Raw genomic sequence first — 139,988 nt, 5'->3', positions numbered from 1 at the left:
TATCAGGTAGCTCTTGATGCAGGGCACCACTGCCCAGATGTGGCAGAAGGAGATGAGGGCAAAGAGGAATCCCCAGACAACTGCCAGGGGGATTCCCAGGATGGCAGAGAGCAGCCGGTAGCACCAGTACTTGCTGACGGTGAAGGTGGTGTAGCTGGTTTTCCAGACGCCGTCAAAGCTGTATGTTCCCACAGGCTCAGCTATCACATCCTCAAAATCCACCTGGGAGGAGAGAAGGAGGAGATAAGGGTGGGTTGGGGTTAGGAAGGGCTCCAGTGCAAGGAGGAGGATCCACCGCAATGTCAGCGGAGAGCCCGAGTGCAGGGGGCTGGGGAGAGCAAGGGCTGTGCAGGGGGAAAACGGGTCCCCTGCACCCCGAGCAAGGGGGAGCCCCGGGCGCCAGGAGAGCCCCTGCCTTGCAGAGGTCCAAGCGGGAGGTGGCACGGGGCTCCCGGCGCTGCCTGGCCTCAGCCCGTGGGCAGCGTGGCACGTGGGCTCAACCCACGGCACAAGACCCCAGGCTTGGCCGCTCCGGGACGCACTCCCTGGTCCCAAACCCCGAGCTGTGGACGGTGCTTCCAGGTGCCGGGCCAGGCACGAGCCCTTGGAACGGGAGCTGTGCGTGGGAGTGTTTACCCCGGAGGAGGCCAGAGCCCGTTCCTACCCTTTTTTAGCATTCAGGGACATGGGCTGCCTGCTCAGCAAGAAGGTGGTTTGTGCTAATAAAAATCCAACAGCCCTCTTGATTTACGACTTATTTATTTATATATGCCAAGGCGAGGTGCTCAATTCTGTCTGTCTGCGTTCTGTCTGAAGAGGGAGAGGGATCGGCTTGGCCATGCCCTTACAGGGACAGTGCCGTTATGTGCAGGCATTGGGAGTATCTCCGAATGACAAATACTCTTAAAAGCCTCTGAACCACGCATAGGGATCTCATGGTGGTGTAACTCATTTCTAGAGAACATGCGAGCTGAGCTGTTTGTCTTGAAAAATAACATGGCCTTTCCTTGGGAAGCTAATGTGTCTGGTTGTACATTTATGTTAAATTGCAATATCCATTCTGGTCTTGGAAGCACTTTGATCATAAAATCATTCTGCATCATCTTTAATTTCCTGGAGTGGGCAGGAGGTATTGGGAGAAATACGCAGATTAGGAATCGGCAGCCAGGTTGGCTGGTCCTGCAGTGCCTGCGAGCATCTCCCGGGAAAGCCCTGCTGCCCAGGTGGGCTGGGAACCCAGCCGCAGGTCACTGCACAGCTGCCTGACGAGCTAATCAGGAGATCAATTAAGGCAGGGAGCAGCAGGCTATAAGAGAAGAGTTTCTGCCTTGCTGCTGCTGTGGCTGATGGTGTGTCAGGAGTGGGTCTGGAGGAGCGATGGAGGCAGAGGGGCCAAATCCTGAGCTGAGCCTGGGGGTACAGCCCCGAAGCGTTCCGGGACCGGCAAGCGCAGGTACTGCTCTATTGCTCTGCGCGGGAGGAGGCTTCTAAAGCTCTGCAAAGCCTCTGTGGCTGGTGCCACCGCTGTAACTGTAGCGTGGTCTCAGATTCTGGCTGTTGCACCACAGTGCTCAGGATGGGTTTATCTATGGCCACACGAACCCTCCAGCCTGCAGACCCCTCTGCTGCCCTGCTTCGCTCCGCTGGATGCCTGTCTGCTGTGCTTTGAGAACATTGCATGCTTTAACGTCCACGGTGCTTTTGGGTGTGTCGCTGCCCACGGGAGAGCGGGGAGGCTTTGGCTGTCCCTTTGGGAGGAGCACGGCGAGCGGCAGCGGGGTGTGTTACGCTCCCTGCCCCGGGCTGGCTCTGCCCTCCCTTATCGGCCATGCTATTTTTAAGGCAGGAGGAACGCTCGGTACCTCGAGCAAGTGCTCTGACAGTTTCCAGCGCTGATGAAGCAGCAGCGTGGCCATATGAGTGGGTGAGCTTGGAAATCCTTTCACAGGCGTTTGGGGATCCTTGAGTGGGAAAAGGCAGGAGTGGGGTGGGGGAACGAGGCCAGCATGAGGGACTAGGGGTGGCTTGGAAGGCGCTGGCATTCCCCCCCGTGGTAGCTAGCAACATCCCCGACCTGGGGAGCAGGCAGCTGTGCCGCGGCGTGCTGCCTGGCACGGGGGGTGAGCCGTGCCGAAAGCTGTCCTGGTCTCGGCACACCGATGATGGGGTGGTGCTGCTGCAGCCCAATGCGCTGCCAAGCCCTGGGCCAAGGCTGCTGAGGCGCTGGCATGGCGCGGCACAGATGTGGGACGCGCTGCTGGAACGCGCTCGAGATAGTGAGGTGCCTGGCAGCTGCTGCGGGCATGTCCCGCTGTGCCGGAAAGGTGCCTATCGATGGCTGTCACTGTCACAGCTCACTGGGGGCGGCTTTTCATTTGACCATGCCCATGGTTTTAGCTGTAAGGGTGTTTTAATACACAAATACAAGCTTGCATTTCACCAGTATGATCAAGGTCATGGCCTGTTCCAAAGCCTTTGTGAGCAGGCTTTGTCCCTTCTGGCGTGCCATCCTCTTCGATCTCTCAATGCAGTTTTAACGAAACCCTTCCATCTCCTCCTGTTCTCCTTTGGGCCAGAATTATCTTTGGCACAATGCTAACAAAGCTGAGAGCGACCAAGCTCCAGTGGTCAGCATTTGGGAAAATGCTTCTCTGTTCAGCTGCACTGAGAACTCCTTTTGATCAAAAATAGCCGGAGGAGGCTTGCTGCACCCTCTGGCTGCCAGGAAACAATCTCCTTCCAAGTAGGACAACAGGTATCTGAATACTCTGGTGCTCAGATTGTCAGGTCTTGAAGATTAAGAGTCTTTTTCCAAGGTTCCCTTTAAATCAGTGATATGGGCTGACCCCGTTTTATTTTTGGCTCCCCACTTAAAGCAGGGTGTCTCCATAAATTTTCAAGCTACAGCCCGTGAAGTTGGAGAGTGCATTCAAGGAATGGGAAATATTGCGTTAATCAGAGCCATGCACAGCACACGGCCACCCAGCCGGCGTCTGGACGCCCCGCAGCAGGGCTGTGGCTTGTGGCAGGTTGCCTCCCGGCAGCCCCAGGGAATGCCGCCTCTGGAGACGCCTCTACCAGGGACTTACAGCCCTGGCTGGGGTCAGGCTGCAAACAGGATGACAATACCAATATTGCGTTAAGGAGGCAGCGATGCTGCTAAAGCGCAGTGCTGAGAAAGTCCTACCTTTACAACGTCCTCGTTTATACGCTTCGGGTCCCTGTTCACCAGGTCGATCTCCTTGGTGTGCTGGTCCTTGATGATGATCCTCTCCTCCAGCTCGGCCTGTTCCTCTGCCATGGCCGCTCTGCCGCCAGCTTGGCTCCGCACGGTCACGGCGCCGGGGCTCTGCTGGGGGAGGACCTGGGGGAGGGCAGGGTGTGCGGCACTGGCCCCCCCGCTGCCCGCAGCAGCTGCCCTCCAGCCCTGCGCCCCTGGCAGTGCTCCAGGCTAAAATTAATGCTGGTCCTACCGCGGCCACCCCAAAGCCCTTAAAGGGGCTTTGCTGGGGACAGCCCCCGCGGGGGGGAGGCGTGGGCGGCTGGTGGCCCTCGAACCTGGGTGAGGGTGGCACGGGGGTGGGTGGGTGCGCAGCCTCCCAGCCGTGCAGGTGGGGTTTTCCCCTCGCACAGGGAGACAGCGTGGGAGAAACAATGCCAAAATTGGGGCAAAAGTCTTCAAAAGCCCGAGACAAATAGTTGTTTGAGGGAAATGGTTGTTTATGAATCTGTAAATGAAGCAGCTCAGAGGAGACAAGAATCGCATCTGTAAGTATCGCCCAGAGAAGCCGCATCGTCCTGCGGTGGTCAGTGAGCCTCAGCATCCCTCCGGGAGCCTGGGAGAAGCCTCCCAGTATCAGCTGGGATTCCTTTGATTCCAGCTTTTTCACACAGAAGTTGAGGAAATCCACAGATCTAGAATGGTCAGGACATCTCCTCTGTGAACACTGGGCACAGTGACATTTAGTATATTAATGAAGATTTATTTCACTTGTGCTGTATTTTGATACTCCTCATCAATCTCTTCAGTGCTGCCTTGGTTTTTTGTGAAGATTTGTTTAAAATTAATGGTTTTGTGGAGGAAAAAAAAACCCCACCCCAAACAAACCCCAAAACATCCACCCACTCAAAGCTTCTGTTAAATCAGTTTATAGACACTTTAACTTGAACTAGTATTGGAATAACCAACCTCTGCTCTCCCACCGTGCGTCCCTCGGGTAGGGGCTGCCTTGCAGCCCTGGTAAAGCTTCCGTTCGGTGCTGGGGATGCCCTGGGTGACGACCGGCTGTGCTGTCGGGGGGACAAAGCAGGTGGCTGTGACTCACCCCCACTGAGCACTGTGTGTTGGTGCCGCATGCTGCGGCGTTTGGAGGCAAAACCTCTGGGGGAGGTGACTGCGTGTTAACCCTCATTAATGCTGAGTGTTCATCAGGCTCAAGTCTCCGAGCTGTTCTCTCGAGCCCCCTTCCTTTACCTTCCGTTTCACGTGTCAAATGGCAAAGGCGGGTGGTTCCTCTAGCTGGGAAGTGCTTTGGCTTCCGCTGCTGAGATGAAACGTCGCTGGCAGAGGCTGGCATGACACCCGCATCGCTCTGCAGGAGGGGATGCTCCCCTCTGGGAGAGGAGCAGGCGGGAGCACCCAAAGGAGCCTTGCTGGTGGCCCCGGGGCAGCACCCGTCTGGCCGTGCTGTGGGTGCGTGCTTTTCCCTTCCTTCATGCAGGCAGTGCGGACAGCCCGTCTGCACACCTTTTGTGCTGACAACGCAGCAAAAGCGAGAAGGGGTAGGGAGGGAAGGATGCGTGGCTCGTTATGGAGCAGGGATCGGTGCCCTGACGGGGTCTGCACAACTGCTGGGCATGGACGTGGCCACCGCCGAGCTGATGTGCTCAGCTGGCGGGGGGGTGGGTGGGAAGGACGCTTTAACTGCAAAAGGCTGCTGCCTTCCAAAAACACCAGTGCCTGCGCAGTGCCGTCTTTATCAAACCCACGTGGCTTGGTGCCTGGACTTTTCAGCGCTGCAGTGGTTTTGTTCCAGCCCTTTGAGCTGATATAATACAGTGCAAAAATGGGATTGTGGTGTCTCATTTGGCTGAGGCATCGCAGGTCTCGGGCACATTCATTTTTCCTGAGAACTTGTGATGGCGAGGGCCTGGCTGAGCGTTACTGCAGGTCGAAGACTGACAGGGTCCTCTAACTCCTGCTGCTGCTCGTGATGCTTTTTAGTATTTTTTCTGTAGTCAGGGTGGTACCACAGTCTGGAAACTGTTTTTCTTGGGATTTCTGCTGTAGTGAAAGCAGATGTGGTGATGCCTTGGGGTGCAACACATCCATGGCTAAAACTGTGATGACAGCAGCTTGCCAGAGAACCCCCTGGCTCCTTCTGTAGGGAGAGAAAGGGCAGAACTGGGGGTGGGAAAGTAGCCATGCGAACCACGGGGTATTGCAAAAGTAAAGGAGGCACTGACAGAGAAGGGACAAATTCCATAAAGGCTGATGAGCGTGGATTTAAATCTGGGCAGGAATGCCTATCAGTGACCCCATCCTGGCCACATTCCTCTGGGCGAAAGGATGCTGGAAACCCTTCGGCAGCACCAGTTCATGTCCCTGGGTGTTTCGCGGCGGGTGGCTCGGTGTGGCCCCGTTCTTTGCCTTCCTGCAGGGTTAGCGGAGCAGCGCGGCACCAGGCACAGCTGCGGCATTAAAACCCACCCGGGAGGCAGCGAGCTGCTGCCTGCGGTAAAACCTGCCCGGAGCTGGTGGGGTGTGGGAGCACCCAGAGCCTGGCTCAAGACAAGCTGCCTGCCCGGCCGTGGGGCTTCCAGACCGGTGCTCGGCTGGTGACCCGGCACTCTGCCCGCCGTGCTGGCACCGGCAGCTCCTCAGCAGCTGGAGGAGCCCAAACCTGGCACGGGCTGGCACTGCAAGTAAAAAATCCTCCGTGCTCCAAAGCTTTGGGCACTGGCTTTAAGGCTAGACCTGCTCTGTCACGGCTGAATGCCTCCAACAAAACTTCGTAACACCACTGCTGCAATGGCTGAGCACATCAAGATGGATGGTGATGGGTGTTTTTGCAAAATAAGCTGTTTTCCCCAGTACCCTGAGCTGAAGGAACACACCGCTGGTGTGGGCGGAGGCGGTGTGCGTGAGTAGCTGCTGTCTGATGGAAGAGCAGGGCTCGCTTGGCCGGGAACCAGTGCCAAATTTAGGAGGCACAGCTGCTCCTGGCAGCGCTGTCCCCTGACAGACGGAGTGCGACACAAGGTATTTTCTCTGCTGCATTTTCATCTACTCGTCCCACACGGAAGGCTGTGCACTGGGGAGGGGGGGGGGTTGGTGACCTGCCCTCCCTGTGGGCCGGGGGGCTTGGCTGGCTGCCCCGAGCCCCAGGGCTGTGCGGGGGGACGGCAGCGCGGTCGTGGGGTGCAGCACGTGTGTGTCCCTGCTTCGCTGGGCCCTGCCCCACCTCTCGTATGGGATTTCTAACGGCGTGAGTCACTTGCTGTCTTTAGGCTTGGGCTGGGCTGGTCCTTGCTGTCTGCACCCGGGCGTGCGGCTTTGGTGTCCAAGGCGTGGGAGTAGGAAAATGTGAACCCATGTAGTGGTTAATGTGCGGTTAGTAAGAGTCTCAAGTAGCAATGAGAGGAGGAATGTTCTGTTGCACCGTAGATGCTATAAATAAATCTATTTCCGAGTACTTTAAGACTGTGAATGGGACGCCATGTAAGGGCTTCTGGTGAGCAGAGGTTACAGTGCGCTAACAGTAATTTTAGTTTGTTAGTAACTAACAACAAGCAGAGGTTTAATTGCTAAGTATAGATGATAAAACAATAGCAATTTTAGCAAATATTAATGCTCTCCCAGGGATGGGTACAGATGAGAGGCGCATTGAAAGAATTTGCTGGCCATGGCTCGTCTTGTGGAGCCCCTCTCCCAGCCTGGCCATGCAAGAGACTCAGCCTTTAATCTCTTGGCAGTGCCCTCCACCTTTCAATATCAAGTCCAGCTTTCATATTGTAATTCCTTCTTCCAAACCAGGGCCTTCTCCTTGCAGAGGTTTTCTTGCCCAGGCATGTCCTAAGCTTCAGGGGGTGCCCTCGTCCCCCGAGTGCAGCTGCCCTCAGCCAGCCCTTGCCTGTACATCCGCCCAGCTCTGAGCGTGGAGGAAGGGGATTGAGGCTCAGCGAAAGACTGGGCAGATCGAGTGCTCCTGCACGTGTGGAGCACGCTGGGTGTTTTAAAACCCTGCTCCCACCGCGGGCAGGAAGCTGGGATGTGCCCATGGCCAGAGGATGGCTCCTACCCTGCAAATACAATATTGCTGGTGGCCGCTGCACTGCGAAGCCTCTTTCGTTCAGCTCTGCGGCTGTCACGCTTTCTTTCCCGGTCTGTGATCAGCTCCTCTTGGAGCTTTGTGCCGCAGCGCTGACAGAGGAGGAGGTGCAGCTCGGCTGCTGCTGGGGTCACCGTTTTGTCTGGAGCTTACCAGAGGAGAGTAGGACTTGGGCACGTGGCTTGGTGGTCCTCCTCCTGAAACCCTCCCAAACTGTCAGGCATCGCTTAGGACATGAAGGAGACTCCGCAGCTTCTGTTTAACTCGGAGTGTTTTTCCTACGCTCCCCGTATGCAAGTCGTTGAAGTTTTTCTTTTCTCCCAGGCAGATGGAAAGTGACATGCAGGGGCAGGACTGGCGATCCGGCAGGAGCAGGGCTCTGCGCGCAGTGGACATGCCTGCTCAGTGCTGCTCAGGTCACTCGTTCTCTGCTGGACAGACCTTCTCCAAAAAGGATGCCATGAAATGCTTTCCTTGCCCCCCCTGCTTGGAGCAGGGTGCTGCTCCCTTCGCCGCTCTGCGTGTCCCTGTGTCACAGCCGGGGTCTGTGGGCACCCGCCGGAGCCCAGCTGCACCAAAATGCAGATCTTTCACTTTGAGGACGTTTGTTAGGAAACCTTGTGACAAGTTTCCCTCTGCAGAAACAAATATTGCCCCTGACCACCTTGTACGTGATCCCAAGGGGGGGTGTTGCTTTTGGTAAACAGATTATCAAAGCCGGGGCTGGCTGTGGCTAGGAGGACTGCTGCTATGAGCTTGGAAGCCTTCTAGAGGTCAAGTAACCAACCTGCTGCTTGGTCCTAGCAAGTAAAATATATTTCTCTTGAGTAGAGAAGAATAAAGCAGAAATAAAGCTCACAGAAATCAAAGCTCCTATGAAAATAAACTGACTAGAATTGCAGTGAAGGAACAGTAAACAAGGAGAAGAAATTGGGAGCTTTTGCTATCGAGTCCTCTGAGAGCATGCGGCATGCTGTGGGGGAGAGGGGAGCCAGGTGCAAAGTGATGCTGGTAAATTTTTAGGTTAAAGCAGGAGGAATGACTCGGTGCATAAGTCCTGACCTCAGGGGCTTTTAATCCTTCAGCTCAGTTTAGCATATGTAGCAAGGAAAGCAAATGAATGAGTATTTCAAGTGAGAGGAAGGTGCTGCCAGATGGGAGTGGGGGTAAGGGATCAGCTCTGCCTTCAGTGCTTGGAGCAGTGCTCTCCTTTCATCTTTTTTTTTTTAAAAGCAAAGCTTAACTACCTTTCATGTCTCCTTCCTGGAAGGATGTAGGCTCCTTGGGAAGGACAGGCAGGGGAGATGAGGAGGGGGTGTCACCTCCATGTCAGCGACCAGCTGGAGTGCGTGGAGCTCCCCTGGGGATGGGTGAGGAGCCACCGAGAGCTTGTGGGTCAGGATTAAAGGGAGGGCAGGGATGGGGGACACTATAGTGGGGATCTGCTGCAGGCCACCTGGCCAGGGAGACTGAGCGGATGAGGTGTCTGTAGACAGGCAGGATGTTCACAAGCCCTGCTCCTCATGGGGGACTTGGAGAGACAACACAGCAGGGCACAAGCAATCCAGGAGGTTCCTGGAATGTAATGATCATAACTTCCTTCTCCAAGTGATAGAGGAGCCAACAAGGAGAGGTGCTGTGCTGGACCTTGTCCTCACCAACAAGGAGGGGCTGGTGGGGAATGTGAAGCTCAGGGGCAGCCTTGGCTGCAGTGACCATGAAATGGTGGAGTTCCAGGCAACCAAATTTGTCAGGCACGATTTGCCCGCAGTGAAGCCATGTTGACTGTCACCGACCACCTCCTTATTTTCCATGTGCTGGGTCTCCTCTGGTTTCAGGAGAATGCGTGTGCAGGTTTGCTCATGCTGGGGATGAGTTTCTCTTGTTTTGGGTACAAATCTGCAAACCTGGCCCATGGATCTGTAAACACCTGATCCTCTCCTTGTCTTCCTTTGCTGGCTTGAAAGAGCACCAGGATGAACTGTGGGCAATGACTTTGTGCCACATGATGTTTGTGCTATGCAGCACCTTGAGTTTCATGTACAGAAATCATTTATTATTAAAGTAAACAAGTTGGACTGAAATGCACAGGAGGAGCAAAAGCCCCAGGTAAGAAAATTGCTTAGTGCATGCTTTTGCTGGTCAACTTGAGAACACTTAAAGGAGTTGTGTGTGCTCCCAAGTGAATGGGATGAGTCTTCTCCATCTGCCTCAAATTCCCTCTCTCTGTTCCTGGTCTCTCTCCTCTCACAGGGACTGCAAACCAGAACTCTCCTTGATAACAAACGTTGCCTTGCCCTTTTCCTGGCTGGATCTCCTCTCTGTTAGAGTGAAAGAAGAATCCAGTCTTGCTGGAGCTGTCAGTGTCAGAGCCCTTGGATGAAAAGCCTGGCCCCCGTAGGACTGGTCTGGAGACCAGAGCCCTGCCTCCCTGCGAGTGGCACGGGGCCTCTTGTGCTTAGGCTAGTCCTTGCTCTGTGGTCCCCAGGTGCTAATGAGTGCAGAGGATACAGAGGGCTGGGATTTAATGGCATTGCTCTTCAGAAGCAGCTGAAATAGGTGGCTGGCAAATAAAAGTTAGAGTAGGAGCTCTGTCATGTTTAATATCAATTACAATTAAATTTCACTGAGGAAGTACAGAAAAACATTCATTTATCGTTCAAGTCTTCTCCTTAGTTTGTTTCAATTCAAAGTGTTGTGCCCTTTAAAAGAGAGAAATCTATGAATATCAAATTCATGCCCCTATGGATACACAACCACCGAATCTTTCTGCGTTCTTGTCTCCATTGTAGATGCTGGGATAGGAGCTTGAGACCTTCTTCCCGGCGGGATGCGGTGGGCTGTGGGTGCTGTGCCGGGCTTGGGGCAGGCAGGTGCTGCCGCTTCTGCAGGCGTGAGCAGGAGGGGGCAAGTTTAGGGCCACACTGAGCAGAAGCTGGACTGTCCTGGTGGAAATCCTTTTCTTTATTTGTAGTGGTAGAGTGGGGAGGGAAAGCTCAGCTGTGACACAAAACATGTAAAGGCATTTCATCCTATGGCCTGCAATCAACAACTCTTTCTTTTGTCTTTAATTTGAGTTATGAGCTGCTTTTTGCTTTGGATGTACCTGTGCCGACCCTCCGGGACGCCCGGATGCTGAGGGTGCACCAGCCGCCGGGTCTGGGCTGTCGGCGCGATGCAGCAGCCCCCGATGGTGCGGGGAGACGGGGCTGCCCTCCACCTGGGACGCAGGGAGAGACCCGAGGAGATGGTGTCACGTGAAGACACCCCAGGTACTGAAGAGTTTCTGCTTCTAGTGCTGTGTTAACAATACCGGTGCACTGGGTATCACACGAAACACCTACAACTGCATTTCTTGTCATGTAGCTCGTCAGGCACTAATCGAGCCTGTAAGTAACTGCTAGCTATTTCCTAATTTCCTCTTAATCACACTTTTATGGCTGTGGGCAAAGCTACATTTAAAATGTTGAACAAATGACTGTGTCCTGTATCGGATTAGAGGAAAAAAGGTGCGTGAGGAGCTGGCGTAGCTGGGCTGCTCCAGCGGAGCCGTCACCCTTCTGCAGCGAGTTTGCACGCTGCCTGCACCCCGGGCCAGGGCCCGTCCCTGCCGCTGTGCGGAATGCCCAAAGCCTGAGCCCGCCCGCACCCTGCTGTCTCGGGGACACAGAGCCCCGACACGGCACTGCGAGCCCCAGCTGATGGATCGGCGGTGTCACCAGGGCCGAGCAGGGCTGGCCGGGGGCTACCGCAGAGGTTCTGGGGGCTACCGCCGTGCTGGGGGCTGCAGCCAAAGGGTCTCGCCAGCCCCCGCCGAGCCGGGCTCTTTGCAGTGCTGACGCTGGCCGGTGCCAAGCCTGCTCCAAGAAAAACCAGCTTTGAGGAACTCGTGGGATGTTGTTCCTCCTCTGCTGAAGGCACAGGAGGACTGTTTTGGAGAGGCTCCCTTTCAGCTTGTGTTTATATCTCCTCTTAATCTCAGCTCTTTTCTCTCACACCAGCACTCTAAATTCCTTTGGATTTTCATTTTAAAATAGCCTTGCTTGGCTTTTCCTTATCAAGCAAGAGTCTTTTCTTGATTTATCACTTGTGACATAACCAATTGGGTAGTCTGATAATCAGATTTAATAGTTGGTGTGCTGCTGATTAGAACTAGGGTCCGAACTTGCCTTTGGCTATCCTTTATCCTGGTGTTATTAGGGTTTTTAATCAAAACCCATGCAGCAGTAGAATAACACTTTCCCTTTCAAAGAGCAACACTGCTCCAAGCTGCAAGATGAGGAGCCGGTTAACGAGGGGAGGCACAGCCAGCGAACAGAAGATTGCAGTCCAGCCTCAAAGGAGTGTTTAGCATCAAGCTACGGCGAATGCAATGGGAAACCAGACGTTTGTCTTGCTGGCACGCCACTGACCCCAAATAGGGGCTGTGCAGCACAGGTTCAAGGTAAGACAAAAGTGCCCGTGTTTGTGTGTGCCGGTGGGGGGGGCAGACCCCCAGGCCCCGCTCGGTTGAGCTGGTTTAACAAGGCTGTGGCAGTGTCCTGCAGCGCCTGGGCTCGGGCTCTGGGGAAGGCCCCTTGGCCAGCTCTTTAGGAGTGTGGCTAGCTGCTATCCTAGCCTGGGCACAGAGCTCGGGTGGGCTCAGCCCCAGCTCCGAGGCCCCCAGGTCCTTTCTCATTCTGCAGCGCAGGGGACTCTGTTGTGCTGTAAGGCCTGAGCGCGAATACGCTTTTGGTTCCGCTCCTTCACGAGCGCGTGCCAGGCTGCAGCAGCAGGAGCACACCGATGGTCCTGGGCTCGGTGGAGAGGTTGGGGGCACAGAACTGCAGCGTCTCGTAGCCTGCCCGGGGGTGCAGCAAACCTGTTGCTGTTAAAAGGAAGGTCTTACGATGGCTTCAGGACTCCACTCTCATCCTCCACACTGGCATTTTTTTGACAACACAGAACAGATTTGAGAGGAAGGAGAGCAAGCATTTTACCTTCTTTGAGGTCCAGGGGAGATCAGGGGAAAAGTCACCCTGGCAGTGACATGAGCAGGGCACGTGGGATGGGACTGCTGGGTGTCTGACCTGGTCATCTAGGGGGGATGCTCTAGCATCTGGGAAGCCCTTTGCTTCCCCACAAGGAATGGCTGACCTCTTTTCCCCTTTCCCGTCCAGGAGGTTTTGCAGTGCGCTCTCGTTACACACTCCAGTGGAGCATAGAGGTAATGTGGTTTAAAGACCGGGGCTCAGAAGCCCCGTCCTTCTTTGAAAGAAACTAGGCTAAGTTGGGCTTTGAATAAAACACTATGTGAAGTGTTTGTGCGAGGCAGCCAAAGCTGAAGTGCAGAAAGCAATGCCTGTTACCACTCATAAATAAGAGAAGATGCTGCTCTTTGGATGATGTCATGGCAAAGATGTGCAGAGGGATTTTTGCAGTGTTGATCGATATTGCTTGGCTGTGGCATATCCAGGAGGCTCCTAATGCCTGCAAATAAAATCCTTTCAAGGCCTGGAAGGGGGGTTAGTCTCTTAATAACCCAGTGCAGAATATAGATACCTATTTCTAGCACTGGGAGCTTTGCATGTGAAAAGTTTCAGCTGCTCGTCCCTGTTCTTGTTCTGACCTATTGTGGTACTCCTCTGTCTGGCAGTGGCTAACAGCTAAATACTGGGCTGGACTCAGGCTCTGATGTAACTGCTGACCATTCCCCCCCTAATTAGCAATTTTAGAATTAAGGTCGATGACCAAGTGGTGTTCCTGTGGCACTGGCGGGCGGGCTGGCAGGGCTGGGGGAGTCCCTGCAGGCAGTGTGAGCCCTAAAGTGGCAGTGGGGTTACTTTAAGCCAGAAGAAAAGATGACAAACTTGTGAGCACCTAATATCCCAGCTTAGTATGCTGACAGCTGCTAAAAAATAGTGCTAGAGACTGGCAAATATAGTAACATGAAAAGAGAGTTTCCCATCTCCCTCTCCTCTGGGTGGGTGTTTCATCCATAGCATTGCACGTGGCAATGTGCAACTGGAAAAGTACTCTCTGCTCAGACAAATTATATATAAAACCCATGGCCCAGTTCTGTGAAGCCAGAGCGATCTCTGAACCCTTGAAGTCTTTGTTAAACATGAAAAAGACTTTCTGTTCCGTGAAAGATCAGCCTGTCAGGAATGGATTGCTGTTTGATTGTGCTCTGGTCCAAGTCACTTTGTTCCCTGCTGGGCTTTCTCCAGTGTGGATACTGCACGTGGACGTCTCGGGTTGATGTGCTGCTCTCCGGGGACCCTGACTCCAGGCTGCAGCCGCCAGGACAAATACTGCCACGAAAAGCAGCTTGACTGGCACTGAGCTGTCTGGCTGCTGCTCACACTTTAAACCTGAGCATCTCCTGCTGTGCCGCGAAAGCAAGGACTTTGTGGCAAGAGAGCCAGGCATAGACCTTATCCTGCCAAGAGACGGAGTTTTCAGAGCTTCAATAGAGCTCATGATTTTCAGTCTGATTTACAGCTTGAGAACATGGGTTTCAGAGCAGAAATGAAAACTTGGTGGTTATTGCTAGAACTTCGTGTCAGTTTTGTTCTAATTTTTTGCCCTTGATAAATGACAGCATTACAGGTATTTTCTTCTGAATTTGCCATTGCATCCCTCAGTGTAAATGTGGTGTATGTCCCTGCAGCCTGCCCACGGTCTTGCAATTGAAACAATAACAGCTGATTTGCCCCGAGTCCTCTCTACGCTGAGGATGGCCGGTGGAGCTGAGCAGAGCAGAGGCAGGTACAATCTCACTGCCGTGGGAGCAGCAGGTCTGTGTTTGCAGCCGCCCTTGGCCGTGCCGATGGCTGTTCCCTGGGCATTGGCAATGGTCTGGCACGGGACGTGTGAGGGGAAGGTGCTCTGAGAGGCTTTTGTGCCCAAAATAGCAATAACAGGGCAACTAAGCCTTGCCAGTATCCCTGTGGCAGCGCACGTGGAGGCTGAGAAGACACTGCGTGCAGGTGGAGCGGGGGACAGGCCGGGACCCGGCCGGGCTGGGCTCTCGCTGTGGCCCCAGGCTGGGAGATGCAGCGCAGCTCTGCGGGACCTGGGCTTCACGGGGTGTTGCTGGGTTGTAAGGCAAGTGGGCAAAGCCTCCGTGGGCGAGCACCTCACGGTGGGTAGTTTTCCGACGGGAAAGCATGGATGTTTCTGGTGCTACCCCCTCCAGCTTTGAAGACTGTCTAAATCCCGCAGGCACTTTCATCTTTCCCCTTGGCTGTCGCTGGCAGTGGGATGCTGCTTCAGAAGGTGCAGCCAGAGCTGTGTTTGCACAGTGTGGAAAACAGGGCTTGTGCTCCAGAACATATCCCTGCAGGTAATTCCCGGGGCCGCCCCTGAAGTGTGACCACCGGTTCTGGCTGATGCAAGTCGTGGGCTCCTCGGCTGGTCTGAGTGCGGGGTGCTGCTCCTGGGCTGCGTGTTCTGAGGCTTTGCTTGGCTTTAATTTTGCAGCATCACCTGGAGAGCTGCACCGAGGCAGGGTCTGCTGAGCAGAAGATGGTGCCTTACAGGGCCAGGCTGGATTCTGCCCCAGGGAAGTCCCAGGTGCCTTCCCCTCTGCAGCCCCCACCGGTACAGTCCCTTTCCACTAGCAGATACCAAATAACTCTGAGAGGAAGCATTACCTCCTTCCCATTCCCCCTGCTAGACCTAATTTATTGAAAGCAAAATAAACCACGTGTCTTGGCCAAATATTATGACATTTCATTATTCACACTAAGCATGATAAGTGAGTTGTTTTAGGGACCGTGGTACATGATTTATTTAGCTTGGGTGTGGATATAAATCCAGTCTTTGGAGGAAGCATTGTAACTCTGTAGGAATGCGGATGCTCTCACGTCCCCTGGAGCGTAGCCACTACCTAGTGCCTAATTTGTGGTGTTTTAATGTAAACAGGGCACCCAAGACCATTTGTAACATGTTACATGAACCAGGTGATTTCACCAGTGTCTAAGAGGAGCTGAAAAGTGGAAGACGTGTATCAGATCTTTAAATGGAGAAGGGAAATTACATTTAAGATAAAGATTTCTTCAGTGCAAAAAATTATTGATTACTATGCTCAAGATAAAAGGGAGAAATACAAGAAATCTCTTTTGTTCCGTTGCCTTTATCTTACAGACAGCTTTTGGGGATTTCAGCTTGGACTGTCCAATCCGTAGAACAAAACCTGCAGAGAAGGGTGTGCCAGCGAGGGGAGGCTGCAGCTGGAGCCTCGTCCCTCCCAGTATGTTGACGGTGCAGATCAAGGTGCTTTTCCCTCATGCCACTGGTTTTCCGTAAGATGCTTGGCTGGGCATGGCTCTGCGGGGAGCTCTCTCCTGCGCAGCCTCCCGCCTCGGCGGGATGGGACAGAGCGTTTGGTGTACCCACCCTGATGTGGTTGCTGCTTCTATGACTTGTTTTTGTGTCTAAGTTTTAATTTTGCTTCAGAGCCTGGGATGCTTTCCTTTCCTAGGTCTCGGAGATGGATGGCTGCTCTATACAGCAAGCGGTGCTCTATTAAAAGAAACCTTTTAGCTGCAAGACAAGATGTTGAAGGCTGGAAAAACTAATAGGTTTTTTTTGCCTTTAAGTATCCAAGAGCCAAGTCCTGTGAGGTGCTGGTATATCTGCCATGGTTAAAGCCTCCTGCAGTCAGTAACCCCAGCTGGGGTTTGGCCCGTGCTGTTGATCTGTGAGCCTGTTCCAGTTTTATGCTGGAGTTTTCCAAGAGTTAGCACTGGACTATTTGTATTTTTATGGGTGTTGACTGACTGGGGCTATTTATGACAGCGGAACTAAATGAATTAATATTCATAGACCTCCCTGACGATACAATGTGAATCATGAATGGTTGTGACGGTGTGCCCCTGGTCAAACCACAGCGTGGCAGTTGCTTAGATGTAGCTGGACAGTCTTTGAGCACAAACTTAAGCTTTCTCGGAAGAGCTCTGCCATTGCCTTCAGTGGTGCAAGAGCAAGTCTGTGCTGGTCGCAGTGCTGCAGCCCTTGGTGTGCACCTTGGTAATTACGGCGATCCTTCATCCCTTGAGCTGTGGCGGCAGCTGGGCTGTGGGGATGTACCAACGGGCAAGAGACTTCTGGGCTATCGAATCCAGGCCTGAGCGGCTTTCCAGGCATCACAAAGTGGCTTTGCAGATTGATTTCAAATCTGATGGACGTGATGGAAGTGGCATGAACATACACATTAGAAAACCGTGCAAGTGTGTGCTAGCACTGCGGCCAGCCCGCCACAGTGGCATGGCCATACTGAGCACAGTGGGGCGGGTAGAAATTGCCACCCAGACCCTGCCTGAGCTATGCCAGGGCTGTGACCACCTTTGAGGTGACAAAGGATTCAAGGAGACGGCTGGCAGCAGTGAAAGCAAAGGAAGGTATGATTGTCGTTACTGTAGAGCTCAGAGTGGGTGTAAGCAGGACAGGAGTGCACGTTTGGCAGGTCCAAGCCCAAGGCAGAAGAGCCATTGCTTTGTGGAGATGTCCAAGAGGAGCTATGACACCTGGATGTGGGTGCAGGGATGTGGAGATGTGCCCAGCTTGTTCTTGGGCTGCAGATCCGGGGTGGAGGCAGTGCTGTGATGGCCCTGTCTGTGCCAGGCGAGGAAGGAGCGGCTGGAGGTGAAGGAGAAGCTGTGACTGAACACACTGGAGATGAGGGAGAAGGTGGCCAAACAGAGGGAGTACAAGAAAATGGATTGACAATGATGTGATAAATCAAAGGAAAAAGTAAAGAGGGTCTAACAAGATCCCAGCTGTGTCAGAATCAAAAGGGATGATATTTGTGTGTGTAAATCCCTCATTGGAACTGGTATCCATATGTGGACGAAAGCAATACTGCTTTTCTCCTTCCACACACTGTTTCTGGTGCTCTCTAAAGTCATGCCCAAGACTCGCTGGTATTTCATGAAGAAAACGCTCAGTCTTTAGGGAAAGAAGTGCAAGAGTCCAGAAAAATAGATACTTTAATAGCCATGTGATTGAGTAAATGTTATTCTTTCCCTTGTTTTTATAATAAGAAAAAATTCAGTGAGAAAGCTTTATCACTTTAAAGACTGGCATCTTCTGTTATTGAAGCTGTAGTACTTAGATATGGAGAGGGGAAAGGGGGAAGCTGAAGAAAACAAGCAAAGCATGCTGGAGGCTCTGGATTGCCATGGTGCAGCTGGTGGAGAGCCTGCAAAGGCAGCTCGAACCTCTGAGCCAGAGCTCTTGCACCTCAGTTCGCCCATGCTGTGGGGAGATGGTGCTGTGTCTCCTTGAGGAGAGGGCAGGTGGGTCCCTGTTCTGGGAAAGGCCAACTCGGTGAGTTGGGATTCAACAGTTCATCTTGGCGGTGGAGAGCTGAGAAGTCCAGGGTGCGCACAGTCACATCCACGCTTGACCTGCCCTTCCTGAAGAAGTGTCAGCAGGAGTAAATGCAAAGATCAGCCAACCCTGTCCCTTGGTGATAAGACGTAGCCCAAAGCCCTGCTGTTATTGTTGATTTGGAGCCCTTTCCTGGGAAAAGCCAAAATTATTTATCCTCAGGACACAGTGGTTATATGCAGAAGGGCAACATTTTCCAACAGCTTTTCCCAGACAAATATAAATACACATGTGAATATTTTGTGTGCTCATGTCTGTTTTGCCATGTTCTTGGTTGCAAGTGCCCTTCTCCTGTCTGAGCAGAGCAATCAAAAATCCCATTTTGACATTTTCAGCTCAATTTTTTTCCAATGATATTGTGCAAATGCCTTGGACTGGTGCACGGAGAAAGAGGTTTTGTCTGTCACGAGCAGGGCAGAACATAACGGGCTTAAACGTGCAAGGGAGGAGTTGGGTGTTAGGAGGACTGTGTCCATGGTGAGGATGGGGGGGTGTGACAGTCCTCCCTGTTAGGGGTTTAGCTTGTGCGGCCGAATGGCGACGGAGGTGTGTGGTACTCGTACAGCCGGATTGGAGTCTGCTCGTGATGCTCAGTGAGGTGAAACACAGGTACACAACATGCCTGTGAAATTGCTCTTCTGAGGCTTTCTCACCGTACCCTGAAGTGATTTCTTTGACAACAGACCCAGCTCCTGTTTTGGACAAGGGACCAATGGCTGCTGCACCTGCGAAGGACGAGGGATGCTGCCGAGTTGCATTGACCTGCAAGTTCAAAGGCAAGGCTAACAACAAATGTTAAATCTCAGGCAGGTCTTACACGGGGAGGAAATTCTTCCTTTTCATGGCAAATATGCTGTCAAATACCCTGGCAGCAGAGGAGGAGCAGGAGGTGTTGGTGCCCCTTAAAGGACTGGGTGAGGCTTTTAAAAGTGTGGTCACAGCAGAGCTGGGCTGTTCGGATGTGCGATGGCGAGGTCACATCTCCAAGTTTGCTGTAGCTTGAGGAGAGCACTGTGCCGGGGCTGCTGAGGGTCAATCTCCTTCACTCCATGTGCTTCCACCCGCCCTCCCGTTTCTTTTGTCATAACAAGGATATTTGCTCACCCTGCCATTAGAGATGGTCTCAAACACCCCCTGCAGCTCTGGGCAGCTTCAGGTTTCTGGCTTGGGAAGCCACATTACACATTTTGCAGTTTGCTCCGATCTCCAGTTCATAAAGTAGCTGGGGCTGAGGCAAAGCTCCCAGATTGCTCTGTGCTGCTCTGGATGAAACTCTCAGCTGTCCTTCTTTTACTGCTAGTGCTTTTGAGGCTGGGGTTTTTACCACTTGGTAGTCTTTGTAAAACGGCTGTAGAATGGAGATGATAACAGTAACCCTCTGAGGCTTTGAGCCTAGCACCTGGTGGAAGCAGAGCTGGAATCTGCTGCAGTAGGTCCCGGTTTGCTCTCCAGCACTGCCTGCGTCCAGGCTGTCGTTAGGAAGCAGAAACTTATGATAGCAAAGCATCTACCCTGGGAAATGCCAGAGAGGAGGAGCAGGAGAAAGGCGCTCACCTGGGCTGCTGGCGTTGGTGGTGTGCTCGCAGCATGAGAATGATGGAGGAAATCCTCAGTCGGCGCTCACTGGGTTTCCTTTCCAAACCTAGGTGGCCACGAGCATGGCTTTGTTCCTTGAGGAAGAATAATATTTTTGAATATGCAGAAGACCGAAGAGCTGGGTTTACTGATGAGCTCTTCAAGGATGGGTCCTTGGATGTGGATGCTCTGAGATGAGCAGTGCCTGATAGTGACACTGTGCTTATTAGTGCTTAAAATAGCGTAGCTACAGGTCTGGAGACAGAACAGCTCGTGTAGCCTGAGGTGAAGTTTAAAAAGAATTTGAACTGTCAAAAGTAGAAAAGGGCATTTGAAAACATAACACTCTGCTTTCCCAGTTACTTGTGTAACTAAATCAGCTAACCCATGTGTCATCTACAGTCCAATTCTCCTTTTATAGTAAAAACAAATATTGGAGGGACTCGGGGCCAAAGGCTGCTTTTTTTGTCAATCTACATTGTTGGCATGGTTTCCAGAGCTGCCGAGCTATCAGATCTTGACCAGAGGCAGGAGAAGTGATGATGAGTTGCACCTTTCAGAGCTGGGCTGCATCACTGCCGCCTTCCAGGGCAGACCTTGGGCATCCTCAGTGTTTCAAGCATGTTCCACCTTCCTTGTGAGTGGTGCATGGACACGGCTACAGCTCTTCTTTCTTTAAAATATCATGAATGATCTATGCCGTATTACAAATGAACTGATGCTGACCACAGTGTTATATCCCTCCTAAAACTAATGATTGGGCATTTTCTACTTGGTATAGACAATGGAGGGGAGGGGGGACCCCGGATGTAAGCACTCCTGGCTTTATTTTGGATGGCTTAAATGCAGTGGTGGTTGGTGCAGGACTTCTAGAAAATCTGTTTGAGTAGATGCAGAGTAATGACTGAGCTTAAACTTTCTCCTGTGCAGAACTCTTATGAAATAGTCTTTGTTTTAAAAAAAAAGCTTTTGTATAGACTCTTTAAAGTAGATGAAAGGAATATTTCATAAAGGTGACTAAAGAATAGATGTGCTCCTAGGAGCTTTGAATAAAAATAGATGTTGGTAATAGATATGCCAGCCTTAAATATTTTATCAGACTGGAATTATTTAAGTAGAATTTTGGTTTGGATCGATGTAGTATGGGAGACCATAGGAGCTTGACATGGGGTATTTTGATGCTATCAAAATATTTCAAACTTTGGAAATTATTTTCCACTCCAAAGTACGGTATTTTGTGCTTTGCATAACAAATAACACAAAGTTAAAAGCCTAAATATTTGACTGACTTTTTTCTCCTGGAATTTAGAGAGCTGGTTTTGGTTCAGAAAGAAGCCAAACTTTCAGGTCTTTCACCAGGTTTTTTTCAGGAGGACTGAAGATCCCGACTGAGGAGGGCTTTGCATCCCCTGTCACTCCGCTGTCCCCGCATCCCTGAGCAAGGCGGCCAGCGTTAGCAAACCTCTGCAGGGGACAGGTAGCTCCAGGGGACGCAAACCGGGTGCCCTGATGGGCGAGCACCGCAAACCTCTTAAACCAAGGAGCGCTTCAATGTCGTTCTCTGAGGCACGGGGCTGGTTTATGCTCTTGGTTACTTTTTCCGTGGCAATGGCACGGAGATTGCACCGTGGGGAAACAAACCGCTCCGGAGAGCTACGTGAAAAAACACGCCCCCCCCCCCCCCAAACACACCCCCCCTTCCCCCCCCCCGGGGTATTTGCCGGCGGCGGGGCCGCGGGCCAACAGCAGCGCCGTGCCCGCCCCGTTCCCGGGCCGACAGCACCATCTAGAGCCGGGAGCCGCGAGGGCTGCCTCCCGGGGGGGGGCACGGGCGGGGGCTGCCTCCCGGGGGGGGGGGGGGGGGCGGCCGCCCGGGGGGGGGGGGGCTGCCTCCCGGGGGGGGGGCACGGGCGGGGGCTGCCTCCCGGGGGGGGGGGGGGGGGGGGCTGCCTCCCGGGGGGGGGGGGGGGCACGGGCGGGGGCTGCCTCCCGGGGGGGGGGCACGGGTGAACTCTGCCGGGGCCTCCCCCGCCTGGCACGGCCGGGATTCCTCTGGGAGCGGGCAGCGGAGCATCCCGGCGGCAGCTGGAAGGGATGGAGGGAGGAGGAAGGGAAGGCGCTGCCTGCGCCTCTGTGCCCTCGGAAACGGGGCTGGGTGCCTGGGCGCGCAGGCAGCGAAAGGGAAGCAAGCGATTCTCTGAACTGCAGTAATTTCACCCTTTACTGATCCCTTCTGCAGGTGTTTGCATGCTGGCGCAGCGGACGCGAGCGCTGGAGTTGGAGCTGCTCTGTTGAAGCAGAGGACAGCTTACATCTGACTTTGGTGAGGATGGTCCTTTGAGAGGCCCCAACATCCTGGGGACACCTTGTTCACAAAGAGTGGCAAATGTGACTTTTTGTTCCCTCCCCCTCCGCAAGCGGGGTGTAAATAAATGTATTTTATGGACCTGAAACCACTGCAGAGCCCAGTCGGAGCCTGGAAGCACTCGCTAACACGCTTCCTCCGCTGGCGTGGTGTGTTCAGCCCCGAGCACCGACACACGACATTCATTTGTCAAGCGAAAGTTAGCTGTGCCCTTGAACGGTGATGGAGAAAGAGGAGTTGATCAGGTGAGGCTTTAGGATGTAAGAATTTATTTTTTGAGAAAAGTGTGCAGCTGAAAATAGCAGGGAGAGAACGATGTGGCTCCAGCCCAGCGCACAGGCAGGGAGGGAGACTGTGGTAGTGGGCAAGCAGGAGGTTTATTTCAACAAAGCACTCAGAGACTGTTTGTTACTATTGCATAGTTGGGGTTAAAAATGGAGAAAATACCGTTCCCTTCATTTTTGAAAAGCTGGATGGAGCAGCTGCAGCAACTGGGAACGTTAATAATGTTGCTCTTCATGGCATTTGAAGATGCTTTCTTTCCATATTGTGTGCTTATGAGTCACAAAGTGTGTTCACCAAGCCCTCCTCTTTTCATGGATTTTATTGCTTGGGAAAATAAAATCCGTTTTGGGTTCAATGACAGATTTATTTTCTGAGGAGTGAGAAGAAAGAAGCTCTGTAAAGTGATGACCATAACTTCAAATATAGTGGTTGAAGGTGTTGTCTGTAAAATACCCACTTTTGGGTAAGATCGTATTTTCATTTGAATGAAACTGTTGCCCCAGTTTTCCATTGTAAACGCACAAAACAATGAATTCTTGAGGAAGGGATTGTGTGCGTTATATGGCAACCCATTTCATTAAAAAAAAAAGTGTAAAACATAGTTCATATAAAAGCTGCATCTAATAACAATGTTCCTACAGTGCCCCCCCCCCCTTATGGTGTAGCATTGTGTTTCTTTGAGGGGTGCTTAAACACAGTACGAATATGTGTGTCTGCATACTGGATAAAATCATTCAGCTTTACCTTTAAACACTTCAAATGCTTCCACTTAATAAAAGTTTTTAATTTCCTCTATTGGTGCATTTACAGATGTAGGGTTGATTTATTGTTTAATTAGTTCTAAAAGCATTTCTGAATCTCTGAGACTCAGATGGCTAGTTTGTGCAATGATGTAAATCAGTGGATCTCAACTGAACCCTGTACTGACTTGATCTTAATCCAGATTAATGCTACTTGTCTCTTAAACAGTTTATTTTTTGCAAACATTTGGTGATGTTTTTTTTCCTAGGTAATCAGAATGAAATGTAAATCAAAACTTCATCCCCAGTTCTCTCTTGGTCTTTGCATGCTTGTGTTTTCCTTGCTTGGGAATGTGAATTAACTCACGTCGTTAATTCAGGGGCAGAAGATCATCTCTTCTTGCTGATTCCCGGGCAGCCGCCCTGATGTTGGTTTGGGAGAGGAGAATTTGGTTCCTGCCCCTCCTAGTAACGTCTGCAGTTCAGGATAGCAGCCGGCATACGGGGTGCCCCAAAATACTCTGTGGTAAGAGATTGTAAGCAGGAAAGAGATGGATGACACATCTATGCAGAGAGAACAGAAAATTTGAGAATGATTTTGTAAGGCTTCATCACCAAGAGACAAATCTGAAGGGAACCAAAGCTCCTTAGTTCCACTGCTCATGGAGATGCATTTGCTTTCCATCGTTTCCTCTTCATCACAGAACAGATCACTTTCTCCTTATTTCCTTTGCCAAGATTCGTTATCCCCTCGCTGGCGCTGCTGCTCTGAAGGAGAGAACAGACTGATCTAAAGCTTCCCTGCCTGCCTCCAGAACGGATTTAATTTGTGGTGGTTTACGTATGTGTTTTTCTGAGCAGGAATGAGGATCCGGTGGGAGCCCAGACTCCTGCTGCTCCTCCTGCCCCCAGCCAGCCAGGTACGGGCAGCGCTAGCAGCTCTCCAGGGGATGGGACCGATGCCGAAGCCCGGCTCTCCAGAGCGGCTGCCCGGGTCAGCCCTGCTGCGCCTGTCCTCAGCTCGACCTATGGACGGCCCATGGAGTGCCGGTTGGCTGGCAAGGGCTATAGGGTGCTATAGGGTGCTGGTTTGCCGGTGCTGCTGCCTGCCGTGGTGCGCTGGAAGGTGACATTGAGAAATTCTGATTTTCAACAGGAGCAAATGTCAGAGCATCCTCTCTTCCATGGCTGGGTTGCCCAAGGGCTGGGTGTTGAGGCTTGCCAGGAACGGGGGACCATGCGCAGGTGCCCGTGTCCCTGCGGTCCTGGCAGCAGCCGTACCCTGGCACGGGGGACGGTGGTGCTGCCTGAGCTGCGGCGGCTCGGCACGGCTCAGGGAGCAGAGGGCCAGGAGGGGACAACACTGGGAACTGGCAAAGTCCGACAACGCGATCTGCAGCAGAGTGAAACACCAGAAGTTTGCTGGGTGGATGCTGCAGACATGGTGTAAACTGCACATTTCTTCTAGAAGCAAGAGGTTTTAGAGCTGGTGTTTCCTGCCAGTGCAGGGATGTGCTGTTGGCTCTGCCCTGTCCCACTGGAGCAAAGGATGCTGCGGCACAGAGTGAGCTGGGAGGCGAAGCAGGACACAAGATATAGCACTGACTTTATTCCAGATGATTAGAAGGGGAGGGCTGAATCACAGCAGACTGTTTTCTGAGTGAGTTTGAAATCAGTGAGGAGATTGCTCACCACAAAATAACTTAGTTTGGCAACTGGTTTTGATAAAAGAGCACTGAGCTGGACAAATCTGCCTGAACAAATTCCTCTGGAAATAATTTTCAGATCCATTTCTCTCTCATCTATCCAATATTTCAAAGCAGCGGATGAGATGAAAAAGCTGGGAAGGCAGGCAGCCTGGCACTTGCCTTTGTTCTCTGCTGCGGCTGTGTGCTGCTTTCAAGCCACCCGCCTTCCCCTTCGGTTGATCCTGCCTGCCCTGAGACGCTGCAGCCCCTCCGTGCTCTCTGCTGCCGGGCGGCCGTGCCCACCGTGGCTGCTGCCAGGGCCAGACCAGCCGAGGATGGCCTGGTTGGCATTTCGTGGCCCAGAAGGGAAGGGTTACTGTGGCTTTTTTGCAGTGTCGCTGAGCTCTGTTAACCCGAATTTCAGGGGTTTTGGTGCAGCTGGTTCCCCAGCCCCGCATTGCCCCGTGATCGCTGCTCCCTCTGGTCTTCCTCTGGCTGTTGTGCTCACAATGCCACTGGGGGCTGCTGAAACCAGAGGCTGATTCTGGATTAATGTAGCGATGGACTAATGATTTTGGGCAAACGGGTGGTTCCTGCACCCCAGGGTGATGGGCTGTGCTGGTGTGCGAGTGCAGTACGCAGCCCCGGGCTGCTGAGGTGCTGTGTCTTGCCTGGTATGATCAGTGCTGGGTGGCACATCTCCTCGGATGGGCGTGCTCATCACTGCAGAAGATCTCATCCAGAGCGTTAAATGCCGTGTCAGATACTGCACACGTTGCAGTATCTTTTTCACACAGACATTGCTGCAGGTCCCCTCCCCATCCTGGAATGGAGCCCTCCACCCCCCAGGGGCTGGTGTACAAAACAGCTTGTGAGGGCCAAGGGCGATGGGGAGCCAGGGTGAAAGTGTGTGTGGGGGGGAAGGCGAGGAGGAGTAAAAGAGCAAATCACCCTCTCTAGTAGAGGGAACTTGGCTCATGGCCGTGATGTTAAACGGTAGTGCTGTGAGTCAGTAAATGCCAACAGCAATCCTGCCTTCCTGTTGCCTTCTAGGGTGTGAACGCTTTCCCAGTCTGTCCCCTCCAAAACCCGCGGTGCTTCAAGCAGAAGGGAGGTAAAACATCTTTTGTCATCTGTTGTTGAAACACATTCAAAGGTATGGCAAGGCATTTTCCGTCTCTTATGGAAAGTGGAACGATGGCCGTGGTGGTCCCAGCGCCGGCACTGGGCACTGTGGCAGTGCCCCTGTGTGGGAGAAGCTGAGGACTTCCCTGGTGTTGCCTACTTTTGTGCTCAAACCCAAACGGTGAGATTAGTCCTGCTAATGCAAAGGCTGTAACAGGCGATGACAAGCAAATGTGCGCTCAAGTGCACTGAGTTTTGGTTGCTTAGTGACAAACCCTTAAAGCAGCTCTTTGCTGAGACTGGGGGCTCTGCTCTTGGAGAAGATCACGATTTAGCCTATAAAAAAAAAAAAATCTCCATATGGACAACCTTAAATGAAGTGTGGAAATTGCTAATGAATCTTGACTGGTCAAGAATTTTTTTTTTTTCCCTTGTGATTAAAAAAACTTCCAGGAGCTCACATCAGCTATGCATTTCCATAGGGTGACGCGTGCTTCCTCCTGCCAGGTCTGCTGAATTTGCTGGTGTCCAGTCTCTGCGACTGGCAGTACCTGGGGGACCGGGCTCAGCTTCTCAGGAAAGAGCTGCAGGCCGGGGGGGCAGGGGCAGCTGGCGCGGTTTGGATGCTCCTCTTGCTGCGCGCCCTGCGCGGGGCTGCGCTCGGTCCAGCAGTGAGGAGCTCAGAGCCTTTGTGGTCTGACCCTGCGCCCGCTGCAGCCCCTGGCCCCGCTGACCCCCCAGTGGGACCAGAGTCCGGCAGCATCCTGGTGTTCCAGCTGCAAGTGCCAGGGCACACATTCATTTTAAGGCCACTGGACTATTCTATTCAGTTTTGTATTTTTGGATAAGTATCTGCTACATGTACCTATTTTGACAGAGTTATTTTTACTCGTTAGAAACCATTTTTTGGTGTACCGTTATATTTATTGCTTCTTCCCTTCATGACTTAATGATAAGAAAAGATAACTCTGGTTCTGGCAGGAAGCATTGTTTTTCTGCTTGAACTAATGATAGTATTTTAATAGCTTCGGATAAAGGATTAGCACTTGGTTTTGGCAAAGAACTGCTCTTACTGCTTGAAATAGTCTGGAGTGTGCATTTTGAATGGGCGAGTTGCCATTAAAAATTATTTGTACCCACCCAAAAGAACAAAGCCCAACTATTTTTACTCCTGGGATAAAACAAACAAAATCACACAGAAAAGCCTGTCCTAACTGGGGTTTGGGTGAGCACAGCTAGTCTGGAGGGAATGCCTGGCCAGATCCTCCTGCTCTCGTTCAGTGCTGGTTGACCGTGGGCCAGAGCATCCTTGGGCAGGCATTTCAGCAGACACCTGTATGCAGAAGAGATTCTTCCAGCCAGGTACAGTCCTGCTCCTTCCAGCGCCTGTGCTGGATCTGAGCAAGTGCAGGGTGCGCAGGTTACGCAGCAGCCGTTAGCCCTCTCTGCCGGGTGGTTTGAGCCTCCTGCTGCTCTTGATCCTTGCAGAGCCAGGTTCCAATGAGCTGGGTTTAAAGGTGGTCACCAACGAGCAAGGGCAAGGGGAGTCCTGTGCATGTCAGGGGAGCACCCGGTGCTCTGTGCCTGCCGAGTGACTGTCCTGCTCCTGCTGCTTGGCCTCCAGGGCTGGAAAATTTTGTCAGCTGGAGTAAAATCAGGCCCATCTTTGAGAAAAACAAGAGCAAATTTATACTGAATTGGGTCAAAACTAACAACATCCTAAATTGAAAACCACCTGGCCATGTAGTAAAGCTATTGCGTGTGGCCACTCAGGGAAACAAAGAGCATCAGGAAACATCAAATAAAGGAGCTCAAAGTCAGAAATGCAGGCAGGCTTTCCCAGGGGTTTTGGACAGAGTCAGATTGCCGTGTCGGTGTCCCTTCAAACGGGTTTCACCGAGATGGAAAAATAAAGCAACAACGTCAATAGTGAGGGTTTAGTGCTGATGGCTGGAGTAGAGTGTCGGGACGTGCCTGAAGGTCCGTCATGTAAGCGTAATGCTGAGGTCTTGATAAGGACTAATATGAACCAGTTTCCCACTAAAAGTGCTTCTCTTATATCTGTAAATATTATTTTAGTTAACTGTCCATCTGTAGTCGGCTCAGGTTTTAGGGTTTTTTAGCGTAAATAAGCATCTGGAAAGGTCATCTCAGGTCTTTTTAAGTGCTGGGTTTAGATGAGAAGCTGTTTTTCAGCTGTTTGGAGGGGTAGGTGTCAGTGTGAGCGAGGAGGCGATGTCTGGTGGTAAGGGATGGCTCGTCTCTGGGGTAAACGGGCCGGGGAGATGGTCACAGCACCTCGTCCTGGCTGGGGGCGCGCTTCCCTGCCGGGCTTCTTCCTGGGAGAGCTGCCGCAATAATCAGTCCCTGGGATCAGTAACGCTGAAATGCATGTTGGGCTAGTTAGTTTTAAATGAAGTGATGCCCAAACTGGTGCTGTGATATAGGATGGGTATCAGTCCCCCTTGCGACAGGACGGGCTTGGTCTAGTTCTTCCCAGAGAGCTGTCCGAGCTCACCCAAGCACAGCCTCTGGGCAGCACGTGCAGGTGAGAACTGCTTCTCTGGGTCAAATTATACACAAGAAATTGCCCTTGCTGGTGACGAGGGCTAGCAGGGTGCTCAGCCGATCCCAGCAGCTCTGCGGAGCCCCAGCTCACAGAGGAGAAGCTCTTGCAGTGCTGGACCCCATGTCCGAGCAGCAAACCGGGCAGAGATGGGCTGAGCTGTGCGGGTGGCTGTGGCACGAGAAACAGGGGGTGGCAGGGAGCCCCCAGCCCGGGGCAGCTGGCTGCAGAGGGTACCGGGTTACAAATGGCCTCGTCCTGCTAACGGAGTTTAGGGACATCCTGCGGAGCAGCGTCAATGGCGTTTGGAGCTACGGGCAAGCTGCACGGTGCTCTCCACTTCCAGCAATTAAGTGCTCGACTGGATATAGAAGGCTTATTGTGAAGGTGAAATTGAGGTGTGAAATTCGTGTAGGGGCAGAGGACGGGCAGGGGAAGCTCCTGAACCACTAAATGTAAGTCCTGAAACAAATTGTGTGTGTGCCCTGCACGCGGATGAGTAACAGCCCCTGCTGGGTTCCGCTTATCTGTGAGTGAGCACGCACGCAGCTACCGCTCCCTGGGCGCCTCTAAACAGGTGGGATTCAGAAAATTGACCTCTGCAATTATAAATGAGAGAAGTTGCTATTAATATTTTGTATTTGTTTTCTTTCTGCATATAAGAGCACCTGTATTTTCTGTGGAGGAAGTGGCAGATACACTAGCAATAATGACATTTATAGTGATTGCCCACATTGCAAAGGTACAGGACAGATGAGGTAAGAAAAACTCAAATACCAGTCCGAGTGTCAGCTTGGATCTCGTTATTTCTGTGACAGTGGAGGTGGACGAATAGATGCTATCTGCAAACCCGGTTAAATGAAGGGTATGCAGCAGCACGCGGTGGGTCATGAGGCCCGTTTCCAACAGAAAATTATAGCAGGTGTGCAGAGCTCACAACGTGCTTCGCAGCTATGGGCAAAGCCCTAGGATGTGGTGGCTCGGTAACACGCAGGCTCCTTCGTGAGAGCTGGCGGTACCCTGCGCGGGCTGTCCTGAACGGACTATGCCATTTCACCGCCTGGCTTCCCCAGTCAAAAGAAATCTGTAAATCTCTCTTCCTCTGCAGAGACGTTCAGTAGGCAAGATGTAGCGATTTTTTTCCCCCTTTTGAGTTATTAACTGAGCTGCCAGCTCTCTGGTTTGCCCAGCTCTCCTGTCCCCCGTCGCCCCTTGGCACCATTGAGCTGCAGACCGGGCGCACTTTCCCTGCGACGCTGCTGTGCTTCAAGGCCACTTGCACCAAGCACCGGAATTCACGTGTTTTCCCTTGCCGTGGGGAGGGCCGGGTGCCCGGTGTGATGTGGACGGCCTCATGGAGCTGCCCGTAACCCGGTACGGCGGGGGCCAGGTGGGTGGCCGTGCTGTCGCGTGGGCCCGGGGCCTGTCAGCACGGGGGTGTTACACCATGCTGGGTGTACGCGTGTGGGGACCACAGCCCCCCCAGGGGCAGGCGTATCGGCTGCATGGGGGGCTCTGCTGCACACGGGGAGGCTGGGCCCCGCTCGTGTCGCTGACCGTGCTGTTACGGGCCCTTAATGGCGCAGGAGAGCGAACAGCTGGGCTTGCCCGCTGGCAGGTGGGGAGCAGGGCTGCTCAGGTCGGTCAGCCTTTTCCCTTTTGAAAGCCAATAAAAGGGATTTCTGGCCCGTGGGGGCTGAGGAGAGGCTCCCCGCGTGTGCTCCCTCTGCCAGTGTGTGTGCTTGGTCTTGTACGCGCAGAGCGGCAGGCGCCCGCAGCTCCACAACCCTGACCTTAAGCGAAGGAGACGTTGTGGTGGGCATCCTTCACCCAGCCCTGTCGTGCTCCCTTTCCTTCCCACGGCTCTCGTGTCTGCCATTAAGCAAAAGCACAGCTGCATTCTTTTTTTGGGTAGGTTGGAGCTTTCATGAGTAGTTAGGGATGTATTTTCAAAAGACTCTGCAGGATGCTAGCTATTTCTGCTGCTGAACGTTATCGATTGCAGCCCTGTGTGCTGGCAGCAGTAGTAACACGTGTGTTGGTTGGTTTGCTTGTAGCCTTACTCTGGAGCTGCCACTCGCTTTCTAGGCCACTGACTCCCTCCAAGCTTTAACAACTCATTTAAAATTTACTGTAACCTTCTGCAAGCAATGCTCGCCTGCCTTTCAGGAATGGCACTGGCACATACCGGCTGCTATAAGTGCTGGGACAGGCGACAGCTTGTTCGTAGATAGCTATCAGCCACATCACATTTCTAATTGCATATGGTAATCCCCAAAGCCTGTTGTTTAATGCTGTTAAGCATAAGCCACTATCCTATTCCACAGAATCAAGATTTTCCTTTGCTGGTGGGGTTTTTTTTCTGTAGGCGGATTTTTTTCCCAGTGAAAGGGGACAATTCGGGAACAATGTTATCATGATCCAGCAGGCCCTTTGGTACAGCTTTGTTTTCCTTTGTATCGTAGTATTCTCATGCGTTTAAGGGTGTGAGCACTCCTAAGCAGTTATGTTTAGAATTATTCTGTGTAGTTTTTAGCTGTTGATACATTTCAGAGTCTCTGATACAATAGGCACAAGCAGAAAAGAAGCACTTTCCAAACGCGTGTCCCCAGCAAGCACGAACGCCAGCAGTAAGCACCTCGCATGTCCCTGCATAATGCTTTATACCCAGACAGTCAGAGCAGCCTTTATAAAGGTGCTTGTCAAATGTTCTCCAGGCATTTGACTGCATAGGGGCTGCACCACCTATGTACCGAGCTGTGATGTCGCCAATATGCAATGGTATACGCTGTACGGCGCGGCTGCGTGGTTCCAAGTTCAAGTGCTTAGGAGGAAGCGGAGGTCAGTGATGCTGAATGGCTCAGGGAAGATGGCAGCAATGTCTGTACCAGAGTTAGCTCTGCACACTTCCTTGCTAAAGGGAGTTTGGTTTTCTCTCTGTCCTGGTGTTCATCCCATGAGAGCTGTGTGGGGACGCCCAGCCGGCGGGTGATGGGACAGGTACTGCCTGGGGAACAGGAACATCCGCATCTTCTCACCTACCTGGAGCCCTGTTAAGCTGAATGATAAATTTCCGTTCTGTGGTGTCGTTCACACTGCTAAACATAACTGCCATGGAGGCTGTCGTTGCATAGACTGAACTTAATTAAAACCAGTTTGCATTTGTGGCGTTGATAGTCTTAGCTACATTAATTATATCCCCAAACGAAGCTGCCAGTCTCCTCTGTCCAAGTTTGCATCGTGCCACAGCTAAATGAAAAAACAAATCTCGCCTGGCTGTCATTAGAAAAGGCTTCCACAGTTGGGGCTTGAAGCTTGTGTCACAGCCCAGCTGCCCTTTGGAGGACTGGGGCGGTTAGCTCTCCTCCGGGGCGGTTAGCTCTCCTCCGGGGCGGTTAGCTCTCCTCCGGGGCGGTTAGCTCTCCTCCGGGTTAGCTCCCCCGGTGCCGTGGAGGAGGTGCGTTTGTGCAGGTCTCCTGAGCTGCTCTGGAGGGGGCAGCTCCTCCCTGCCTGCCCTGATCATTCTGCTTCGTGGTTTTCAGAAGCCGTCCCGCCTGCCAGCCCCCGGCTCTGGTGCTGGGCTGCAGCAGCACCCTGCTAACGTGGTTAACGCTGCTGCGGTGTGGCACAGGCGCAGCGGCAAAGCGCAGAGCCCCCCAGAGGCATGCGGTAATGGGCTTTATTAATGTGAAATCTTATTAGGCATTTACTGAGACAGGTTTGGAGGTGGGTGGGGAAAGGATAACCTGGTGTCAATAACTGCAGACGGGCCCTGCCCTCCTGCTGCCCTGCCAGCGCGGGGACGGCTGGGGAGCCGCAGCAAGTGGGTGCACGGCAAAACTTCACTGCTTGACTCTGCTGGCTCCCCCGGCGGGCTCTGAAGCGCCGGGGGTTGTGACAAGGATCTAAGCTTGCAAGTAGCGTGGTGTAGTTGGAGCCTCGAGTGTCTTTAGGATGCTTAAGCCATTGATTTAAGCTCCAAAGACAAAAAATAAACTAGAAATGCTGTTATCGATAGCTGCACAACTTGATTTGGAAGGACCCAAAGGGAGAGCAGCTCCTCCAGCTGCTGCCGTGATGGAGCAACAGCTGCCTCCGAAACGCCGCAGCAGCGCTTGGCCTGGCCTTGTTAGCTCTGCCCTTGCCAAACCAGAGCTCTCCACCGTTGCTTTCCACTAGTGCCCCACGGTGCTTAGTACTTCCAATTGTGTTTCTGTTTTGAGCACAGCACTGGACTGGAGAGGCACCCTCCCCAGCTCGCAGGGCCCCAGCGTGCTGCCGATGGCACGTGCACCCCTGCAGCCGTCGTCGAATTACTCGCACAGCAATCAGCGTGGACGAATCTCTGCAGAGAAGTGAATCCTTCTCCCCCTGTTAGGGCCCGTGCACAGAAGTACTGCAGAGTGAAAGCTCAGGCTTTTGCAGACCATGATGTTGGGTCAGAAGTTGGTCCTTTTGATGAAAAATGCAACAAACTCTAAGGAAATCATCTACGTTCTCACAGAGACTTGCGTGGCACCCCGGTGTATTGGTGCAGCCACCTCTTCTGATTATTGGATAGCAGCCTTTTGACTACAAGAATGGCTATGGGAGGCTCCTAAGGTCTGGTGAGTAGGGACAGCTCTTAAAACCAGGCTCTTTTCATAATTTATGATCGTGACCTAAGTGGCCGGAGCATCTCGTTAGCTGGTTTCTGAGGCCAGAGTCACCGGTTTATGAGCTTAACAGCATCATGCTGCTCCCTCTCTGTGCGTGTGGGCTGACGAAGGGCTTGGGGCACCCAGCAAGTGGAGAAAGCACAAATGTGAGATACCCAGGAGGAAGGTAGGGAAGCTGAGGATAGCTCAGCTGCCGTGCAGTCGTTAGCTCATCACACAGCTATCGTGTTCCCCGGGAACTAGGTTTCGGTGATGTACGGGGCTCACGCACAGTCTGACCAAAGGCAGGCACTGACTGAAGCATTGCTACCGTCTTCTCTAGTAGCTACACTGAAGGTAGCAGGTACTTAATAGTTCTACTAGATGCTGGAGAAAAGCCAACACCACGAACCCTGAATACGTGGAGCGCTGGTGCGATGCCCCAGAGGCGCCCGGCTGCGTGCCCCCGCACAGCAGCTCCCCTTCCACAGAGCGAACCGTGCCGTGAGCCCCAACGCATCTTGTGCTTCGTACGACTGGACCTCAGCCGTACTGTGAAGGGGTCTGAAGGACCTTATGGTCCCTCTACACCCCTCTAGCTGTAATCTGGTCCCACGTGCAGTTTCCATGATTTCTGACCGTCTTCCTCTCCGGGGGGGCTCCTCCTTGGGAAGCCAGCCTGGTGTGCATGGGCTGCCTGGCACTTTCCTTCCTAGTGAGCTTCTGCTTTGTCCAGCTTTGACATTAATTCATTAATTCCCCACACCTGCATTGTTTGGCAGAGGGGAGTGGCTCACAGGGGCTGGGTTTTGTTGCTGTGAGCACAGAGTTTGCAGAAAACAGTGTATTCCAGAGATTGCTGGGACAGCACCATCTCTGCTCCCAGCCTTTGAACATGGAACAAGAAATGAAAGCAGACGGTAAGTAAAACTAAAAGAAACACGTTGCATGCCATGCTGACAAGTTTCTCTACTATTTTTATGCAGTTGTGCTTCTTGATTAAGATATTCATAAACTGTGTTAAAAATAACTGTTTCCAGAACTGAACCTCTCTTCAGCGTATGCGTTTGTCTGGTCGGTGTTTGTGGAAGGAGTGGGAGGTCAGCATGCTGGTTGTGCCGTGTCCGTGACCTGAAGGTGCTGCTATACCTTTAGGCACAATGCCAAGTCCACTGATTCCAGTGGAACAGGGGCTTAATCCTTAAAGGTGTGAACTTAGTCCCTGAATCTCTGCTCTGGGGATGCTTCCTAGTTTTCTCCTTTAAGGTGGGATTCTTGGAGCCCACTACAAGCTGCCTGACATGGGTTAAAGATTAAACTGGGGTTTGTTATCTTTTAACAAAATTCTGCTTAATCAAAATATCATGATGGAGCTTTGATCTTATGCCCTGGACTTTATCTTTTTTCATTAGATGTTAATATGGTTCCTGAAGAAACTCTAAATTATGTGGGGTCCCAGTGAAATATCGCTGTCACTGATGCTACTGACAAGTAATTGAGTTCTGAGGTTCCTTAATTTATGAATGAGGAAAGCTTTGATTAGCTTAAGGAGAAATAATGATGCTACAGGAAGTTTCCATTTAATTAGGTGGGGAAAAAAAAAAGTTTGTGGTCCTGGAGGTGCCACGTGGAGTGCTGACTCCCAGCTTGATGGGCTCTTGCTCAGCTCTCGCCAGCTGCAGTATTTGCTGTCCCCACGGGCTGCCCAGAGGGGTGTGTGGGGAGAGCAGCGTTTGGCCTCGGTTTGTACCTGCCCGGGACTTGTCCCTCTCTGCAGAGGAATCTCCCCAGGCGACAGCGTGCGGTTGCTGCTCTGGCAGGAGGAACCCAAGCCTGGTTCCCTCAGAGGTGCGTTCGTGCCCACTCCCCCTCCGGAGCTGTTCCTTATAGCTGACCAGCAGCCGTGCTCCACGGGGTATGGAGCCTTGACATCGCAGGCGAGCGCTTAGCAGACAGCACCCTTGGGTGCCAGCGAGGGATCTTCCAGCTCAGAAATAGGGTCTGAGTGCATACGACTGTCGCTGACTCTTTTAAGCACAGGCATAAAAGCCTAATTTTAGACCCCTGAGGAACGTAAATGTTACGTGTGGATGTGCCATGTGGATGTTGGGCGCCTGAGGAAAGCGAACGCAGGTTTCCAGCCGCGCAGGTCTTTGGGCTCGTGGCCTCACAGCGCGCTGCAGCTGATGGGCCGGCAGTGGGAGCCTGGCTCTCCTGCCCTGCCGAGCAGGGAGAGGTGGCCGAGTCCGGGGGTCGTCAGGGGGCAGGGAGTCCTTCTGCGGGAGATGCTCCAAGCCTTGGTGTCCCCGTGCAGGAAGGGCAGGGGCCTGGCAGTGCACGAGAGCTTTGGTCATATTTTAACAGCCATCCAGCATTGGCCTTTTTGTAAGCAGATATGGCAAACCTCTGATTTTAACCAAAGATGAAATCACGTTTTGATGCCGACTGGAATGATCCCAGTGAGAAGCTGGGCCGCGCTGCAGGAGCCGTGCGGGTGGTTGCTCCGTGCCCAGGACCTTGCAGTGCGCCGGGTTTTAGGGGGATGCTGTGACGTCATTCTTACGCAGGTCTGACAAATGGAGCTTTGAGTCCGCGGCTGGAGCTCGCTCCTCTGCTGCTGCATGCCGTGGGAATTTTGCCAGCTATTTTGGTGTGTCTAGGGCTGGATCCCGATGATACAGAACAGAACCTGAAATATCAGATGAGTAACAGCTTATGCTCTGAATTTCCTGGCTTTGGTCAAAGTCTATCTCAGCCTTATTGTGGTTTCAAAATGGAGCTATGTGTTCGTGTTTATAGACTATTGTGATTTCCAACAGCATCGCCGTAGCAACGACTGTGCAGTTGATTTATTTACTCCAAATTTGGGATATTTTTAACCTGGTCATTTAAACCATTTCCGTTGGACTGGAATTTGGTACTTACACTCTTATCTCCATCTTTTGTTCTAAATAAGTTTTTGTTTGACATTTGTACATTAAAAATAGGCATTCAGGTTCTCTTGGTAATGTGTACAGAAATCCATTATATTTTGGAATGAAATTAAGGGTTTGTTGTGATACGATAGTTAAAATAAGAACCTGGGCATTCATGCTTCTGGAGCATTTCTCTGCAGCACACTAAGGGTGGGCACTCACCCTCCTTCTGCCCTTGTCCCCCCACGCACGCCGAGCACGGCGCTGGCGCACGCAAGCAGGGCTGCGTGAGTCTTGGGGAGCCCTCGCCAAAGGAGTGCAAAGTCCTTTCAGTCCCTAAAGGTTTGTCAACGCCGCATGTTCGGAACGAGGAAATTCACATTTTCAGTCGTCATTTTGTGTCCTTTTTCTTATGAGAACATGATTGCTCACAGACACGTCAAACCACCAGCCCCAACAACCAGCAGTGCAACACCAAACCAGAGGGAAGGACCGGCACCTCTGCAGTGCGGTTTCCCACGCTGGGGCACGGATGAGGAAGCTGGAGCTTTGGCATGACCAAGGCCCCATAGACTCACGTTGTCTGTGAACTAACGGGCCAGCGAATGCAAAATTGTTTGAGATACTTTACCCGCCACTTGAGGAAGATGTTTCTGTTCAGTCTAGACATGACTGAGATAATTGCACTGAAGGCATCTTACTGATTTATTTTTCACAAGGAAGTTCTCTGTAGTGCTTATCCTCACCAGTAGCTGGAAACCTGTGGTCCTTCAGCTCAAGGACAGCCTTGTCTTCTCCTGCGCAAGGGATGTGACATTTCAAATGAAGCGTATAGTTTCTTATTTTCATAGGAAGAAATAACGGAGAGATTAATTTAGCTTCCCAGAAGAAAGAAGCATGTTCTCAGAAGAAAAGTCTAGTAAATCAAGTTGATGGATGACTACCCTCAGCCTCTCTCCGTGCCAGTCAGACCGCGTGTTGTTGCCAGGCTGGTGTTCTCCAGCTCCTCCGTGTGCTCTTTTCTTGCACAGGCTGAATTTTCTTAATCAGCTACCGTGATATGAAAGGTCACTGGATAAAAGGCTTAATAGAAAGAATTGTTTCTGTATGAGGCGTCAGGAGGAGCAGTTGCTACCAGTGGTTATTTTTAGAGCCGTACCTAAGGAGACAAACAGCTGATGTCCTGAGCAGAGGCTTTGCTGGTCAGTGGAAGGAGCTGCCGCCTTTCACCTCCGTTCCCGTCCCGTTCAAGATGTACACGGGTGCAATTTTGGGCTCTCCAGCTCCAACTTCTCGCCCGCATACCAGAGCCTGGGGCTGGGGGCGGTTCCCGGTGCCCCTCTCCCGCCGCGGGTGCAGCCGGTGTCCCCAGCCGAGGGCTGCCAGCCCCGCCGGGACCGCAGCTCCGCGGCTCGGAACGGAACGGCCCGGCCCGGCCGGGCACGGAGGGAGCTGAGGACCTGCAGGGCTGCGTCCCCTACACAGGGTGTCAGTGTTGTTCCACCTCGGCGCAGGGCCGGAGCTGGGAAGGACAGCAAATCCTCCGGCTGCCCATCGCCCGGGGACACCCGGCTGGTCCCTGCGGGCACCCTCCAACCTCGGGGCTTCCTTGTCCCTGGGCTACAGGTGACCCGGAGCCGAGATGTCCCCTGACGCCCTCTGCACCCCTGCGACAGCCGGGTGACGGCGAGCGGAGCGTCACGGGCAGAGGTACGTGCATGGCAGCGACCTCGTCTTTCCGACAGCTTGGCTTGCACCCCTGTACCTCTTCTGAGAGTGAGCAAACACCAGCAGCTGCCTAACCCACGGGGGTGCCACGCAAGGTGCACGGTCCCGTGAAACTCTCCCTCTTGTACACTACAGCTACTGCAATGGGCACGTGCGTGTCCAGCTCCCAGACTCCTTTTACCTCCTGGGCTGCTGTTCCTGGCCTGCTTCTCCTGCAGACAGGTTTTGGAAAGCAATTGGCTCGGACATCTGGCTGTGCTTCTCTCTACTTGGAAAGTCATCAAGACCTCCGCTGAGTGGGGAGCTGGGAGCGCTGCACTGCCCTGAGCAAAGCAGCAGGGTCAGCGGCGTGGGCACGGCTGCCCGACTCACCTGGGAGCCGTCCCAGTGCTTTGCTGGAACGCCGCTGGGATGAGCTGGGTCGGCAGCAAGTTCTGGCTGAGGCGTAGGGGATGTTTGGTGCAAAGCAAGCTGCTGATGTGGGAGCGGCTTTAGCTGCTAGAGCTTGACCCTTCCTGCAGTTGTGAGCAAAATCTGCCTTGGGTTTAAACTGGGCTCGAATTCCTCAGCTGCCCTTTCCCGTAGGAGCAAAGCCCCTGCCACCACCTTTGGACCTGGTGGGCGAGCCCGGGGAGCAGAGGAGCAGGGTCCCCTTCGTGCAGCACAGGTAAGCAGCTTTGGGGCGAGCGTGTTTGTGCACTTCTCTTGAAAGCAGCTCAGCGCAGCCCCAGGGCAGGAGGCGAGCCCTTGCGCCAGCCCCCCGCGCTGGCCGCAGTCCCAGGACCCCAGGGATGGCAGAAAGGCAGCCCCCACCGCAGGCATCGGCAACCTGCGGCGTGCTCAGGGCTGGTCCTGGGGGCAGACGCAGACCTCCATGTCACCAACATCGCTGGCATCGTCCTTGTGCCACCTCCTGCCGTCAGTGCCAACCTCAGGTGGGTGCTAACGGCTGCCGTCCCTGCAGCGGGCGTCCTGCGGTCCCATCCCTCCGCGCTGGGCAGCGAATGTGGGGAGAAGGTGGACGGGGGTTTTGTGGAGCCAGCAGTGTGGAGAAGCAGCAGGGCTGGCTTGTGTGTGGCAGAGCATCGGGGCAGGGGTAGAAACTGAATTTATGGCTGCGGGGCTGCCTTCCCCACAGCCCAGCATCCCCAGCAGCAAGGCTGTTAAAACTTCCTTTGTCAGGGCATGACCAGAGCATCTCCTCAGTGGCAGGGCCCAAGCTCTTGAGGCTGTCTCTGGAATATAAAGTACCACGTGGGTTTTGTGCTGGTCCTTCTCTGAGGTCAGGTTATTCTGTCTCTTATGTATTGCTTATTGTCTTTGTTTCTCTCCTGATTTTCATCTTGAATTTAAAAAGAAACCTCAAAAGCAAAACAAACACCTTTCTTCTTTGCACATGGAGAAAAAGAAAAAAGCAGCACAGCTCAAAAAGCAACATTTGATCCCAAGTAGTAAAGGATGGCAGGAGTCTGCTCCTGCTTGTTTTCTTCATTTACCCGTGGTTCACAGTGGGTATCTGGTGGTACTACATTTCTCAGCCTTAATGTGAGGGGAAAAAATGACTGCGGGACAGTGATCTGCCGAAACATCTCCTAAACACAGACTTGAAAACACGAAAGTGAATAAACAAATATGGGAGCTTTGAATTTGCTCAATGCCTATTTGTTAGAGAAACAAGCATCTGTCAAAAAAGAGGAAGGGAACGTGAGGGTTCAGGGATGCTCGTTACGCGCAGATGTGTGTTACCTTCCCTTTGGCTAGCGATGCTCGGGGTAAGTGCTGAGTGCCGTGCCGGTGTCAGGGATGCTGCGGGCGGGTGATGGAGCCGGGGGAGCACTGGCTGCTGCCGGCCAAGCCGCCCTCCTTCCCTGCGCTAGCAAACCCAGATAGCTGTAGGAGCTGCGAGATCGGCTCTTGCTCTTTATCGAGGAGGGTTTTCTTAATCTCAGCTGTCACCCTCCTGACAAGGGAGGGTTCTTCATGAACGTTGTCTGGGGTCATAACAAAACACTCGCCAGCTCGCTCGGCTCTGAGGAAAGGATTCATTGCTGATTATTCCCACGGAGCAAATGCTGACATTATCTCTTCTGTTGCCACTTACGTCATGGTATTTTAATATGTTTTCCAAACATGTTTTAAATCAGATTAAAAATTACGTATGTCACAGTGAGGACAGATGGACCTGTCTCAGGCTTGGGCAGTTGCTGTAGGTGGTTCTCTCTTACAAAGATGACTGATGAGGATTTTTGAGGAACCACCCGAGAACCAGCTCTATTAAGCTCATTTTTTCCCTTTTCTCATCATTTTTCTCTGTCCCTGTTGGCAGGGGAGGTAGGAGTGCCCTGCACTGCCTGTGGCACCTCCAGGGACCTGCCGCCCCAGCCGCGCTCGGGCAGAGCTGCTGCAGGGTGCCAAGGGGGCACGGGATCTGCCTCGGGCACCCGTTACCTTTCTGCTGTTGTTTCTATTAACTGGGAACAGAAAACAGCGAGGTGCAGAATAACCAGGTCCTTGGGTCTGGAAAAAGAGAGTGCAGGTTCTAATCCCGTGAGCGGACAGGGAAGCTGTTGATTTGCAGCTTGCCAAGACACAACGATGTTTCAAACCAGCTCTCCTTTGCCCAGGCTGCTGAAGGCGAGGGCTTACAGGCACGCACATGTGCGCGCACACACACGCTTATTTTAGACCGCTCTTTAATACTGACCTGATTGATATTGCATGAACATATTTTTTAGACTGCAAATCTCTTGTTCTTTTGTAATGAGAAAGATGCCAGCAGTGATTGTGCAAAAGGTGGGTGCTCCCAAACGGGCGCTACTTCACTTTTTTGCAGTAGGTTGAATACACAGAATGTTTCCAGCTAATTCTTTAGGAGCAGTTAAGAGTGGAAAACCTGTTTTGTTCCCGTTGCCTCCCAGCATGCCCCCGATGACAGAGGCGGCGGCCAGGCGAGCCCTCCTGCACTTCGTGGCCTCCCGATGCTGCTACGGGAGCAGAGCCGCAGGAGAGCTGGCCATCCGGCGGCTGCGGCAGCTGGGGACGTACCGAGTGAGTACCCCAGACCTGGCGACTCGGGCCCCCCTTCTGCGCGGCTGGGATACCTTCCAATTACGCAGTGACACTGGCCCGCAAAGAACCATCCATTCACTGAATTAAATGGCTTTCATCCTGCTTTAAACGCAGATGTGTAAGTGCTTTCCGAGGAAAGTCTGCCTGAGAGCTGACTGTGGCTTTTACAGCTGAAAGGTCTGTCGTCCTTTGCAGTAAAGCACCACCTCGGCCAAGCCCCTGCAAACCTTCTCTGGGAGCCTGGCTTTGGCAAGAGAGCCCTTTCCCGACCAAAGCCCAGGAACCTGCCCTGCAGCTCAGTACCGTGGGCTCAGGCAAGCGCAGAGTGACCTGTAACGCTGCGTGTCCCCCCAGCTGTGAATTTGTGCTGGTAATGTTTAATTCCACAGAAAACACGTGGGCTGGGTTCCCTATTGTCGTTCCTCTCACTGAGAATAGTTCTTGTGGATCTGGTGCTTGCTGCGGTTAGCCTCTGGATCTGGAGTCGGTCCTGGTTTGGGGAGCTGATGCCCAACAAACCGAAACGGCGGGTTCTGTGCCAGGGTTCGGTGCTGGTGCTGCTGTGCCCCCTGCCCTTTTCTTGGAGGGGATAATGAAAGAGCCTTGAGGAGCAGGGTGCTGGGAGTGCCCGTTGACAGGCACTTTGGGGCAGATGCTCCTCTACACTAGTGTTTGTTCCACTTCCGAGATTATTCAGATTAGTCACAAACATTATCTGGGCCTTCCCTAAAAAATAAGCTACAGGATTCTCCAAATAATGGCAGAACTCACTTTTGCTGTGAAAAGGCCAACCAATTTTTCTTATGCAAGTTGTACTCAGAGGCGCAAGAGTCTGGGAATGCTCTCGAGCCCCATTATTAGCAAGTCCCGGCTCAAATTTAAATGCCTGCTTTGTGCAAGTTGCCTTTGTGGTGAGCGCCTGATTTTTCTCTTCTAGTATCGACTGGAGATGTTCAGTGAGTCGAGGTTAAGCGAGTGGGCGTTTGAGCCCTTCACCAGTAAGTGACTGCCCCGTGTCCCGCTGGAACAGCTCTCGTGGGATGTGCCCACACGTTGGAGCTGGCGTTTGCGGCAGCGCTCGCAATGGCTCGAGCCTGGTTTAATGTGCATCGGGTTTATCTGATCCCTTGTAGCCATTTGCACCCTGCAGGGCCCGTGAAACTGGGGCAAAATGCTCTTCTCTGCAGGGTGTTTGCTTTCCCCGTGCTGGGGGAGGCTTTGCAGCGTGCCCTGGCCGTCCTTTCCCTGCCTCTGCGGCTGTAATTTCCTACCAAGTGCCACGTATACTCAAAGCTTGATTTGGGATGGGCACCTGCACACAGTCGAGCTCTTTACCAATTGAGGTCTGTGGGGGACCCCCCCCCTGGTTTTTGGGCGCCCACACTGGCCCGGGGAGGAGGGCTGGGGGGACACGGGGGCTGTGCCGTGGTGGCAGGGGGATGCTCAGCACCTCAGGGCGCCCATGGCGTGGACCATAGGGTGGGTCCCTGGTGCGACCCCCACACAGGGTTGGGGAGTGATGCTGGCCGGTCCCCAGCAGCACCAGGAGCCAGCCAACGTCTGAGAACCACCTCCAGCAAGGTGGGTAAGACACGGTCCCCTCCTGCAGAGCCTGGAGTGGCCAGACCCCCCCGGGATGCCTCCCCGGACCCCTGGGATGTGGAGGTGGAGGCCCCCCTGCTCTTCCAGGGCCAGACGCGGCGCTGCCGGGTGCCCCGCTCGGCGCTCGTCAGGGTGAGTCCTCGCTGGCTGTCAGCCGCTCGCGGGACCCCCTTCCTCGGCCGATGGCCCCCAGCCGGGGCAGTGTCCCTTCCCCGGGACCCTCAGCTCCTCGGGATGGTGACGAGCACCTCGCTATGGTTCTCCTTTTCTTGGGCTTTTCCTCATTATATGCCAGGTAAAATAGTCAGAGATCCCTTCTTCCTGGTGTTTTCTTCCTCCAGAAGTTTGAGGACAGATTTTGCTGCAGCCTTTTCAAGAAACAGCACTGGAAAATCTTTCCTCTTTTGTTAATTTCTTTTTTTTTTTTCCAACATTATCAGAACATTTGTTTGCATGACAGTTCCCATTTAGCTTTTGACAAGCTCTATAGCTGGTCAATTTATTTTACTTTTTAAGTGATATGATGAACAAAGAAAAAAAATTACTTTCTTTTGCCAGCACTACATAGACATTTGCCTTTGTAAAATAATTATTATTTATGACTCCTTTAATGATTGTACAGCACAATTTTATGGTGTTTGATTCTCCCCCTTTAGGACCAGAATTTTATCACTGAATTTTGATGCAGGAAGAGTGCATGTGCATAATATGAGATATCCGAAATGCCTGGACAACTCTGTGCATGAATAATCTTCTGCTTTCAGGACTGTCACAGGTGCCATGGTCACGGCCGGGCCAAGTGCGGGGTGTGCCACGGGGCAGGTCGGGTAAGGAGCTGGGAAACCTTCACCGGGCAGCCTGCAGTACCTGTTCCTTTAAGTTTGGGCTTCATCTGTGAAATTATATCTCGTGCTGTTCTATTGCTGTGCTTATTATGAGGGTTAAAGTCTGGGGGGAGGTTCTGGGTTCCTCCCTGTGCCGCCCTGCATCCCAAAGCCGCTCCTGCGCAGTCCGGTTCCTGGGGTCTCTGCAGAGATGCTGATGGGGTTGTCAAAATCCTGCCCAGAGAGCAAAGATATCTTACCCTGTCCTCCCTCGACAGCCTGCGTGTTATAACGGTGAGAGGGCCAGGACAATTAGCCTCTGCACTGTTGAAATGAGGTCAGACCTTAGGCGCGAGGCACAGCAGCCTGTTTGCTGTCTTTCAGGTACGCTCGGTTCTGTGTTCGGGGTTTCCGAAGGGAAGAGGAGGCTTAACCCAGGGGTGCGAGTGCAGCTGCAAATCTGGCCTCCTGTCTTTATCTGTTCTGCACAAATATTCCCAAAGACAGCCAAAGGATGTACTGTTATTGCACTAAAGTTACCACTTGATTAATCTGATCAAATATGAATAGTTAAATAGAAGTCTACTACTAACTATGTTAATAAATAACAGTAAAAAAATCACATAAAAACCATAAAAATCAGTAAAAAAGACATTTCAACTGAGATTGTGATTCCAGTTTGCATCACTGGCGAGTTTGACTGGAACACCTAATTAATCCAGAGTCACAATTTATGAGCTATTTTGTGCATTCTTTTCATTTGCTATGTATATACTCAGCATCTACCCTTCTCTGCAAGCCTGAGTTAGCAATTATTCTGATAACACACATAAAAGCTTTTGATTTATAAACCTGACGTGTTTTTACTCTGGCAGTCACCACCTATTTGAATTCTTTGGTGTATTTGTAGACGAGGTGTGTAACGTGCAAGGGATCCCGACGGAGGCTAAAGCAGCAAAAGAGATGCCAGCTTTGTTCAGGTACAGGTCGCAAAAGGTACGGTGGGCTCCTCTGCGCATCGCTTGGCGTGGCTCTGCTCGGGCCGGCCGTATCGCTTCCCTCAGGCAGCACGGTTAGTGGGAACCAGTTATCCCAGTCCCACTGGCACTGGATCTGCTCGAAGCAGGAAAATACTGGAAAGCTGGTAGAGGGGAAAAAAGCCTTTAATCCAGTATGTTTGAGCCACAACGGCTCCACTTGCCTGTTGCTGGCAGAGGTTGCAGTGCAGAGCCGGGTATGCTCTCCGTGCCTGTCTGCTTTTTTTGTTTTCTACCATGAAGACGACCTAACAGATAAAGCAGTGCAGCAGTAGCTTTATTCTCTGGAAAAAAATGGTTAGAAATAGCCATTTCTGCCTCTGAGTTTTAAATGAACTTCCATTTTAACATCTATTATTCACTCTGTGTGCCCCACTCAGCATTCAGAAACCGGGCTGGTACCCCAAACTCATGAGAGAAACTCTTCAGCATTTGGAAAATAGTAATTTTTTGGCTCTCCTTTCTTTCATATTTTTTACCTTTCTATTTCAAGACTGTTGCATTTCCCAGCACCTTTGGGAAACTGGAGAACGCGTGAGGCTTTCCCATGAAAGCAGAGTTTCTCAGACCTTCAGGAGCTGTGGCAGAAAAGAGGCTTCGAGTCTCTCCGGGTCCACGTTCCAGCTCCCGTCCCGAGTGCCGGCGGGCTCAGCTCGGTCAGAGCACGGGGAGCGGGTGGTGGGACGGGGCTAGAAGGACGCAGCCCGGGATGTCAGCAGCAAACTTCGGAGCTGCTCTGAGGTCTGGTTCCTGCGGCGCCCGGTCGGGGTTTGGCAGGTCTCATGGCCAGTACAGCCTGGACAGTTATACCCACCCTCTGTTTTTTTTCCAAATGTGAAACTTAACAGGCCTAAAAATGATCTTTAAGTGACAAAAAAAGAGAAGGCACTGTTCTAAAACTGTTTTGTTTATGTGGCTTCATTAAGTTTAAAATAACAGAGATGGTATCGTGCATAATCATGGCAGTCATTTTAAAGCATGAATCCACTGGGGCTAATGATGGCTTGAAGAGCCTTAATGAATCAGTTGTTAACTGCTGCTAATCTGTGTTGCATTGATGCAATCAAAATGCTCCATGCATAAGCATATGCCTCCTGCATCTGTTAGAAGCACAGGCAGCAGCGTCTTCAAAGTGACACTCGCCTTCCTACTGTTGTGTGGGGAAATTGTGATTATCCTTAATTAGATGTACAAATACATTCTTTGACTAATTCCACACTTACAAATAGATTTGAGGCTGGCATTAGTCATTTGTTTTCCCCAGCAAATACGCTGTATCCCCTGAGTCACAGACCGGGGGAAGACGCGTGCGGTGCCCGTGCTGTCGTTGACTCCTGGGCTGCTGACCCAGCTGAGCTACGCCAACGGCCTGAAATGAATCACCTTCAGGTCCGCAGGCTCTGAAAGCGGGCGGCGCTGAGAGTCCTGTTTAAAATCCTCATTGTTGCATCCAAAGGTGCGGTACCTGTTCTGGCTGGGGCAGCAAGACCTGTGCAACCTGTCATGGAGAGAAAAAGCTCCAACATTTCAAGCAGCTGGTGATAACCTGGTAAGCAGCACGGGCAGAAGTTCAGAGTTGTTACTTTTATTCCTTGTTTTACTGCAGGGCTTGGGAGCTCAGCTGTGCTCCCTAAGGGGGAGCTGAGAGAGCGTTTCTCTCCTCTGGCCAGGCAGAAACAGGGGCTTAGAGGGGCAGCTTTCCTCCTTGATGGGACCCACGGGGCGTGGTGGGAGCTGAAGTGGGTTCACAGAGGTAAAGGACTGTCCGAGGTCACATGAAAAAGTGCAGAAAGTCAGAAACGGAGACGGAGCGGCTGATCCTCTGCCTGGTACGAGCGTGCCCAGCCCAGCCCCAAAGCCCCGGCAGCCAGGAGCAGCGTGGGGCAGTGGCCGAGCTCCTTTTTTTTGGGTTTGGTGATGACCCGAGGCTGCTGGCTGTGGCGTTGCTCTGGCATTTCCCATTTGGGAGCTCTAGTGCCAGGGAGAACAGATGAGGCTGAAAAAGATCTTAGCTTTGAGGTTTAGCTGAAAGCCATTACCTGCCCTGCTGGGTGCTTCCTGAGCACTTTCCCGTTTTTGTACAAAATGCCTTCAATTACCCTGTGTGAAGACGTTCATTTTTCAAAACGCCATCTCTGTCCATCCTGAGATGGAAATTGCCCCCGCCGTGCCCGCCACGCTGGTGGGACTCCTGCGGAGCCCCAGGGCTGCACTACCCCGACAGCACAGCTCTGCCAGATGAGACCTTCACCTCCTTTGGAGGCCATCATCATCACTAACCATGCCCGTGTCCTACAAGTAACAGAGCAAAATGTTTGCTATGATAGGAGCTCTGGCTTTGGAAAGGGAATATAAGACCTCTCCTGCTGCAAAGGAGTTAATAGGCGTAGCAGGCTCTGAAAGCCATAAGGCAAGGTGATCACCATGAAGGTCTGATTTCAGGATTATTCATGCAAGAGTCATCCATGGTTGTTGCATATACAAGGTTATTAAGAAACTAATGGGGGAACGCACAAAGGTTAGGCAGGCATGACTATTGTCCTCAGAAACCAGGGAGCATTCAAGCATAGCTCAGGCATTTAGAAAGAGCCTGGGGATAGCTCGGTGCCCCACAACCAGCCTCGGATCATTCGGTCATTTCCCCTCTCTCTTGCAGGAAGAACAATGTCTTTGAATTTGTTTCTGAGCATCACCTGAACTTCCCAGGAGAGCTGCTCAGCAAAGTCAGTGGAGAGAATATATTTAAAGATGAAAATGTGATGGTGAGTGCAACTTGTTGGGCCGGAGGGGATCCCTCCCTGAGCGGCTGTGAACGAGGGGTGTGTGAAATGGGTTCTGCCAGCGGCTGCTCTCGACACAGCCATAACCAGAACCTTCTCCTGCAGCGGAGCTGCCGAGTTCCTGTTCACGGGACTCAGCTTTTCCCACTTCTACAGTCAGGAGGAACGTAGGGAGCAATGCGATTATGAAATCCAGCAGAAGTGGGTCGTCTTTTGTCAGCAGCTACTGGGAGATCACGACTTTGCTGCTCCCTGCGGGGGGACCGTGGGGCCAGGGAGCTGTCAGACTGGAACAGAAATGCTGCCGCAGGGGTACCCGCAGGTGACCTGTGCGGTCTGACGGTGCAGCACCAGGACCAGAGCAACGAGGTGGCTTCGGTTGCCCCTAGGTACTGCAGAGCATCCTCGGCTTCCTCTGAGGAACTGAGAGTCGTCGGGTTTTCTGCCTGACCAAACGTGGCCAACCCGTGCTGCAGCAGTCAGCGCCCGACCCCCCCAGGTTACTTTCGGTGGCCGTGGCCAGACTAGCAGAAATCCCACCCCAGAGTTGTTCTCCGCAGCTCTCCAGCAATACTGGGAGCCCTGCAGCTGCACATCCATCCCTCGGGCTTTTTATATTGTCCCCTGCACGTTTGCCACTGCCTGCGCGGCGTCAGCACCGTCGGCTGCAGGCTTTGCAGGGAGAGGGCATGGGAAGGCAGCTCTTGGCCCTTGCCGGAGCGCCTGCGTGGCAGTGCCATCAACCAGCAAAGCCACCGGCCCGCAGAGCTGCCAGGAGTTCATCCCACAGGCAGGAGCTGATCCTGCCAGCTTTGGAGCCAGGATCCAGCGCAGAGGTGCTGCTGCTGGCCGGGGCTGCTCGCTGGGCTGCTGTGGGGACGAGTCGTTCGTCAGTGCTGGACATCTCTTGTCCTCCAGCTCCCGTGGTACAGGGCTCCCGGGGGGAATCTGCCTCCGTATACCTGTAAAAGCCTGAGGCAAACCAGTCGGAAAACAGCTGAGACACAGCACTCTCCTACAGCCAATGCCATTTCTGTACGGCTCAGTCCTCAGCTTGAGGGTCTTTTAAATGCGAATGCAAGCGAGTGAGGATTTAACTGTGCCATTTTATTATTTATTAGTTGTTTTGCAGTAACCTGTAGAAACTTTAGTCATGTACCAAGACAGGGAGATAGGCACCATCCAAGCATGGAGCAGCTCTCCCCCAGAGAGCCATTACTCAGCGTCATGCATCTGCAGTGAAGACTTTGCATCTGGTGTTGCAGAATCCCTGTGGGACTTGAATGATGCTTTAGCATCTGAGTCACTCTCCAATGAATGCTTTAGATCCGAAGTCCTATGAGCATTAAAATCAGTGGGCCTCTCACGTAAATGGCTGTTGCTCCTGGCTATGCAAGAGGTAGCTGCACTCGTGAGTAGTTCTGCTTTGCCCACAAGCCTGGTATTTCTTCTGTAAATTGTCCGCATGCTGGGGGAAGACAGAGAGGCTTTAAAAGCCTTTCAAATTGAACAGTGCTGCGCTGCTGGAAGAAGGTGATGGTGAGTCCTGTTGGGGCACAGAGTCTGTGTCACCCAGTGCCAGTTTTTAACCAGAGCCGCAGCCTCTCCCGGTGCTGTCCTGCTCCGGCGGCAGCACTGACCTCTGTCCGGAGGCATGGTCCCGTTTTGAACACTCGTACCTTTTGCTGGGGTGGGAGGGACACGCCTTTGGGACTTTGAGCTTGGCATTTACTCCGTATATTGCCATTATATCCCAGGTCTTTCCTTGCGCGTGCCAGTATCGAGTGAAAGGAATACGTTTGTGCCAGACAAACAGGGTCTCTCTTTTGCATGGTTGGGTTTATTTCTTGCAGGTGTACCCCATCATCAACTTTCCCGATCCCGAGATCTCCCTGGCCTCGCAGCGAGCCATCGCAGAGCACAGCGCGGCCTTTGCCCGCATCCTCCGGCAGGTAAGGGGGAGCCGGGAGCGGAGCCGCCTGCGCGTCCCCCCCGTCCGCTGCGCACCCCTGCGCCCGCGGGTCGGCTAATGATGGCTCGTTCGTGAGCTCGGTTAGACACAATAAGATGTTCAGAATAGTAACCGGTTTAATTTTTTATTTAGAGGTGATCTTTAGCAAATGAAAAAGAAATTCTAATTAACAAATCTTACGTATCAAGTGAAATACCAGGGATATAATTTTTTAGAAATGTATTGAAAGATAAAGGTGACTGTGGTTATTATTTTTCCTTTTACCTTTTCAAAGCCCTCGCAAGCATTATTTAGTACCACTATTTTTGTCTTAGAAGCTAATTTTGAATAAACATTAGGATTCCACTCCATCTGAATCTCGCTAGAGTGTTGTAATCTCTGGTGTTGCTATTATAAATGTGGTTGCAAATGCAAAAGTTTAGCTAGAACATACTGTCTTTTCACCCACAGGAAAGACAAGGTTTCACATTAAAAATGCAAGTGAACGGAAAGACCAAAATAAACTTAAAGGGAGATGTTTTGATTTTCCATGTGGTCTGTCAAAACCAGCTCTTTGGCAAATTTCTGCCTTCCAACTTAATTCCAGCCTATAATTTCCACTTCTCAGCATCAAAGGCAGTTTGTTCACTAGATTGCTGCACACCAGCCAAAGCATCCTCTAGCTGTATGGGAAAGCAGGTGCTGAAAACCTCCCGCCCTGCCAAACGCCCGGCACCACATGGTATTTGTGCTGATCCGGGTTGCCTTCTGCCGGCGCTTTTCCCACCACTGAATTTTTCATCCCCTCCGCTTGTCGTTGGCTGAAGTTCTTCCGCTTAATAATCAGCATCTTTTGGAAAAAGCTGGAGGGGGGAGGTATAAATCTCTTCTTCTTGGCTTGGCTGACACTATTCTAGTTTCTTACGACATTGGCCGTGTGTTGGAGGTAAATATCAGGACCAGAGGTACCCTCTGGGGGTAGAGGGGCTGGAGCCCGGCAGGCTTTGCTGGGCTCACTGGGCTTTATTTAAAACAGAGACTGTGTGTGTAACTGCAAGAGGAGGTGAGAGCCGGGGTGGGTACCTGCCCCTCGGCTCCGTGCACGGTCGCTGCTGCTCCGTGATGCTGTGGTTGTCCTGGCTGCTCGGGGCTCCGCTCTGCTCCGGTCCTGGCTGATCATGGGTGAAGAATTCACCAAAACTTGGGTCTGGTGGGTGTTAGGGAAAGGCAGGAATTGCAAACTCTTTCTGCAGAGGAAAGGAAGGAGCAAAGCAGGGCTCTCCATGAGGAGAGAAGGTGCCACCGCAGCACGGATACCAGCCTATCTCCTGTAACTCAGCCATGAATAATAGTTACCAGGTAAGTGGAGATGAAAGCAGCTTCCTTCCCCCTCAGACAGGGAAGGCAGCAGAGCCGCAGGAGTTAAATCTGCAGCAATTTCTGCTGCAGTAACACAGCACAGTGCGGCCGTCACCAACATCTCTTCCTGCTTCCAGGGGACAGTGGTGTCCACAAAGGTGGCGATTCACCCCCACCGCCAGCGTTGGCTGGTGCACAGCCAGACTCCCGCGGCTGCCCCGTGATCTCGGGACAAGGACAGGGAACCGCGTTCACACACAGACCTCCACCACACATGAGACAGGGGCATAGGCTAACGCACTGAGGACTGGAAACAGGGGCTTAAAGGATTTAGGGAATTAGCTTAAATAGCTATAAACGCAGTAAAAATGGTCTAGTGTACAAGGGCCAAAACGTGCCAGCTGCTGCTAGGAAATTTTTTGATGGCTGTAGTGATGGGCTGGTTGATCTCCATCAGATTTTCTTTTCCCCTTCACAAAGCAGCAGCTTTCTCACACCTGCAGGGCTGGTGGCTAAAAGCTTGGATGTGTTGGTCTAAGGCGGGACACAGCGTCTGCTCCACGCTGCTTATTTAATTTGAGCTTTTCCTTTCCTTCCCCAGCGTCAAACAATTGAGTTAATCCCCATCACAGAAGTTCACTACCAGTATGCAGGGAAGCCTTACCTCTACTACATCTATGGGCTCGAAAACAAGGTGTATGCGCTGGACTACCCCGAGCGGTGCTGCTGCGGCTGCACCATCGTCTGAGACTCGGCGTGGGGAGAACAGCACGGTTACGGCAGCAATCGCCCAGCGAGCCCCTGCGCCGGCCGGGACTCGGGATGCTCCAGGACCTTTCCCACCGTGCTGGCTGTGCTTGTGTCTGCAGCAGAGGACTGCAGACAGAATGGAAAAGGGGAAGAAAACCACGACACCTCTCTCTCCAAACCACTGGTATCTCAGAGCCGGGACCAGGATCAGGCCTTTGGGTAAAGATTTCCCCCCCCCGTGGATGTTTTCCTTTCCTGTTGCAATGCTGTGTCATTAAAGTGATGCACATTGACAGAGCCGTTTTCAGTCCAGCTATGCGGTTTATGACTAGTGCCTTTCTTTGCCCGTTTTATTTGTCGGTTTTCCCAAGTTTACTACATAATCTATAATGATATATTTCAAAATCTATCCAATTAGCAAATCTAATGTTAAAAGATTTCATTTTAAAATACCCAGTAACGCCATCTGAGGGGTGGCTGTACCAATACGAAAATTATCGTCTAAGACTGAAAGGCTCTTGCGGGGTACGTGTTGCGTGCGATGCCCTGGGCGGCTGCAGGGATGCAGAGAGCAGGAGCTTGGGGGCGGACGTGGGGTCACCCTGTGCCCCTGGGCTGGGGGACACAAGCTCTGCCCCTGGGGACAGCACCCGCTCCCAGGCCCCATCCAGACAAGGGCTCTGGTGCCCGCAGGAGGCAGTTCTGCCGCGTCCTCCCCTTTCTCTTCTTTATCACCAGCCTTGCAACATCTATCTCAGCAAAGCCCGGAGGAGAACCTCGGCTCGCTTTGGGTTTAAGGCTGATTTAGTTTTAGTGCAAACACTTGTGTTTGCAGCATAGAGCTTGAGGAGATGAAGCAAACAGACCCTAGAAAGTTCAGAAATGTGCAAGCAAGCAGAGACACTGACACTTGTACTTAAAAACAAACCAAAGAACCCTCCTCAGCTCCCCCGTGATTTTTTACATAGTTCCAGTGCTGTCTGGGGCCTTGCGGGGGGGTTTTGCATGGGTGGTATTGGCAGCCCCCAACAGACTGCTGCATCCCGTGGGGTGTGCTCGCCTGCCGCCCGGCGCTCCTGTCGTTGGAGCGTGGCTGAGTTAGGAGCTTTTCCCTGCAAAATCCACACGCAGAAATGGCTCCGGGGGCTGGGAAAGCTTTGAAAGATAAAGAGCTATACGTCAGCTTGGGTGGGGATTGTGAGGGGTGAGAGTAAGGAGAAAATGACTGGGGAAAGACATTTAGCAGCCAACAAATTTTAAACAAGTGAGTTGAAAATTACTTTGTAAAGGAAGTGTTTTCTAATGCTATTTCTAAAATGAAAAAACCCAAAACCAACCCATGGCTTCTGCTAATGTGTGAACAGAGAAGATGAGAGGGAGAGAGGAGCTTTGCTGATTTTGCTGTGGGGGGAGACACAGGCAGAGCCGCCCCTGGCACAGAGCGATGCTCTCCTGCATCAGCCCCGCACCGAGGCTGCCCCCAGGGTGGCTCCGAGCCCCCAGGCTGGGGGTGCTGGGCTGTTAGATCACAGCTGGTTCAGCCCATCGCCCACCCGGTTTTACCGGGGGATTTTGCCAGCAGGAGCTCCGTGCCCACGTGCTCTGAGGCCTCGCTCGGGCAGGATGCTGAGAGCCATGGGCAAACGGGAACGGAGGGGCAGGGCAGTGTGGAAGATGTGCCCCTCTGCAGCCTGTTCTCTGGGGTTGGGGGCTCCGAGGGGCCTCTGCCACGGCCACCCAGTGCTCTGCGGCAGGAGGGAACCCGGGCACTAACAGCCTTCTCATGAAAACACGTATTTTAAAGGGGTTTTTGGATGGCTAATTCTGGACTGGCTCTTTACCCTATGCATGGCCATATAAGTGTGCCCCAGAACAACACCCAAACTGTTCCTATCAAAAGTTTCTTCAATCTTTAAAAATCCACAAGGATGTCCCTTCTGTTTTTGGCAAACCCTTCATTTCAGAGCTTCGAGACTCCAGAGCACAAAGGAGGTAAGAGTGGGTTTCCCTAGACAGCACTGCAGGATGCACATGTAAAGTTGTTCCTTCTCATATATATATAAAAAAGCATATACATATAAGTGTGTGTGCACTCACATATAGATATATGTGCATGTTCTATAGCCAGGTGCAGTGGAGCAGGCCAGCACATAAACCAAGCACGCTGCCCGCCTGGCAGTGACGGATTGTTTTAGGCAGATGCATCTAATGCAGTTTTAGTCCAGCCTTACTCGGGTTAAACAAGTCCCTGACCTGCATAGGGCTGAAAAATGACCTGAGGAGCTGATCCTGTGGCTCATGGTACGGGTGGCCCAGGCAGCGCAGGGCAGTGGGTGCCGGCGTTGGTGCTGGGGTCCCCTGGGAAGAGCTGCAGGACCTGAGGAACCACCAGCCCTGGTCATTGCTTCTATGTTCCTATGATTCCATGCAGATCCCATGCTGATCGCATGCAGGAGCTTCGCTGGAGTCTCTGCAGCCACAGCCAGGGTGTGGGTTTGTCTTGTTTGAAGGGTTAAACCCGCCTGAGAGCTGAGCTGTGGCCCCTGCTCCCACCACGGCTCCAGCGCCCCGGAGTTCAGCCTGCAGCTGGGCACCAAAACCCGCGGGGAGACCTAAACTGCTGCACATCGGCATAGACATGGTACCACTTGGTGCACACACAGAAGGTAAATCCCTGAGAAGAACACCACCAACAGCAGAGCACAGCAGGAGCTGGAAATGGCTCCCATACGTCAGGGGTTAGGGCTGGCAGGCGAGAAGGGGGATACGGGAGGTGCTGAAGCTCAGCCCCGGGATGCTGCAGGCACAGGCTGGGACCGGGAGATGGGGCAGCAGTGGGCTGGCTCCTCGGGGAGCCATCCTGCCCTACGGTGACCGGCTAGCGGGGAAAGGCACCCGGCAGCCATCCCCAGGCAGGGTCCCGTCCTCTGCGGAGGTCTGGACCGGAGGCTGCCGGAGGGTACCTTGCCATTTGAGAAGACCACACAACACCATCAGGGTAAAGAGGAAAGGAAGGAGGGTGTTTTTCTTCTGAGCCACCAACAGAGAAGGACCAGACAGTTTGGATAACCTTTAGAAGCAATCCAAATAGCCTAAATAATCATCAGGCCAGATTCCTTCTGGACGGAGCAGTTGCTAGTGGTTGTTCAGAAACAAATACAAACCCCACTTCACTCTCATCGAGTCATTCTTGAAGCACGAGATAAACTTCATCCTCTCTGCTGCGGCTGCCAGGGTGGAAGAGGCCAAACAGTGGTCTCCTGACAAACAGCGCCCGGATCCTGCCGCGGCAGCCGCCGGGCAGAGGTTCGGCTGGTCGGACACGCTCCATCTGCAACGGCCCCGCGCTGCCCCAGAATGACTCGCTGTAGAAGTGATCTCGGAGCCTTCACCTCGCTGCTTTCTGCTGAGGGCTCAAACCTGCCTGCGTCCCCGTGCTCGGGGAACGGCTGCGGCCACCGCTGCCTTACCTGGGCGGCACAGGAGGGGGGCAGCGGGAGCAGCCAGAGGCTGGGGGGGGGGCAGCGGGGCCATCAGCCCTTCCAGGTGCTGGGTGCCGGTCCCCCTGCTCACCCGTTACCCAGCCGGGGGGATGAGCATCCCTGGGTGACGGCACACGTGGGAACGAGGGACCGACACCCACCGTCGGGTGTCATCCCCCCCATGACCGCCTTGGGGTGGGAGTCCTGCCATTCCTGGTGTTTTTTTAATAGAACTTCAACTATATTTAGACCAAAAATAAATACATTCTTGGCTGGAGCACACTTTTCAATGCTTGATGAATGAGCAGGCCCTCTTTCACAGGAAACTGCAAAATTCCTGGGGCGCTGGCTTGCCCCTGCCAGGGCGAAGGGAAGCAGAGCTCTGCGCTCCGCTCTGCTCCGCCTGCCAGCCTGTGCTCAGCATCTTCCCTAGCAGAGAGGATGGTCGTTACTGCTATTAATAACTGCACTACTATGTTTATTATTAATGCTGCATGGGAACGAGGAAAGAAACTTGATGATGCTGACATCCTTATCCTGTGTTTTAAAGAAAGCGAAGCTTTGTAAGGCCCTGCCGGGTGCGAGCAGAGGCACCCAGTCTGGCCGGACTGTCGGAGGTGCTGTTTGGGCTCAGCACCTAAGGGTGGCCATCTTCAGCCATCCCTTCCCCTCATGTTCTCCAGCACCACAGCTGGGGGGTTCGGGGGGCCTTGGCTAGTCCCTTGGTATCTCCTTGCCCGGGACTTTGCCCAGCCTGCTCCCGAGCACACGCGCCCTGTGCAGCCGCCCGGGGTAAGAACCGCCACGGGCGCAGGCTGCGGCTTGAGCACAAGGTTTGCTCGAGCCGATTCTTACTTCAGCCGCTGCAGCACGTGTCTGAGTAACCCCTCGGTGGGGGCCCCATCTGCGACGAAGGGAGAAACTCTGCTGGGTGAGTCCAAAGCTTCCCCCCCTTCCCTGCTCCCCAAGTCTTTGAGGGTTTATAGAACAAGTTTGATCTTTTGCAATTTCATCCAATACACAGGACAAATTGGTCACAGCAGTCGTGCTTCCAGCTCCTACCCTTCTGTTCTGTGACAGGGCAGAGCAGCATCGCAGAGGACAGAAGCTGATGGATTCAGGGTGGGTTTGGCCCCCCTCCCTGCAGCCCCCTCCATATGTTTTTGCTTCCAGCACCTTTAAAATAACATTTCTTCTATCCACTAGAGCAGGTTCATTGCTTTACATTGAAAAGCCAAAAGCATACTGAAGACGCTCTTCAAAAACCAATATCTTCCCAGGAAAAAAATATTCTCCCTGCATCGATCTGTCCATCGTCTCAGCACCGAGGCTCCTCACACACCGACGTCCCGGCACAGCCCGCTTCTGCGTAGAGAGCTGCACGCATCAGGCTGCTGCTTCTCTCATCTTTCCGGGTCCTGGAGGGTTTTTTCCAGCATCTGGGGCTCTGTGCTCTCAACATGGTAATATCATATCTATGTTTTGCATTTGCTGATCATCAGTCAAACTCCCATTTTAGGACATATTTTCACTAAACCGCTGCCCTTATTTGGCCTTTTCCTCTCTGCGATTCCGGTGACATCACCCAGCAAGCAGTCGATCAAACAGCTATCGCCCAGCGAGTGCCTGCACAGCAGGACAAGGAGCCGCTGTGCCGGGGCAGGCAGGGGGCACGGGGCCAGCACCCCCTCCCGGCAGGGACCCGGGGGTGGCAGGGCACCCCAAGCAGCGGGGGGGGCTGTGTTTGAAGGGAGTGTGCTCCACGCACCAAGACTGGGATGCACCGGGGCTCTGCCGCTGGTACCCGGCAAGCGTGCGAGTCCTGCCGGGGCGTGTGTAAATGACAACGGACCATGCGACCCGCTGAGCCCCCGCTCACCCCCATCGCCATCGGACACGGCGTGTCACCGAGCACGCAGGGGATGTCGGTACCGCGTCAGCGCCGCTTCTCATGGCAGAGCGGCGGCTCGGCTGGCCCGCAGCAGCTCCCGGTGATGGAGCATCGGCTCCGGCTCTGCGGGCTGCAGCGAGGTGGGTTTTTTCCATGTTGGTAATTTTCCTCTCCCTGCCCGCCCTGCGGCCCTGGCCCGTCTGGCAGCAACATCGACTGGTGACGAGACCAAGTCAATTGGTGGCAGCTCTGCAGTAAATTAGAGGTGCTATTTCCTCCGGTACAAGCCAGACATCTTTTGCCCTTGGAATAACAATAAACCAGTTTCACAGCTTCCACGAAGGTTTCTGTTCCAAATCCCGCTCCCCCCAAACTCCGTTTTTTTACCGAGTAACCCACACGTACAACGTCAGACCGTTCCCAGCCTTGTCAGAAGATCACCCGCCTGGTTTTCTGTCACTGTCCCACTCACCAAGCATCGTAGCTGTCGACCGCTCGGCAGCTGGTTGTTCTTGCCTGCCAGCTCTGGCTGGAAGGGCAACACCGGTCCCGAAAATGCGTGACAGTGAGACTGGCACCTTAGCTGTCGATTATTCCCCGCAGGGAACGAGGCGTTCTCCCACGGGGACGGGCTACGAAACTGCTACCCAAGTGCTGCCGTTGTGTGTTTGCAGGCAGCGGGGCTGTTCTCCGTGCCGGTGCTCCCAGCTCTGCTGCCTGGCAGACCTGATGCTGCGCTGGGATGGCATGGGCCGACCGGCTTTATTTCCTTGGGATGCCTTGGGACAACTGGCTTTATTTCCCTACTCCGGAACTTTCTTCTTGCCACGTCAGAAATTCACAGCCCAACTCTATAAATCTCCTTTTGGCTGAAACCCCACTATAAAAAAATCCTGTGCCAAGAGCTAATTAGAAATAAAAAGAAGATTAATTTTGAAAAATCAGATTAAGTGGGATATTTCTGGGTTAGGGATATTTCCCGATTGCATAAACCCAAACAAAACAAAACCGCATATTAATGACTCCTAAGAGATAAACTAATTTACTTCGCTACATTTAAGAATTAATCTGAGTCATTTTATTACAAGAAGTGGTTTTGCCAGCTCGTGCTGCTGGTATTTCCGGCAATAAACTGGCTGAGGACTGTTTAGTTTGGGATGTCCATCACCACCAGCTGGGACCGGGCAGCACAGCGCCCATCGCTCTCGGATGCTCCTTCACTCCCGCCTCAGGAAACGCTACGTGTCAGTGCCCGGTACCTTGTGGGCGACGAACACCCCGGCTCGGGGACGTGTCCTGAGGGGAAAGGGAGCAGGGCAGCCTTGGGGTCACGGTCAGCTTTTGGGTGGGGATGTGGAGCTGCTGCAGGTGCCACCAGAGCCCAAACAGGACCCTGCCAGGGAGACAACAAGGAAGATAAAGCACATTTTCTAATGTAAGCTGCTCCGACCATTTATAATGAGAACCTAGAGAGCAGAAAAACATTTAAAAAAAATTCCATTTTTGGGGCAATATTCACGAAGCAGCAGCAAGAAATGCAGTAATCGCTTTGGTAAGTCCATGGGTGTTGGGTCCCCTTGACTTCTTGCATCTATTTTTGACACGGAGCGGCTCTGATGGTGAAGACATCAGCTCGCCATGCTCACCCTGCCCTATGAAAAAACAAGGAAATACCTCTCCCACGTGCACACGGGAAGGAAAAAAGCCCTTATAAATGAATGCAAGGCTCAGCACAGGAAACCCTGCTGCCTCTCCCCGCAGGAGGCAGCTCTGCGGGCGAACGCGCTGGGGCTGGGGCTGGGAATTTCTGCGTCGCTGCTCAGAGCCAAGCGAAGTGCAGCACAGCAGTGCACCGGCCAGGGAACCTCCTGCAGAATATGCCGGGCTCCACGGAGGGTTCCGCAGCTCCCCTGGGCTGTTTCATTTCTAAGGAGATGCTAACGATGCTGGGCATCCGCTCGCGTGGTAACGCGCGCAGGGCAGAGCGGTTACCGGCCCCAGCAGGCTGCTCCTGCAGTGGTTTCCCTGCCGGGGCTCGGGGCAGGACCTGAACACGGGGCTCTGCGTAGGAAACAAATCTGCAGAGCCTGGCTGCTGTGCAGTTCAAGCCCTCGTAGCAAATACTAGTTGTAGGCCTGCAGTTCCTGGGAGCACCGGCTTGTCCGGCCAGCTCCGTTGGGCTGGGAGGGCAGAGGCATCCTCACAGAGCCTGCTAAACCAGGGGAACGCAACACAAAGACCAAATCTTTAATATTGTGCCAGGAAAAGACTAATTAGGCACATTCTGTAACCAATTGCATGCAGCATTATCAGGCTTTTTTTCTCTTTTTCCCTTTTTCAGTTCACTCCCGGCCACGTCGCTCCATTTCCCCAGACAGAGGACACGTTTGTTTCCTGGGAGCTCGTACAGTCCGAGCGCTGTCAAAGCACAGCCTAGCAGAGAAGTGGTTTTATCTTTTGCTCTCTGCTATTTTTGCTCCTTCAGGGCCGCCCTTGCAATAGAAGAGTAATTAGTAATTGGGCAGCAGCTCAAAAGAGGTTGTGTGATCATCTGCGGAGCTCCTCCCTTTCTCAGATGAGCAAATGTTTCTAACTCTTTATTGTGTGTAGTTCTTGGGTTCAAAATGACTACAAATTAGTTACAGGGCTTGCTATCATAAAGGAGTATGTTTTTAAGGATGAGAAAATACATTAATTGGTTTAGGCACTAAGAACATATGAAATAAATTGAATTTCATTTTGGGATTAAGGAGGAAAATCTAGGGAGGCTCCAAGGCAAATTTGAGAAAACATGATAGCTGCAGTTAATTGAAGTGTTTCAACCACATTTTTTCTCTTAACTGTTTGAAATTTGTTTCCCAGAATCGGGATCTCTCACAGAGAGCTGTGATTCGGGCTCACACATGTCACTTTACATTGGATACTCCAAGACTTAACTGGAATTTTGCATTCAGCTGCCGTTCAATGCAGGGCCAGGACACGCGGGTTACTGTCAGCGCTTTATTTTTACCGGGGTTTTCTGCTCGTTCCCTTCCTTTCCAGTTCTCCGCTGGCTTTTTCCCAGCCGAACAACCTGGCGGCAGTGCCGGCGCAGGGACGCAGACCCCCTTCAGCGACCGGCTCCCTGGGCTGGGGGGGCTGCGTCAGGGGCTGGGGGATGCCGGGAGCACCCGGCGCACTGTGAGCACCCGGGGTGCTGCTTGCCCCTGCCCGGGGGAGGCTCGCGGGGGCACGCACAGGCATCGAACTGCTCAGACCACCCTGCAGTCACGGTTCCGGTTTCTTTGCTTCCATTTGTTTCGAATTCATAGAAAAATAACAGCGCCCAGATGTCCCGAGCGGGGCCCGTGGCACCCAGCAGCACCCACCGGCAGCGGGTGGGTGGCCGGATCCGAAGCCCCGCGCGGCTGCGAGCCGTGGGACGCGCGCCGGGTGCTGGCGGCCGCTGCGGTGGGCTGGTGCGTCGTCCCTCCGCTCCCACCCAGAGCGCGGTGCAACTTCAGTGATGCTTCAGCACCGCTTTCAGATGTGGCTTCTGCGCTAGCTGACGTTACCAGGGAAAGATTTATGAGCTGTATGAAATAATAATAAAAATTTCTATTTTATTCTAAGCCACTCGAAGGAAAGGAACTCCTTTCTGCATTAAAACAAACAGAACAAAGGAACCGCTGGGATGATGTTCATCCTCAGAGGCACACGGTGTAACAGCACTCCTATAAAGTTAGTGCAAAATGAGGAACCTGCCTCTGGAGCAGGCCTTGGCAGGTTGCAAATTCTGTTTTATGCAGTAAATCAGAAAAAAAATTCCTTTCATCACTATAACTGACATTTGCTCAGCCGCCATTAAAAATTGCAGTTAAAAATGAGAAAGTTGAAATCCAGCTGAAAGTTACCCGGCGCCCTGGAAGTGCTGTGAACGGTCGTGTGGTCCCAGAGCTCTTTTTTATGAAAAGTGTAAGAGCAGCAACTGCACACCATCACGCTGGAGCCAGACCGGAGGATAAGCTGCGTGAAATAATAACATCTGATGAAATATGGTGCAAGCTGGACCCAGCTGAGGGCACCCATAAACTCACCAGCAATCTTCAGCGCTGTGCAACGGGGCTTGGTTTGATGCGATCACCTGCGTGAGGTTTGTACGCTGCCCGGCCCAGGGACGCTCTTTGAGGGCAGTGCAGGCAGATCCCTGCCCAGACCCCAGACCTGAGCACCGGAGCGCAGCGGGCACCCACCCTTGGCAGCCTCCAAAACCTCCGCTGTGGCCAAACGCAGCCCCCCCGGCTCGGGACGGGTGCTGGGGCAGCCGGGCTCTCCTTTCCCACCGCTGTCCCCACCACTCCTGGGCTCGTTGTGCTGCCCCTACGCAGCACATCTCTGCCTGCCTGTTTTCATGCAGATACCGGTCGCCTTTCACCCACTGGGGATGGTTGGCCTCTGCATGCATATTCAGAATTATCTCTGCATGCAAATACGGGCGTGAGCTCTGAGGCAGGAGAAAGGCTTCAATTAATCAGTCTTTCAGCTGTGCCAAGGGAAGCAGAAGCACGGCTTGTGGGGGAAGGTGGCGATGAGCAAACACCGAGCACGACCCTAAACCTCCGCTGAAGAGCAGGAGGAGGTGATGGGACACTGCTGAGATCTTCCAGCATCACCCCTGTAACGTGGAGATCAGGGTGAAAGGCGGAACGGTCCCTGGGGTGCTTCCCATGCACCCTGCAGGGACCCCCAGGGACCTGGGACCCCCACGGTTGGGAAGCCCACCTGCCCTTGGAGCAGGGCGGCTGGGGACACCGATGGAGCCGGCAGAGCTGGAGGTTTCTGGGATTTGGGCAGAAGCCCCAGGAGAAGCTATTTGCAGCTGTCTCGTGCAGATTTTTGCTGAAAGCAGTCAAAACAAGACAACTAAAAACCTCGCACTCCGAGTGAGGGGCTGGTGTTCCCGCACAGATGTTGCACGCTCCGCTTTCTGCCGGCCGGCAGCGGGCTGCGTGAGCAAGCTGGGGGCTCTCCGTAGGGTCTGCGGTTAGCAGTTAATGCCGAGGGGCTCATTGCCTGCGGCCGTACTCAGCCCTTTGAAAATGTATGTGATCAGAGGCCCGAAGCGATGCAACGGCTTCCTGTTACAACCAAATGCATCTGGTTTGGGTTTTCGGATTTATCCCCGGCTCCCCGCCATGAGGGGCTGGCGCTTTGCCAACCCATTGTTTCTCAGTTGGAAACAGATGGTATGGGCTAAAAAAAATGTGATTGTGTTCAAACCCAATCCAACGTGTTTAATGTCAACCTGCTGGCCAGATGCATTTTTAGAGATCGGCCCCTCTGCCACCCGATGCCGTGTCCCCTGGGTGGTGGCCGTGCCGTGGGCTTGGGGACAAGGCACAGACCGACGGGCCAGCAGCACCCATCCCTGGTCTGGCCTCGTGTTCCCAGGGCAGGCAGACCCCGCGCTGGAAATCCATAATTTAATTTTCCAGATCCTGATTTACCTCTGCCTGGAGTTTCTCTTCAAACGAAGGGAAATCAAGAACCAGAGGTGGTCTGAGAACTTAATTCTGCCGGGACGCTTACACTGTCTTGGAAGAGGATGAATGGATTAATACTCACATTCATGGCAGCCGCTCTAAGTCAGATTGTTGGTGACTAAGAAACCATAAAAACAGCTACTTCAGGGAAGACAGTTATTCTGATACAACATTTTCATCACAAGTGGTCAAACCTTGGAGTTTTGCAGGAGCTACTGATATTTCAAAATTTGTCCTGATTAAAAAAAAAAAGATGACTTTTGTCCCCAGGTTACAACACTTATAGGAAAACCCTTGAATAATCCTGGCTTGCTTTTGGTGAAAGATCCTGGGGCAAATTTTCTGGTGCTTTAAATAGCTATTCTTCTCTAAATCCTCTGTGCTTTGCCACGAAGAGTGTTGACTACGGTCTCCATCTCGCCAGGACTTGTGCTTGCAACAGCCCTGACTCTTTCTCCAGGCTGTTTTCCGCCTCCAAACCCAGAACTCCTCAGAGCTTTTCCCTGCCGCTGCTCCACTGGCTGCAGCAAGTTCCCGCGGGGGGATGCAGCCCAGTGAGGTTAATCAAAGGGTACGTTCATGCTCCTTCAAAGCATAGACATAAGAAGTCACACGAGGGACTATTGACTGGTGTATGACGACCAGAAATCTGATGCAGAATCTAAATGCCATGCCTTGCTGAAGTGTTTAAAGCCAGACCAGGAAAAAAAAAAAAGAATATAAAAGGAAAGAAAGGTTTCCTCTTGAAGATTGAAGAGCAGGCTGCTGCCTCGGACAGATCAGTTACACTCAAACTGCCCACAGGGTATGAAAGCTGAAAGGACAGGATTTCTGGAAAAAGGAAATCAAAACCAAACAAAATTGGGCCACTGCACCCTAGTCCTTCCCATGGGAAAAAGCGTTGCTGTGACACTGCCTCGATTTCCAGCGGTACCGAAAAGAGGGTCCTCTTTAAGAGCAGCTTTGCTTCCTACCCTGAACAAACACCCATGTCACAGTATTATGGGCTGGGCATTTCAAACAGCAGCCAGCAGGGAGCTGGGAGGGTGCAGGCAACTGAGCGCTGGCTCCATCCCACCAGCCCCAGCCCACTGGAGAACTGGAGCAAGCTGGGCAGAGCTGGTGCGGGTTGCACGCCGCGGGCTGGCACGCGGGTGCATGTGGCAGTTGCCATGGTTACTGGAAAGCATGTACCATTTGTTGAACTTTTATGGTCTAAATATTGTGCCCGACAGGCAAGTAAATTCCTGTATATTCTAAACAAAGCAGTTTCCTTGCTGGTTGCTTTCAACTGTAAACACAGGATTTGGTTTGTCTAAACGTTTGTCCTTTTGGGGGGAAAAAAGTCTTAAAGGATAAGGTATTTGTAACTTTTTCAGTTTGTTTGTTCTAAAAAAAAAATATCAAAGGGCTCTTCTTTTGGCTGGTGTGCCTCAATGTGCCCGTCCCTGGCACGCCGAGGAGGGCAAACGTGGGCACCGGGGCTGGAGCTAGGGCGGCTTCCGAAACCACCGGCAGCTCCTTGGGGTCTGCCAGCGGCCTGTCCTCAGGGACTGATTTCCTGGGGGTTGGATTATTCCCTTTTCATTCATATTTGGTGGTGCCTTGGGGGTTTGCTGAGTTGCTGGTGTAGCTGAGTGTTACCCAGAGCGTTGGCATTTCCCCGGGCAGCCCCTCGCTGCGCTGCAGCAGGGCGGCAAAGAGCAGGTGGCGGGTGTTGGGGTCCCTTTGCTTTCAACCAACACGACGTGTTGAAACAAAACCTCACCCAGGGCCGCGCACATGGCCGTGACCTGGGGGGGGGGCACTCGGGGCGGGGGGGCTGCTCCCCGGGTCCAGCCTGCAGCAGCCAGCTGGGGTGCAAGGGGCTGCTGGCGACCGAGGGGCAAGCAGGCTGCCCACAGAGCGAAAGCAGGTCTGTGGGTAGGGAATCCCCGCACGGGACCACAGCCCACGGCCGGAGGAAGCCCCCGCTCGAGTGCTTTAGGGAAGGTGACCTGTGCGGCTTGGGAGGGGTCAGGAACAGCCGTGGCTGGAAACCTGGTGGGGCAGCAGGTGGGGGATTGCAGTGCTTTCAAAAATCGAATCCAAGCCTAGGATTGCCCCTACCAGCTTTTCCCCCAGCCGTATTTAATAACTCAGGCATGTGTCAGGAGCCAGCGAGCTCAACTGGCGGCGAGTGGTTCAGCTCTGCGGTTAGCATCCCGCGCAGACCCAGCCTCTGAGCAAGGGCTTTAACCCCCGGGCAGCCTGCTCCGCGGTCAGTGGCACGGACGGGCGCACGGTGCTGCGAGCAAGCCCACTGAGCGGGGGAGAGCCGGGGTCACACTGCTGGGCACACGCTGGAGCCCGGTCAGCAGCCTCAGCCTTGGTGCATGGTCCTCCGAAGGCACCAGGCTCCTCGGCAGCTGGGGACAATAAGCCCTGCTTGAGTGCTTGATCTCCCTTGAAAAGCCCCTGGAAAGTGGGTAAATGTCTCTAAGGGTTCAAATTCACATTTCTCGATCTGCAAACAGTAAGGTGGACTGTTATGAAAAATGCTAATGTCACCTAGAGCACCCAGGAACAACGGGAAGTACTTTTAGCGTGGCTGCGTAGAAGAATTATTGTGGGAAGCCAATGCCAGGACGGATCCTGAGTGCTGCGGGTCAGCACAGCTCTGCTGCAGCCCCGGGGACAAGCTCATCCGCTCCCGGAGCTGGAGGACCCCGCTGCGGCGGTGGGTTTGGATGAGCTGCAGTGGAAGCCCTCAGACAGAGACACGGTCTCACAAAGGCAGCCGTGGTCAGAAGGGCTTTTCTTCCTCCCTGCTCCCAATCTTTTCTTTTGGATAGTTTATGGCCAAGCTTTGCATTAAAGAGGTGTCTTAGAGATCTAGCATCTGGCCATGAGAGACGGTGTTCCTGATGCTGATATGTCAGGGTAACACCTCCACATCCTTTGGGCAGTGTTAATATTTGGACAGTGTTAAAATATAACCGGAGTTTCTTAGTTTAGATTAATGCCCTGGCTGCGCCTCAGTCCTGGCCAACCTGCGAGACACCGCCTGGATTTCCTCACGCTCCTAAAGCAGCGCAGGGCTTAGGGCTCGACATTGGCACTCGGCGTTTAAACAAAATACACATTAATATCTGCGGAAGTAATGCCTGAGGAATAGCTGCAGGAGCAGACATGATTAAGGGCTGTGGAGAAAAACAATTAAGCTGATCAGCCAAAATATTAGCAAAGCGACTCTGCAAATGCCATTTTTTCTCTCTCAAAAATAAAGAAGGCGCCTGAGGTTGCTGGGAGCTGTGCTCTGAATATTCGTGGGGTATTTGGTCCTCAGGCAGCGCTGATTTGTGCTGAGGATAAGGAAGGCCACCAAGTGTTAACCTTTGCAATTTAGTCTTTCATTTCCCGCATTAGTACGCTATGGAAAAAGCCGAAAGTGGCGGTCATGGTGCATTACTCCTGATAACGGCTGCGTGAAATCAGGCTGAACTCCCTTGTCTGCGCGCAGAGAGGAAGCCTGGGCCCCAGTCTGGGGAGAAGAGGAGGATTTTCTCACAGCCGAGAGCACCGCCGGGCAGGGGACGCACGGACCCGGGCTTGGGGACCATCGGACACAGATGGACAGACAGCGTTCCCATGGGACAAACGCTGTGACCCTTCCTCCTGAGAGGCGGGGGCTGACCAGCCCTGAGGGCATCACGTCCTGCTTCTGACTTTGTCATCTAATCAAGACTGAACTCAGTCATTTAAAAATTAGATGCAAAGAGCTGCTGCCCGGCCCCGCAGGCGCTCAGGGCTGTGCACGCTTCTCCCGTCACGCTGTCACCGGCAGGCAGATAACCTTTGGTGCAAAACCTGGAGCCAGTCGGGTTCAGGCAGACGGCTCGGGAAGCGTTACTCTTCTCGCCAGGCTGTTGCCTTCCGGCACGTCCCGGGCTCTCCTGCTGCCTCTGCCCCCTTGACTGGGCAGCTCTCCCTTTCTCCGTCTTTAGCAGGCTCTCGGGGCCCGGTGACCAATGTGGGTTGCTACGTGAGGGATGTCGGCACTGTATGGGATGGTGCTGCAAGCTCCTGCTGCCGAAAGCAAGCCGTGCCTGCCCAGAGCGACACAGCAAACTGATGTGGTTGTTGCTTCAAAGATGGAAAACTGACTCATCAAACAATGCAGATCTTCCGGGCTTACACAACCTGTGTGAAGTGGGGATGCGGGAAGTATTCAGAAAACATGTTCTGTGGGGATCTCCCGCCCCTCGCTGGCATGCCTGGTCCCCCTGCGGCAGCCAGGATGGGGTTGGGCAGTGCCCACGCTGTGCACTGCCCATGCTGCCCACGCTGCCTGCTGCCCACGCTGTGCACTGCCCATGCTGTGCACTGCCCATGCTGCCCACGCTGCCCATGCTGCCTGCTGCCCATGCTGCCTGCTGCCCATGCTGCCTGCTGCCCATGCTGCCCACACTGCCCACTGCCCACACTGCCCACTGCCCACGCTGTGCACTGCCCACGCTGCCCACGCTGCCCACGCTGCGTCTGGCCGGGTGTGCCCCGGTGCAGAGCAGGGTCGCTGCCGGCTGGTGAGGCAGCAATGCACGGGCTGCGGGGCTGCAGCGGGGCACGGGGCGTGCTGCCCTCCCGTGCCAGGTCCTGCGCCCCCGTCGCTGGGCTGTCCCCAGCCTCCGCTGGTGCTCGCTGCCGGCCCTGGCCCGGGAGGTGCGGTTTGGCACCGTGGGGCGTGGAAACACCCATGGAAAAAGCCACCCGAGCACCGCGTGGCTCTGTCTCTCCTGCGGCCCAGCTTGTCCAACAGCCAGCTGTTTGCTGCCCTCTGCGTTTGGAGGAAGCGCTGGTGAATTAAAGGCCGAGGAACAAAATGGTTCATTTTGGTTTGTGGCACGTGTGCAAGGCCAGCAGGAAGCACGGTGAGGGCTCTGGTTAGCCCTGTCCCCCCAAAAAAAGGACAAGGTAACTCCAGTGCCGTGCCCGTGTAAGGCCACGCACCACAGACACCGGGCAGCCGGCTCTTGGGAAGTTCCTGACCACGGTCCAGCTCCATAGGACAAACACAACCCAAAATCACAGTCCCTGCGCTACCGACTGCTGGGATGCTGCCCATCGCTGGTCCGGGGGAGACAGGGCCGAAGAGCCTCCCCGCGCTGCCAGGGGATGCACAGCCGTGACGGGGCCGTGCGTCGCCCTCCTCATGCACCAATACGCTGCAGACCAGCCTGGACCCAACGGCCGGGTCCCCATCACGGGAAACCACCTCGTCCCCAGCGCAGGGAGCAAAGGCTCCGTGCCTGCGGGATGCAAGGGGGGCGATGTCCCCCGGGATGGCAGCGGGGTACGGGGCAGCCGCCCTGCCTGCACCAGGCACGCGCCCGGGCACGACCGAGCAAACCTGCTTGTCTTCGCTGGGTTTGCAGAGCTGACTGACAGGCACGCAACGCTCACGGGAGCAAGTCTGATTTTTCCATCCTAGCCTGTCACTTCTTGTGTCTCCTTTAGCTTCTCATCACATGGTTTAAAACAGGAACTGTGCTGTTGCCTCGGGGAGGGCTGAGCACGACGGACTCGGCAGTTCTGCAATGCAGCAGCTAGGGAATAAACTACGCATCAGTCGTGGAGAAGCTCAGGAACTTGATGGGACTTCATCGAAGCAGAGCTCTAGTACAGACACAAGGAAACCACTGTACTTACACTGTGTATAAACTGGCTGATGGTGTTTGCAGAGGGGTCCCGCTTCTTGTCGTTGTCCTCCTGCATCCCAGGTGAGCCAGCATCCCTGCTCTCCCCCGGCGCAGTGGCACTGCCAGAGCTGCTTGTCACAACTCTGCTCTCTTCCAGCCATGGGAAGGTCCATCCCAAACCCCAGGGCATTTATGAAAACCCCTCAACATTAGGCACAGTCAATTTATCAAGAGTAGTTAATTAAAGGCACCTTGTTATTAATTTGGAGATTCCCAGAGTATGTGGTTATTCAGTCCCTGTAACAGCACCAGAAAAGAAAAATTGCTGCAACTAGTTTTCCTTGGATTTGAAAAATGACCTTTCTTTTCTGAGTAAATTCAGAGCTGCAAAACCAGAAGGCCGGTGCCTTCCAGTTGAGCGGCTTTTGAGTCCCGTTCCACTAAAAGCATTGCTTTTTAAGCCTTGTCAATCTAAGGAAATTTGTTTAGGCAGTCTCAAGGGAAGGTCTTGGCAAAGTATTAATAGGTTTCTTTTATGAAAGAGACCTTTATTCACTGGTCTTTAAGTTGGCCTGTGTCTCATTCGGCTTTTTGAGTTCATGTGCAGAGAAAAACGTCTGTCTTTGACAGTTTCCATGCTTCAGCGCCGTTGTGGGGCTCCGAAGGAATTTGCTAAGCCCGTAATGAAACATCTGGCTCAACAATAACACAGCTGCGCATGGCGCCTTCTCGCCCCGGGCGGTGAGGTGCTGTGCCCCTTGCGCTACGGGCATCTCAACCCGTGCTGCCGCTCAGTGCCGCCTGCTGCAGGGGCACGCTGGAACAGGCAGCGCGGGCAGCGCGGGCAGCACGCTGGCAGAGGAGTCATGCAGGAAAAGATACCCAGCCCTGCTCTGCATGCTTCCTTACCCCAGATCGGTTGCAGCTTGCTTGCTAAAGTTGCACGGAGACAGAAACCGCTTCATGGAAAAGCCCTTCTCCCACTCTGGAAGGCAGCTGGAGCTCAGGCGGGGGCAGCTGGAACTCCAGAGGACTGGGGGTGCCTGCAGACCTGGGCTCCCACTGCGGAGGTGTAACCCCGTTTCATCCCACGGCCGCCTTGCCACAGCTCGCACCGACACGGGCTTCTCGCTTCTCGCCTCGCTGCGAGGGATGGGCACAGGGTACCCCAGGCGATTCCAAGGGGGACATTTCTAGCAAAGGTTGCAGGAAAGCAACGGGAGAATTATTCTTACCGGGCGAGCGGAGCTGTGAAATATGTCAGCACTTTGCACAATTTAAAAAAAATTTGATTCCAAAAAAGCGTATTCAGCCGCTGCAGCGCTGGTCCTGCAGCCAGCCGGACAGTGAGGCACGGCGGCCGCTCGCCCTCACGTCAGCAGCCGGGGCTGGGCATGCACTTCTAGCCGGGGTTCCCTGTCTGCAAGATGGTTTTGAGCTGACACCTGGAAGTTGCTCGAACACGTACAAGTGGCCACGTGAACACAACCCGTCATGATCTGTTCGGAAGGCACTTTGCTTTCCAGGGAGACAAAATCCGGTTCCCTTCAGTTTTCTTTTCTTAGCAGTACAACGCAGTGCGTGGATATGTAAAGTCATAAATCAGGAATTCCTGCAGATGTGCAAGGCAGGACGGGAGAAGCACCATGGGACCGGCACCGTGCCATGGGGCTGCTGGAGACGCTTGCACGCATCACCTCTTGAAATAAGGCAACAATGCATAAAAACCTCATTGTGCAGAGATTTGCTTTTTGGGTGATTTGGCTGAAGAAGTTGAGTTAAAGAGTAAATAAAAGCTCAAATTAGATTTATATAGGCATAATTAACCTCACTTTATATAGAATAACACATAGCCATATGAACTTTTTTTAGCTCAGTCCTAAAGCAGCCGCTCTTGCCAGTCTTCGGAACGGTGTTTCCACTGAAACACACCAACACTTCATGAATACTTGTCTTTGCACCTCTACGTTTTTCTCTCTGGGGCTTTTAAGCAATTTTTATTGTAGTGTTTATACAGCCACCTCAGTCTGCCTTCGGTTTATGTCTTTCTCACCTGAAGCAACTGAATTTTGAGTTTTATTACTTATAGGTATCTGAAATCGCATTCTTTTAAGAATTGACTGCACTAAGAAAACTCCTTAAAAATTTCTGTTTAAGGCAATTGTCTTCCACCCAGCTATCAAATTCTTATTGAGCTACACTAGAGGTGAACAACTTCTCTACGGCTGTTCGTTACCACCAAGGTAAATAACAAGAATCCCATCGATTCCAGCAAGTCAGGCCTGAGCCAATTCACTGGAGAAGTATCCTAGCAAACAGATTTTTTTTGGTTGAAATGCGTTGTAAAGGAGAATGGTGCTTAGCTTTTCTTGCAGAGAACGATGCGACACGCAGCCTGATCACCGTCCATCCAAACCACCTCTCGTCCGGAGCAGAACAGCCTCCTCCAGCCTGGGGGGACGAGTTGTGCAGAGCAGAGCTGCTCTCGTGCTCAGACGTTGTGCGCTGCAGGGAAAGGTCGGGAGAGCGGCTTTCTTCCCTGCCTTTAAGGATTTCCCTACCTTTTCTGCACCCACCTGTGCAGGGGGTGCAGAGCTGCCTCCCCCCCAGCCCGCACATCATCCGTGCCCTACAGCCACCAGCTCCCACCCTGTCACCGCTCCCTCCCTCCTGATGACAGGGCTCCTTCTCCAGGGGTGCAGGGCCCATAAATAAATCTCAGAGCCCAGGTGTTTTCCATAGAGCTCGAGGGGAACCTGTTGAACGGCTCCAGATCTGCCTTCCCCGTGGCTCTGCCTAGGGCAACCTGTGCGAGGCAGCGGCGGGACCAAGCCGTGGTGCGAGACTCCAGCCAGCTTCCCAGTCCCTCTTCAACATGGGTGGGTTGACTGACACCTCCTCCGGAACGTGCAGCCCTTTGACAGTGAGATGCGGTCTTCCTGCCCCAGGGATAGCTAGTTTTCTCCCACCCATCTGAGCTGAGAGATTTTATTTCAAGTTTTATTGTTTGTCTTCTTAGACTACGTACTGCAAATACATACAAAGACTCAGCGTTCGCTTAAGCAAAGGGCTCCCTTCCTTCAAGCCCACCTCCCTTGCTGAGATGTATAAAGGCATGACTCCAGCCACTGCTCCTTTCTGAACTGCTTTTCTCCCCACCTTAGCAGTGAAGGCTCCCCACGCTCACGTGCAGGGCAGCGCACAGGACCAGCATCCCCCCAGCCGGGGCCAATTCCCCCTCTGGCCCAGGGACGCGTGGCCCCGCGGTGGGATGACCCCAGCGGTGAGGGGGGATGCCCTGGGAAAGCTGGGAGGAGGAGGAAGGTGACGCGAACGGAGCCGCTGTCCTTAAACAGCCTCTGCCTCTCCCCTGGCAAAATCCTCCCAAATCACAAACAGACGGTCCCTTTTCCTTCCTCAAATATTTCTTAAAAAAAATAAAAAAAGGGACCACAAAATGAGACAGCACTGCAAATATTTGTAGATTCAGATCAGTTAAGCTTTGAAAAACTTCATCTTGCAAAACTTCAGCTGAAACCCCCCTGCCAGTGGTTATTTTCTCTCTGCCGGCGGGCTCTGCCCTCCTTCCCACCCCCGGCTGGGTCTGCAGTCGGGGGGAGCAGGTGAAGGACCCCCGTGCCTGGCACAGCCCCCCACGCCCCAGCCAGGTGCGGAGCCTCTCCCCGCGGCTGCCAGACCGCAGGCACGGCCACCCTCCCCTCCAGAGCTGCCGTGCGCCAGTACTCGTTCCTCCCCCATTGGCGTTGATTTTCACAGTGCTTCCCCTCCTAGGTCATCTCGAGAAAATACCGGGGTAACTGCACTCACTAAGCCTGTTAAACAATTAACCCCAATTAAGCCTCAAGTAACGGCACTGGGCAATGAGTTACTCTTATCCCGGTAGGAATATTTACGCATCCACAGGTTTTTGCAGTCAATCAGGACGGCTTTCCCAGGAATGCCGCTGCCTCGTGCCGGCACAGCTCCCTCCCAGAAGCGCGGCTTCACGTGAATCGCGTCTCTCCGCACGCCCTCGGCCCCTGCTCTGCCACCTCGGGCTCTCTGCACGACTTCGGCTCTGCCTCAGCCCATTTCACCGACGCAAGCCGGTGTCTCGGGCGCGGGGACGGTGACGTGCTCTGGCCGGTGACAGCAGCAGCACCCCAGACCTTCCTCCTTCCCGCGCTCCTGCCCTTCCCTCGGGCAGCACGCCCGCCCTGAGACCGGGAAGGGAACCAAAGCAAGACCTGGGAGACATTCGTATCCAGAAATAGTTTATTTAACATTTTAGGAACATTTTCATGTATTGTCAGTCACCTTTAGGAGAACAATTATACGGAACATTTGACTTGAAATTGGGGCTAAACGTTCACGTCGGAGACCCAAAGTCCTTGTGTTTCCATCTTTGGCCATCTATAGGAGGAACTGAAGGGTTTTGTCCTTTGCAGCTTCACAAGCCAAAACACAGGCAGCAGTTACTGCAACGCGTGGTGCTAAATCCACCATTAGACAATGCAGCGCATCCCCACGCTTCCACGAAAGGGCTAGATCAGCATCAAAAACCTGCCAGGTGAGAGCTTCAGCTCTCATGGACTGCTCCCGGCAGACGCCAGCGCTTTGCAGGAGCCGTGCGGGACCCCCGGGCCATGCGGCAGCATTGGAAACGAGCAGCGTCCACGTCCACGGGGAGGTTTCCCAGCAGCAGCATGGAAATTCACGTTACGGGCAGCACAGAAAACGTTACCGGCCCCGAGGCACTGTCACCTCCCGGGAAAGGCGGCCGATGACCTCGGCACACGGTGGCCCTTGGTCGGCGCAGTGAGACCTGTTCCCGCCCGTGGCCGTTTTGAAACCCCTCACCCTGCCCCGTCTGCTCTCACCTGGCAGAGAGCAAACCTTGTGCAGCCCGGAGGAGCGGCTTCGAGCATCCCAACGCCTGGCTCGTCCAGCTAAAGGAGCCCAGTGCAAAGCTTGGGGAGAAAACGAGCGACTGAACAAGCTCACGCAGCCAGCGCGCCCGGCACATGGGACCAGCTGGGCACAGCACATCTTTCCGACCGAAGCCACTCTGAAAGCTTAACCTCTGTGCAGCATCCCGAGCACGGAGACGCGGCCGTCCGACCGCAGCCCAGCTTTTTGTCCGAGCTGTCCGTGCCAGTGCGAGCTGCTCGACTGGGGCAGTCCAGACACGGCGCTTCCTCCAGCTGCCTGGGAAGTCCTGGGAGATGCCCGCTCAGACAGGGCCTGAGCACCCCATCACGCCCCAGTCCCCTTCCCTGTCCTGCTGCCTGCTTCCTCCTTAGCTTGCCTTTCGTCTCCCTATCCGTCTGCCCACAGCACAACGTGGATGAGCTGACTCAGCAAGCGGGATTGCTGACACCGTCCTCCGTCGAGGATCCTTGCTGCAGGCGGGGAGGGGATCATGGTAACTGTCTGGGGGCTCGAGTGCTGCGCTGTGCACAGACCCCTCACCCGGGGTCCCAACGCACCCCGTACCAGCTAAAGGTCACGCACGCAGCCGGACGGCATACAGCGGCCTTTGTACAGGAGCTTCTGTTTGAAACGATGCCACGGCTGCAGCACAAGATGCTTTCCAAAGTCACACAACAGAGTCTTTGCCCATAGCCTGTTCCTGTCATGCATAGCAACCCTGTGGAACACCTCGATTTTTATTAATTTGCTGGACAGACCCTCCGTGTATTGCTTGCTGATGGCTCTCGATGAGACAGGCCAGCACACCCCTGTAAATTTAACTTGCTTGAAACCCAGAGCTCGTGACCCGCAGAAGGCAGCTGCAGCAGTCTCCTCCGTTCTGGATGACCAACTATAGCAAAACAGAGCCTAATGTCTTCACTTGGGGTGAATATCTTCTCATGCTTACACTGAATTTCAGTTTTACTATCAAAACTGAAGGCTCACATATGTTTTGAGCTGTTAGATGCATTAATTTCACGCTTTTGCTCCTGACACTTGAGAGGCACAGGATTTTGTTAAGCTGTTTAATTGCAATAAATTCTTAGCAGACAGTATTTTACAAGCTGCAAAAATACCTGAAAGGCTCGAGTGGATGCCAGCAGTCCAAAAAGCCTGAAGCAAGCACGTGTATGCCAAAACAGGGACTTCAGAGAAGAATTACCATTTACAGATCACAAAATCAAACCCCAAACCAGAACGTGCTACAGTGGCACCTTTTTTCCACGTGGACAAAGGCATTAGTGTGGAGGATTGTGTTAATGGCGACACACTGCGTAAGAAGTCGATGCTGCTACGCGAGGACCGCGGTCACGGTCCAGCACAAAGGTCCTATCGCCGAGGACAGTCCTTGTACGCAAAGCGGACCAGACCTCTCCGTCCCTTGGAGACGATCCGGCGGCAGGAGGGTGGTGGGGACGACCCAGCGCTGCCCACACAGCCCCCGGGAGCACGGCTGGCAGGAGGGGCAGGCTCTGCTCTCGGGGTAACGCCTCCCCTCCCGCTGCCATGCTGGGGTGCCAGCCCTCCCCCCTGAAACCCCGTCCTCTCCCTGCGCCTCCGCTCCGACATTTACCCGACCTCCCACCACGCACATTCTTCTGCAGCAAAGAACCACCTCTTCTCCACCACCTCCCTCTGAGGCTCTGCTGGTTTGTTAACCCTGGCCGAGGCGGAAGGGCGATTGATCCCCTTTACCCGCACACTTCCCCAGGCAGGGCAGAGGGGAAGGGACCCCAAGAGAAGAGGGGTCCACTGGGAATCCCCCCGCTAAAGGGCTTACACACAGGTGCTAGCCCACAGATGCAGAAAACATGCCAGCCATGGGAACCCGGGGGCAAGCTCACCCCTCTGTGCACAGAGGCACAGGACCAGGGCCCCCATCCGCAGGGGTTTAACAACAGATGTTCGGGGTCCAGACGAGCATCCCCACCCTGGGGACATCCCCTACCCCCCATACTCTGTTCTGGCCTTGTTGCACACCATGCACCCCTTAGGCTAGCTTACTTGCCCTCAAACACTCAAAGGAAAAGACATCACTGCACACTTCGTGGGGCTCAGTAGTGTCAGCGCTGAGAGCACAGCACCCAGCTCACAGGGTCTCCCCCAAAGCCCCCACCCTGCAAGCCGTGGAGCAGGACCCGCTGCCTGACACAGCCCCGGTTTCATGTCGGGCTGGGGGGGGAAGGCGGCTGCGGGGGGGAGCAGCTCCGGAGCAGGGATAGCCAGCATCACCCCCCCACACTGTATCGCACCCCTGCAAGGACTATGCAGCCAGCCAAGGCAAACCCAACGCACCCAGGGAGCAGACTGCAGCACGCTGGGGAGTTTAGTTCATAGTCTTTCACCTAGAAACTCAGGCTTGTGTTGGATTTTTTCCCCATTTAATTCTCTTCCAGACAGCTGTGCACCTACTCCTAGGCAGACCCCTCCAAGACGTAACCAGCTGGGTGTGCAAACGGACACGGACTTGCCCTCAAGGAATGCTGTTTGGATGGTAATGCCTGTGCTGAAATAGCACCCATAGGTGATTCACACCGCTCCTGGCGCTGCCCACACTCAGTGTGCGTGCTTTTGGCTGCCATAACATCGCAAGGCTTAGAATAAAGGTGTGTCTTTAAGAAAAATAGTAATTACAAAGATGTAGAGACACTTCCCTTGTAACAAAACAGAGGCAGTAATAAATCTAAGCACTGAGCTTTATTTTTCATTCCCACTTTACTTAGAACCAAAGTGCCCATATCCAAGGGACCTTTATTATTCCTCGCACAACTTCAGGTCTACACCCCCTCTCTTGACTTGCAGCATCCGACCGAGTTTCAGGACACCCCCAGGCACTCAACACATCCACTGAATAACCTGAGGTGGACAAACGACCCCGGCAGCACACGCACCCGTCACCTCGGGATGTTCTGCTCTGCTCTTTAAATACCCCAGCGTTATCCAGGAACAGCACCCATGGAACAGCACAGGGCTGGATGAGGTGAAAAGGGTGTCACCCCCCACATCCAGATGTGTCTTTACACCACGTGGGTCTCACCTGCTCAAACACTGCGACAGACAGGCATCCCTGGGGGGGGCAGAGCCCAGCCTGCAGCTCGCATGGGTTCCCCCCAGCTCTCACGTGCAAGTTATTTTATCATAAGCAAGCAAACATCCACAGCACAGAGCACACTTTAAAGAAAAAACAGCATCTTCTGTAGCAGAAAGAAAACCTAGCAATTGTGAGCTCCTTGCACGCTCACCTCCGCAAAAAGTATTCCAGTTCTCTGGCAAATAACACATTTAATATATGAAAAAAGGATCAAGCACACAGACATCTGGCAGCCTAGACTATCTGATATTTTCAGGGCTACCAGAAGCATCGCTCGATGTAGGGAACAAATCGGATTATCCACAGAGACTCAGTGCCGGATCCCGGGGCAGCGTCACCCCATCAGTTCCAAGGGGGGACGGGCACCTCCCCGAGGGACACAGAGCTGCGTGGCGTGCAGGGCGAGGGTGCTGCCGGCTCCGAGGGGAAGGTACACTGGTTTTGGGGGTGGGGGGGTACGGATGGGGTACAGGGAAAATCTGGCATTGCAGCATTTCAGGCACATCCCCTCCCCCCAAGACAGCTTAGGCTGGAAAGCTGTTTTCCATAAAACCCCTGGTCAGACCCAGCCGAAATAAAGGCCACGCTTTAAATGCTTAACGACCTCCCGAGTCGTGGCAGAACACAATGCCGCTCTGTGGAGACACGCTCGCCCGCCGGAGCAGGCAGTGGGGGGCAGGCGGGGGCCGGGAAGGCGGCTGGTGGGACTGGCCAGGAACGCTGCTGCATCCCCATCCCAGGGCCAGAGCTCTCGGGGGCTGAGCTGGCCGGTCATCCCAGGGCAGAGCTGCACCCTTCCTACCTCCCCAGGGTTAAACCAAGTCCCTGCAGGCCAATTTGTTATTTTTACGTTATTGAACGCTTTAGAGGAAAAAGCTACAGTTACATGTTGCTGCAATTTTATCTCATTTGCTTTCAGAAGGTAAGCACCCAGGTTAATCAAATTCTTCAACCCCATTGCTTTAGTATAGCTGTCAGCAGCCTGTTAGTGTAAACTTCCAGTATGGATTTCAAAAAATACCAACAACCCTTGTTTTTGACCATGACCATGGGTTTAGTATGCCAAAAGTTACTTTTGAGATGTGTTATTTCCAAAAGATTATTGCAAAATCTTAGTCATAAGAAGCTTGGAGAGACTTTATAAACACCAGCACACCACAGACCCTCCTTTTCAGTCCCTGCTAGTCAGATACGCCGTGTACCTCCCACCCGCAGGCGTACCAGTTTCCTTTGCTTCCTGCCCAAGGAAATATTCCCCCACAAGCTGTATTGGATGCAAGGGGGCACTTAGTTGCTTGCAAGTGAATAGCCAGGCTCTAATTTTTTTTGTAACCTTCCCTTTCTCGTGTACTCGTCAAACGAGCCCAGTGCTGGTGGGACCTCGGGGACCCCGCTGCGCCCCCGGGCTGCTCCCCGCTCAGAGGCGCTTGCTTTTGCTGCAGGTCGTGCACAGGAGGTTGGCGTTGTGCAGAGCGAAGGGTTTGCCGGTCAGCAGCGTCTCGCACTCCAGGCAGGCAAAGTGCTTCTTGTGCCAGGCCATCCCTTCTGCCTGCTGGTAGTCCTCCGTGAAGATGATCTACAGGACAGACACAACTGCTTATCACCACCCTCTCGCCAAGCCGGAGCGCGGCAGGAGCGGGGAGAACCGGCCCCATGCTCCCACCAAGCCCGTCAGCCACCGAGGCCAGGCTTCGGGAGGGGTAAGCAAAAGGCACGGGACTGCTCCCGAGCAATTAAGCCAAAGTCATGGGCTGCAATTAAGCACCATAAACCCATCAGGTTTTAAATGCAACTAGAGCTGGATTGTTGCTCTGAGATAGATACTGTGTCACTAGCCAAGACGGGCATTAACGTCATGCTGCTTTACCCCATTTTCCTCAGGCACCTCCAGCTCCCCAGAGCAGCCGCAGCCCTGGTGACCAGCACCAGAAGGATGCCGGTCCCAGATGCGCACCAGAGAAGCCCTGAGTTAGCCCGCACCAGGACCCCAGGGCACGTGGGGAGCTCCGGGCAGAGGGAACCCGGCCGGTCCCTACCTCATCGCAGCCGGCGCAGCGTGGCCGGAGGCTCTCGCAGTAGTGCCGCCCGCACCAGGCGGCTCCGCTCTTCCAGAAGTAGATGAGGTCGACGAGGGGCTCGGAGCACCGGCAACACACGAAGCACGCCGGGTGCCACTGCCGGGAGTAGCCCGCCCTGTCGGCGTACACCACCGGGCAGTCCCCCGGCACCGCCTGCTTGCAGGTCTCGCAGTGCTGCAAGAGAGGCAGAGGGGTGAGCGTGGGGCTGGGCGTGCAGGAGCAAAGCAGCAGCGCTGAGTGCACGGGATGGATGTTTACTTTCAGACATACAGATTCACGGCATCTTTTCAATACATCGTTCTTAACCGCGCAGCTGGTAAGAAGCACGGTTAGCAAAACAGAACACCACAATCTCCGAGCACGGCCTCAACGCTTCCTACATAGGCTGAAGGACCTATTGTGTTCCTGCTTTACATCCCAAAATGCCAAGGAGGACAGTGGAAACAAAACGTTTAATTCCAGGACTGCTAGGCTGTGTGGCTTAGGTTGCTTTTGTTTGAGCTCTTGTTCTGTGAAGGGAAAGTTGAGAACACCAAAACCATTTCAGAGCTGAATCAGCTTGGAAGGGACAGCAAACACACCAGTCTGAAGCGAGGGTATAGCAACAGTGCAGTGAGGGGGAAGAGCAAAAACAGCTAAACTGAAGAGAAAGCAATGGTTCAGCTTGAGAAAAGTGCTGGGAGAAATGTTTCAATTGTGCAGTAGTACTCAGAAAACAGAGCATCACGTGGCCAGCAGCACCAACGTCTCCAAGTCTATCGCCCCAGATCCTGTGCAAACATTTGGACCAGTGCTACATGTCAATAGCGTCAAGCCATAATATAAAACTAATTCTAAATGTACATTTGCTAGCCCTCACCTGGAATACTGTTTACTTTCTTCCAGCCAGACCCCCAAGCAGGTGAGGACCCACCATCAGCTAAACATCTGGCCTTTGGGACCCCCCCCAAGCTAAACTCACACCCACATCCCAAGGTTCTCTGAGAAAAATCCTGTAGTGCAGAAGAAACACAGCATGCCAAAGACTGATATTTTACATAGAGATTAGGAACTTTGGTCATTTCTCACTGTTTTTCAATATATATATATCTACACATAAGACAGATGTCACTACAGATTTCAGCACGGTGCTTTCGATTTATAACAGTCCAAAGAGACAGAATTAGATTTGGCTAATCTGAAGATTAATTAGCATCTATGCATATTACCCACAAGACCAACTGGGTTTACTCTTTATCTGTGCCTGCAGAGCGATGCTGCCATTAGTTAAGAGCAAGCTTTAAAGCTCTCCTCTCTGAAGCTGAGTCTGTGCTTCGTCACTCCTACAAGAAACGCTCCCAAGTAGCGGTTGGACGCTGTTCCAGCAGAGCCCGTGGCCGCAAGGCCAGGCTTCCACTAGTGAGCTCCGCAGTGGGCTGGCCGGGGCTTGTGCAAACCACGACACAGCGCAGAGCGGCTCACGTGTCGCACGTGTTGCGGTGTAAGCTGCTTTGCCTGACCAGAGCACTTGCACAGCGGCGTGTCCCCTCCAGCTCCGGGAATTTCCAGCCCCACGCTCAGACAACAGCTTCGTTTGCAAACGCTCTGATTTAAGTTGACAAGTTTCTGATAGGTGGGCAGGAGAGACACAAAGAGAAAGTTTCTCAGCTGAAGGCAAACTAACTGTTTGAACTGCAGGAGGGCCCCGGGGATGGGCAGGGACAGAGCAGAGGGATGTCCCGCAGGGCGGCTGCGGTCCGTGTCCCAAGGAACACCACCCTGATGCCACCACGGCACGGGACCCCGGCGATCCTCGCTGCTGCGGCCCCAGTACTGCAGCAGCAGAAACGGCCTCTCTGGGGTGCAGAGGGAGCGGGGGTCCCTCTGAGCTCTGCAAGTGTCCAACTAGAGCAGAGTTCCACACCACGTCCAGCCCCTTCAGCCAGTTCACGGCTCGAGTGCTAGAGAGACCGTTCTCTGCGTCTGGGGAGCCTGCTTAAACTCCCTTCTCCCTTTACGCAGCAGAAGGCTACGGGTCTTTCTATACCCACCAAGTGGCTTTTCTTTGTTCTGTTGCTGTTATTTGCAGCACACCATGCACTCTGCTATCGCCTCCTCCTTCGCTCAGTCTGGACTTCCAGGAACGGCCCCACAGCGCCTGGAGTGGTTCCACCAAGCTGACGGGCATCTCCTATTTTACCAGCAAATCCCCTATGACAAGCAACGGCAGCGCAAGAGGAGACACAAGATGTTTCCTGGCTTGGCTTTCCTGCGAGTCTGAAAGGGGATACGTCTGCTTACACTGCTCCTTCCACTCCAAAGGGCTGCAGACGCGTTCCCGAGCTCTCCCAAGGCCCCTGCCAGCGAGGCAGTAAGCTCCAGCAGAAGCGGAGAAGCGCAGCAGCCGTGCTATTTCGGGTCTCTACGAACAAGAACAGAAGTACGCGAAGCTGCCGCAGCGGGTGCCGAGCGGCTGGCAGAGCGCTGCTCTCGGCACACCTTGGTCCGTGAATTCTGCACCCCTCAGTGTTTTTCCCTGCGCCCCTGACACCTCCCCAAGGCACCAGATTTGGGCGGCTCAGGGCACCAGAGCCCAACCCTGCAGCTGCCTCCACACTGGCACCCTGGAGAAGCCGCCAGAGCCATCCATCCAGCCCTGCTTATCCGGCAAGATCTAACAGCGAGAACAAACACGAGCAGCGTTCCAACTCCGAGCTCAAGTTTCTTGCCAATACGAACTGTTAAGAAAACAACTTATTTTGCTGTTTCTTTCTATGGCAATTATTCACAGGGCTTTTCCTAAGCATCATATAACTTCCATCCTCCTGCCATTTACAGAATAAATAAAAAGTGGCTCTTCAAAATTTAAGACGGGATTACAGCTTGGTACTCATTTTACATCTCCATCGTGTAGGGAGAGGAGTGAAGACTTTATTAGCAGAGTTACCAGAGATGTTGGCCAAGAAAGTATTCCTTTCTCCTAAGCTTTTTCAAACTCGGTCTCTCCGGTGGCTGCTATTTCCCAACGCCAGCTCCCACAGAAGGAGCTCCCTGGGCACCACGCGGCTTCCCCTGAGCTCTCACTACGTTGCTGGCCTTGAGCTTCTCGGGACAATGGCTAATTTTGATCAACCGCTTCACGATTTGATTCCACCTCAGCGGCTTATAACACCAGAGGACTCTCCGGTTCTGGGAGGGTTAAAGATGATTTTATGCTCGGTGGAGAGCATTCGGCTCATAGGACAGACGTACTACAGTGATGGGGCCCCTCTCTGCAGCCGAGACGAGTTCAAAAAGCCATCTGAGCTCAGATGCCTCTCCTGGTGATTTACACTGGCCCTGGATGTTTGCCTTTACACACCAATTTCAACACAGCTGGTGTGAGTGTGCAATAAGGGGTTTAACAACCTTAGCACAGACCACACAAACACCCAAGGAAATCACTGCAGCTTGTTTCTTGGTGCAGCACTGGTGCTTTCAGGGTTCGTTCTCTTCTACAGCAAGGGTGGTGGCTTGGTTTGGTTTTGTTTTTTCCCCACACCTGATCTTCATAAATCTATAGTTCAGCCTCACACCTTGATCTGAAATAGGGTGAAGTCAAGCTGTTGGTGCTGATTAAGAGGTTTGGTATTTAACAGATTCAAATCTGTGTCCTACTTCTAATGGACTCAATATGAAGAAACATCACACAAATTGCCTGAGAATTGGCATCTCCAAAATAAGCTATTCAGGATCTCCAAAATAAGCTATTCAGCACTGTATTTTCCCCCTACGCCCCCGAACCAAAGGCACACTTATCTACTCAAAAAGCCTTCTTCATTGCTGCAGTCCCGCAGTCTTTGAGTGCTGGGGACAAACACGCTCCCAGCTGAGGGCAACGTGCCCTGGAGCAGCGCCGGGCAGGCTGGTGGCACTCGTGGGCATCACCTGCAGCGTCCCAGAGAGCAGCGGTGGAGGGGGCTCGGGGGACTTCCTCAGCCTTGGGAGCAGGCGGTGTGTTTAACACCCAGGTTTGGGAGACACACGGGAGGTGGTCGCACACGTAGAGAGGTACCCAGACCTCCACACCTGTAGTGCGCTGATCTGCATTTCAACAGAACCTGAATGCAACAACATGAAAACCTCCAGTGTCGCTGGCTTCGTGCACTTCATTTCTAGTCTCTTTCCATCCATTCTTGACCTTCGTATAGCTTGTTTTGCTCACGCCTGCTTTCAGCCTCACACATACTGAAGTGCTACATCTCTTTTTTCTGTGGCAGAACTTCTCTTCCAGTACAGCTTTATGAAAGCCAGTAGACCTTCTGGAAGTTTAGCACGTTTCAGATCTTGCAAACAGGTCAGCTGCATTAATTCCTGCACAAGAGACCAAACTCAAACGAGTGGTGTTTTGTTAGAGCTGGAAACAGGAGGTCTGTCTTCAGCACAGCAAGAAACCGCAGTGCTCCCTAAGTCTGCTGCGAGCTGTGCCGCACAGCACGTTGGTCCAAGTGGATCTCCTGCAACCGCTTTTGAAACTCTTCCATTTTTCAGCTAGTGCCTCTAGAAAAATGATGCTTTAAACTATGTAGAATAACAGCACAGTTATGTATTTATTTGGAAGGACAAACTTGCAGTCTAAATAAGCCCTCATTGCTAAGATGACTTTTATTAATATGTTTGATGGAAACCTTCCTTTTTTGGCTATTTTTTTAGCTTAAAATTCTTTGTCCAATTCAATATTTTGCTGCAATAGTGAAAAACTTTCACTCTATCACTGGACTCTGAAAGTCAGATGCACATTAATAGGAAAGGCCACAGCAGAGGGGAGACATTACCCAATATGGAATGAAAATGAAAACTGCTCTTAACGTGTTACAATCTCAGTGCAGTAATGGCTAGAAAAGTCTTGCCTTAAACACTCAGACACCATTCTTCTCCCAGCTTTAAGTCCTCTGCTCCAAGTTACCCTCACAAGGGCCGTACGAAATTCTCGCTCACCATATTTTATAAGCATTTGTTCAACACCACAATGGCCGCTGCAGAGAGCGCGGGGAGAACAGAAATCTAAAAGGGCGTCTGGGAATCTCAACCGTTTCCCTGTAGAAATGCATTTTTATGCCCAGAGACATGCACGCCCTGTTCAAAGTTCCCCAGAGCGATAACAGCCCCAGGAGCACCATCTCCACGTCCCTCTGAGCCACCACCTACCGTCGGTTGTGCTCCTTCCTCTTGCACTGGCCTGGAAGCCTAGCTGGAAACACTCACCAACTCGCAGGAAACCAGTTTCTGATCTGGAGCACCTTCCTGACTCACAATCACACAGGGCTGCGTCACACCCAACCTTTCAGACCTGCCAAGGATCCACAGCTGAAAGCACCGGCTCCTACAGCTAATAGAAGGTTTACTCACCTTGGTGGAGGAAGGGAGATGGGGAAGAGGAGATAACCCATCCCTGACGGAAGGGTGCTTGTGCTCAGCAGGAGCAGGCGAGGGGTCCCACCGGGCCTTTCACAGCGTTGTACCAAAGCACACCATGATGCACCTGAGCATCGCAGCTCTGCTCCGGTAGGGTGAAAAAGCACTGCAGCAGACTTGGAGAAGCCCACAGGAGCACTACTGTGAGCAAGGAACAGATAACCCTGGCTGGTGCAACCTTCTTCCCCCTCTAGCTGAGACCGAATCCGTTCCCAGAAAGCTCCCCAAACTCAGAGCAGAGCCAGGATGCTCCTGCAGCCCATCCCACTGCCGCGGAGCGCAGCACTTACGTAGAGCCCTTCCACGGGCGCGCGCTCCAGGGCCCCGTTGGTGGACTCGGGGGGTTTGCTGGCAGCGATGCTCTTGTCTTGGGGCTTCTTCTCCTCCTCCTTCCCGCCGCCGCCCTGGCCCGGCAGCGCCACCTCCCCAACGCCCAGCGCCTCGGCTTTGTACTTCTTCACAAAGTCTTCCATCAGCTTCAGCTCGCCCTCCGCGAGGCCGCGGCACTGGGACGGGTCCTGGTCGTACAGCGGGAGTTGTCTCATCAGCTGCCGCCGGCGATAGTACGCCCCGTCCGTCCCCGCCACCGGCTGCATCTCCTTCGGGATCAGCTCCATGTACTGCATGGCCTGGGACGGCGAGAGCACTGACAGTTACTTTCTTTGCACGCGTGCTTTGCACACCTTACTCGCCTTACAAAGCGGTGGCAGAACACGTGCCCCTTCCCCTTTGAGTTGTTCTAACCTACGCTTCAGAAAGAAAAGGCTGAACTCAGATGCAGGTAGCATCCAGGAGGCTGCTGTTAATCGTTTCATCCTCAGAAAACAGGTTGGTGGTTTGTTTCGGGGTGTGTTTTTTTTTTAAAAAAAAAACAAAACCAAAAAAACAACAAAACAAAAACCCCAGACTGCACAGGAAAGCAAAGCAGCAAAGACTTGCTTTACTAGTTTGTGCCCATATCCCAACAGTTTCCCCTTGCTGGCATTAGCATGCCACTGTTCCAGGGAATTTGACAACAAGGCTGCTGAAAAGCCCAGAAACCCATAAACGTCAAACCCAAGAGCAGCCAGCTGCCTCCTGCCCCGTGCCAGCACAGGGAGAGCTCTGGGGAGCAGGTCAGGCTGCACCAAGAGCACCCCATAGCCCTCACGGGCTGCGGGCAGCAGAGTTTACAGTAGAAGATGCCCTTTTGTCAATTAAAAAAAAATCTTAATACAGGAAAAAATAGTCAGGTAGCAGCTGAGCCTGTAACACCGACAGCCACCAACTCTACCCGACTGTTGATTCTGCAGTAAAGGTGTTTGGTCACTGCAGCATGGAAAGTAAATGCCAAGAAACTAGCCAAAATAAAGTCTCCACTCAACTGGCCACTAGCCACTGTCTTGAAAGCAGAGTGAACCGTGATCTCGCAAGAGGTCCGTCCCATGCCGAGTTCGTATTTGCAGGACGGTGGGGTCTGTACAGTTAACTTCTGGCCTGGTGCTAAGGGGAAGGGAGTTTTCCACTGGAGGCATTTTTCCTATTGTAGTGCGAAGAGCTAAGGGGCAGCCAGTTGGCTCCCTGCCATTCCGGTTTAAAGACCGGCATCCAGCTGCATTAGATTTGTTTCTTACTTGGTCAGCATCCGAAAACTGAATTTTAAGAAGTAGAAGCAATTAACTGTTTACTGTACCTAGTCTGGTTCAATGGGGCCTTTTAAATACAGAAATGTTTGCACAACTCTGAACAACTCATCACATCTGTGAAAAACTTCAAAGTCAGCTTCCACCTCAGCTACTTGCAGCCAGACAACAGTGCTGCAGGGCAAGATTCCTGCCTGAAGCCTCGCAATGGCAATAGATAAATGATTTAATGGAAGCAGGGCTTCTTCCTCTTTTCTTGGAGCGGATGTTAACATCCTTGCACGTGATATTAGACATCAACACTCAGTATCTCCGGGCAAAGGGTAGGATTGATATCCAGAAGTTTACTGGGGGAGGGCTGTCGTCCCGTGGGAGAAGGTGCTGCTCAGGAATATGCTGCAGAAGTGATCTGGTGCACAGATGGCTTTCATAGAAGTGAGAAATCCTAATAGGAACTACAGAAGCAGGAGACAGGAATTCCCTGATGGCTCCTCCTGGGCCTCACACAGGCACTGCCCCACAAAATAAATACACCACCACTGAAATCTGGCAACTGGGAAGAGCAGCAACCAAAGCCTCCATGTGTACACCCCCAGCGCTGCTACAGCACGCGCTCTGCAGCCCGCGCTGGCTTGGTCCAGCCGCAGCAAGAGCGCTAGCAGAGTAGTAACATGGTAGGATCTTAATGGAAGAAATTCTTAATCCGCTACAAGCGTGCCAAGACTCGGGAACACTTACACCAGAGCTACGAGAGCAGCCCCGCGCCAGCACGTGCAGCCGAGGTGGCTGGTTCCACTCCAGCACCAGACTCCCCACTGCCAACACCGAACGTCTCTGCCGAAAGTGAGACAGAAAGCCAAGTCCCAGGCTGTCTCAGAAGTGCAGGGGGACTGGTCGGCCGCAGGTGGGATCGCGTGCAGGGGTCAGGGGCACATGGTGGGATTTCACTCCCTCATCAAGGGAATGGTTGAAGTTATAATTGCAGATGTTATAAAATGTGTCCAGAGAGTAGGTCAGGGAACAAATTCAACCTGACACCAAAAAATGAAATGAAGGATAATAAAAATCTGTTTCTTCTGCTGCTACCATGTGTTATTAGTCAAATGCTTTACTATGTTGCCTGAGCACAGATAAATTTTGAGGAAGAGCATTTTAAGTTTTCACTGTTAACTACCGGATTTTGCAGGTATTTTGTGCAAATATTTATTAATGAAAACATGCTCTGAACTTCCTCCTGTTATTGGACCATCCACCTCAGGACAACAATATTACAAACAACCCCAAGTTTCCAGCCTGCCTTCAGCAGGAAATCACTGGAGTGAGGCAGTTATGCACTAAAAGCTTTTTGGCCCAAATCCCCTTTGCACGATCCCGAGAATGGCTGCCATCCAGCACCTCTCCTAAAACTTTGTCAAGTCGCTCTTCGAGCCAAAATTTATCAAGGTTGTCTTCAAAGCTGCTGCACGTTGTTTATTGAACCAAGTCATCCTGCAGTCTGTTCGGGCACTGTGAAGAGTTCCCAAAGCTTTCCCAAAGCACACACCCCCGAGCTGCAGGGACCCGGTTTGCTGCTGCGGGCGGGGGGGACCGCCAGGCTCCCTGTGCCCCCCACGGATCACCCCAAATGCACACTGGCACGGTGGTGCAGCCGGGGTTCAGGCCCACAGAAGATGACAGCGGCCCAGGAGCCGCAGGGTTTGGGCACCTTTCGCAGCATCACTGCGGCCAGCTTGCCGAGCAGCGACACCCGGTTTCTGATAAACATGGGGCTGGGCAGCATGCTTAATGGCCCCGGCTGGGCCGGAGAGTGCCAGCATTGTTCTCCCCAGCCCTCACGAGCTCCCCGAGTCCCCACAGGACCTGCGGAAGGCAAACACTGGTTAAACAAACATTCCTGCCGGGCCAGCCCCCACAGAGGGAAGGGAAAGGCTGCGAGCAGCAGCGCTGGGATCGCACACCGGGGAGCTGGATACGCCGGGGCCTCGGTCCCTCCTTACAGCCCACTGGTCTGTCCTGTCAGCACCAGAGCCCCAGCTGCACCCCCAGCACAGGCCACATGCCACCCCCGGTCAGGGGGTGATGGCAGCTCAGTTTTAAGAGGTAATCAGTCTGCCTCAGGTCTGCAGCTGCAATTTCACATTTGTTTCCCCAATTCTTCCTTAAAAAAATCTGGTTGCAATTTTCAGCAGCTTTAAGCTATTTGTTTAATTTGAAGAACAAAAGCTGTCCACTAATGACAGTGTAATATGTGGTGGTTTTAGTACCACAACAGAGCTCAATGCTTTCCCTCCAGAAGCGCTCTGCTCGCTAACACTTCCCCACACCCCACTTCCATTCGTTCCCACACAGCAGTATCGCTCGCCTGGAAGGAAAGCGGGAGGGAAGGTGGGGTTGGGGGCTTGGTTTTGGATCCAGCCCTTGGCATGGCACCACACTCCCCATCTCCCTTTTTTATCCCGAGTTCTCTTCGGAAACATTTCTCCCTAGGTTCTGTATCTGGACCACACTACGCTTAGCTGTGAGGAAGAACCCCAGCTCCAGTGCTGGATCTGGGGGGTTCCTCAGGCAGCAGCGGTGGGCAGCCGGTGCCCACACAGGCAGGATGCTCCTGCCATAGCCTTACTGCCCACCACAAGGAGAGTTTAAACCCCCTTCCCCCTCCTCCGCTCGTCCAGCAAATCCGAGCCGAAGTTAAAGACGAGAGCCTTACAAAGGGGTTAAGGCACGAAGTCAGCGCTGGCTTGGCTCTGCCGCAGCGTTCAGCGGCCGCTCAGCCCGGGCTGAGGCGATGCCGCATTCAAAGGAACCAGGGCTGTGTTTGGGGGGGGTCAGGGCCCTCTGATTTGCAGAGGCACAGGTGAGCACTAGTTGCACTCCTGCTTAAAATAAACCTGGAGATGCCAGGCCTACTTTAAGTCCAAGATTGTAATGACTACCTAAGCAAAAAAAAATTACTATATGAAAGATGACAGTTATTTTGCCATTATCATTAAAGCCCATTTCCATAACAATAATTTACAAACACAGCACTATTTAGGTGCAGCATTATTTCTTTCCACATTCATTTAATTTCCCTGCTTTTGAGACAGACTGAAGTATAATTTCCTGAAGAAACCTCCAGACAAGTGGAAGTGTCCCAGCTGGTACCTGCACCCATGCTGGCTGGTTCAGGACAGGCTCAAGCCCAGATTTCCAAGAGATCAGACTCAACAAGCAGGGCAGGATGCGGACACCCTCCCCAGGAGGGATGTCAGAGCCCAGGGCAGCTCCTCCTACCCAAATAAGCCACCCAAAAAGCTTGTCTCCACTGCTGCTCCCAGAAGCCCAGTCCAGACCCATGTCACTTTAGAAGCGTGGAGACAGGTCTGGAGTTAGCTCCTGTCCTTGCACACATCCCACGGCTTTAACAGCCTTCTGCCTCCTTTGTGCCCTCCTGGGGGCGTTTTGGGAGAGGAGCAAGTTCAGCCCAGCCACCCCAAGAAGGTCTGGAGGAATCGCTCCCACATCCAGCCTGGGGTTTTGGAGCGTGCAAACGCCTGCGTGGGCTGCACGGGCGTTGTATAACTGGCAGGACGGTGGAGATGGGATCTCTCCTCAGCAATGTTTTTATTGGACATCAGCTTTACCAAAGTAGCGAACTTTTTAGTTGTAAAACCCATTAAGACTTCTCCTAGAAATGTAAGCAAACCTATAAAAACCTAAAAGCAATCCACTCCTCTCTCCTACCTACTCTGGTTATTTACAGAGTTTTCCAAAATACAGAGTGTTATGTACATTTTTGCTCTCCGAGGCAAACCATATGTTTTACTATTTCTCCTGATAAGTTTATTCCAGAGTCGAGCTATGTTCTCCATTAAGTGACAACTACCAGCCAAACACGCCATGGATTGTCTTACCAGCTTCTGGGTGAGCCCCGGGGGAGCCCACTCATACGTGATGGTGTCGAAGGTGGGGTCCTTCCGAGAGACGATGGGGTTGGTGATGATCATGCGGTTCCTTTTGTAAATGCGGATGCCGTCACCTCCTTTCACCCGGGCGGTGAGCGTGGCATACTTGGAGTCCGTCAGCAGGCGCCCAATTTTCCGATCATCCTCCACGTCTGAGCTCAGGCTGTGATCCTCCTGGCTGCATTTGCATGACTTGCAGATTTTCCTGCGGGTGACAAGCAAGACCATCCTTTTGACATGAGCTGGGTCACAAGAGGCACACGATCATGCGACAGCTCAGCCATGGAGCATCAGACTCTTCCAAAGGTCAAATGCAGACCAGGGTTAGGGCATAAGACAAGGCTCCTGGGGCCTGAGCCGCGCACAGGAATTCAGCACAATTCATCCCGGAGAGATTGGCATGGAGCAGAAAGCTGCAAACCCAAGTGCCGTCCCAAGCAAGAGCAGTCACAGCAGCGCTGAGAGCGGCTGCCTCTTTCCCTGAACTCTGAGAACCCCTTCAGGGATCACTAAATCTCCCACCCTCACCCGTCTCCAACAGCTGAGTGCTAGCCTTGCCTCTTATAAAGCTTTACATGCCATTAAAAAAGTGACCACTAAAAGAGGAATTGATGCCTCAGTATCTATTATTTAAATTATAATAGCTATAAATCACAGACATAAGTCTATAAGACAACTCGTTGCTGGCCAGCTTTTCCATTGAATGCTAACAGCAAGAGGACAAACTAACTCTGATGCAACCCCAAGTATTTCAGCAGGATCCTGGAACAAGCATGATTCAAACCAGCCTTTAATTAAGTCAGTTAAAAAACAGTAGCGATTCAACCAAATAAGCATTTTAAAATTTGCATTTCCACCCAGCAAGGTACTGACATGGGGAACTGAAGGCTGCAGGACACGATGCCACACCAGCACTGTGGAGCCCACCTAAGGGTGCCAGCAGCACAGAGCACCCACCTGCAGCCCTCCAGGCACCGCTGCCACAGCACCCAGCCACACAGCCAGCAGGAGCTCTCCAGGCTCACAGAAAAGAGTCTAGTGTTTTGCAAGACAACCTCAGAGGGCATTAATTCTTTTCTAATTAATGACATCTGGATAGTTCCCTTCTGTTTCAAAGCCCCCTTTGTTTCTCCCACTCAGGTTTGTAAGCAGACAGGGCAGCAGCCCACCGCCCTGCCCGGAGCCAAACACACAGCACTGGTCACCTCCCACCAGCTATGGTGGCTATTTACCTAAATCAGGGTTTTTAACAGGGAAAACTAAAAATAAAGTATTAAACAACAAGACGCATCTGGCACTAAGCAGAGCGTTTCAGCTGTCAGGATGCTCAGGACAGCCAGCAGCAGCAGCCACCGTGGAGCTACCAAGCAGGACACAGCTCCGAGCCCTCGCCAAGGGCTTTGTTTCACTCCACCAGCCCTGCGCCCACGCCTGCCCTCAAGGATGAGGGTGACAGCCAGGCACTTGGCACAACTCCTACCGACAGCACGGGATTATCTTTTTGGTCAGCATTTCCCTGCCTCCAAAGCAAGCACGGACACGTTTGTTTTCACTAACTCGTTTCCAAACGGTCTGGCAGGCTGGGGAGCCAGCGTGCAGAGGATCCGTGCTCCAGCACGCACGCTGCATGGGGCATCGGGCGGCTCGTGCTGAGCGCAACATGCAGCGGCTTTGGCACCGTGCCCCCCTCCCGACATCCCACTGAACAGCACCAACCACGCAGGGCTGTGCCGGGGACGGTCCCGTGGCAGCTGAGACCCTTCTGCAGGCCGGGCCATCTCTCACCACGGCTTTCTGCTCTTCCCAAGCCACAGCTCGCTGCCAAGACCTGCGCCCAGACTAGCAGAGAGAATCTCAACTCCCAGGGAGCAGGCAGCACAAGCAGAAACCCAACTGCATGAGGGCCTCAGCTTGGTTTAAGCACTTTTGGATGCGACTGGCTTAAAAAAAAGAGCAGGACCAGGGAGGGAATGGGGATGGAGAGCAGGGAGCACAAGCATCTTCTCAACCCAGCAGTTGTCCTGTCCAGACAGGATGTCCTCGCTGCACTGCCCAGCACCACTCAAGCACTCTGCAGTTCTCTGCACTTGCAGGCACTGGTGTTTGAATACCAACAGGACAAAGGGACAGTGCTGGGGCCGGGCCCGAGACGTTACCTCCAAGAATGTGGCTCGAAGCCCGTGCACATCCCTCTGCAGCGTAAACAAGGCACACCTCTTCCTGACTGCGGCTGGCTCACCGACATCTGGAAAAAGAACAGGACAGCAGAGTTGGAAAGGCTTTTTCCTCAAAGATTATCTGAGAGTAGAGAACTAATATTGTGCTTTGTCCTTCAGACATTGATTTCTTCAGCCATGCCTTCTGTCCTGTGAAGCCTCAAACCTCCCAACACCATCTGACCACTGTCTGTGCAGACCTGCTACAGGTTTGCGCAGGAACGCTTGGGATGAAGGTTCCCACCTTGACGAGGGAAGATGGCACATCAAGTAGTGAACATGCACAGACCGGGCAGCCACCTTAATCTCATGTGCAGAGGCCTCAGGTCTCATTAGAAGGTTATTTTGATTCAGCTTATATCTTGTATGTGAATCTGTGCAAGTCAAGTTTCACGTGGTGAGACAGGGAGGTGCATTGCTATGACCTGGTGCTAAATTTGCTTTACTGCAGCTTAGACCTCCTTGGTCTTTCTACAGGGGCTTGGGTGTGTTTTGGGAATGTGGCCTGTTTCCAGGGCTTTATGGGTGGTTTCCACAACAAACAGGAAGCGCAGCAGGGAAAGGCTCCGGGGGGGAAAGGGCTGCAGTTCTGCAGCTCTCTGAAAACAGAAGCTGGTTACGTACCTGGGTGCTCGCTGCACAGCCTGTCCTAATAACCTCCCATCAGGAGGGAGACAAGTGCAAAAAACCACAACAGGAGCCAGTAACACTGAAGATAGACCTATTTTAGCATCTGCACTATGGATTTATCACACATGGCTTTTTGAATGTGAAGAATACAGGAGGGTACAATGGAGACAACAACAACATACTGCAGGAAGCACCGGGGAGAGGTGACACCACGGGACACTGAATTTATCTCAGCCTGGTTGTTTTCACAGGAACTCTGACTCCTGTCTGAAAGGCGTTTCCCTGCAGAAGTGACTTGAGGAAAGGGCAGTCCCAGCCCCAGGACACACATCACCCCCCCTCCCCCAGCCCAGCAGCGTCACAGGGGCTTCACCCCATCTCAGCAGATCTGACCCTGCACAGTCAGATTGACCTACGGGGTTGTCAGCCACCTCTGCAAACACCGAGTACTTTCAGGTCTCCAGAAGCATTAGGAAGTGTCAGTCTTTTGCAGTTTTCTGACCACTCTGGGCCTCACAGGCTGCATTTTCCATTAAGGCGTAACACACACAGGTCTCACCCCACCATGCCCTCTTTGGCACTTGCTCCTATTCATCAAGTTTTTGTAGAAGATCTTTAATCCCTCTCAAAATAGAAACTTGTTCTAGGCATTGACTATTCATTTTGTGCACACATTTAAGCCCATCAGTAGAACAGTTGAGGCTGTGGAGGTTTCTGCTGCCGGAGAAGGGTGTTGCCTGCCTATGCAGTATTAATCTAGTCCATGTGTTTCTGTGTTATGATAGTCTTTCATTACAAGATTATATGCTATTAAGTCAGTATTTGTTACACCACCTCCTGCCCCGGCTCCTCTCCCCCCTCGGCAGCCCACAGCCCTCATCCCTTGTCCGTGCATGCTGCTCCCCCTGCCAGCCCCATCGTGCTGCCCCAGCAAGGCACAGCCTTACCCAGCTTCCCATGGGGACGGGCACCGGCCATCCTTCCCAAAACCTATTTCCAAACATAGGGATCAATAGCAGTAGAAGAACAGAGGCTGTTTTTAAAGTGTGCATTTGGGGGAATGTGCTCAGCTCCTTCACTCTGCAGTGCTGTGGGTGGCTAGAACAAACCAATTCCCTTTCGGGGGGCTGTGCAGGGCCCCCCCCACACGCAGCCAGGCACTGCAGGCACCAGCTGGGCTGGCGAGCAGCCCTAAGCTCTGCCCGGCAGCGCTGGGCTCCGCAGCTCCATGCGGATGCTGAGCTGGCAACGATGCTGGCAGCCGCTCCTTCCTCCGGATCCACCCTTCCCACTTCCAACGCCAGCTCCCAGGGTCCTCAAAGCTCCTGCACAGACCCAGGGCACCTCCAGGCTCCTCCAGCTTCAAACTCGTATTCGGCAGCTTTTGAGAGGAAAAGGTTATTTGATGGCTCTCACTTAGGAAAGGCACCAGACTGACTCGGAAAACCCAGTGTTGCTGATAAGGACGAAGCTTTTATGAACAGATGGTTCTAGAAACAGGCGGACACTGGTTAGCCAATTTTAAGGTAGACAAGCCTTTGCATGCTTTTTTGTGCAGAACTATTAAGTCTCCATACAAGGCTGCTCATCCTTGAGAAACACAGCCCAAAGGGCACGAAATGGCCCATCTCAGCAGTCCTGCAGGCAAGGTGAGCTATTTCCTTTGTGCCTCAGCTTTCACCTGTAGTTTTCACTTAATTTTTCACCTGCAGTTTTTCCAGATATTTTGAAGTGAGTGAAAAGACCTCTCACCCTGGGAATTCATAAAAATGGTCTTAACACGCACACATACTCCACCCTGCCTCTAATATCTGGAAAAATAGGACATTTTTGATTCTTCAGCTACATGCCAGCACTCCAGATCAGATAAAGACATTTAAGATTCCAGCACAGACCACTTACAGTCTTGCCAGCTCTGGAACCCTGTGCTAGATACCTAACAACTGATGAGGTTTTTGAACTGACTCTGATCTTAATGAGTCAGACAGAAGCTGAGTATAGGCAAGGGACTACGAATGGCTGTTTATTTTAAAATACAAACATCTGGATTAAATAAACTCATTTGGAAAAGTTTCATTACATACAAGGGGAAAAGCAAAGGGAAAGTGTTGTCAGTAGCAAGAACCAGTACGTGAACCCCAAAACAACCCGACACTTCAGAGCCTAGGCATCAGTGCAGAACTCACAGCCATTCGGGGTGACCACCAGCCTGTGACCCCCACACCGATACCTAAACCCAGTGCTTCACTCTGGTACTTCAGTGTTAACAAGCCCCTTGCTTGGTAATTTATCCAACTTGATAATTTATTCTGCTTATCCAAACATGACTTCTGCTTCACATCCCAGGTCCAAGTTTAGCTGAGGTGAACCGCTCTTTACTCAAAGCCCATGGAGTACCTACTGATCAGTACTCTCCAGAACACCCTCGTATCTGCTCTCCAGAGCGGGCTGGCACTACCCATCACCCCAGTTAGCTGGAGGATCCATGTCCAGGCTGCTGGATCCATTTTAGACACTACCCAACTCCAAATGCTGCCACACGATGGCTTGGGCCAGGCTGTCCGTTGCCAAGGGCAGGGTGAGCATCTCGAAGCCTACCAGCTGCCAGAGCTGGGATCACACCACCGTGGGCTGAATGGCCAGCTCTGATGGACAGACAATCCAACGAGTGCTTCTGACCCAAGGGGCACCCTGTGGCCAGGCCGTCCCTGTAAGGCTTACCGGACCAGCCCAAGCGAGGCAGGCTGCTCCTCTCCATCTGCTGACCTGCCACCTCCACCAGCACCCCAGGAGCTGCCACTGGTGTCTCAGTTACATTTACTCAGCCCAAACAAATACAGTAAACCAGATCACATTTAATACAGCAAAGTCTCAGCTCTTACCTTAAACTACCATTATTGTTTCACTTGAACAAACCGTTGGCATCAACAGGCAATCCTTGCCTTTGGGTTATACAAAGGCTGAGGATCCATTTCCTTAAGACAAAACTACAGAAGCTCTAGCCGTTATTTTTGGCCACATACAGGTTCAGACATGTGCTGTAAAACTAGCCAGCAGCCCTCTCATTTGTGCACTGCTCTAGCCAAGACCAGACCATGTGCCCTCGTGACCAGGAGCTCCAAGTCTCCTTGGGAACTCTTGTTTGCAGGTGTCAGTAGCATGAGGCTCCTCACCATGCAATGCAAGCCAGCCATGAGTCTGGAGCTATAGGAAAACATATGGGGGAAACAACATGAAAATTGAGAGGCTCTTCAAGGCAACACGTGGCTCCCGAGATGGCTCAGGTTTCTCTGCCCTTGGAGGTGTAGGTCTCCAGCAGCAGGGGAAGGTGCTGAGATGGCAGCTCATCCCACCCACTGCCCATGGGCAGCTCAGGTGGCCCCATGAAGTCTCGGGGACATCCCTGTGGCACAGGCAGACCGTGCCAGGGCAGCAGGAGCAGCCTGAGCCCCCTCCACATAGGGACAGGGCACTCACCCACCAACTGCTGCATTGCCTTGCAAGCTCAGACCCCTTGGGCAGCATCTCCTTGTGACAAGTCAAAGCACAGCCACATCTATTTGGAGGACGGCGTTATTCCTCGCTCCCTCAGAAGTGGAGGGAGGTTTCAGCCACTCATTTCCATCTGTGCACCGGCCAAACATAACAGGCACCGCTGCCTGTTTTTTGGGCTGCCTGGTCAGCAGGACTTCCTGCCCAGATATGGAGCTTCTCCTCACAGCTCTGCTCCAGCTCCTCAAATATGCATAAAAGGAGATTTCTTTAAAGAAAAGACACACAAGACACTGCAAAAACACCAAACCCAGTAAGATAATGTGAAACAAATGCTCCTCGACTATCTTAGACTCCACCTATGCCCAAGCCCATTTGAGAGCAGCAGTGTTAAACAAGGTAATGCTAAAGTTTAAGATAGAGTTTGAAGACATTTGTAATGCCTTTAAAAGACGCCTGTGTCAACAAACTGCTTGGAAGAAAAGCAAATTCTGCTCACCATGACTAGATATACAGTGCATTAAGATTTCTGTTTTGGCTTTTTGTGTCTTATGGCATTCTTGCTATTAAAAGAGAAAGCAAGTCAGTGCAGAGGAAATTCTTAGGTAGTGAAATGATAGGAAACTGAGGCCATTCTACCCACAAAAACATCTCTGAACAATCTCAAATACGCCAGTAATACCATGGTTCACTACTATGCTGGCCAAAGGCAGGGCCATCCTAGAAACTGGTAAGTTTACTCAATGGTTGGAAAATAGAGTGATAATAATGACAAGTGACAAGGAAAAACCCAAACATGGCTCCATCTTGGGTTAGAGTTTGAGGACTCCTTTGGAAAGCAGCACTGAGCTTCCAAGGCAGGTCTGGCTAGACAGACCCCTGGTTAGAACTGATGACCAGGTCAGTGTCCAGCTCTACCAGCCTGCTCCATTTGCAGCTCAGCTGAGACACCGGAAAGCTTTTTCCGGAGGCATATCATCACCCTCTGACCAGCGCAGCACACCTTGGCAATGACCCTTTGCCAAAGGGTCTACTGAAGCTGGTTTGACCATTGAGTTTGGTGTGAGGAGACAGCCCCCAATGGTGCATGGAGAAAAACACATCCATCTGACTTAAATCCTTCCAAGAAGTATAAGCTTCCTTCCACTCTCCTCACCACCAGTCCAGTGCCGGAGATTTAGTACATCCAAGATGAGACTTCAGACTAAACATAGGTAAGTGCTTCCCAGTGAAGGCTCCTCTAGAAACAACCAGGCTAATGGGCCAAACTTCTAGACCACAAGTGGGCTGAACTCAGACCTGCCAGTGCTCAGACACTTGCTGTCATAAGCACAGGCCCTCAGAAACATCTCCTACCTTCTGGGGTTGCATTTACACAAGTCCTTTCCTCTTAGGTATAACTGGATATATATGGACAGAGCCCCATTAGCTGTCATGGTTTTGTGGTCTCCTCACATCCAGTCTAAACCTGTGGCCGTGAGCAGCTCACTGCCAAAAGCAGCAGCAGGATGGCTGCTGAGATCCTCCCGCAGATGGTGATGAGCACTGATGTACTGTACAGTAAGGAAGAGTGCCTTGGGATGTATTTAACATCTTTGTACAGCCAGAGGGTGGGGTGGATCCAGGGATGCCAATAGTGCCACAGGAACCCGTAACAATGGTCTGCTTTCCTTTAAGGACTTTAATGACGATACACAAGGGGAATGGAGCAGAGTAGCAGCAGACCAACATCTAATGGAGCACATGCCTCAGGCTGTTTCACTGCCTGCAGCCTGGTCCCACCTTTGCTGAAGAATTTGCTGCTGACACTGCGTAAGGAAAATGCAGCTGTGAGTCTGGCACCTGGTTTCTGGTGATGCTCAGTTTTCTTTCTTGGCTATCAGACTGCTCCTTACACCATCTTTCTTTGGCCATGCACAAGGTCAAGACAGACTTGATAAATCAGCTTTGACCTCCAGCAGAAGCAGGCTACATCTCATGAGACCACAGCACAGACCAGGGACTTGGTTAAGTGCCAGACAAGGTGGAAACAGGAAAGCGGAGCCAGCTCCAGCTGCTAAGTCAGTCACTGTAACAACAGGATGCTAGCTGAAGGAGATCCTTATCTGACCAGGGATGCTTAGACCATACTCCCTTGGGAGACCTTTAGTTCTCTTTTCTCCTGCATATCCACACGGACCTTGATCTAATCCCAGAAAGGGTTTTAATAGTCCTGCTGATGGGAAGCAAACACCCCAAAAAGCCCAGGTATCTCCTAGCAGGAGAGTTTCACCATTGGTGGTACATACACCACATACCACAAGAAAACGCAGGGCGGCTTCAGCCAGGACACCCCCTTGGCCAGCAGCACCACTGCTGGGGCAATGGACCCGCAGGGTCACGAGCCCAGCTGGCAGATTAACCTGGAGTTGCATCCTCAGAGGAACTTGGGCCTGAAATAAGGTTCAAAAACCTCAAAGCTCCCACATACACACACCCCTCTGCAAGAGCTAGTTACGTGCACAGCGATGGGACACAAGGCAGGATGCTGCTTGCTCTGACTTACTGTGCTTGATGCCAGCGGAGAGCTCAAGTACCATCAGAGCAGACCCAGGAGCGGGCTGAGGGGTAACCCCAGGAACATTACTCCTCCTGGAGTCACCCACTGCTCTCCAGCTCTGGAAGGGCTTTTGGGACCAGCTGCTACAGCTCCAGAAGGCTCTGGCAAAGCAGGGCCCTCCTGCCTCTGCAAAGAGGTTTCTGGATCCTGAAAACACTTATTGCACAACACCTTATTTGGAGACTAAAAACAGTGATGGAGACACATAACTACCTCAAGTATGTTTTCTCCTCCTTTTTAGGAAGGGAAGAGGAAAAGCTGGTTTCCAAAAAGTTACTACAACTTCACAACAGCCCTTCAGAGCCGAGGTCCTCATTTCACCTCTCCTGACAGTCAGGCCTTTCCCCAGCAAATTCAGAGGCTGCACAGAAGGGTTTATATTGAAGACCCTCACGCAGTCTCAGCATTTGATACCCTGCCCCAGTAAATCATTGCCAGGGCAGAAGAGAGCTTAAGAGAAGCAGAGGGACCACACGAAACTTTGGGTGGGGTTCTTCCAGCTGCAACGAGTTGTGGAAATTAACAGCTCCAACTCTGAGAAAGTCCCTTGAACAAAGAAAAAGGGAAAAGTCATATGATATTCACATGGGTGGGACCAGTCTGCTCAATGCATCCTTGAGTTCAGGGATATGGATGGATAGCAATTAATTTGTCATCATTATTTGACTATAATAGAGCTAAACTTGCATAATAGGGAGCTAACTCAAACTTCCTTAAGGATTTCCAATAACTGGAGGGTGTAAGTGTTTACATCTAACAGAAGAGGTATCTATCACAGAGAGGGGAATGCTGTGAGCTCTGGAAAAGTACACCACCATAAGTTAAAGCCAAGAAGTATTTACATGGGCTGAGGGAGAAAAGTCAGCCAAGCCCAACAGCAAAATATTAACACATCCAAGGGGCTATGTTTTAGTTAAAAGCAGGAATAAAGCCAGACTCAGGACATACAAAAAAGCCTTTTTGGTTGCATTTTCCTTCCTACTGTGTGTCCAGCAGGGCAGATTTACCATTATCGCTTTCTTATACACAACCCTGTGTTGCACCCAACTGTCCCTTCTCAGCATACCCGCAGTGGCCTCTCCTCCAGGAAGGGGGGCTACCCAGCAGCGCCTCTGACCAGAGCTAGGAACTTCTGAACTCCTCCCTCTTAAAAGTACCAGCAGCACATACAAACGTCAGCTACTGGCCAAGAAAAGCTCCTTCTGGCATGCCCAGGGACATGGTGGCACAAGCCTCCCCAGCACAGAGTGCTGGCAAGCCCACCTGCTGCCAGATGACCTGGGCTGGTCATCCAAAGGAGCCCCCAGCCCCATGGAGACCCTGGGCTGAAGGGGGGCTGTGCCCTGGCTGCACCCAGAGCATCCTGCAGAGCATCCCCTGGGGCTGCAAGGTCCAATGCTTGGGTCAGAGATGTCTGCAAGTCCATAGGACACCAGCTGCAGGGACAGAGCCATCAGAAACCAAGCCTGGGGTCTTAATGGTGTTTGAGACTGCCTTAAATTTAAGGCAAGGCAGCACACTCGTGCTAGCAATGGAACAGATCCTCTGCTCCTCCCCTCAATTTGTGTAGTAACTAGAACTACTCATTTCTGAGCCCATGCTGTTTTGTACACTATTGGGAGTCCTTAAGGTACTGGTGTTTCAAATAGTTACATATAATAAAGGTAGTGCCTAGGTAATATTCACTCTGTACTAAGAGACCCCTGTCAAATAGTCTCACTCCTATTTTAATTTCCTAATTCAAGCTGAAAAGCAAATGCACTAGAAGAAATAAGATTCTCAGTTATCTAGTCAAATTACCAAGATTGTTTTTCCCTTCCGTGGTTCCTATGCTGGCAAAAGGTTCACATCAACCTGAACTCGCAGGTGATGGCTTGAATGAGGCCATTCGATTTTAATCATTGAACTAGCTTTGGTATATACATTTAAATGCAAGGGAGTTCTGCCAACACTCCCTAGGGTATCAGTGTGTCACCACCTGCATCTCAGCACAGCCGAAGGCTGAGCTACCCACTGCAGCTCCGCACTCAAGGTGCAACTGAAGTGCAAGTAAAAAAATATCATTTTTGGTGTAACCTAAACAATAGTCCAGAGGTTCAGGTCAACATCAAAGGCACTGAAAACTTGGCCTAAACATCCCAGTAGGAAAGGCTGTATACATCTGAAAAACCACAGTATTGTTTAAATAGCTAAACAAAGATTCCTTTTAATCCTAAAATACTGCATTAAGGTGCTTTTACCATGCAGAAGAGCCCCAGTCAACCCTCTCCTGGGTGGCAGAGGTCCCCTTTCAAGAGCTTGGCCTCAAGCACCTTAATTCATGGTTTGGGTAGGCAATCTGACTGACTCAGCACTTCCCTAGACAGGTTTCCCATCTTGGAAAACTTCTCAATAAATCCCTTGAAGAAGGGGGATCACCTGCTTCTCATTAAGCCTGCCTCAAGCTTTTTTGGGAAAATTACCCCCAAAAGACATCACAGGAGAGCTGAAAAGTTCCAAAAAGCTCTTTTGTAGAGTTGTTCCTCAGGATCCAGTGCTGGGCATGGCCTGGGGTGAGCAGTGCTCCAGCCCAAGAGGAGCAGCCGCTGATCCCACACCAAGTGCTGGCAGAGGCTAGGGATGCAGATGACTCGACCTCCACTCGCTGCGGGTACCAGCGTGGGAGCCAACACTGCCTGACTTCTGCTTGGGAGGGCACAACCCCACTTAACTCATCTGAAACACACGCTGTAAGGACAACCAAGATACTGAGGGAACCCAAACAAGCCCTGGGTGATATGACATACCAAGTCACAGCTGGAGTTCAGTCTGAGTCACCTCGGGGTTTGTTTTGGCTCATCCTCCCTTCTGGAACAGATACTCCACACATCTCACATGCAAGATCTGCTCTGCCATTCATTAAGGAAGATGTTTGCTGCTTCTGCTTATCAAGCAGAGCCAAGGTATGACGTCTGTCTGACACGTGTCAGCTCTGCTCTCAGCCCATGCAATGAGGATGGGGAAGTCAAAGCCCAAGCATTTGGACCAATTCAGGCACAACGAGTCCTGCCCCAGAGGCGCTCCTGGGGATGGAGATGGCTCTTTCACTTTGTGTCAGCGCTACGGACACACCAGAGGAGCCACAACAGAACTGACATGCCTGAAGCACCCCGACCTTCTCCAGCAGTTTTACGTACTGGGCATCACACTGGGTTCTTCCTTCCTGCTGATCACCAAACATCCTCCTGGACTATACCCGATGTCTGGTGAGGTCCAGCTCCCAGCGTGCCCAGGAGCCAGCTCCCAGCGCTGGCACAGGCACTGTCCAGCCAGGCACGAGGGCTTTCCTGCCGAGGGGGACCTCAGGGCTGCGCCAGCCTCGGGGATTTTAGAAGGGACTCCTTGAGTGTCTGCAAGTGGAATAAATCTGTGCAAGGGCAAACAACTACTGTTAGACATGCACTAACAGACACACTTGCTACTGTAATTTTGACTGAACAGCAAAGGATTGTTTTGTTTGCTTCTCATTTTCATAGACAAAAAACATCTATTGTAATAGTGACCTGAAAGCAATTTGTTTCCCTGCCAGATTCTGAGCAAGTACAGTTACCCAAATTATCACACTCACAGGAAAAGAAAAAAAAAAATCACTCAAAGATTGTCTTTTATCTCAAATTCTCTCTATAGGATTTAAGCCATCAGGAATACTGGGAGCACTTACTGATGCTACACTTTGCAGAGTAAGAAGTTTGTTGCCTTTTATTTTAGCAACATAAAGACCTGGGAAAGGCACCGATATCCGAGAAAACTATTTCAATGGAGCTGCCAGATCTCAACCTACAGAATGACAGAGATACAGCAGAACCAGAGCCTCTGCAAACATCTCACTCTTCCAAGAGCACATAGTTGGCAGCATTCCTTTCTCCACTAACAATGTGTGAATTAATGATAAGAGAAGGGCAAACTTTGGAAAATAAGACGAATAGATTTTTCCACAAGGAAGACAGTGCTTCAGACACTTGGTCTTAATTATAAAACCAAACCAAGCTGCAAGTAGGTATATGGAATGGGAAGAACCCACCCAAATTTAATTAAACAGCAGCCGTACTGAGTTCCAGAGTGCTCAGGTAAGTGTCTCGTGGTAACCATCAGTTACTTCACTGAGCTTTGTCCTTCCCTCCTCCAGCACAAGGAGAAGGTGCTCAGCTACCATCAGGAGGGGGGTCCCTCGGTGCAGACACATCACACTGCAGGAGCTGCTTCCGTCAAATTTCTGTACACCACCACTGATTTAATCCTCCTACATATCTTCTCAGCTCTGTTTGCACTGTATAGCTGAGGAGATCGAGACAAGAAAGCTGAAGAGGTGCCCAAGGGCACAAAGGCATCTCACCACAGAGCAGACAAGGGCAGAGGCATGCCCGTACCACCCGTCCTGCACCTCACTGTATCAGCTCCAAGTTTTCCACAGGATCTGGCCACTATCACAAACCCCTCCGAAATCTCAAGAGGCCCATCCAGCTGCACAAGAGTGCAAAAAACCTGGCACTGGCAGGTACGTTTAAGAGGAAAGGCTCAGTAAATCAGCAGCCCTCCGACCGCTATGGAGCTGTCACACCAGGACTGTGCTCCCATCCCAGACGTCCAGACCCCAGACAGGCACTTGAGCCAGGAGACGCCACTCGGTTCCCGCACCCTGGTGCCCCGGATGAAGACGTGGGGCTGACAGGAGCCGCTGGCTGTCCTCGGCAGGCTCCCTGCTGTACCTGGCACTGGGGCACGTGCTTTGGTAGTCCAGGCAGACTTGGCAGCACAGGTGATAGGAACACAGGATTTATTTTTTTTTGCCTGGAGCTCTATCATCTTGACACAAGTTACTCTCTTATAAAGAGGGAAAATAAAGTGAGATGTTTGAGTGACATGTTTCCAGGTCTTCAGAAAGAGCAGAGGAAGCAGTCCAAGTTAATTTTGTGGCTGGCGATACCCTGAACCCTACTGCAGAAGCTGAAGGGCTGTGCCTCAGGTACTGGTAGGGCACGTGCAATCAGCCACCATGCTTTTGGGTAAGTTTGCTCTCCTGGGTTCCTCTGAGGACAATAGATTTCTCATCCTTATGAAAAGTTCCTTCCCAGTGAAATGCTATCTGGAATAATTTGCTAAAGACTGTGTAAAAGCTAATCCTGACAGAATTTAGCCCTTTGAGTAGGTAAGGCAATGAACCCCCAGCATTTAGAGCTTCCAACAGACACATACAACTGTGCTAGAAATTAATAATGCTATTTGCACAGCAGTTTGTACACAACAGCCACCAGCTGCTTTAGCACTTCAGTGCTTCTCGCAGGCACAGAGTTACTTTCCTAGAAGTGTGTGTTTTTGCACCTCCGACAGATACAGCTAACAGCATCCACAATTAAGTACTAGCAGAAAAAATTTTTTTGTTTGCCTTAGTTCCTACTACTCAGCCATCCTCCTCCATTTCCCTAGTATTTTTATTTGCACCGTTTGACTCAAGCAAGCCAGCCAGCACACTCCTGTTCACTACTGCCTGTTTTAATCAACTGGGACGAGGGGAACAGGCTTTCCTTTCCCTCGCCTCTGATCCGTTCAGGAGAGCCATTCCTGAACAGGTTTGAGATACAGCACCCAGCGAGATAAACCTTAACAGTTTATGATGCCTCATCTGTCAGCAGCAAAGTGAAAGCTCCTATTTGTTTCAGTTCATCAACTGCTTTTAACACCCTTTGGCATTTGACTCGGGAAAGCACGCACACCGACGCGCAGGGGGTGCAAAGCCAGCGTGCCCGGCAAGAGGAAAGTCCCGCACTGCGGAGGGAAGGAACAGCTCTGGGGCAGTTGGGTAACTGGGGTGATGGAGTCAGAGGGTTCGGAGTAGGCACGGTGGTACAAGTGTGAGGAATCAGGCTGGACACCAGCATTGCAAAACTCTTGCTCTTCCAAAAATTGCAAATAGCTGCCCTGAAATCTTCCCCTTTCTCTGAGCCTCATCTTTAAATGGAGCAATAGTTTCAAGCTAGGACATCCTCTTTTCCTGAATGGCTGAAATACAATATTTCCTTTTTTAAAAAAGGAGAAAAACCCTCAGCCTAAACAAACAGTCCAGACACTGCCTCCCTGCAGGATGAGAGGGATCTTGTAACTTGTACATTGTATTTTATGGGGCTCGATTTAGCTCCCAGTCCAAGTCCCAAAATAAGCTCTTAACCCATGTGCTGCTTTATGATTTCATATCTATAAATACTTGTTCAGAGCTAAGCAGGTTTCTGCATTAAGAGCAACATCTGTTTCCCCGTGACAGCTGCAGCAGTGCTTCCTCCCCTGGGCTCCAACACAAGGACGCTGTTCTTGGAGCAGGGGTTTCGGTCCCACAAGTACACACCACCCCCCAAACGGGGCACATGGGGTGACAGCCATCTCCTCCGGCCACGAGCCACGTGGAACCGGTCACCACCGCAGGGACCAAACCCCGCGCTAAGCAAGAAGTGGCTTCACAGAGAAGGTACCAACTGCTCACAATGAAGCTCTGAACCTCTGCTAACGGAGACTGTAACCAGAAATAGCGAATGCACAAGTCTGCAAGGGATAAGTAACTTTCGGTGGTCTAATTGTTAAAAAGTACGAGGCCCAACTTCAAGAGCAGAGATGAAATCGCTTGTACAGTCACTGACAGCATTTACACGAGCGAGCACTGCAGCACACTGAAAGGACTCCTGCGGTGGCTTTGCAGGCTCTCACAGCCATTACAGCGCTTGCCACCTTTATCACCGCATGCCCAAATTGCCTGAAAGTGGCTTTGGACAGAACAGAGATCTCTGATGTGTCCTGCAGAAGACTACTCCTGGGCACAGCCCCGTTATTTGGGAGCTGAGCATCCCTCCCCATGAAGCCACCCGCCTGCCCAGCGCTGTGCGGAGGGACATGGCCAGGGACTGAGCCTGAGCATCCTGCACACCTCCATCGGGATTATGAAAAGTGGATGAAAAAGCCGAATCACCAGTGTATTCAAGTTCTTTAAAAAGCTCTAAATTTCCAAACTTTACAAAGGGCAAATTCCCAACCCCTAACAGCGTTCCCACGTACACCTACAGCTATGTGCGTTGGAGTCTTCATGTGTGCAGATATGCTGGGGGAGAAGGGAGGCTTCTGCCTCCGAGACAGTCACCCAGAGCCCTGCGTACACCGGGCTGATTTATCACTGCAGCAGCGGTGCCTTTTTCCTGCCTGCTTTGGATATTTGCAAAAATCCATGCTAAACAACTGAAGAAAAAGTTAAGAACCAAAATTTGTATTAACAGAGTAAACTTTACCTTGGCTTTGAACAGTGCTTTCAGCTTAGTGGGTTATTTTCTTCTGACAAAAATGGAGTGAATTTAGTGAGAACAGTACACAAATCCTGCAGCCTGCGCAGTCCAGCTGAACCAGCTCCAGTAACACACAAAATGCCAGCCATCACGCTTTATCTTTGTTTTGAGTTTTAACTCTCCATTTAGAATTTAATCTAAACAACCCATTTGCCAAGCAGAATGCCATCCCACTCATGCTGTTTTAATTTCCTCAGAAAGAATCCCATAATACACTAGGCAAGACATCAACAATAATTAAACCCAGCAGTGATTGAAAATCAAATTTTCAGGCCCTTGCAACAAGCCCTAATGAGTTCCAGACTTGCCTTCCCCGACTTGCTCAAACTGGTTGTGCAACACTGCCAAGCCAAATTAAAATTTGACAGGATTCCACCCCATGCCCAGAAAAAGTGCCCTTCTCCTGATTCAAGAAATTGAACAACTGTCTACTGTGAAGACACCCATTTGTCTTTGGACATGGATTATTCAGACAGTGATCCAAGGTCTGTATTTTTTTTTTCTTGTTTTTATTATGTCATTTCATATCCCCTTTGAAGTGCAAACTAGCTGGGACTTTTCCTTTTATATACTGCCCTGCCCGGTTCCAGCTCAGGTGACAGGAGACAGGCAGCTTCTCCGAAGATTTACGCGGACACGGCATCACACCTCCCTCCCTGCACGGGGGTGTTGGCTCAGCACTGCCTGCCAGGAGCAGATCTACGCCCTCCCACCACGGACAGCTTGTGCTATTCCCTTCAGCTTTAAGTGACATTAAAGAGGGCATCTTGTCCTTTGCCCTTCCACCACCAGGAGCTAAGTGTCCAGCGGCACATTTCGGAAAGGCTCTGATGGTTTTTGCCTTCACGAGTCTTTCGGGTGCCCGGACGTACTGCTGCGCAGCCTCACTGCTCCGTCTCCCGTGCACGATGCTCGGGGAGCTCCTGGGAGAGGGTCTGGTGCAGAGATGGCTTTGCTGGGGTGCACTGCTGCCCCACGGCACAGCCTTGCTCAGCCCTCCTGGCCACCCACCTCCTGCTCCCCCCTGCCTGGGGCTGCTCTGGACAAGGCAGGAGTTGAGCTTCTGACACGAACAGCGACCGCAGCCCAGCAAACAGCAGCCCAGCCCACAGCTCCAGCTGCCCGTGAAAAAGGGTCAGTTGTCACTCTGGGGGGACCGATCCTCCCTGGCACGAGCTTCCCAAGGGCCTCCACCAGCACCCAAAAGGCGCCATCCCCACAGAAGCTGGACCAGGACCCTACGGACGTGCCCGAGGGTTATCAGCGACAGGGACCCGCTGGCAGAGGACACATTGCTCTGAGGGTGACACCAGGAGACCTTCACAGCAGGTCCTGGCCGGCCCCATGCCCGCACGGACAGGGCCACCCCCCCGCCGCACGGGCAGCCTGCCCTCCCCAGCGAGTGCGGGCAGGGGCCCTGGGCAGGCAGCCGCGGGGTCAGCAGAGCTGGCAGGAGGAACGCCTCACTCCCACCCAAAAACTCAGGTATTTCAGGCAGGACAGAGAGCAGGAGCATCACACTGCAGAGGGACAGCCCCGGCTACCCAGACAGTAACCCCCACTGGAAACACTGACATTTGCCTGGGGTGACCCGCAAGGAACACCCAGTTTTCCACAAAATCCAGCCAACAGTTTTCCTTGGGATCCTGCAGTGGCACAGTTCAAACCCAACGGGACAGAGGGAGCTGCTCGAAGGCAGAGACGGGCCCACCCGTCTGTCCCGAGAGCCGGGGGGATCTCCACGGACAGCAGTGGCCAGAAACTTCTCACAGAAGCCCCTGGCAAAGGGCACCGTGCCGCCCCGGGAGGGTCCAGAGGTGGCCCTGCACCCGGCAGAGCTGGGGGGTCCCAGTCCCGGGGGGTCCCAGTCCCGGCGCTCGGCACTGCCCGGTCAGGGCCATCGGGCATCAGGAGGTGGGGTTACAACAACGTGGAAACCGAGAAGCCGAGTTAAACGTTAAGTGTTTAACTCATCCCCTAATTATGCAATGACAAAGGTACAGCGAGTAAGGTCGTACGAGCAGCTGCTCCCTGACAACCCATTCCACACGTTTTTTATTTAGCAATTAAAATCCCTTCCATTCAGCTTCACGCCATGCCAAGAAGGCGTTTCAGTTATTCTGGTTCTTTTACTCATCGAAGGACACCGCGGCAGAGCTCCGGGAGTTCCCGGGGGAAGCAAGCCTTCGCCAGCCTGCGCGCGAGGCGCAAACGCTTCCCAGAAGGTCCAAGAGGAGAGAAGCGGCTCCCTGGGGACGTGGGCTCAGAGCGGCCGCGGGCAGAGCCTTATGCAAGCTCATTTGGACAAAGAGCTGCTTCTCCAGCAAAAGCTTTGCTGCTGTGGATTTCTTGTATAGAAATAAGAATAACCCAGAGGGACCATTGGACGCCGTGGCTGGGCAGACCCCGCTCACACGCGCGTGTGCGGCCAAAGTGCACAGCTGGATCTGCCCTCAAACACAGGGAAAGCTCAAGCATTGCAGCCATCGCTTCTGCCCGCTCTGAGCCCTGAGCATTTAATAACTCACACAACAGTCACACCCTGGGACGTTCCTTCTCTTCACATCTGCCGCTGCAGCCCCTCACCCAAACCCAGCACCCACCAGGTGCTGAGCGTCGCTCTGGGGGAGCCCAGCGAGTTTTGAATGGGGGCACATAAACACAAGGGAAGGAACAAACGGAGCAAACCGCCACCGTGACCCCCGGGCTGGACGAGCGTTCATCACTCGGACCCAAGGGGGCTCAGCACCCCTCCGAACCGGCAAAATGTTTGGGCGAGGGGAGCAGCACGCCAGCACAGGCTCCCGGGGGCCGGGTAACAGCACCCCCAGGCTGGGGGTCCACACCCCGACCCCCACCCACAGGGGGAGAGGGGATACTGGGTGGAGGGAAAAAAAAAAAAAAAAAAAAATTTACAGCCGTGCCGGTGACCGCGGTTCCCAGGTGCGCACCCCTGTCCCTCCGCACCCAGCCCAGCGCCGCTCCCCGGTACCGCGCAGCCCCACCGCCGGGCTCCCCAGAGCGGGCACAGCGCTCCCAGACAGCGGGGAAAGGGGGGTGGGGGGAAAGCACCCCGAGAGCACCCAGGTCGGTCTGTCCGTCCCGCCGGTGCGGACCCACCTTCTGCACGCCGGGACTCAGCTCCATCCCGCGCCGCACCCGCCGCTCACCCAGGGCGCGCTGCCCGACCGGCGCCTTTCATTGGCGACCGCGGCAGCCCGGAGCCTCCCTCAGCCAATCCGACGCCGGCAACAAACTTTTCTATCCAATGGCGTGAGGGCGAGGGGTGAGGGGGCGGTGCGCGTTAGTTAAGGCGCGCACGTGTACGCGGGTGCGGTGCTCTGCGCGGGGCGGGGCGGGGCAGGGCGGGGCGGGGCGATTCCGCCCCGCCCCGCCCTGCCCCGCCTCTCCCCGCCCCCTTCTGACCACGCCCCCTCCTGGCCCCGCCCCCTCGCCGCATGAAAATCGCGTTTTTCGGGGCTCCCGCCCCAAAGCGGCGGTGCCGGGGAAGGGGCCCGGGGTTGGGGGTGACCCGCTATCCCGGATTGGGACACCCAGCCCGGGGCAAAGGATTTCCCGATTGGGGCGGGAACGTGCCGGGGCAGTTTGTCTCAGAAAACAGATGTTGGATGGTTTTAGCAGACGAGACTGTTTCTTCCACGTGCGTTAAGTGTTGAACAACTATCTATCGCCTTTTGGGGTTTTTTAACCCGAATTGGCAAGATTTTCCTTCCAGCTTCCCGCAAGCATCCCTGCTCTGGGCAGGGGGCCCAGCACAAAGCCCCTCTGTCCGGGTGAGGGGGCTCCATCCACGTGCTCCCCGCTTTCCGCTGCCCCCCGTCATCCACCCTCCCTTCCCCATGGTGCCCGAGTGCAGGAAAAACCTGCGCTGAGATGACAGACCCCGGGATCCCCCTGCCTCCTCGTCCTCTGCGGTCAGAGCGGAGCTGCCGGGAGCAGGGAACACGACCAGAGCTCGGGACTGAACTGCCTCCTTCCTACCGGAATTAATAATAATAACAATAATATCCTAAACCCTTGTGTTGGTTTAATGTCTCACACAGTGGTAGGTTCTTCTGAGATTTCTGGCGTACGTTCCCGCAGAGAAGGGAAGCAGACACCCCGGCTCGTTTTTACCTGCAATCAGTTTCTGAGAGCGCTTCATGATTAATCACGTCCCTTTCGCCCATCTGCTTCCGCATGTGACCCTGGCAGGATCGATTAGAGCTCACGTGGCATTTTGTCCCCAGCACCTGGATGCGCTTTTCCGCAATGCAGGAATGCGATTTGCAGCAGCCACGCGCAAAGGAACTGAGCGAAGGGCGGCAAAGGCTGGCGCCTCGCTGGGAGGAGAGCGGGCGCACCGCGCAGGCGCTTGTATTTCCCGTCTCCTGCTCACCACGCTCTTGGCTTTGGTCCTTGCACGGTCCGTCAGGCTGCGGAAGAAGGTAAGGGCTCTCTGCTGCCGCCGGCTACGGGATGTGCTGGCAAATGCCGGGCTCTCCTCCGCAGCCCTGGGCGACGCCGGGTGCTCTCCCTCTCCAGCAGAGGACGGAGCGGTCGATGCCTCCCAGGATCCGAGCCAGGGAGAAGGGATTCTCTCTGTTCAAGAGAAATAATGGGATGGAGCCGCGCAGGTAACACAGGCCAGGTACAGCAAATGGGCTGAAGGCATCAGGGCTGGCGACCCCCCGAGAGTGGGTACGTGTCCTGACACACAGAGAAAATGTCGGATTTTTTTTTTTAGAAGAGTTATTTAAACATCCTCCAAAAAATCTGGGTTAAAAAGCAAAGGCAGAAGAGAAATTGTGGAGACGTAAAGTCCCTCTGGGGAGGGCGTTTGAACCTGACCTTCCAGAGGCATTTTGGGAGCAGACAGAGGGAACAGCACAGGGATATTGTTTTTCAAACCCGTGCCGTGCAGGGCTTGGCAGCCACAGGAAACGTTTGAAATGGCAACGGGGTGACATGACCTCACTTTCCCAATGCACACATGCACGTGGCACCCTGGGAAATAGGAAAGAACTTCGAAAAGGGATTTCAGGGAGCCACGAGGCATGGGGTGACGGGCCAGGACCCAGCGGGGAGCGGCGGCACTGCCCCGCTGCCGCCCGGCCCCAGGGACGGCTGCCCAGGTCCCCCCCGCCGCTCCCACGCTCGCCCGGCACCCAAATTTGACGTGCTTTGGGCAAGCGTGGAGAGAAAGCGATCTGCTTGTGGGTGGCGAATCCGTGTTGCAGGGAGACGTGACATGTAAAAGTGCTGGGCTGGGGGTTCTTTTCGTTTCTTGGCTTTAAACGGCAGCTGTAAAGGTACGCGCCGGCAGGCTGCGGTGCCAGGGCAGCGACGCGTGCAGCGAAGGCTTTTCGTCAGCGTGGAGACAGCGCTCGACACAGCGTGCAGTCGGGCTCTGTGATTTCTTAATATTGGGAGATAATACAACCAAGATTAGAATAAGATTTAAAATCATCCTGGATGCTTATATTTACGGTAAAATACATCTGGAATTGTTGTAATTAATGATAACACAAATAAATCATGACAAGCGACAGCTAAGCGTAGCCAGAGCGAGCAGCCGTATGGAGGGCAGGTTATTTCTGACGGTCAGAAACCCCTCGAGAAGCACCTGACAGCGGCTGCTCTCAGCGAGGGGAACCTCGGCCAAGCTGGACGGTGACTGGTTTAGTTTCCAGGTTTCCGAACGATCCAGCCCATCATGAACAACCGTAGACATCGTCCCCGAGGAGATCTGCTCCAGCACCGCGGCGGGTTGCGAAGCAGAGTGAAGTGCGGTCGGGGCAAGGTGAAGTTAAAGCCGGCTCCGAGGAGGAGCCGACCGCTCAAACGGTGCCTCGGGAAGGATGCCAGCACCAGTTATCACTGACGGCCTCTGAATAATGAGTCTGCGCTATACTTAGCTCTTTGCTAGGAAGAGACAAAATCATCCTATGACTAAACACAGCTAAATCTCTGCAGGAGTCATTCCCCATAAATTGCCGACAAATGGACAAAGGGGAAAGATGCTCAATTATGAGAAACAGAGATTTCAGCTTCCTGTTGATTCACCGGCAGCTTTTATCAGGACAAAACTATCCCCGCAGAGGCATCACCAGACTATTGCTTCCTGAAGTGCACGCGGAGGTCAGCCGAGCTCTGAAGACTGAAGCCTGTACCACAGACAAAAAATAGTTGCTGGCTGATACAATGGCAGTAAGAGGCTGGCATTAGTAACCGCTTCTTAACCAAGCAGAGCTCCGCGCTTCTTCTGAGAAGATGCTGAAGGTGAAGCCAGACTTCCCGTCTCCTTTGAGTTGGTCGTTACTGGTCTGCAAGGTCAGGAGTTTATTGGAGTCACTGAGGACAGGGGAGGAAAAGACGTATTGGGTCATCTGCGGAGGGCTGGCTCTCCTAGTGCGCCATTCTCTGTGATTTAAAACATCTTAAGCAATACCCATTTCTCAGGTCAGAACCCGTACTTTCTAAGATGGGTTTTGCAAGGTCTAACTCAGTTGAGTTTGCAGCTTTACTCCTCATTTATATTCCCGCCGCCCGTATTGTTTCGGCCGTGGCTTTGAAAAACGAAGCACGCCGCTCCCCAGCCCTTCAGACTGTTCAATCTGGAGAACGAAGGCCGCATCCTGCCCGCCCCTGCCAAGCCCTGCACGCTCTCACCGCGCGCTCCCCTCGGCACAGCCCGGCTCACCAGCGCCTGCATCAAGACCGCGTCTGGAGCTGGCAAGCCCGGCTCAAGGGCTGTGTCGCCGTGCAGCTGGGGCCCACCCAACGGCGGGGAGAAGAGGATGGGAAGGGAGAGGAGCCCACCAGGTGCCGAGCTCCAGACAGGCGCTGTCTGAATTCCCAGGGCTGTTGCAGCTGGCCGATGATTTACCGGGTCGGCTCGCTGGGCCGGAGCTTCCCTGTGCCCTCCTTCACCGCCACCCGCGTGCCACCCCCGGCTGGGGCACGCGCTGCCCGCCGCACGCCCAGCGACACGCGGCACAGACCTTGGCAGGGTCCGGCCGTGGCGTGAGCAGGCTCCAACGTGCTCAGAGCAGTCCGTAGCGCCAGCGCGGCCGGCACAAACCCACGTGCTCCCGCCCGTGCATCTGCCGGAGGTCTCGGCCGCGGGGAGCGGGAGCCCTGCCTGGACACCAGCAGCCTGGCCAGTCCCGCCGCGGATGCTGTCCACGCTTACGCGGAGCTTTATGGCCACACAGTATAGATCAGCCGTAAGGACTGCAGGGAGACCCGTCCCTGAGCCACGACTTCATTTCCACGCCCCGTCCTGCGCGCAGGGATGGGTGCTGGTGCCCTGCTCCCATGCCAACCCCTCTCCCGCTCAGGCAGCTCCGGGGACGGGGACGAGTCCCGAGGGCGGTGGAGAGGTGACACGGAGCAAGGTCGGCTTGACGCTGCCTGCCCGGGGAACGGGGCTCAGCCCGTGGTGGGGGGCTTCGCAGAGCGGGCGTGCGGGGAGTGCAGTGGAAGGCAGAAGCCGTGGTGCAGGAGAGGCAGCGCTGGGGGAGCAGGAAGAGCTGCTTAAGAATTTCTTCATTTCTTCAGGAATCCCACATGGAGGAAAGGGCCAAATTTCTGCCTGGAATTGACACCGGCCTGTTTTGTTGTGAAAACATAAAAGGCGTCTCTGCAGAAAGGGGAATGCAACCTTGGAGCCGAAAACGGGTTTTGCTGTTCAGCAGAAGGCTGATGGCGGTGGCTGCCGGGGCTCAGCCTCACCCAGCACTCCGGGCTGCTCTGCCCCGGCTTCCAGAGCTCTGCTGTTCATTTCAAAGGGCCGCTTGACTGATGCAAGTGAAAATTTGGCCCAGAGACAACAGGAATGGGCAACGACTAGAAACGTTTATGATGCCATGAGCTAGGCGAAGTCACAGACAGCACAGCCCGATGTGCTGGGGCCGACCACCGCGGCCGCCCCGAGACGGGCTCCGCACGAGCAGGGGAGGTCGTTCGCCTCTCTGAGAGCAGAGCTTGTGCGCTGCAGATCAAGAAGCTGATGCTATGGTTAAAGGGATTACTTCAAACTATGCTGTGTTTTCTAGTGAGAGAATTTGTGGTATTGCATTCTTGGCTAGTTTTCAATTTCTCTCTTTTGTACGAACATAAAGGGATAAATGAAGTAGAAAACACTGCTCCGCAGCTGCTTTTGGTTAAGTTTTTGCCCCTCTTCCATGAACGTAGTAGTAAAACTACAGATTTGGTTGAAATATTTTTGAAGAAATTTCCATCTCAATCAGAGCAACACAATCAAAGGAAAAAGACCGAAAAATAAATGGAAGGAACTAATCAAAAAGGCAGAGAAATGGCAATTAAATCCAGGCAGCTCCTTTTCTACGGCTTATTGAATAAAACAAGCCAAATTCCTGTATGTGCTGATTTTGCCCATGGTTGGTTGCAAGAGATATATGATTGCAGCGGAAAGGAAAAAAAAAACCCCAAACACTCCATCAACTCTAGGAAATATTTTGTGGCAATATGCTATGTTTTTTTCACTGGTTGTGATCAAATGAGTCATGTAGTTTGTAGTCAAAAATAGATCCAGTAATGTAGATTAAAAAAAAAAAACAAGCCAGCAATACATGTGGTTATGAGCACAGCTGTTACGATATGGGTTTCCTAATTTGGCTATATTCATGAAGGTCTTTCTTCCAAAGCTTTACGCAGTTAGTTTCATCATCAAAAGATTATTTGTAGTGAGTAAAGCTCTTAAAAATCATGTACCAGTCTGACTCTCTGAATCCTGTAAGCGAGTCTATAAGGTAAGAAATGACATATAGTGTTTATGAAGAAAATGAATCATGCTTTTTGCCCTTTTATTTTGAATCAAGGACTTGACTTTTGCCTTGGCCATGCTGCTCCACCGCCTGGTTAGGAGGCGCGTGGTGGCTCGCCCGAGCCAGCCTGCGGCAGAAACACCCCGGGGGCCGCGGTGCTGGCCCACCCGCCGCCAACCGCATCCTTTGCCCGGCTGCCACGCTGCCCGGGACGGAGGGGCTCTGTCCCACCTGGCAGGAAGACAGGTCTGGGAAGGGACGAAACTGGATCTGGGTGAGCAAAAGCTCTTGAGAAAGCCGTGGGCGTACAGAAGGAGACTAAGAAATGTCCCAGAAAGGATGCTCCAGCGTGAAGGGCTGTACTTAGCTGACGTCTGTGGCTGGAAAAGGTCAGCAGATGGATCCGGAGGGCGCTGGCCAGTCATGCGGTGGGAAAGGCGGTGGAGAGGATGAGGGTGGTAGGGCGGACAAAGAGCAGCCATTAGAGACATGACCATGGGAGCCAGCTGTGGTCCCTGCGCCACGGCGAAGCCGTCCCGGAGCAGGAGGGGTTCGGTTCAGGGCTGTAAATCTTTTAGCCTACAAATGGCAGAGACCTACCGATCCAGCAACCTCGGTTCCTTATTTACACGTAGATAGAGAGCAAGTACGTGGAAATGAAGCAGTACCCTTCTGTTTCGGTCCCACGTCGAGTAGCTGTGTCACCCTCTCTGCACGTGTCTGTATCCGGCTGTTCGAGCTGTCTTCGCCTGAGGACTGAGGTGTTAGGGCTTTTAGACCTCTACTACCAGCATGAGAAACCTTAGAAGTGCAAGAAACCAAAAGTAATAAAAGTAATTTTGCAGATCATTGCACTTAAAAACTGGAACCATTAACAAAGTAGAACTGCCCTTATCTGCTGCTACTCTTGAGAGTCTGGTATGTAGTTTTATGGGTTAAATAGTTTTTCATTTTGACACTAAGAGTCCTCTTTTAACTTTCCAACTTTGTTTCTGAAAACAACTCAGATATCTCAGAAAGAAACATAGTCGAAAACAAAGATTCCTCCTCTGCAAAGTACCTTCTTAGTTGCAAACCAGCCCCCAAAAGTCTCTCTCCCAGCTCCAACTTCAAACCTTCTTTTGAAGAATTTAGGAGCGGCCTTTTCCAAGACGTGCAGTGATGCCCGCCAGCCCCGCTGCACGCATCCCTGCACCCCCAGGACGGACGAAGGATGAAGTCCTTCTCTCAGGATCCTTTATGAGGCAAATACTAATTTTCATGTTCAGGTTGTGACCATCTTCCCACTTTCTTCTTTTTTTTGTTGCCACTCGCAGCGCGTACCCTCAGGCGCCTCACCGATCGATTGCCCGTGGAATCATATGTCCCGGTTGGAAGGATCTGCTTCTGCGTGGAGCGTGTTGCCATTTAAATCGGTATCACGATGCCTCAGTATGTCCCTTGAAAAGGCTGCCATATCGCTGCCACTATTCATTGTAGATGGACCCATTGTAGTTTGATAGTAGGTGTCCTGTTTTCTTAAATTAATGATATACTGCAGAACTGCTAGCATATATTTAAGTTGCCATTTACTATAGTAATAAATATTAATCAGCCTCTAAAAGAAGAAATGTGCCATTGTTGGAAGGAAGTAAAAGAAAATTTTATGTTACCCTAAGCTGTCTTGTTTCTGCAGGAACACAAGAAAAATGGTGTTTATCATTTGGTATTTCAACAGAAAAACACTGTAGGCCCTTTCTAAATCCATCTAGCTTAACTGGTTGCTCACAAGTTCAAAAAACAACTACGGATTTAAAAGAAAGCATTTATTTCCCTATAGTTTAGCTACAGTTTATCAAATGTTCTTGCAAGTTGAAACCACGCAGCACTTAAAAACGAAAGGCATCTCTGTACCAATCGGGCCGTTTCTGGGCAGCGGCAGATGAAATCGCAAATGTAATAGTTTCCATTATTTGCTCAAACAGCGGTAAGGACACCAAGCACCGCCAAAGGGTTCCCATCCAGCTACGAGCTTGCATGCCTGGACCGTGAGCCCAGCCCCACGTCACGACGCTGCCTCGCAACGAGAGCCCGTTCGCCAGGGTGGCTCCTGCGTCGTCAGCTCTGCGCTATCCCTTACCTCACCCAGGTTTTCTCCAAATAAATGGGAAGGGCAGGGAACTTCTCGAGTTCCTTACAGTAACAGGGGAGTTCTGCCTCCCAGCTGCAAAGCTTCAGTTTTGTGCTGTAGCCAGAAAAACATCTTCTCCTTTGGGGAGGCTTTTGTACTTCTGTTAGTTCTACCTATTAATCAATAAAGTCACTTCTTTAATTAATGTTTAACCAAAAATGACTAAGACTTCGGACCGCCCCTGGAGACCTGACAGAGTGAAACCTCTTTGTAACCGCGACGCAGGTTTGGGGCTGGTGACGGCGGGAAGGAACGGGCCAGTTCCACCTCCTTTTTGCCTTGGTGTGTGATTGGGAATCAACTCACCAGTACGAATTTCCTCTTTTTTTCCAAAACAGCAGCTATGGGAGCCATTTCAGCGGCACCGTGAGCATGCAGGCTTCTTTCGGGGGGCAGCGCGGTGAGGCTGGGGTGCTGACTGCCATGTGCACACCCGTCTGCAGCTGACGTGCCTGCCGAACCCGGCTCGGACAAAAGGGAGCAGCTGAGGTTAGCAGTTCTTTTCGTCACGAACCGTGCATTCCCGCTCTTTCTCCCGTTCACTTCAGAGCAGATCATTCATGTTCTGTTAGCACAGCGTAGGATTTATGGCTGTGATTTAGTAGGTACGACTTACCTACTCCTGTCTCAAACACGTTGCCAGAAGTCTGGCATGCAACCCCCTCTGACATTACATGGACATTCCCGGTATTTATCTCCATTCCTCCATTAGTTTTGTGTTAATCTTGTTTATTACCTCGTTGCTACTCTTTAAAAACTGCCAGCTCGTTCATCTCGCAGAGGCTCCCACTCAGATGCTGTCTGCTAATTTGATTTAAGGGGCTGTAACTCTTCCAACCTGTCGCTGGAAAATATGCTCCTCCAAGGAGCTCGCCGTCGGCATCAGCATCGAGATGGAGGGGCTATCAAAACACACCTCTGCCCAAAGAGTCGGGACGGGAGAGAAGCACGTCTGAAAACGACGCTTCCCAACAAGAGCCCTCCTGTTTTAAGTTTGGCCAAGGGCCGTAGGGACGGACGAACACCCGGGTCAGACCCCCGCCCTGCTCTCCCAGCCAGGGTCACAAAAACCCAAAGGCTGCGGGAGGGGGAAGGTAGACCTGAGATTTTCCAGTCCCCAGCCCAGATGTGGGGACCCTGTGAAGCCATGACCTCCCACCGACACGCTCGTTTCCCCCCATCTAGATCATCTCAGAGGCTTTTCGGGTGATTATTTCTCTGTGGCCAGAGCGTACGCACACACACGAAGCGCTGCCTGGAACCAGCGAATGCTGCTCACTCAGCCAGCGTAGCAGTTTCACGTCTTCTGGGAAATGGAAAATACTTTTTTTTTTTTTTTTTGAGATCTCTATCAATCACCTTTGGGGCTCTCCCAGCAGAGCTTTTCCTAACCAGCCCGCTGCACCCTAGCCCCAAGAACCCTCCTTCACCCCCAGAGCGCTGGGAAGGTGATGGGAAAACAGCCCAGACACACGGGAGGGAGCAGTGCTGAGGTGGGAAAACTAGAGATGGACCTGAGAGAGAGAGGGCCAGAGGGGCTGGACAGAGGACAGGGGACGACTGACACCTGCTGAGCTCCTTGGTGGCACTGGAATCTGGAATTGGGAATAAAGGAGAGGATGTTTCATGATTTTAAAAGATAAAGTTACCTCTGTTCTCCGATTGGGTCTTTGAAACATCTCCCTCCCGGGAAATTCATATAAATGAAGACATACTCAAGTTACATTCTAAATAACACCAATATATTAATATTTTAATTCCATAATGTAGGCTCAGTAAAATAAACAATGCCAAAACGTAGAACTCAGTGATGTGCAAAATAGAAAGTCTCTTCTCATTTGCTTGAAGCAGAAACCATCATGTTTCATTTCAGTGAGATAGCTTGCTCTGAGGATGATGGTGCGGAACATTTTTCTGTGTATGCATCATGAGTGGAGCTGAAATACTCTTGAATAATAGCAGTTGATCATAACATAATAGGAAAAATGAGAGAATGATGTTACAGCTTGCAGCATATCTGGGTCCTACACAAACAGACTTAATCTGCTCTGCAGACAGGGGCTCCATGACCATTACTACGAAGTCTGTGCCCTTTTGTAGGACCCAACACATAGATTTGATGTACAGCAAGAATGGATATCCAGTTAAACTCCTGCTATTCTAGCCAGCATGCTAAGTTGATGCTGATGTTGACTCACACTTTTCTACTGGACCTGAGGTAACAGACAATGTCTGACCTGTTATAAAGCTGGCGTTGCGTGGACACAATACATGATCTGGCATAAACCATTGCTACACATTTGAATCTGACGAACTCATTGGTATTCGATGAGTATATAGGGTCCTTGATGTTTGTGTTAGCGATGAGGAACTCTAAAGCTGCTTTTATGGAAGCATCACATGATGGTCTGAGTTATAATCTGGAGAAGGTGCCATTGGATATTAAACTTACACGTGAAGTACTGGGAGACTTTGGGAAGGAAAGAGAGAAAGTGAATTGCTGGCGATGGTTGGTTGTGACCATTGTGTATCCATCCATCCATCCATCCATCCATCCATCCATCCATCCATCCATCCCAGCCTGACACACGCACATTCACAACATGATTCTGGAATGTGGCTATCGGCTGCGGACGAAGCCAGATTTATGGCTCCTAGCTGCATAGCAGCATGTGGAAGTAAATCTGGGCAAAGGAATTTCCTTGTACCTGTCATTATAAAATTTTATGCAGCATGGTTCCAGAGGAATTATTTATCTGTATAATCACATCAACAGCAGAGGAAACAGAGTGCTACATAAGCATTATGCAGAGAGATGGTTTTGCAACTGATATTCATTTGACTAAGAATATGGTAATGCAGCTCCACATCCACATGGCTGGACAATGGCGTAAAAGAGCACAGAGACAGATTCAATTACCGCAGTCCCCACCAGGTGACAAAACCCGATTAGCTCAGTAGACGTAGGCTGGTAGGAAGGCAAGAGTGAAGCCTGAAGGATGTTGAACAGTCCAGTACACAGGTAAATGGAGTTTGGCACTTCCAGGTGGATAAATTTCTTTTTTATAAGCAATAAATAATAAAATACATGACTTTGCTAATGTTATTGTTACAGCTTGAGCTAGTGTCTGATCATTAGTCTAATGCTTATAGAGAACAGACCTTCTGCCGTTTAGTGACTTTTGGTTTCTTGGGTTGAATTAGGTAACCAGTAAATGGTGATTAAATGAGGGATATTCTTATGTTACTAAATAAAATAAAATGGGACTAAGGAACACATTAATGCAGCACATACACGCCCCGTAAGTAATATTCCTATCTGCAAGAAAAGTGACAATATAGTTCTGCACATACATACTGGGGAAGAAAAGGTTAGGAGAGGTGCGGCTGAAGACAAAGCTTGAACTGGAGTTCATGTCTTAGTGCGGGACCAGAGGCCACGCGAGACGGAGACCCAAGTGTACGTTCCCCGTGCCCTTCTCCCAGCAGCAGCACCCATCCTGTCCTGCTGGGAGCCTGCGGGGTGCCCGACCCGACAGACCTGGAGGCTTTATGCAATTCAGATTAAACTGGCAAATCAGCTAAAAAATTACTGCGGGGAGAAGGGGTGAGGAACTGGCGGTCAGAGGTGGCACAGTCTCACACGCACAGAGCCATGTGGTGTTCCCGTTGGACCACATCCCAGGGGATCTGAAGGCAGCGGTGGCTGCCGCTGGCCGGGGGCTCGTTGAAAGCTGAGCAGAAAGCGGGGGGACGTGGGCTCTGGGCACCGGGGGCCTGGGCAGCCTGCGAGAGGACAGAGCCTTCCCCGAGTGCGAGGGCTGCCGTAACGGGTCGCTGACTTCTGTCGCATTTGTAATTGCTGTTTTATGAGGGGTACGGAGCTCTGTAGTCTGAGGGGGAAAAAAAAAAAAGGCAAGCAAGCAAGCTCAAGTATCAGTTAGAGCTACCCTGGGATTTTTCTAATTCATTTTCTGGCCTCAGTTAGGGTTTTATGTGTCTCTTTAAGCAGTCAATAAAAACAGTCCTTGCTATGGCAACTACCTCCTTCATCATTTAGACAGACATAACACACCATCCTAAGGACGCTCATGCCAATTAGCGCTGAAAAATTTATAGACAAAGTATTTTAAAGGAGTTACTCAGTTACATTAGCATTTTCCATTAACATCTTTACTTTCAGTCATTCAAAATGTGTATAAGTGGTCTGGGTCCAACTCTCTATGGGGATAATGAACACTGTAAATTTTGCAGGGATGGTGCTTCCTTGAGAGATGCGCAGTGGGAGGGAGCATCCCGGCCACCGACGCACACACAGAGCATGTCCGTAAGCACTCGCACTCGGAAGTCCCGGCAGAGCACGGTCCTGAATCAAAAGACAAACCTGCTTTTTTTAACTTTCAGCTGGAGCATGGTACATACCATATTTGCGAAACAGAGCTTGGCGCGTCTGCATAACTCATTGCTGTGGAAAGAGTCATCAGGATGATGTATTGAAACACAGCCATCTCCATTATGGTATGCCATGTATGTTTTTAAAAGCTATTTTTAAAATTAATAGTACTCTGTAATGCTGATAAAGTAGAAAGCATTTATAATTTGTTGCGCTCCCAACCTCTTTCTAAATCCACATTAGTCTACTTTCCACTTGACTGAAGTATATTTTTTTAAAGATATGATGGTTTGAAATTTATTAATAGTGTATTAAGGGAACAAAACTTTATTATTTAATGGATACATCACTTAAAAGTGTTATATAAGGGCTGTTGTGCTTACTTTCCACCACTAATTTATGTCTCAATATTTTATGTCGATGGTCCTAGTCCTCACTGCCACATTCATGCTTATCTCACCGGCTTCTTTCACTTGACCAAGGGGTTGAATAAGGAATGGCTACACGGTACAAGGGGACACAACACCTTCGAAAGCTCTAGCTGGTTCACGCACCAGAAAGAGTCGACGTGCATTAAGGAGAATTTCAAGGCAAGGTGTTTAATTCCTCTGTGAAGGCTCCAGGAAACAGCACTTTGCAGCACATTGAACGTCACGCATATTGCTTTCAATTTTTTAACCATCAGGTTTGAAAGACCTGGATTTCCAAGAAACTGAGATTCAAATGGTACGAATTACTCTTTAGCTTCCTCCTTTAAACAGGCATCTCTCCCTAGGCCTGTGACTAACACAAAGCACGGGACCTTCTGGCGATTCACCTCTTTTCTGGCTTATGAGGTCAGGACCCGCGGGAACCGACCTGCCAGCGGAGCCGCTTGCTGCCTGCCGTCCCTCCGTGTCTCCTCTCCACGCCTTCGCCATGCACCCCGCAGCTCACGCCGCCCTGCTCTCTGTCTCCATCCCTGAAGACTTTGCAACTACTGAGCACTGAGCATTAGCAATTATTTTTCTACCGGGTGCTAATAAGGAGCCGGACCAAGCAGAAACATTTCTGCTCAGGAAACACCTTGACATGCGAGCGTTGCTGCCAGGGGGGAGCTGCAGGTCTTCTCTTCCAGGAGATTGTCCAGGTCTGTGCCCACCTTGGGTTGCCCCAGAGCCCTTGTGCGAGGCCCTGGGTCGGTGCCCCAGAGCGGGTGCTGCTGGCAGCAAACCTCTGCCAGGTGAAGGTTGGGCTCACAGGGTGCAAAGCTCATCCCCAAGGACGGGGCACCTGAGACTGACTGCACCGGGACACGGTTAAACTCGGAGTGATCTCGTCTGCTGCCAGAATCGCACCATACAGGATACTTGATGCAGTGGGACAAAGACTAGGGCATAAATATGACCGAAAGAATCTATCAAAATTATTAATAGTGTTTTTCTAACCTTTTCAATGAGGAGATACTCACTTCCAACAGCACTGCCAGTGTTGGCATCCTTGATTTTTTTTTTTTCCAAAGAGGTTTAATTGAGCTAGGTATAAATAGCATATCAGTAAACAAGACCTTTTGGCTCTGTGAATCATGTCTAAAATATTTGCAAGCCCTCCACAGCCTCTCTGATGGTGAAGAATGTGCTCATTAGGCTGGTCCAGATGCATTCTGCGATCCAGCGAGAACCTCACTTCTCCAGCAGATAAATCACTGCAATATTAATGGACTTGTTTGCAGACAACAAGCAGCACAAGGCTAAGGCAGCCGCTCCAAGGACCTTGGTGTGTGTCTCTCTTAGGACTTCCCAGATTCAGAGAGTTCCGCCCAAAAAGTTTTAGCACAAGAATTGCAGGGACTCGTGTTGATTTTATTCCATTTAATTTACCCCCTGCCTCTGAGTATTCCAGAATGACTCTAAAAAAATCCCATAAACCAACCTGTACTGAAAGCAAAATGGACACTGGAAAAACCAGCAATTTTTATAGTCTGAGTTTACTTACTTGAGAATTTCTCAGCTGACCACTTATAAGACAAGCGTCTCTATTTAATCTTGCTTTGGTAATGGAAATGAATGGTCCCCATCGTCTTCAGGAATGCGTTTTGTTTTCCTTCAGTAATCTCCATGGTATTAATTACGTATGTTTAAGTGTATGCGGAAGTGTTTGCAGCATTGGAAACTCTCTCTTTATTTCTAAAGTCAAACTAGACATAAAACCATGTATATATGTGGATACATACCTACACACTACCTAATTACCTAAATTATAAACCAGACTTGTAAAACTGAGGTAAAAAAAAATAGAGAGAAAAGACCTCAAAGGTGAAGGGTACATAGAGTGTTGATTTGACCTGAATAATAGAAGTGAAATGCCTAGATCTAAAAATATTCCTCAATATACATAGACCCCAGATTCTTCAAATTTCCTTAAAATGCAAATATGGGGATTGGAACTTTTCTTATCTTGCCTAACTGCTCCTGGAAATTCAACGTGTTGCATTTATAGACTGCCTTTAACCTGCGGATTTCAAAGTGCGCTGCTGATCTTAATTAAACCGATCGTATGTAGGGTCGCAGAAGGTTTAGAAGTCTTGATCAAGGTATGGAAAACAAGTTGGTTAAAAAAAAGAAAAAGAACGCACCCCAAAAGGCTGGTAGCACACAAGTTGCCTGCCCAGACGACCTGCTGCTGACTCCTTCCATACTCCGACGGCATCCTTGCTGCCCGGTCCCACCTGGCGCTGAGCAGCGGGCTGTAAGCCCACAAGCCCAGAGCTGTGCCAGTTGTGATCCCTGTCGATACCCGCTAGCCGACACGCCTTTTACTGGCTGAGACTTTCAAGTGCCCCGTCCCCCGAGAATAACACACATAATAACAGCAGTAAACATATTTTATAAAGCTTCCCAGCTCTGTTTCAGAGCAATTGTGTTAATACATCGGATATTTTATCACTTCTGGTGGGGATTTAATAGGTCAAAACTGAAACCGTGCCTGGCACGAAACATGGCCCAGCCGCCCCTCAGGGACGGGGGGCATTTCCTCCCCACCACGTGTTGTCCCACGGGGTGCAGAGCCGTTCTGCTCCCTCTGGAAACAGATACGCCCCGATCAGGAGTGTTAGTGCAAGCCTTGAGAGTGTCAGCGTTGCCCCTCTGAAGAACCTCTGCGCAGCTCTGTGCAAAGGGGCTCTTGGCTCATAAATGTTTCCCGTTTTTCCAAGCTATCACCTATCTGGTTTATTCCAAAACCTAAAAAACCTTCCGTCCGTTTACTGCGAACCCTAAAAGAGCCGTGTACTTGCCGCATGCAGAAGATGCACCCCGAGTCCTCACTGGTGTACGATGCGCCGAGCCTGACCCCAGCGCTGCTCAGCACACTGGCAGGTCCCACTCCTTGAAGTAATCTCCCATTTCTTTTGTCAGCTCTTAGATTAGGAGGTAATAAAAATCTCAAGCATAATGGATGATTTTATTTTGGTAGTCTTAGTGCTAAGTAAACTCAGAGATAAGAAATGCAAAGACAGTCCATAATCTTAAACTATGTATTAAATGATTATTTTTCAAGTATTTTATAGGCGAAGAGGAGAAGAGCAGCCACTCCCAACTGTGAGTCCCTCGAAGAAAGCCAAAGCACGGGCTGTACTCGGAACAACATGAAATGGTCACACGTGAACTAAGGTTTGGCTGAGATTTGCTCATTCATAAATCGTGGTTTGTATTTGCAGTCAGAACAACGCAGGCTGAGATTCTTTTTTGGAAAAAGTGGAAAGGTTGAAAAAACCCATTTTTGATAATTTCAGATTTCCCCATTGTCTAATTGCTGGCAGCGATTTCCCCCGCTCTTTAAGGCACCTGAGCAGCCAGCCCTCTTACCCCCGCTCCGGCAGCCCCCTCCTCCCCGCAGGCAGCGGGTGTCCGGCCGGACCCCCATCCCTGCCCGGCGCCTGTCCCGCGGGACGACCCCCAGCTCGGTGCGTTCCCAAAGCCGTCCGCAGGGCTGGACTTCGGATTTCCAGCCGAGCCCTGCAGGAAGGCTGGCTGCCCTTGGCTGAGGTACGGAAAGGTAAATTGTTATATATAATGAATTACAAACCCGATATGTTATGACATTTCAGAGGGCATGGAACAAGGTAGGTCTGTTGTGGCTGCCCCTGGCTCCCTGGCAGGGTTCAAGGCCAGGCTGGATGGGGCTTTGGGCAACCTGGGCTAGTGGAGGGTGTCCCTGCCCATGGCAGGGGTGGCACTGGGTGGGCTGGGAGGTCCCTGCCCACCCAAACCCGGCTGGGATGCTCTGATTTTATGGTCAGTTTGTCAATGTGTGATCTTTGAGTGTATTTGATCAGGTAGTCTCAAATGCACATTATCATGTACCACTTTTAAAAAATAAAAAATTTATTTTAGTTCTACTGCCCATTTCCAGGCACTGCGCTTTCATATGCTGGGAAAGCTCATATATTCCAATGAATCACACACTTTTTCTTGTATAATCATCAGATCCCTGAACTGGCACGGTAGTAACAATTCACTTAAACTACTTGTAATCATAGGACAAGCTCCTCGGTGTCCGTAAATCAGCATCTCTCTGCTGACTCTACTGAAGCTACACTGATTTACTCCAGATCTGAAATGACTATATTCGTTTTTTTAACTGAACCTTATTCTTTGCTGATGTGACATCTATGAAGGTCGCAGATATGTCTGTGTGATGCTGTATGAAAGGAGACAGCACAAGGAGATAGTCTTCAGTAAAAAAAAGAGACGGTTGATTCAGAAAAAGTCCCAGTACGGCTACGCACGTCCCCGTACTCCTCCAACACCTGAAGGCACTGACTGTACATCCGTGAGTCCAGCCATGGACGTGCCGTTCATTAACCCCTGAAAAACGCTGCTGAGATTGTCAAAAAAGGGGGCTTTTAGTACAGACTGTGGTACTGCTGCTGGGATTTGGACACAAGGCTGTTAAGAGCCATTTATCAGGTTTTTTCAGTATTTCAGAAGTACTGGTTTTCTATAAATCTTGAGAAAACAGAAGTTGGACTAATGCTCATATGCAAATTGCATCTTACTGAAATCCATGAAACTGCTTGTAGACTGGAGAACTCTTCTGAGTAAAGCAGGGTCCCCACTAACTTTATCTATTATTCACCATTTTCCTTACTGAACAACAAGAGCTTCTTTTCTGTCTAATTAGAAGGACAACATCTCGTTACTTCTTCACGGTCTGATGAATTCCCCAGACGCGGAAGAATAAACTTGGCAGTGGTGTGAAATGACCCTGTGGTCAGGAGCTCCGTCGGTGGCTGGAGATGGACACGCAGACTCACCCAGGCTCAGCAGTGTCCCGGGGAGCCCGCGGGCTCGGACACTAGCCATGGACCAGGCTCTGCTAGCCGTACTCTGGCTTGGGGAGTCCCTCTTCCCTCAAGGAGTCAGAGGGAGAAGAGATATTGGATGGTGATGTACTCCTCTTTGTGGATTAAAAGACAAAATCTAGCCGTATGCTCACACTCAACCTTTATATGTAAATTAGAATCAAGAAGCACCCACCCAAATATTAAGAAAGTACTGATTGAATAAGAACTCCATTAAGTAAGGTAGCATCCGCCACCTAGGGAGTCATGCAAGAAATGCAGGGAAACACCTATGATTTAATTGTAAATAAAGTTTTCCACTGAAGTGTAAACAGTTCATATTCAGTTTCCCCTGCACCTGCCAGGAGGCAACCGGATCTCGGTGCCAAGGCCATCGCCGAGGAGGGATGCCACCCTTCCTCCCGCAGAAAACTCCAGAACGGGGCAGCAGAGCGGGCTCGTCAGCACCACTTTGTCTTCACGGCAAATATTGCTGTTTTAACATTGAAAGAGAACAGAAGTGCACCAGTGAGCACTGCTGACCAGGCCACGCGCTTGCGTCTTGCCGATGATGTCCAAGCAGCAGGACAAGGAGCACGGAGAGCAGAACATCGGCAGCCACCAGAGATCCCTGCTCTGGTTCGGCTCCATTCTCCAATGGAGCCATGCACACGTGTTGTCTCAGTTTGTAATCGTTACACTGACAAATTCCTTACCTACTCATAGAGCAAAGCAGCGAAGATGGAGACCCTATGGCGTGCAGTCTCTGAATGAGGAGCGGGTGTCAGCCCAAACCCGCGGGCACGGCACGGGCTGGAGCAGGGCAGCGCGTCCCACCACCGCCGAGCACGGTCCATGTCTCAGGTTATAAAGAACTCGCAGCTCGATCTCACTTTTTGGTCAATAATCCTGGCTTTTGCTAGCTGTTTTTAACCTGATGTTGCTCTTTTTCTCCCATCTATCTCTGTCCGTTTCTTACTGTCTTGAAAAATAAAGCAATCGTCACTGGAAATGCCAGGTCAAGACATGAAAACAAAGAGTTTACTCCTACAGTAAAAGCACAAGTCCTCATGGTAAACTCGGTCCAACAATCCCTCAACCACCACTACAGCAAAAACATATGTAATTTATTCAATAAATTCTGCCTCATTTTCTTGTCACAAATTGCCAGTATTCACTATTCAGTTATTCACAAAGCAATTTCTGCAGACAATTCTTGATCTGAAGTTCATTTGTAGTTCATCTTCAGAATTAATTTCTTTTTGTTGGACACATTAATGGCATATTACTTGTAATTCTTCTAATGAGGCTTCCAGCACGAACACTTGCATTTACAAGTTCAAAATAGGTTTTATGAAAATATTCCCCACTTGGTTAAAATTGATTTACAAAAATGTCCAAGTAAATTGCTAAATATTCATGAGAAGCGGATATAAAATACCCCTGAGCAAATATGAAATCAGCCAGCCAAATATTTTGGGGAGCCATTTCTGGCTGGGAGAAGAGGGAAGCTGGTGGGACATTAAGGTCCCCCTTTTCGTTGTCCCGTCCAGGGGACCCCATGGTGGAGGGACTGCTGGGTCACCACCACAGCTAACTCCAGCCTGGTGACTGTCAGTTTTTAGGTCTTTCCTTAATTGTGGTTATAATTCCTCCATCCTAATTATAATGCAGTCACAGTTCATGTAAGACACGGGTTGACCTCTTGGAGCCGTGCTCCATTACTGGTTTCGGTTCAGCGGCGTTAACAAGGAGAAAGCTCTGCCCAGAAACCTTGTGAATGAGGGGGAAGACAAATTCTTTTGTTCTCTGGATAAAAGAGATGTGAGCAGGCTAAGGGAGATGCCAGCTGGGGCTGGGTCTTCCTTCTCACTGCTTTCTCACTGCCTAGCCCCAGAACCGCAGTCTGGAGGCCAAGGTGGTGGCCAAGAGCTGGTCCCGCTCTCGGTGGGCTCCCCCATCCCTGGCATCCAGGGAAGAATTCCAGGGCTTCACATAAACCTAAGATTTTGTGGTTTGTGGAATATTGTTTCTTTTTGTGGGTTTCCTTTCCCTCCTCCGTGACTGCTGTCACGCCGACGCTGCGCTCGGCTCAGGTACCTGCAGCAGCTGAAGCTCTGGCGAGCGGCAGCTCCCGGGCAGCCTGCGGAGCTCCGTCTGACAAACGGATTTCTCCAAGGCGTCTGGTGAGCGCTCTGCCCTACCTCTGTTTTCCCAATAACATTCGAGGTTACATGTTGTCTCTCAGCAGACTCATTTTTAAATGCTTTTAATCTTTATCTACAATTTCTCGTAAAAATCTTCCTACATTGAGTTTTTAAGCCATTCTGTCGGAGATGTTGACTTTTCTGTGTTAAATAAATAGGGAGTTAATTAGCAGCTCTGCTTCTGTATTGAATCTTGACTTTTTTTCAGTTCAAAATCAGAATCAATGATCTCTTGATCAAGAACATGGAGATGTTACACAATAATATTTGTCATGGCTCTACTGAGAACAAATGTGTTTGATGCTTCTGTAGGGATGCCGAAACAAAAGTGGGGTTATTTTTGTCAGAGCCTTTGCCAGGTTTCTCTGAGCTCTGGGTCTATCAGAAAACAAGGGGCCTTATTTAAAAGCTATAATCTTCACCACTGCATCCCACAGGGGAAGCCCCTGTCCTCTGAAGACCGAGACAGAGCTCTCATTAAGATCAGAGCCAATATACTGGCTCCGGGTGATGAGGGGTTATTGATTGCATCTGCACCTCTTTGAAAGCAACCCAGAATCCCAGCATCCCAGCCGGGTTTGGGTGGGCAGGGACCTCCCAGCCCATCCAGTCCCACCCCTGCCATGGGCAGGGACACCCTCCACTAGCCCAGGTTGCCCAAAGCCCCATCCAACCTGGCCTTGACCACTGCCAGGGAGCCAGGGGCAGCCACAGCTTCTCTGGGCACCCTGTGCCAGGGCCTCAGCACCCTCCCAGGGAAGGATTTCTTCCTTATATCCATGGAAAAAGGCCTTCAGGTGGGAACAGCAATGCCCTTTTCTCTGTTCTAATAGGAACGCTTCTGCGATGGCTTTGGCACTTGCTCTCCCCTCTCATAAAAGCCGGCGGGACGGGCGGCAGGAGCTCAGCCGGGGTGCAGGCTGCCGGCAGGACTCACCCCCCGGCGTGCGCAGAGCCGGGTCATCCTGCCCGGGCCGCGAGGAGCAAACCCCAGGGGAAGCGCGGAGCTGAGCAGGGCCGTGCCGACGGGCTGCGCGGGTACCTGCACGGCTGTTTCCAGAGTGCCTCTCCTCGGCACTGACACGCTGATGTAATCCTTCACCAGCAGCATAGCCCGTGCGGCCAGGGATAAATACCATCTGGCTCATTAAGATTTTGTGCTGCAATATCACAGATTCGTCCCCGTGGAAGACGCATATGTAACTGCGATGTGCGCTGCCCCGGCTGCCGGCAGCCGGTGGGGAACCTTGCTCCAGTAAAAACAAAATCAGCTGAGCAAGTCTCTCCCTAATCCTCTCTTATTCTTTGAAACAGCCAGGGCTCAAAGGGATTTGCAGCACATTTCTGAGGATGAAATACTGGTGATTAACATTCACGCCAGGGCTACTCCTCGTACATCTTTAATCTCAGTTGCACAAAACAGCGGCCAGATGAAGGGGACGTGCCGGGATCACAGGTGAACAGGTACCTGGGTCCTGCAGCCTGGCAATGCTTCCATCAAGGTCTGCTTGGGGCAGAATAGCTTACAGGAGATCTGTTAGTATTTGGGGTACAAATATTAAAACAAACTGCATAGAAATAATCACAGGTCGAAGAGAACTGAGAGCTCTGTGCGGAGGTTAAGGCTTTACGCTGCCCTGTCATGCCAGAAGTGTCAAAACAAATTACGTTTTCTGGAGGAGAACTTGTGTGAGCTTGTATTGCTCTAATTTCTGAAAGAATCAAAGAATATGGAGAAGGGTAGAAAACTGCCAAGGCTCGCACCAGGGCAAACCAGGGACGGGAGGAAGCGGTGGACGTGACTGAGGACAGCGGGCGCAGCCCTGACGTACCGAGCCCCCGCGCTGTTGCATCCCCCGTGGGAATGGGCAGCCCACCCGCCTGAGCCCGGGGGCCTCACGTCTCCTCTTCCCCCTTAGTAAAGCACTTGGGGGGGCACAACTGGCAAATTGGGAGCCCCGGAGAAATGCTGCCTTCACCACATGATTACGCCGGCGATGCTCGGAAAGCAGATTTCCCTCGCAGCAAGAACATTTCCTCAGTAAAACCTGGGCAGCAGTATTTCACATGATAGCTCATCCTCCAAAGAGCTTTTATTCATATTTTAAACTTGGCCTTAATCCTGTTGTAGCTACTTAGTTAAACTGAGTAATGACAGATCAATTGGAATGTTGATTGAGAAAGTACTGAAAGGTTTGGCTCCGAAAATGGAAAATCTGAGTATCTAACAACATAACACAGAGACCGCTCCTTAGATAGTAATGAAAAAACATCCCGTAAGTGAGCCTGGGCGATTCTTTACATATTTCTTGTTCACTCCTTCGAGAACAATCTCTGTCCCTTAAAAACAGAGGAGAAATGGGAGAAATGTTCGCAGCGCAGAGCTCCAGCTGGAAGCAGACCTCCACCCCTTCCCGACCCAAGCCTCGTGCACCGGGGCTCAGGGCGGTTTCGGCGCAATTGCTGCAATTTTACACCCGTTTGTGACGTTCCTGACACACAGGAGTGATCGCGTATTCCGGAACTGGGTTCTCACTCGGTGCAGTAATTCTTCTGTCGACTTCACTGGGTGAAGCGTCCACTAACTTCAGCAGAAATCAGCTCAAGCTGTAAGTTGGCGATGTCAAAACACGGACACATATATTATTAATTTTACAGATTTATATGGTTATTTTGCATATTTTATGGCATAAGCCTTTCCTATAATTAGGTATAAAATCTGTTTGCCTTTAAGGAAAGGAAGCAGCAAAATAAATCAAGTGTCTTGATAAAAGTCAGCAACTCATGCTTATCCATGATTAATTACACACTACTTTTAAAGTAAAAAAAAAACCCCACCAACCCCAAATGAAACCAAAATAAGCTGTTTGTGTTATGGACAACAAAAATGTAACTGTTTTCTTTTAACAGAGTGCATTTTTAACATCGATTCAGAGAAATTTCTAGAGTTTTTAAAAAAGACTCGTCTCTGGAATTAAAGGAATTTTGGATTTTATAGTGAAAAATAAATTATTTGGAAAGGAAAATTATAATCATACAGGCAACTTCTTGCCCTGATGTAAAACTGTTGCCTATATAGTTTCTCTAATAATATTTTCCACATCTATGTTCTCCTCCACTCAAAGATCATGTCGATATTCCCAGGGACAAGCTCTCCTATACCTGTCTTTCCACCAGAAACATCCGCTGGCGTTAGAAACTGGGAAAAAGGGGCCAAAATACAGTTGTCCCCAGATCACGGGCATCTGCCCAGAAACGACAGGGCTCTTGCACTGCCCCTGCGCTGTACCAGTTATCAGTCCCCAGCACCCCAACCCTGCAGTGCCCGCCGCAGCGCTGCCTCGCTCCTGCTCCTCTCTGGGGCGGGACGTGCTGGGCAGAGGTGCAGCCCTGAGCGGGCGATCAAACCGGGGACAAACTCATTTTCCTTCCCACACCAGATGTTAGAGAGAGTGAGCGGGAGCTCAGCAGGAGCCGAGAGGGGCCACTGCGCGGCAAAGCACCATGCCACCGTCAGCCTCCTCCGGGCAGGGAGGTGGCTCTCGGCTGTCCCCGGGGTCAGCGGCCGGCAGCGCTCGCCGGAGCGGGACGTGTGACCACTGCTGCAGTAACGGTGACAGGGAAAGCAGAGGGGCTGAGGACATAATTTCTGGATGTAAGTCCCTCGCCAGTCCTTTTTCGCAGCACACGGCCCATCAGAAGTACACCTGAAACCTCAACTGTTCATCACGAGGGAAACCTTCCGCTTCTTTATCGGTGTACTCCAATGCGATCGGAAGAGCTGACCAAGAGGAGACGCAGGAGCTTCACAAATGATTCATCTTTATTCCGGCTTCCCAGGGTGATGTAACTCGCTGTGACAGGCTCAGGGAAATATGAAGCATGAGGCATCCGCTGGGAAATGTAAAAGGAAGTTGCTATTCCTGCCACTAAACATCTGTAAATATTAAATGGGCTTTACAAGTATTTTCCTAGTTGTTGAACAAATTTAGAGCTTGAAACATTTAAAGGAAGGAGGGGAAGAAGGGAGGATGAAATTTTTTCCATATTTCTTTGAAAAGCAAACACATTTACTTTAGACTTTTTATATGCCACCTGTAAAAGTAAAGTAGCATCAGCCATTCTAGGATTTGTGGCTTATTTGGCCTTTCACTGCAAATTAATTGCATGGTTGTTAACATCTTTGTGTCACTTTATTTTTGTTAGTAGTATTAATTTATGTATTCTTGACATGTGATTTTGCAGGTCAAGAAGAGAAGTGGCTAATAATACTCTCAGCGAACAAAATTAGTACAGCAATGGAAAAGCTAGTATTACTCTCCAGCATAAAAAAAGTAACTACAGAAAAAAGGAGGGAAAAGCAGTGACTATAAAATCTTTCTGATCTGTTTATAATATTTTGCTTTGACTGGTGGACTCTACTGATTTGGTTTTGGGAAGTTGTTAATAGGCACAAGCAAAGGTTAAAGGGTTCAAATGGAAAGCTGTCTGTCAGCACATATAAATAAACTGGACCAAAACCTAGCTCTTATGGAAAAAAAAAAAAGCTTTCCTGTGTTTGAACCCCCCCGGTTGGACAGCGGGCTCTCTAGGACAGGGACTGTCTCTGCTGCTGTTGGCATCCCCCGAGCTGGGTCCTGCCTCCTCGCCTGGTAACCCCGGCTGCGCCTGAAGCTGGCCGCGGTCCCTGCTCCGTCCCGGGGGATCTGACGTTACCGCCCTAAAGCAGCGGTGGAAGTTCTGCTGGCGTGAATTCCTTTTCTTACAGCGCACGTGAGTGCTGCAGCTTGGAATATCCTTGTTCCTCAGAGAAGCGTACAAGTGTAAAAGCAGGGATATAGCAAAGCACTGGTGTCCCCAAAGCTGTGACTTTCTAAAAAAGTTAATGTCCAGGTAATAGGAGGAAGAATGCAGGAGAAAGAGGTGATGGATTGTTCAGATATATAGCAATAGGCATGAAAGAGATGCTTACAGAGCCAGACTAATGTGGAGATCACAGAATCACAGAATCACAGAATCCTTCTGGTTGGAAAAGACCCTTAAGATCCCCAAGTCCCACCGTTACCCCAGCGCTGCCCAGCCCCCCACTAACCCATGTCCCCAAGCACCACATCTCCACGGCTTTTAAATCCCTCCAGGGACGGGGACTGCACCACTGCCCTGGGCAGCCTGTTCCAGGGACTGACAGCCCTTTGGGGGAAGGAATCGTTCCTAAGCTCCAATCTAAACCTCCCCTGGTGCAACCTGAGGCTGTTTCCTCTAATGCAAAAGTCTTAGCTATCCATTCGTTAGAAGTTCATTTCCCAGGTGCACTTGCCTAAATCCAGCATCCTCCTCTTGCTCAAATGCTCTATATTGCTTTCAAAAAACAAAACTAAAATGTAAGTTTGAAGAGACCAGAAAAGAATGATTTCTTTCTTTGATGATATCTATGTTTGGAATACCTGAACTGAGTTAAACTCATCTTTTATTAAAACTCTCTATTGAATTTGTCTATTAATAATTAACACTTGACGAGAGACATCTTTCCCCATGAATAGGTTCTGACAATTGTGAGACATGTTAAGGGGGTGAGTGAGATCAGAGCACGGTGCTGCACGGCAGCAAGTGGTGACTGCTCAGTGCTCGGGTCCTACGTCTGTTCCGCTGCCAGGCGTAAATTCAGGGAGTCAGCCGTCACAGTGAAAGCGTGTCCCTACGGATACTCTGCTGCACGCTCAAGGGTATGGAAAGTCCGTAAACCACAGACACTAAACAAGTATTTCAGCTCTTTATCCTGTTCCCCATTACACCCAACGGCCAGCAAAGGGTGTCCGCGTGTGAGCAGCATGGCCCAGACGAAAGGCTGGCACGTACCAGGGCAGGCAGCGGAGTTTTTCGGCGGCACTAAAAGCTTGCTGCCGGGCAGTAAGACCTTGGGGTACAGGCTTGAGCAGCCAGAGTCACGGGGAGGGAGTCTCACGCCTCCGTAACAGCTTTCCTGGAAACGCTGCACTGACCCTTTGCTAAGGCAGGAGTCAAAGAGCGCACATTGCGAACGCAGAGTGCGGAAGCGCAGGACGAGCGCCCGGACCTGGCTCCTGGCTGCTGCTCGGTCCTGTCCCGCCTTCAGGGCACCCTTAAATTAAGGTACTATCTCCAGGGCAGCTCTGACACAAGCTTCTACACCTTCTGTCCTTTACATTTCTTCCACTTCTCCATCAGTCATAGTTTCAGAAGGAGGGGTGGGGGCAGAGACAGAGCCCTGCAGCACTTCACCGGGCAGATCCGCATCCTCTGCGGGGGGAGCTGCCGTTCTGCTCCTGCCGGGGGTGGGCAAGCAGCTGGCGTCTCAGGCATCCCCCCGCCATACGGCTTTTACCCACTGCCGCTCTCTTAATTAGACTGTAGCCCCTTACAGGCAGGCCTTATTTCTAATGTTATGTTTTGTATTTATTTATTCTCACTACATGTTAAATGATAATAACAGGTAGCTTAAGGACAGACTCTATTGGTTCCTATTCCTTGCTCCTACTTCAATGTCTTCTCTTAGGCATTATCTGAATTAATTCTTTATTCTTTACCCAGCAATGATCAAACACAGATGTTTCATAGAGGAAACCCTGGAGCAGGCAGCTAGAGCTTGACCTGAGTCCTCTTTAAATCAATAGGAAAACTCCCGGAGAATTAAGCATAAAGTAATCTCTACATAAACTCCCTCCTTAGTCTTCAACAATTAGAGGTTGATTTAGAGCCTGAAGGCTGAGAAGTTTCACCTAAGAGCGTGGCTACGTAGAATCCCTCCTTCCTCCTTAGACAGGAGTGCCCGCCTGAGGTACGGCGTGTGGTTTTGAAAACCTCAGTGTTTGTACAATAAGGTTCTTTTCTTTCATACTTATCACTCGCCTCCTCTTACAGTTCCCAAATACTTTTGACACACAGATACTCAGATTTTTTAACTAAACTACATGAGTGTGAATATTTTTATTACTCCACTGGAACATGTGAATTTGCCCAAGCCAAATTCAATTTAATGTGCCTTTAATGACCTTTATGAGCCAGCTCAGCCATATTCAGATGAGTAATCCACAGTAGCATCTTTGTTAGACTGCATCAAATTAAAACCAGAATGACTTTGCTGTCTAGACCACAAATATTACCATTGTCGCAGGAAACAGGGCAGTTGGTCCCGGTTTCTCTGCCTATGCCAGTGAGCAGCAGTACTGAAAAATGAGCTGGCAGGTATGTTCAAAGAGACTGGTTCCCACATTATTTAGGCAACCACAGACCTTTTGGCACCCTTGCACAGTTTTGCAGGCAGCTCCGAGGATGGGCATGTGAGAATTCAGCTAGGTCTCTGAGTCTATATTTGAGATGAGAATTTCCCTTTTACTTTTTATAGTAGAGGAAATTAAGAAACTCAAACAACAGCACACGAATCCACAAAATCAAGGAGGCGCTCCAGTTGAATGCATGAACGTGGCTTTTTCCTTTTATCGGAAAGGCCTTTGGGAGGACTGAGGTGATGTCCCGGGCCAGCTGCAGACGGACTCCCCGCACCACCCCGGAGGTGAAGAGGTTCGCTCTGGTGCGGTGCAGAAGTAGCACTTCTACCGTGCACAGCGTGACCTGAGGCAGGCGCTGACAGATCCGGGCACAGTTACACAGGACATCTCTAACAGGATTGAAAAGTGAAGAACAATATCCTCAATATTAGCCTCATGTTTCCATTCTTAGGTAATCCTTCTCCGGATGACTTCTACAGAAAGGAGGAATAGTAAACGGGAGAAAGCCCTCTATGAACTGACTTTTTTGTTGGCGTGTGACCCAGTATTGCACAGGGAAGACTTGACTATATCTGTGTGATGGATGATTTTTCATAGGAAAGATGAGAGCAACAATAATGTCGTGTGAGGTGGGACAGATATATGGAGTTTCCGTTATTGAGTATGTGACAAAAATAATTCTTTTTCCCTTGAAAGCATAGCTGAGAAAATTTAGGCAGTGAGCACCGGCATGCAGCAAATGTAAGTGTAATGAACCAAGTGTCTTTTGTGATTTACAAGAACAAGCGATGCTATTTGTTTATCATGAGGCAACACTGGAGTTTGGGAATACAAAAAGCAGCACTGGTATCTAGATTATTTCTATATTTTGAAGTAATGCAGTGCAATAGTGGTCGAACTGCAGATTCACACTGTGCTGGGGATGCAACATCCATACTACACGTTTGGTATTTTCACTCCATCTAGTAGATGCTCTATGGACTAACGCACTGGCAGCTGGAGCAGATAAGGGATGCTGCTGGAACACATCTTCTGGTTTAGTGTTTTTGGAAAGTAATGACCAGTGCCTTTCAGAAACCTCTCTGTGATGCAGACCAAAAGGGATTAAGTGAGAATGTCCAGGAGACTCGGTGCACAAGTAGTCTGTTCAAACGACAATCCAACCACGGGCGCGCTTATTCAGTGGTCGGAAAGGAGAAGCATCCAAGGGCTGAAAATCGGAATACTCAACCTGCAGACTCTGCATCCAAACCTCAAGATGAGTAAGAGTGAGATTTCGCTCACCTGTTACTATTGAGATCTCAGTTGGGCTTTCGGGTTCCAGCTCAGAGCCAGGAATAATCCAACCTGGTCTGCCGGCAGTTTGCAGCCCTGTGTGCGCTGTGCCTACGGACAGCCTCCTCACACCCAAACCCGAAGGTGGGCAGAGAGCATCACACGAAACAGCTGAGGCTTGCGTGCTTGACTTGTAGCACAGTATAAATGTTATGTCTCAAGCACATCTTAATTGACTGGAGATACCATGTTAAGCTGCGACACTTGCAAATGTTTGTCCACACCTTGCGTATCCTTTCTTTCTCTTTACTTCCCCGTTGTACAGTCGTTGTACAGTATTTTCCCAATATTCCCTGTGCTACCACTGCACTGCTTTCTTTGCAATAATATCTTTACCTTCCCCATCCGCTACGACTGTAGGCAGTGTTGAAGAACCAAAATCTCTCCAACGCCTCCGTTTCCTCCTGCCCGGAAGGTAAGGCTCGCAGCCCCCTTTCCTCCAGACTGGCTGCTACTGCCCGGCCCCCCGGTCCAGGGCACCCCCGGCCCCCCGTCCACGGCTGGACCCCCAGGAGGTGGCACTGTGGTAAAACACTTCATTTGACACGGGGCTGAAACCCGGACCCAGCGGCTGCATGAGCGCGAACGGCCCGTTTCCAGGGATCTCCAGAGCTAGGAGAATAGGTTGGATTTATGGAAGGGGTATTGATCTCTAATGGCAGCGAGTCTGCTGTAAATGATATTTTAGAGGATTAGCCTGTTAGTACAACTCTGAAAAGTGCATTTAGTGCTAACTGACATACACCTTTACACTATCTGACGCTTTAGAGCTAATGAAGAAACCCCAAGGTGACTACCTACTTATGAATAAAACCTTATTACTCCATGACAAAGCTTGGGACACCGCTCTGTTTAGAAACTCACGGCAGTGCAAGCAATGATCTAGAGGCAGAGTTACGCCAGCCTTTCGTGTTCACAGACACAAGGGAAAGGGTCGATGTGTGAGGATTAGTTCAAAGATTCTGCCAAGCTGCGCTGTTTCCTGGGACCGACATTTTCGTAGGTCCCCTTTTACTTAAGTTATTGTTCTGCACTTCTCAACGCTGAAAGCAAACCCACTTGTTTCTAAATGTAAATCATATTTTTAAAGCCATAATGTTAACATGAGACATCTGAAATTTAAAAACATTGATATGCATTCACAATAGCTGGATAATTAATGTCAGTGTTTACATAGTATCTCTCATTGCACAAGATCCCCAAAGGACTTTGCAGATAATATCCTGCAGAAGCTATTGTAGCTGTAACACAAAACATCTGGTCCATGGCAGTTTAAAAATTCCATTTTAATTCCAGCTCTGCTTCCCCCTAAAGTCAATGGACTGTTTTGCCTCCCAGAGTTGAATTAAGCCCTTTGTTTTCTTTTGGTCCTTGAAAATAAAAGAAAAATGAATTACGATAGTTTTGTTCAGCACCTCTTACAGAGACCGAGTTTTAATTGCCCGTGCCCTGCCCAGATAGCTGACTGGCACACGGAGCGAACGTGGCTGGGGTTTCCAGATGACATACAGCCCGATGAGAAATACAGTTTCAGGGTACTGTGGGACATCTGGAATTTCCAGATAAGTGTTGCAAGGCTTCATAGCCTTAACAAAGACCTGAGTAAACCTGAATATATTTGGTACCTTATGAGTGGCAGTAGAAAACAGCTCCCCAAAACTGTTCAGTCTTTATTCACAAAATGACGCAAGTGCCCCAGCCCTGACGAGGGCGATGAACTCAACAGCAGGACCCTCCAGTGTCCTGACCCCAGTGTCCAGCCTCTTGACCCCAAAGGACACCTCCAGCCCAGAGCGAGCACTGGAACAAACTGGGTGTGCACAGGAGGAACGTGATTTCTCAGGCTGCTTTTAGCCCACAGGAGATGTACTTCGTACATGGGATCCTGTGCATTTCCAGCTTGATCCTGTGCTGCTTTGTGCCGGAGCCAGAGCCCGAGCAGGGCTGGAGCCATCGCACTGGGAGCACTGGGGGGTGCTGGGACCTGCCTCCCCACGCTCCCCGGAGCTCGCGGCAGCTGGCTGTGGGTGATAACCGCCCGAGGCTGGCTGAGCGAGGGCTGGCGCAGCCGGCTGGGATCTCTCAGATGCTATATCCCCACCACTTTTCACTCTGGTCAAGCTTGAGAAGACTTCCAGAACGCTTCGGTCCCGACTTGCAGCCTGCGTGTGGCTGGGCTGGGGAGGTGGACTTCATCAAGATAGAAAACGCTGCACACGGGAGCATGAAAAACTGAAACAGAAAGGTTGCTCTGGCAGCTTTGGTGCAGTTCAAAACCAGAAATACCAGCTGGCTGGAGACCTGCCGATAAAGATTTCTTTCTCATTTGTCTGTGTCACCCCCTCAGACATCCAGCCAGGAGCATTTTTGAACAGGAAGATGAGTGGGTAGATATTCGTACGCTATTCCTGCCTCCGCCCTCCTGGTCAATACGGTGGGGTAAATCCAGCGAGCAGGAGCTCCGCTTGCAGGCGGCCGGTTCCCCGAATGGCAGAGTCTGGAATCGCAACCCTTGGTAGTCACCCGGGATGCAGAAACAGGAATGTCGATATAAATTGTTTTCTCCCCATCACTATGAGATGCTCAAAGCTTGGGCACTTTATTTGACAATACTTAGGTGTTTTCTGGAAAGGTGTAAGGTTAAGCCTTCCTGCTCTACAGTCAAAGGCTGCAAATGGCTTTTTTGGAGAATACAGAGGCAGAAGGTGACAAAATTGTGTCAGAGGCACAAAAATCTCTGAAAAATTTGAGGAAAACTTCGAGGAAAACTTCCCTATTCCTCTGTGCTGTAAGTCACTATGTATATGAAAGAAGATGGAGGGTAAGAGGGAGAGAGCTGTCTAGGAGGGAATGGAGTGGGAAGAAAGGAAGCTTGATTGTGAAGAGCACGATAGAAAATGAATTATCTAAGCAAACAGGCAGAAAATGAAAATAATGAACAAAAGAATAGGCTGGTAAACTTTAGTAGAGCTGCAAAGTGTTTCTGTTTAAATCTACTTTTATTCCTGGTGATTCACAGAGGTAAAAGTTAAAATGCACACTAGATCTCCCCCTACATTTCCTGCACGGTTCACGACTGAAATACAAAGTACAAATCCAGTGGTACTCGACTGCTTTAACTGCGGATCTGTCCCATGGGAACAGAGTGACCCCTTCTGCTTTCCAAAGCGGTTTGCAGTCATGCAAGCGGACAGGACAGCTAACTGGAGCAGACAGTGTATGACTTTCAATGATACCATCTGTATCATCCTCTAGAATTTTTCAGATTGCTGTTAATACCTCAAGCAGCGATGCTATATCCCCACAGACAGTAAACCGAATGAATTTTGCTTTTCTGGACATTTTCCTTCGCCGTCTTGTTTTTAAAATGCTAGAGGCCATTCACAGAATTTGCTGAGGGCAAGTGCTGCTTCAATTGCATTGCCTTTGCTACCGAGGACTGTAAGGCAATATGAAAGTCATCCTCCTTGTGTCCTTTTACATCTTGTAGACTGTGAATCTCCACAGAGCACTGATTTAAAGACCAGCATATTCTTTGCCTTTGTGTTGTCAACGATGAGACGCCTCATTCTGCTGCAGGGGATTTTGCTGGGTGACTCCTGAGGGAGGTATTTCCACTCTTGCTCCTGCAATCCACTCCAGCAACAGCCTGAGAACGTAAGTCTTAAGTCAGAGGGAGGACCACTGCAGTAGCAAAATATTAACTTATCCAAACTCCTAGTGGTGTCACCTAAAGGATTAAACTTCCCTTAATTCTGCTAAAATCTTAGTGGTTACTAAATGACT

At 51.8% G+C, this 139,988-nt stretch overlaps 3 protein-coding genes and 2 long non-coding RNA genes across 13 annotated transcripts in view; 3 read left to right on the top strand and 2 right to left on the bottom strand.

The window, feature by feature from the left end:
• CAV3 (caveolin 3) overlaps positions 1 to 3,438 on the bottom strand; it is a 5,243-nt gene extending 1,805 nt beyond the window's left edge. The window contains exons 1-2 of the mRNA XM_010312509.2: positions 3,188 to 3,438; positions 1 to 222 (exon numbers count right to left, since the gene is read on the bottom strand). The exon at positions 1 to 222 is cut by the window's left edge and continues 1,805 nt beyond it. Of these exons, the coding sequence (XP_010310811.2) occupies positions 1 to 222; positions 3,188 to 3,301 (336 nt within the window). The 5' untranslated portion in view covers positions 3,302 to 3,438. The remainder of the gene's footprint in view (positions 223 to 3,187) is intronic.
• A 17,961-nt stretch (positions 3,439 to 21,399) lies between these two features.
• On the top strand, positions 21,400 to 50,999 carry SSUH2 (ssu-2 homolog). 7 transcript variants are annotated; one of them, XM_075762516.1, is made up of 13 exons: positions 31,501 to 33,609; positions 37,231 to 37,314; positions 37,918 to 37,999; positions 40,251 to 40,380; positions 41,339 to 41,399; positions 42,011 to 42,135; positions 42,768 to 42,830; positions 43,738 to 43,823; positions 45,321 to 45,413; positions 46,521 to 46,626; positions 48,498 to 48,596; positions 49,849 to 49,954; positions 50,556 to 50,669. In XM_075762516.1, the coding sequence occupies exons 1-12, from the start codon at positions 33,585 to 33,587 to the stop codon at positions 49,927 to 49,929; spliced, it is 1,035 nt and encodes a 344-aa protein (XP_075618631.1). In that variant the 5' UTR covers positions 31,501 to 33,584; the 3' UTR covers positions 49,930 to 49,954; positions 50,556 to 50,669. The 7 variants fall into 7 exon arrangements, with proteins under 7 accessions (XP_075618635.1, XP_075618631.1, XP_075618637.1 ...); XM_075762520.1 differs by lacking the exons at positions 31,501 to 33,609; positions 49,849 to 49,954 and adding an exon at positions 21,400 to 21,893 and having other exon boundaries at positions 40,166 to 40,380; positions 50,556 to 50,999; XM_075762515.1 differs by lacking the exon at positions 49,849 to 49,954 and having other exon boundaries at positions 32,591 to 33,609; positions 50,556 to 50,999.
• A 3,934-nt stretch (positions 51,000 to 54,933) lies between these two features.
• LOC142603230 (uncharacterized) lies at positions 54,934 to 55,879 on the top strand. 2 transcript variants are annotated; one of them, XR_012837111.1, is made up of 3 exons: positions 54,934 to 55,117; positions 55,230 to 55,308; positions 55,398 to 55,879. It is a non-coding gene; the product is annotated as an uncharacterized LOC142603230 (long non-coding RNA). The 2 variants fall into 2 exon arrangements; XR_012837110.1 differs by having other exon boundaries at positions 55,393 to 55,879.
• A 20,349-nt stretch (positions 55,880 to 76,228) lies between these two features.
• On the bottom strand, positions 76,229 to 107,996 carry LMCD1 (LIM and cysteine rich domains 1). The gene is made up of 6 exons (XM_075762523.1): positions 107,838 to 107,996; positions 90,579 to 90,667; positions 88,372 to 88,627; positions 83,144 to 83,482; positions 77,379 to 77,594; positions 76,229 to 76,918 (listed from the first exon to the last, which is right to left on the bottom strand). Exons 1-6 carry the CDS (start codon positions 107,862 to 107,864, stop codon positions 76,760 to 76,762), a joined length of 1,086 nt encoding a protein of 361 aa, XP_075618638.1. The 5' UTR covers positions 107,865 to 107,996; the 3' UTR covers positions 76,229 to 76,759.
• Positions 107,997 to 112,705: 4,709 nt separating this feature from the next.
• LOC142603193 (uncharacterized) lies at positions 112,706 to 128,137 on the top strand. Of its 2 annotated transcripts, XR_012837079.1 has the most exons (4): positions 112,706 to 116,168; positions 119,934 to 120,006; positions 120,084 to 120,210; positions 123,626 to 128,137. It is a non-coding gene; the product is annotated as an uncharacterized LOC142603193 (long non-coding RNA). The 2 variants fall into 2 exon arrangements; XR_012837078.1 differs by having other exon boundaries at positions 119,934 to 120,210.
• Positions 128,138 to 139,988: the final 11,851 nt, after the last annotated feature.

This window comes from Balearica regulorum, chromosome 10, assembly GCF_011004875.1.
Source record: "Balearica regulorum gibbericeps isolate bBalReg1 chromosome 10, bBalReg1.pri, whole genome shotgun sequence".
NCBI lineage: Eukaryota > Metazoa > Chordata > Aves > Gruiformes > Gruidae > Balearica > Balearica regulorum.
The sequence above is the reverse complement of the archived record's forward strand: the minus strand, read 5'-3'. Positions and strand labels throughout refer to the sequence as shown.

Bases quoted from the DNA above. Each gene is read 5' to 3' on its own strand.
- SSUH2 (XM_075762515.1), top strand. From the start codon at position 33,585: ATGGAACAAGAAATGAAAGCAGACG. The intron at 40,381-41,338 runs GTGAGTACCCCA...TTTCTCTTCTAG, and splicing joins GGCAGCTGGGGACGTACCGA to TATCGACTGGAGATGTTCAG. The intron at 46,627-48,497 runs GTGAGTGCAACT...TATTTCTTGCAG, and splicing joins TTAAAGATGAAAATGTGATG to GTGTACCCCATCATCAACTT.
- LMCD1 (XM_075762523.1), bottom strand. From the start codon at position 107,864: ATGGAGCTGAGTCCCGGCGTGCAGAAG. The intron at 90,668-107,837 runs GTGGGTCCGCAC...TTCTTTTTCCAG, and splicing joins TGAGTCCCGGCGTGCAGAAG to ATGTCGGTGAGCCAGCCGCA. The intron at 76,919-77,378 runs GTAGGGACCGGC...TCTGTCCTGTAG, and splicing joins GCTGCGCCGGCTGCGATGAG to ATCATCTTCACGGAGGACTA.